The 144,179-nt window shown below is 43.5% G+C and overlaps 1 protein-coding gene across 3 annotated transcripts; it reads left to right on the top strand.

The window, feature by feature from the left end:
* Window positions 1-28,939: 28,939 nt before the first annotated feature.
* On the top strand, window positions 28,940-140,630 carry MED23 (mediator complex subunit 23). Of its 3 annotated transcripts, none has more exons than XM_073671255.1 (30): window positions 28,940-29,030; window positions 36,353-36,384; window positions 39,580-39,667; window positions 41,319-41,443; window positions 42,918-43,029; window positions 45,700-45,798; window positions 45,992-46,093; window positions 48,711-48,780; window positions 49,990-50,102; window positions 54,271-54,366; window positions 54,858-54,875; window positions 71,252-71,452; window positions 74,437-74,580; window positions 75,006-75,151; window positions 75,924-76,169; window positions 77,872-78,014; window positions 82,319-82,493; window positions 84,317-84,480; window positions 85,482-85,606; window positions 85,937-86,142; window positions 97,219-97,399; window positions 97,525-97,695; window positions 98,515-98,731; window positions 105,438-105,674; window positions 109,089-109,254; window positions 111,613-111,685; window positions 114,538-114,752; window positions 114,872-114,992; window positions 124,696-124,827; window positions 137,151-140,630. In XM_073671255.1, exons 3-30 carry the CDS (start codon window positions 39,581-39,583, stop codon window positions 137,322-137,324), a joined length of 4,059 nt encoding a protein of 1,352 aa, XP_073527356.1. In that variant the 5' UTR covers window positions 28,940-29,030; window positions 36,353-36,384; window position 39,580; the 3' UTR covers window positions 137,325-140,630. The 3 variants fall into 3 exon arrangements, with proteins under 3 accessions (XP_073527356.1, XP_073527354.1, XP_073527355.1); XM_073671253.1 differs by lacking the exon at window positions 28,940-29,030 and adding an exon at window positions 31,411-31,691; XM_073671254.1 differs by lacking the exons at window positions 28,940-29,030; window positions 54,858-54,875 and adding an exon at window positions 31,412-31,691.
* The last annotated feature ends 3,549 nt before the right edge of the window (window positions 140,631-144,179 follow it).

Below are 144,179 nucleotides of genomic sequence, written 5' to 3'. Positions count from 1 at the left end.
GGTTTTAAAGTAAAACTTGCTATACAGTTTCCTTGTTTTTGTTCTATTTTATTTTACAGCTGATTATAAGCAATCTTCTGATTTGAGTTCTCTTCTTCTACTTAAAATTGCTTTAACTCCAGGACTCGCACACAGAGTTCGCTGAACTTTCTTTTCCCAGATATAGCATGGAGGTGCTCGAGAACTGGTATATTTTTGTTCCCAACCTTTTTCCCCGGATCATCTAAGGAGTATCAGAATCTGGCTTTCTTTTGTTTTTTTGTTTTGTTTTATGATTGGTTTTCTACAGAATTGCATTTATTTTACCACCTTCACCATAGGTATATGCTTTTAAATATTGTACAAAGCACTACATATGTTTTTTTCTGGCTATTATACATATTTTTCTTGTTTAAATCCTAATGGTGCTAAAAATTCTATCACTGAATGTCAAAGGTGTAATGCACACGCCCGGGCTGAGCGGCGTGTGATTCCACTGGACCGTGCCGGAGAGTGAATGCCTGGAGGGGCGTAACTAAGTATTCACCCGATCCGACCAGGGTCGCACGACGGCATACGACGCCAGTGCACCAAGGAGGAACCGAGCAGAGGGACCAGGTGCTACTCCAGGACAGACCCCGGACACGGCTGTTGACCCACACAGGGGAATACAGGAACAGACAGGTTAGGCTGGCACACAGACTGGTGGGTATAGGCAGGCACGACTGGTATGCAGGCAGGCGGGTATGCAGGCAGGGGGGTACAGGCAAGCACGGCTAGAGTGCAGACAGGGAGGCACTAGCAGGTTGGAACACAGGCGGGATAGGACCCAGTACACACTGGGACTCAGGAACAGAACCACAGATGTGGCGGACAAACACAGCAGAGTGAGGCACCCAGAGAGGTGAGCGAGAGCAGGGCAAGACGAGACCGCCTAGAGCAGTGAGCGAGAGTAGAGCAGGACGAGGCCGCCTGGAGCGGTGAGCAAGAGTAGAGCAGGACGAGGCCGCCTGCAGCGGTGAGCAAGAGTAGAGCAGGACGAGGCCGCCTGGAGCGGTGAGCAAGAGTAGAGCAGGACGAGGCCGCCTGGAGCGGTGAGCAAGAGTAGAGCAGGACGAGGCTGCCTGGAGCGGTGAGCAAGAGTAGAGCAGGACAAGGTCGCCTGGAGCGGTGAGCAAAGGGTCAGAGCTGAGCGAGACTGCCGAGCAGTGAGCAAGGAGTCAGAGCAGAGCGAGACTGCCGGGGCAGTGAGCAAAGGAGTCAGAGCAGAGCGAGACTGCCGGGGCAGTGAGCAAAGGAGTCAGAGCGGAGCGAGACTGCCGGAGCAGAGAGCAAAGGGTCAGAGCGGAGCGAGACTGCCAGGGCAGTGAGCAAAGGGTCAGAGCGGAGCGAGACTGCCGGAGCAGTGAGCAAAGGGTCAGAGCGGAGCGAGACTGCCGGAGCAGTGAGCAAAGGGTCAGAGCGGAGCGAGACTGCCGGAGCAGTGAGCAAAGGGTCAGAGTGGAGCAAGACTGCCGGAGCAGTGAGCAAAGGGTCAGAGCGGAGCAAGACTGCCGGAGCAGTGAGCAAAGGGTCAGAGCGGAGCGAGACTGCCAGAGCAGTGAGCAAAGGGTCAGAGCAGGCTAGAACCGCCGGAGCGGTGAGCAAGGCAGAGCAGGCTAGAACCGCCAGAGCGGTGAGCAAGGCAGAGCAGGCTAGAACCGCCGGAGCGGTGAGCAAGGCAGAGCAGGCTAGAACCGCCGGAGCGGTGAGCAAGGCAGAGCAGGCTAGAACCGCCGGAGCGGTGAGCAAGGCAGAGCAGGCTAGAACCGCTGGAGCGGTGAGCAAGGCAGAGCAGGGGGAGACAGGGCTCTGTACACACGGAACAGGCAGGAAGGGAAAGGCAGAACAAGATACCCACAGGGTACTTGCAGTGAAGTAGCGAGTGGACCACAAACTCACAAACGGAAGTACAGTGACAACGAGCAGGAGTTAGGTACGAGTTCAGACTCTGCAGAGAAAGGAAAGGTACGGACATAGAGAAACACAGAAAACAGGCTAGAAGAGTATACAGACAAGAACAGACACAGTAGCAAGATACAGGAGCGGGTCTAGGTATGCAGCCCCTAGAAGGCGGGAGGAACAGGCTAGGAGCGTGTTCTGACAGGACAGACAAGATACAGGAGCGGGTCTAGGTATGCGGCCCCTAGAAGGTGGAACGAACAGGCAAGGAGCGTGTTCAGACAGGACAGACAAGATACGAGAGTGGGTCTAGGTATGCGGCCCCTAGATGGCGGAACGAACAGGCAAGGAGCGTGTTCAGACAGGACTGGAAATACAGCCTACAAGAAAGGCAAGCAAGTAAACACAGAAAGGGACCTGGAACATTCAGAGTGAAAGAGCACACTGAATGAAACACAATGCTCAGGCATGGGTTAAGTGGAGCAGCTGGTTTAAATACCAGGTGACAGACAGCAATAGGCTGAGGACGCACAAGGGGTGTGCCTGCAGCAGGTACAAAAAGCAGGAAGTGATCGGGCGCCGCCCTTAAGCAACAGAAACAGAAGCAAACAGACAGCATGGAGGGAAGCCAGAGAGACATTCTGGATCGGAGATCAAGTGCGCGCTCTTGCACAGTGGGAGATGGACCACTATGCAAGGACGCCGCCAGGTATGTTACAAAAGGACTAAATAGTCGGTTTAAGAGGTATTCCGCCTGGAGGGAAGCCAAGAGCTCCAATACTGATATAGTGGCATTCCAAGAAACTAAATTCTCTCAACTTAACCCACCAGAATTTTCTCATAAAGATTTCCCCCATATTTTTAGATCCTCTTTGGAGGAAAAAAAGACCGGTATGATTACAACCATAAGAAACACCGTGTCCTTTCAATTACTAGAAGAGATTATAGATAACAATGGTCGCTAGCATATTCTTGTCTGCATTATTGATGCAATAACGTACACTTTGGTAAATGTGTATGCCCCTAACAGAGCCAAATTTCCTTCCTCAATAAATTAATGAAAAAGGTAGAGACACCAAAAAAGAAATGTATTTATTTTTGGTGATTTTAATATTATCCCCAAGCAAAATTTGGATACTTCAGCTTCTCCGAGATGTAAAATGTTTACTTTAAAAAATTGGTTAATAAAGGAACAGTTATTTGATGTATTCTGAAATTTAAAATTGACCTCAAGGGAATACACCTATTATTCTGGTAAACATAAAGCCTTTTTGAGAATAGACATGGTTCTGACTAATTTACATACCCTACAAAAATGTAAGGATATTCAAATAGGTACCATCACTTGTTCAGACCATGCTCCTATCAAATTGTCTTTGAAATCCACACAATCAAATAATTACTCTAAAATGTGGAAATGCAATTGTTTTCTACTGCATTTTTCAATGTATAAAACAAAAATTGATAATAATTAAATTATACTTCCAAGAAAATATCTCACAAGACATTTCCCCCGCTACTATATGGAACGCCCATAAGGCAGTACTTAGAGGAGTTGTCATACAATTAAACTCACAACATAAAAGAAAAACTAGAGAAAGTGTCCAAAATATAATTCAAAAGATTAATGATGAGGAGGAAAAACAACAAAACGCGATAGATAAAACCCACTCAATTATACTGAGTCTTAGAGCAGAACTTAAATTCATTCTTATGGAATAATTAAGATAAATTAATGAACCTTATCAAACGTAATTATTATTTCTCCTATTAACAAAATTACTTATGGCTAATAAAAGTTAGAAAACCACGTATCAAGGGTAATTTCTATTAAAAATATTGGAGCCTCTTATGTCCATCCGCAAGACATAGCTGAGCAATTTGCAGCATTCTATTCCTCTTTATATAACCTGAAAGTGAATACCACCCAACCAAACATCAAAGAAATAAATCAAATCCTTTCTAAAGTCAACCTACCACAACTAAATTATGAACAAATTAACACGCTAAATTCCCCTTTCTCCATAGACAAAACAGATTGCCAAATCCATCTGGATTCAAGCTGAGCCAAACGTTGACTCAGTTTACCTCCACGAACGCCAACTCTCATATAACTGAATATGGATTGCATTGCTGTACTTTATTGTCCTTATATCATGATAATAGTTTTGTATGCAGGATGTCATTCTTCTAATTTACATGGTTGGGACACTATCTCCAGATCTAAGATTGATCCATGCATCCATTTGGTGGTAGTGGGAGTAGATATACAACTCAGTAGGGTCTATACTTACTTTTATAGTCCTTGTCATCTGTTCCTAGAGAGTTAAAGGACCTTACGCGCGAGCGTCGCCGCTGCTGGAGCGCCCCGTGTCGCCTGGCGTCTCTATGCAAGGACATGCATCACGTGGGTCCATGTGACCATCACTTGATTCCTTGCATGACGCCCGGTTGCTTGGCAGCGGGGACGCTACGCGCGTTACTATGGGTCCGCCCCCATAATTTGATTGGCCAATTTAATATTTAAATACGCATACCCCCGGAGGAAGTTGACGCCCCCTGAAGAAGGCAACGCCGAAAAGCGCGTTGGGGTGGACGCACGGTCCACGTGAGGATACCCTGACAGCACAGCTTCTGGCCCAGGTAATTTTCTTCCACATAGTGACTTATTTACCTAGTATCATGATTGCCAGGAACGCACCTTGATAGCATAGTCCCACTTCTGAGTAATTTTACTTGTCACATTATGACTGATTTAGGTGCAATAGTGGCCATTATCAGTGTTTTCCATTTGGCATTTAGATATATATGGTGAATGAATACTTTACCCACTGATACATAGCACCTTGATAGCATACGTTATGGTCTCCTATGAGATACTGCATTGTGCTTAAATTTATATATATATTTGTTGTATGCACTACTATATGTGTATTATTATAGACACTGTGCTGTGGTCATTTGGGGATCCTCCTTATCAGTCTATTATATGAGGGACTACATACTATATTATATAGCTGTGGTGCCTCGGACCCCATACAATGTGGACCGTATCGTCCCTTCAGTGAGATAGTTATATTCCAACATCATATGTGCTTTTTTGCATTTTGCATCGTGCCTGATATTGATTGTGTAGTGAACTTTTAATACCATTTATGAATAAAAGTTAAATTTTATCATTATTTTGGGTTGATATGGTCGTGGTTTTTTCTTCATTATGTATGTATGCTGAGTGACTTAACCAATACTCACACCAATAGATGATAGCCATTGAGCATTATACATGATTTCTAATATGCACAGATTGAGAAACTTATATTGGATCCAGTAAGCTTGGCAAAGTGAACGTCAAGGCGGTGGTTATCCCTGAATCTCTGCACCCCTCCAACCAGGCGGAGGACCTCCAGTTGTCTCCTGAATCCACCAGGGTGCTACCTGTTAACAAATGGAGAGAGACTTTTCTGTGTGCTATTCCGGGTACTTCACCCACTTCATCTGTTGCTGAGGATGGCTCGATGGGAGGAAGCATCCTAGTTACCAAGATGATGAGACCAGTTTTGTTTCCTCTAATGGACAGAAGAGGTAATCCTCTTGAAGAGAAGGATTGGCCTCCAAATTCTCTACAGATGACTCTTGCAGGCTTGAAGAAGAGGGGGCGTAAGGGGGGGGTAATGTAACATCCCTGGCAGCGTACTTGCATAGTGCACCACCTCCCACTATGCAAGACCGCAATCTTACCTGTCTGTCCAGTCTGCTATTCCTGCTCCAGTGCATGCTGTGTGCCTGTCCCTTGACTGTCTGCTTAGGGCGGCGGCCCGGTTACTTCCTGATTATTATAGCTGCTGTGGGCGCACCCCTAATGCGTCTCCAGCCTATTGCTGTGAGTCACTGGATATTTAAACCCCCTCTACCCAGTAGGAGGTGCCTGAGCAACTCTTGCCTTCAGAGGGCTCCTTGCCTCTGATGTGCCAGGTCCCGTTCTGTTCTTGCCTGTCTGCCAACCTGGGGGCTGTATTCCCAGGCCTGTCTGAACTATCTCCTAGTCTGTTTGTCTGCCTCTCTGGGGGCCGTATACCCAGATTCGATCCTGTATCTTGTTGCAGTGTCAGTTCCTGTCTGAACACTCTCCTAGCCTGTTTGTCCGCCTCTCTGGTGGCCATATACCCAGACTCACTCCTGTATCTAGTTGCAGTGTCAGTTCCTGTCTGAACACTCTCCTAGCCTGCTTGTCTCTGTGTCCGTATCCTCCCTTTTCCTGCAGTCTCTGAACCTGCACCTAACTCCTACTCGTTGTCTCTGTACTTCTGTTGTGAGTTTAGAGTCCACTCACTACTTCATTGCAAGTACCTTGTGTGTATCTGGTTCTGCTTTTCCCTTCCAGTCTGTTCAGTGTGAACAGAGCCCTGTCCTGCCTGCTCTGCCTTACTCACCGCTCCGGCGGTTCCTGCCTGCTCTGCCTTGCTCACCACTCCGGCGGTTCCTGCCTGCTCTGCCTTGCTCACTGCTCCGGCGGTTCCTGCCTGCTCTGCCTTGCTCACCGCTCCGGCGGTTCCTGCCTGCTCTGCCTTGCTCACCGCTCCGGCGGTTCCTGCCTGCTCTGCCTTGCTCACCGCTCCGGCGGTTCCTGCTTGCTCTGCCTTGCTCACCGCTCCGGCAGTTCCTGCCTGCTCTGCTTTGCTCACCGCTCCAGTGGTACCTCTCTGCTCTGCCTTGCCCACCGCTCCGGCTGTTCCCCTCTGCTCTGCTTGTCTACCGCATCTGCGGTTCTGTTCCTGAATCCCAGTCTGTACTGGAACCTATCCAGCCTGTGCTCCAACCTGCCAGTACCTCCAAGTCTGCACGCCAGCCGTACTTGTCAGCACCCCCCTGTCTGCATACCAGCCGTGCCTGCCAGTATCCTCCTGTCTGCACTCCAGCCGTGCCTGCCAATACCCATCTGTCTGCATACCAACCGTGCGTGCCAATACCCACCTGTCTGTGTGCCAGCCTAACCTGCCTGTTCCTGTATTCCCCAGTGTGGGTCAACAGCCGTGTCAGGGGTCTGACCTGGAGTAGCACCTGGTCCCTCTGCTCACTTCCTCCCTGGTGCACGGCGTCGTTAGCCGTCGTGCGACCTTGGTCGGATCGGGTTGATACTTAGTTACGCCCCTCCAGGCACTCTCCGGTTCATAGCACAGTGTAATCACTAAATCACGCACACGCCAGTCAGCCCAGGCGTGTGCATAACAGAACCTTTTGCTGAAACCATCAGAACCAGCAATCTCATATAGGGCATTCCATTCAATCACAATATAAATAGTATACAATATAGACAATATAAAATTGGACTATTTGCGGACGTCATTTTAATTTCTATTATGGACCCTATTAACTCTTTAAGAGCTGTTTCTTTAATAATTAGGGAGTTCTCGTTGATATTCTATTACAAAATTAATCTAAAAAACTCAAAAATATAAAAAATTTTTAGACGCTCAATTAAAAAAAGCAATGGAAAGGGAATTTCCCTACATCTGGGAAACATCCCAAATTCCTTACTTAGGAATTAAAATTATGAACCCCTTAAACAAAATCTTGAATGAGAACTTAAATTGCTTACAAAAACATATTCAAACTAGTATGAACAATTTTGATAAAATCAACACTTCATGGTTAGGCAGAATCGTTTTTTTTTTTTATTAAGATGATTATCTTGCCTAAATTGCAGTATATTTTCAGATCAATCCCAATTCAAATACCAGATCTATGGACTAAAAAACTTCATAAACAGCTTTCTAACTACATATGGCAAACAAAAATCCCAAGAATCGCAAAATTATTATTATTCAAAAATAAAAGAAAAGGTGCCTAGGAAATATATTAGAAAAAAATTTAATCTCCCTATACTTCTTCCTAGAGTTATTATTTCCCTTTTTGAAAGCTTTACAATATTTGGAATACAAGAATATATATATATATATATATATATATATATATATATATATATATATATATATATATGCTTTTTTCAATTCTGATACAGTTTTTGAAAAATCAAAACCCATGATAAAATGGGAAAACGAATTGAACCTTAATTTGTCTCCTGAAATGTGGAGGGAAGCGATTGACGTAACATACAAATCCAACGTCAATGCTAATCTCCATGAAAATTACTTTAAAATACAAGCTGGTTTTTCACACCAGTAACACTTAAAGCTTTCACGGAACATAAAGCAAATCTTCTACATTCTTCTACATATCTTCCGGATATGTCCTAAAATTATAACAATATGGAAAGAAATCTCTAAATTACTAAATAAAATCAATAACTATTGTTAAAATCCCTCCTCAACTATTTCTTCTTTCTCTTGCTCCTCCAGAAGATAAAATATATTTCAATTCACATATTTGCTATAACGAAACTACTTATTGCATCTAAATGGAAGTCTATTGACGTTCCTACTATTTCAGATATTATAGAAAAAATGTCCACTCATAATTCTTTTGAATACTCTTTTGCTTTAAGAAATAACTCTCTTAAAAAATATTATTCTAGATGATCTTCCTGGAATAAGTACTTTTCCCCAAGCAGGAATAACCTCTCTACATAAATGTTATTATTTTTAGCCAGAAAATATATAGATTTCTTTATTTCAATACATATAAATTAAAAACCTGTGAAATTATAACTATGATTATAACATGTATGATCTCTCTTTTATTTCCCTTTATCCCTCTTCCCCTATTTAAATTTACTTTTCCCTTCCCCCCTTTTTTGTCCACCTTTTCCTTTCCCCTTTTCTTTCCCCATCGAATCTCTTTCCTTGTTCTCTTCTTTGTTTCTTCTATGTTACAAGTTTGTTTTCTTGAGGTTGATGTAACAATATATTACATTTTATTTTCCCTTTACCCTAATTGTAAAAATCCCCAAATAAAAAGATTATTATTCAAAACATGAATTCTGGATTTGGAAATCCCAAGTGTAGAAATGCGAAATTAAAAAGTTTGCAATGTACAGTGAAGGAAATAATTATTTGATCCCTTGCTGTTTTTGTAAGTTTGCCCACTGACAAAGACATGAACAGTCTATAATTTTTAGGTTAGGTTAATGTGCGCAAACCTCACGATGCTGCATCTCTGACACTCGGGACACGTATCGAGCGGTATTTATTCACGCTGAAAGGCGTCCTAACTAGTAACTAGGAAGTTATGGGGTGAGATTAGTCTTGTTACAGGTTTATAGGTTGTTGTTTATAGATTGTTTATAGGTTTACATTCCCCTATAGACCAATACTTCTAACTGCAGACAGAGATTTGTATGTATTCAGTGTCTTGTGCAGGGGGTGATGGTTTGTAATGTTTTTCTTAAATTAAGCATAAACTACATCATTACATTAGGTTATTTCCAAGACGTAAAGTTCTCATTATCTTTAACCCGCTGGTGGCTGGGGGTCACAGCACTGGAACCCCCAGTGATCGTCAGACCGGCTCTCTGGAATCTGCGAGGACCGGACCCTGCAGATCCAATTCCTGAATACAATGGGGGTGTATGTGCTCGATCTCTGCTCCATTTATTGTCTGTGGCACTGCCGGAAATAGAGGAGGTCTGTACTCCGCTTTCTCTGGCAGTCTCCTATCTGCAGAGTCCAGTTCTCGTAGTCTAAGGTCCCAGTCTCATGATTACTGGGTGTTCCTGTGCTCTGTCCCCTAGCGATCATTAAATTATCCATCATCCCTTGGATAGGTGATAACTTGCTGTCTTGGGAACAACCTTTTTATATTCTGTTAATTCCACATAATTTTTGACAGCAAGTGCATTCTTAATAGAACTTTTAACTGAACATTGACAGGATGCAAAATTGTATTATATCTTTTCACAAATATGCATTTTTTTTGCCAGGAAGCGCAGTACCAGGAGCAAAAATATCCTGCCGCCTTTTTTCCTTTTTCTGATCACTCTCAGATTAGGCCTTTTCCCAAATATCAAGCAAAAAATAGAGTGATCCCTCCATAATATGGTGACATTTTAGCACCCGTATTGCCTGAGTCTGTAGCACATGGGTCATGTATATTAGCTGGAGAACTCGTCCTGGCACATTAATGACACAGATGTACAAATTCTACCAATTTCATCTTTAACAGTTTCATTGAGAAATAACCTAGTTGACTTTTCTTTTTGTAGGTATGGAAAAGCTGCTGGTCATGCCACTGACGATGCAGTAAATTCTGCTATCAGTGTCGGGGTGACTGCACTTAATATTGGCCATTTAGGTATAAAGGCAATGGTGAAAAAAAATGCAAAAGAAACCAGTCATGTCATTCTGGATGAACACAGACAGAAAGAGAAACAGGACAAGATGGATCCGCACTGACGCCGTAATCCCGCTCTCCCCTCTGCCTTAATGTATGACACTAAACCTTTCCACTAGTTAATACAATATCTGGTTTTTAATAGACTTTTCTTCTGTATGTTAGAATAAGAAGCTTGTGAAACGTTGGCACAAAGATCAGGTCGGCTAAAAATATTCCACTATACGAATAGAAACAATAGCAATATTAATATTCTGAAACTCAAAGTAGTAATAAGTAGGCCTGGTTCTAAAAGGAAATATTCAGACTTTTTTTTTTTTCTCCAGACAGATTAATTACATGTATTATTCCTTGTTATATAATTTTCTGAAGACAATAGTTTTGCACTTTTCGGATTTGTGGCTAAAGGGGCTATCCCAGGAATAATTTTTACACTAAAATTCCTGACAAGGGAACAGTGTGTTAAGGTAATTTGCAGTGCTTATAGTATAAAAAGTACCCATAATGGTTTGCTTCCCATGAGTACTGCAAGGGGTGGGTGATCAGCAGAATTGGTCTCCTTCGCCTTCTGGCAGCTAACAATATAGCACCTATGTCTCCAGCAGAAGGAATCTTATCAGCTACACTACAGTATACCTTGTAAAAAGTAATTTCTATTTGCAGTAAACAGGGGATCACTATGTCTAGAACTGTCTACAGAGGGAGGGACGGAGCATGTGTGACCACCAGCATCAGCTCATAAGGTGGACATGCTACACACTTTCAACAGAAGGTGGTGCCAGAAGTAAATGTTATAAGTCTTCACTGGATTTTTTTTTCCAACACTTGAACTGCGAGCACTGTATACAATGAATGATATTTAACGGTGGCACAATCCCTTTAAAATGACCATTTATTTCATCTACTAGCAACCTTTGTGAAAATGAAGTGCTGGAGTGTAAATAATGTAATTGGGAGGAAATGTCAGCCCTTTCCTCTTGATTGTTAGTAGAGCTGAAAGAAATATTCTATCACGTGCTATAGGAGTCGTCAGGGCTGCCACCAGGAATTTCAGGGCCACATACTAGGAAAATTTTCGGGCCCCCTTGAGACTCTGCCCAAGCTCCACCCCAGCTCCGCCTCCACCCCTCAAACCTTCCACAGTCCCACCGCCTACTTTGGAAAAACTCCACTTCTGCACCACGTCCTCACCAATCACACATTAATAGGTTCCATTGAACACCAGATCACATACATAGCCATTAGTTTTTGTTTTGACCAAAAGATTTTTTAAGCCTGCCACCACGACAAGGTAGACTCTTTCGGCAGGGCCCTACTCTACTCTAACCTATTAAACATTTCTTATAATATATAATAATCTTTTTAGGTATATTTTTTATTTATTTTTCTTTAAGGGAATGTGTCAAATACATTTTTTAAACGATTGGAGATTTGGAGATAGATAGATGTCTATCTCACAAGACAATATAGGGGACTTTATTTTGTTCCTTGGGAGAGTTTTCTATAGAGGTTCTCATGTTTAGTGACATGAAGATGTCATTGTGCAGGAAGGGGGAAGAGGTGAGCTGTGACACTACCTACTGTGAATGATGGATTCTGTTATCTCTCATTGTAATCCTGCTTGTTATGATAATGAGGTGACTGGTGAAATGGGATCTCTTCTGGACGTGTCAGTCTATTAGAAAAGCAATTTCTGTTTATTTGTTATTTGATGATATAAGGGGTGACAAACGTTAAAGTAAATTCTTTCCAAATCTTTAAACTATGATTAAAAGCAATGGCCATCTTCTGTTTTTTTTGACCCATGTGTTTGAGATGATGATAAGGCACTTACTAATATGGCCTTTCTTGAATTTTGGCACCAAATATGAAATATGGGAAATAGTGCAGAATAGCCTATATTTCTAAGTGCCTTTTAATCATCTCACAAACACATTATTTAACAATAACCAGAGAGTGGTCAATGCCTTAACATAAAAGCTTCCTAACACATTACTAAACATATCGCTAACTAAATCTACTTTTTATAAGAGTCATTTAGTTAAATCCTTTGGTCAATTATGTAAAGTGCAAATTATAGTGTTATTAGCCGGCCATCACTCACCTTTTTCCCCTCACCTACAGCTCTATCATGGATAAGAGGAAATCCTATTACCGGTCAGTTTTAGAATTTACTATACACAGTGGATACATCTGTATATAGTAATAAATATGTGTCATAGGCATGTGCTAGATGTTACAAAAAAAAAAAACATGCCTCCTTAACCCCTTCACCCTCAGGCCATTTTCCATTTTGCGCTTTACTTTTTTGCTCCCCTTCTTCCCGGAACCATAACTTTTTTTTCCTATCAATTTGGCTATGTGGGGTCTTATTTTTTGCGGAACAAGTTGTACTTTTGAACGACTCCCTTGGTTTTACCATATCATGTACTGGACAATGGGAAAAAATTTCAAGTGCGATGAAATTGCAAAAAAAGTGCAATTCCACAGTTGTGTTTTTTTTTTTTACCATGTTCACTAAATACTAAAATTGACCTGCCATTATGATTCTCCAGGTCATTACAAGTTCACAGATACCAAACATGTATAGGTTCTTTTTTTTTAAGTGGTGAAAAAAAAAATCCAAATTTTGTAAAAAAAAAAAAGTTGCCATGTTCTGAGACCCGTAGCGTCTCCATTTTTCAGGATCTGGGGCCGGGTAGGGCTTATTTTTTGCACGCCAAGCTGATGTTTTTAATGATACCATTTTGGGGTAGATACAATGTTTTGATCGCCCATTATTGCATTTTGTTGCAAGGTTGGGGCAACCAAAAAACGTAATTCTGGCGTTTTGATTCTTTTTCTTGTTACACCGTTTACCAATCGAACTAATCCTTTTTAAATATTGATAGATCGGGCGATTCTGAATGCGGCGATACCAAATATGTGTATATTTGATTTTTTTTGTTTTATTTTGAATGGGACCAAAGGGGGTGATTTTTATATTTTTAATTTTTTTTTATATTTTTAAAACACATTTTTTTATACTTTTCACTTGCTTCAATAGTCTCCATGGGAGACTAGAAGCTGCGACCATCAGATCACCTGTGTGTAGCAGAAATGCTCACTGGCTATGAGCAATGACAAACGCAGGGGTCTCCTGCAGACCCCGGGTTATCATGCCAACCCATCGACAACCACAGTCATGTGACACGGGCGCTGATGGGTGGGACTTATGACGTCCTTCCGCCATGGCCATGTTAAATGCCGCTGTTGGAGATTGACAGCGGCATTTAACATATTAACAGCCATGGGTGGATCGGGATTCCACCCGCACCTGTTAAAGGCACATGACAGCTGATCAGATTAGCTGTCATGTCCCCAGAAAGGGGCAGGCTCATCGCCAGAGCCCGCACCAAAGGGAGAGACCCGACATGTGCCGTACATGTACGTCATATTTCGGAAATGGACTAATAGCCGGCCATCACGCACCTTTTGGTTTTGTTCAACCCAAGACAGCACAACATGGTGGTGCTATCATGAATGTGAGGAAATCCAGTTACCGATCCGTATATTCTGGAGTGTATGATACATGCCTATGTGTGAGCACAGATGTTCTGGCTCCTACTTACCGCCATTGTCTGAGCTGATCTTTTGGTGTACAGTAGCCCTATCGCTCAGAATCCTCCATCTATTAAAAAAAAAAAAAGAAAAAAAAAAAATCCGGCCTCCTCCACCCCTAAATAGCCGGCCATCACTCACCTTTTTCCTCTCACCTATGACAGCTCTGTCATGAATCAGAGGAAATCCTATTACCGGTCGATTTTAAAAATTACTATACACAGTGGATACATCTGTATATAGTAACACTTTTAAGTGTCATAGGCATGTGGGAGATGTTACTTAAAAAAAAAAAAAAAAAAAATCCGGCCTCCTCCACCCCTAAATAGCCGGCCAACACTCACCACTTGGCTTCTTCCAACCCAAGACAGCACAACATGGTGGTGCTGTCATGAATGTGAGGAAATCCAGTTACCGGTAGATACATTTTGAAGTGTTTTTCACATGCCTATGAGTGGAAAGGAGCGCAGATGTTCTGGCGCCACCACTTACAACCATCGGCTGTGCTGGTCTTCTGCTGTCTTCTTGTCGGGTCCCTCGACATCTCCACTGACAGGTGTCTTCACTGTCAGTTCTTGTCCTCATCTCTGATGAATTCTTGGGAAGATGATGTGCTTCGGTCCTGTGCCAATTGTAGGTGTTATTAGACGTTCCAGTTCTTCGATGCCTGGGTCCACTCTTCTACATGTCAGTAGATCTTCTTCCAGGAGCTCAGGAGGACAACTCGCTCTGGTGACATTAGAGCTGGTGTCTAGAGGATTCACCAGGTGACAAACGATAAACCTCTGAACATGGCCGTAGAGTTAACTGGTAAAGGTCCCTTCTCGGCCTCTGCTCTCTCCATGTTGTTCAGGTTGAATTTTCTGGCACGGCGTTGAGGTATAGGTGGCTGTAAGAGAGAAATAAAAATTGATTATGATGTTCTGATGATCAGACGATACGTCCTAATGGCATCCTAGCATGTAACTTACATGACAGTATATATTTTGTGCTTTTCTCTCCCCATCATGCACACAAATCTCTGTAGGCTCACAAGCATATTTGGATTTAGAATGAAGTGGCTGAATCATAGGGATATCATGCCCTATCACTACTGCAGATGCGAACACTGAGAATTAAAGGCCCTTGTCCGAGAATTCTGTATTGACCCCCTCACTTAAAGGGTTATCCACTGCTCGGACAATGCCTTTTCAGTCCCTAAGTGTCCCCTCAGTAAAATAACACTTACAGTATAGTCACTACTAGCTGCGGCTGCACTCACTTCCTCCGAAAGTCAATTATGTCCATAGGAGAAGAGAGTGAAGCCAACACTGATTGGCTGCAGGGATTGCATGACATAACAATGCCTCACGAGCCGCAGGAGAGCCAGTGCTGACACTGCTGGAACGGCACCGGCAACAGAGGGGAGTATAAGTGTTATTATTTTACTGGGGGGAAACATAGGGATTAAGAAAAGTTTGCCTGAGTAGTGGACGACCCTTATAAGTACAATAAACATTATAGAACAAAAACATGATAAAAACACATCACACAAGCACAGCGCACACATGCACAGTCCACATATTACACAAGCACAAGACATGCACTTGACAAATACATCAGACAAACGCAAATACACAGGTTATACACACATCATTAAATCATGTCAATCACATTGGTATAAATACTTACCACATCCAGCACTGACCTCCAACAAGATCAAACCAAACAGAAGAAAAAAGTCCTCCGCGATCATTAACACTTGCATCTTTTTTGGTCAAATCTCAGAGTTTGTGAAGGCCCCCTCCCCACTATGCCTGTGTATAACTACATTGGCTGCACAGGCTATATGTCCACACTACTGCTGAATGGCATCCACACCTTCCTCTGCAGCCCCTGGGCACATCCCTCTTCATCTATCGCCTAACATTAGGTAGCATAAATTGTCTATAAAATGTGTCCAGAATGTAGAATGTTTGTGTATATACTTACTATAGGGATGTGTGGTGGGGGCATCCGAAGGGCTTCCACAGAGACCCAGTCAATATGCTGGAACAAGTGATGACCTCTGATGTTTCCGTGGACTCCTAAGCGCTTGGCAGGATCTCTCTGGAGGAGCTGAAATAGAGAAACATCATTAGTGATTCCAAGAACAAGAAGATTGCACATGGAGGCTTCTAGGTGTGAAAAGATGCCTTCCGTACATCTGCTACCAGATTGATACTGTAAAGGGAAACTCTCACCCTTATTATTCATTAGGTCAGTAAGATTTTGTCCCTTAAAGTGGATATCCGGGATATTGTGGAAAAACAAAGGCAGGCAGGTGGCCGGCACCGCTCTTCCCCAGTACAGAGCAGTCACAGACCGCTACGGTCGGCGATTCAGCTGCCTCTGCTGACTTCACGTCGACAGAGCGATGGCTTCTTTTCCGCCCTGCTCAGTTGATGGAACATGACTTCTGACGTCATTCTGATTGACAGCCGTATTCCCGCTGCCTAACTGGAGGAGCCGACTATGAATCAGAATGATGGCAGAAGTTACGCCGCTCCGTCAATAGAGCATGGCAGAAAAGAAGCCGCTACTCTGTCCACGTGACAACAGCAGAGACAGCTGAATCACCGGCAGGAGCAATCTGTGCCGGCAAAGAATGGTGTCAGGCACAACAGGCAGATAGGCAGCAACTCCCTGCCTGTTAGTGAAAAACAAAAAACGTAGCTAAAGACTATGTCCTCGATATCCCCTATAATGGCGCAGTCTGGGGTGTAGTAGAGGGGGGATGTCTTGCTGTCGGAGGTTTTCATGTAATATGGTTTAAAATACAGTGGTGTCTTATTACAGTGCCATACTCACCTTTTTGATGAGGTCTTCAGCGCTGGAGGATAATTGATTAAATAGTGCAGGATGGTAATTGCACTTACTGGTAATCATTTTATTTAAGATGATGCCAAATGAATACCAGTCCACTCCAGCGCCATACTCCTCCTCAGCCAGCATCTGCCAAAGAGGAGAGAACAGTTACTGCACAGAAAATACTAAGGAGCCAACATTGTGGACTGACCAGACTTGATGACCGGACGCTACTATTTAGAGGGGACATTCACAACTATGTAACAGATGGGGTAACACTTTCCCTGGTCTTGTATTGTCCATGTTCCTACTCTCTCCACCTCTCCATTGTCTGTGATGTAAAATTATTACTATAATTGCATCAGTAAAAAGAGGAAAATTCTCTTCTTCTCACCTCAGGAGCCACAAATTCCTTGGTCCCAGCATATTCGGTGGCTGTGCGGTCTCCAAGCATGTTCTCAAGTGCGAGACCGAAATCTGTGATCTTAACATGGCCCGACTCAGCCACCAGGATGTTCTCGGGCTTGAGGTCTCTGTGGACGATGCCCTTAGAATGGAGATACTGGATGCCACACACGAGCTCCGCGGCATAGAATCTGGCACAAAAGAAAATGGAAAGATGTAATGTGAGGAGACCCTTAGAAATCCACACTAATCTATAGACAGACAGGTGAATGTTATATCTTATTACCTTGCACTGGGGATGTTAAGCCGCCCCTTCATCTGTAGGAAGTGGTGGAAGTCCCCGCAGCTCATGTATTCCAGACCAAGTAGCACAAACATCTGTGTCATGGAAGAAACACGGCAAAGAGAAGATATAATTACTGAATCATCCTAACATCTACACATTTACTATACAGAATACATTAGCGGCTTCTCTAATGCTTGAAGGGATATTCCAGCTTTAGGAAGAAAAAAATATTATTTTTTTAAAGAGAATCTGACAGCTCCTCCATGTCCCCCAAACCACCACCATGTATTTATTCTTATGATAATACCCTTCCTAACAAGCCCTTTGTACTGTATATTTGAATGTAGTGAATGACAAATAATTATTTTATAAATTTTGTTTGCAATATGCCAATTAGCATCAGACTAGTCAACACGGTGTTGGCTTCACCAGACTAGTCGTCCCATCAAATATACAAAGGTCTTGTTATAAAGTGGTATAACTACAGAAAAGTAAATCAGACAAAATCCTAGGACAGGTGGCGGTGGGTAGTAGAGGGGTCTGAGATGTGAGCGGTAAGATGAGGATTTGTTTTATTTTTTTAACCTTTGAATGGCCCTTTTATGATTAAAAAAATGTGGTATTTTGTTGAATCCAAGCAGAAGTGAATTACAAAAAAATCAGCATTTTGGCAAATTTGGATTTTAGAAAAATTTTAGTAAAATTTGAATTTATTCGCTCACCTTTAGTATTAACAAAATAATAAATGCATGGTGGTTTGGAGGGCATGGGGACCTGTCAGGTTTTCCTTAAAGAGGTTTTCCAGTACTATTTTTTTTACTATGGGTCTAAGAACTAACAGTCAGGTAGTTGCTAACTACCTGGCTTTTCTACCCAGCGCCTGCTCTGTCAACGAGGCATGACTGCTGGCTTCATGCTTATTGACAGTCAGTTTCCTGCAGTTACACAGTGAGGAGCCGGCTGTCAATCAGCATGACATCAGCAGTCACACCCCATCAACAGAGCAAAGTAGAAGAGAAGCCGCTGCTCTGTATATGTGATGTTGGTGGAGGCCACAGAATCACAGGCAGGAGAGGTCTGTGACTGCTCTAAGCCGGCAGAGATCAGCGCCAGGCACAACAGGCAAGTAATTAACAATCACCTGCCTGTCAGCTCTTAGGCCCATAGCCAAAAAAATTAATTAGTCATGGATAAACCCATTAATGATTAGTTATACAATTTTCCACTTTGCTTTTTATATCCATTCCTCAAACTTTCTAAGATCTCTGCTTGCAGTCACTGTGTAGGAACCTACATTGTTCACCTCCAGTGGCTACAAACCCTCTCCTGATCATGTAGTGGACACACAGGTCACTTTACAAGAAACAGATCCAGTAACTGTCCTGCAATGAGCCGTGCGCCTGAGCGTCCATCACATGATCAGGAAAGGGTTTTCATACATTGGAGGCAAACAATGGAGATTACTAACTGACTGCAAGCAGAGATCTTAGAGACGGCGATGAATTGATATAGAAAGTAGACTATGTGTAGAATCCATGACTCTGTGTCCAGTACTGCAGCGCATTCCCATTCTCAGTACCAGACAATTTGCTCGCACATGGCCAGCGCTCTGTCAGGTAGTGCAGTGAATCGGTTAGAGTAACCCAGTAAGCGCTGCTGCCCTCCTGATCTGCTGATTACCTATGGGGATAGTAATAAAGTAGTAGTCAGTATTATACCTTGGTCTGGAATGCAAAGTCTGCGTGGACGAGGAAGGGGCTCCCAGATGCCAGCTGTAACACTCGGTGCTCCACCATCACATCCGCCTCATCGCCAGTAGAGAGCAGGGATCTCTTGCTGATGATCTTCACAGCATACTTCTGATGGTTAGAAGCATCCTCCGCCAGGACAACCTTCCCATAACTCCCCTGCCCGAGCACATGATGGAATATTAATCTCTGCCTGATGTTATCTGAGATTGTGCTACTAGAGCAGGTCGGCCGAACACCGCTGTCCTCTACTAGGGTGAAGAATTACAGAACAGGAGACATTTACAAGGATGTTCCCATCTTAGGCATTTCTGACATTTGCATTTATTTGGCTCTTTCTATAACCCTCATGGACATTAATGAAGAGGGCCACATACACACGCGGCCTCCTCACGATTGAAGTGTATGGAGAATGGCAGGAGTTGACTTTTGGGAGCCTCAGGCAAGAGACGGTACTCATGGCTTATTCTGGGAATGGGAAAATCCCTTTTGCATTTCACAAAGTGTTCAAAGTATTTTCAGAAAGTGGATTCCTAGGTTTACAATATGAATGTCCTATCCTTAGAATAGGCCATCAATAACAGATTGTGGGAGGTCCGACTCTTATCACCTCCACCATCAGCTCTTTTGCTGGTTTCCTCTGACCAGATAGTAGCGACTGTGTTTGGTATTTCAGTGTCCATTCACTTCAATGGAACAATGTTGCAAAATCCATCAGTTGCTGTAGTATGTAGCCAGCGTGCACGTAAGCGGGGCAGAAGAGGCTGCAGCACTTACTAAGTTCTGAGACCCCTTAAAAAAGTCATTCAGGAGTTACTGGGAGTTGGTTGGAAATATCCATTTTAACCCCTTTACCCCCGAGGGTGGTTTGCACGTTAATGACCAGGCCAATTTTTCCAATTCTGACCACTGTCACTTTATGAGGCAATTACTCTGGAACGCTTCAACGGATCCCCCTGATTCTGAGAATGTTTTTTCATGACATATTGTACTTCATGATTGTGGTAAAATTTCTTCGATAGCACTTGCGTTTATTTGTGAAAAAAAACGGAAATTTGGCGAAAATTTTGAAAATTTTGCAATTTTCAAAATTTGAATTTTTATGCCCTTAAATCAGAGAGATATGTCACACAAAATAGTTAATAAATAACATTTCCCACATGTCTACTTTACATCAGCACAATTTTGGAACCAAAATTTTTTTTTGCTAGGGAGCTATAAGGGTTAAAAGTTGACCAGCGATTTCTCATTTTTCCAACAAAATTTACAAAACCATTTTTTTAGGGACCACATCACATTTGAAGTCACTTTGAGAGGTCTTTATGACAGAAAATACCCTAAAGTGACACCATTCTAAAAACTGCACCCCTCAAGGTGCTCAAAACCACATTCAAGAACTTTATTAACCCTTCAGGTGCTTCACAGGAATTTTTGGAATGTGGAAGAAAAAAATGAACATTTAACTTTTTTCACAAAAATGTTACTTTAGACCCAATTTTTTTTATTTTCACAGGAGTAACAAGAAAAAATGGACCACAAAATTTGTTGTGCAATTTCCCCTGGGCACGCAGATACCCCATATGTGGGGAAAAAACACTGTTTGGGCGCACGGCGGGGCTCGGAAGGGAAGGAGCGCCATTTGACTTTTTGATTGTAAAATTTGTTTGAATAATTAGCGGACGCCATGTTGCGTTTGGAGAGCCTCTGATGTGCCTAAACAGTGGAAACCCCCCACAAGTGACCCCATTTTGGAAACTAGACCCCCAAGGCACCTATCTAGATGCATAGTGAGAACTTGGAACCCCTAGGTGCTTCACAAATTGATTTGTAAAAATGAAAAGGTTTTTTTTTTTCCACTTTTTCATTTTTACGAATCAATTTGTGAAGCACCTGGGGGTTCCAAGTGCTCACTATGCATCTAGATAGGTGCCTTGGGGGGTCTAGTTTTCAAATGGGGTCATTTGTGGGGGAGCTCCAATGTTTAGGCACACAGGGGCTTTCCAAACGCAACATGGTGTCCGCTAACAAATTGAATTGAAAATCGGCTCAAATTGTTAGCGGACACCATGTTGCGTTTGGAGATCCCCTGTGTGCCTAAACATTAGAGCTCCCCCACAAGTGACCCCATTTTGGAAACTAGACCCCCCCAAGGCACCTATCTAGATGCATAGTGAGCACTTGGAACCCCCAGGTGCTTCACAAATTAATTCGTAAAAATGAAAAAGTGGAAAAAACACTTTTTCATTTTTACGAATCAATTTGTGAAGCACCTGTGGGTTCCAAGTGCTCACTATGCATCTAGATAGGTGCCTTGGGTGGTCTAGTTTCCAAAATGGGGTCACTTGTGGGGGAGCTCCAATGTTTAGGCACACAGGGGCTCTCCAAACGCAACATGGTGTCCGCTATCAATTTGAGACGATTTTCCATTCAATTTGTTAGCGGACACCATGTCGTGTTTGGAGAGCCCCTGATGTGCCTAAACAGTGGAGCTCCCCCACAAGTGACACCATTTTGGAAACTACACCCCTCAAGTATTTTATTAAGGGGTATAGTGAACATTTTGAACCCAGAGGTACGACACAGAATTTGATAACATTAGGTCATCATATTGAATAAGCTGTCATTACTCTTGAGCGCAAGTGCTTGCTACTTGAGTTTGCATCGGGTACTCAGGTATGCACCATGTATCACGGGTGCTCAAGTGAAATGCTTGAGTCCCCGCCCGCATGTTTCACGGTTATTAGACACCCAAAAAAACATGCGGGGATCGCTCGTGCATGGCAGGCAATCCCCGCTAGGTTTTTTGGCCGCGAAGCATATGGGGCGGAGACTCGAGCACCCGCGATACTCAGTGCATACCTGAGCACCCGATGCAAACTCAAGTAGCGAGCACTTGCATTCAACACTAGTTGCCATATCGTCATCTTTTTTTATTTTTATTTTTTTACTTTTGAAAAAAAAAACTACCTAACATTAGCACAACCCCAACCCCAGCCCTAGCGTTTATTTTTTACGCCGTTCCTCGTGCAGTATAAGTGATGAGATTACTTTATTCTTCGGGTCGGTGCGATTACAGCGATACCAGAATCATATCGGGTTTTTATGATTGACAGCTGTCACACACTAAAAGACACATATTTTGTAAAATCTAGTTTTTGCATTGCCATATTTTGGCCTACAGAGTCATGTGAAGGCTTGTTTTTTGTGGGACGAGATGACGTTTTCAGCGGTACCATTTTTATTTATATTCGTCTTTTTGATCGCATGTTATTAAATTTTTTGTTTGGCGGTATGATGATAAAGCATTGTTTTTTGCTTCGTTTTTTATTTTATTTTTTTACCGTGTTCACTGAAGGGGTTAACAAGTGGAACAGTTTTATAAGTCAGGTCGTTACAGACGCGGCGATACCAAATATGTGTACTTTTATTCTTTTTTTGCTTTTTTTTCATAATAATATTTATTGATGGGTACATTATATTTTTATTTTTAGTGGATTTTTTTTTTTATTTTTTTTTAAATATTTTTACAATTTTTTTAAAAAATTTTTTTCACTTTCTGGGAGTTTTTTTTACTTTTTTACTTTGTCCCACTATGGGACTTTCACTTTTTTTATTCTGATCGCCTGCATGGCATAGGGATGGAGCACCATCCCTGTGCCATGCAGGCAGTCAGCGCTGGACAGGGAGAAGATAGTTTGGAGATGCACTGCGCATGTCCAAAAATTCTTCCTGCTGTCTGGTGACCCGGATGTTGTCATGACAACATCGGGTCGTCACGGCAACATTCTTGAAGCCACTGCAGACAGCGCTGGAGGCCGGAAGAGGAGGTGAGTATCGGCGATCACCTCCCCTTGCCACCGCAATGCGGCGATCGACTTCGATCGCAGCATTGCGGGGGTTAATGTGCCGGGAGCGGTGCGGGACCGCTCCCTGCACATAGTACCGGGTGTCAGCTGTGACAATCAGCTGACACCCGGCGGCGATCGCGCCCGCACAGACTGTGTGCGCGCGCGATCGCGATGACGTACTAATACGGGTCAGGCTCTTAAAGCCCAGGGCACAGACGCGTATTAGTATGTCATGGGCTGTAAAGGGGTTAATGTCTCTTGTTATCAAGTAAGGATAAGCACCTTAAATGGAACTTCTCATGTGCAAAACCACTATTTACCGGCAGATATAAGGTTAATCTGCAGGTAAAAAGCATTAAAATGCTTTCTGGCCACACTACTGATGAAATTAGCTTCTATCAGTAATAGAAATTAGCTTCTATACTCCCTGTGTTGAGGAGAGCCATAGGATGAAATACTTAATTAACCTCAAGACATAGGAGATTGAGAGAAAAGACCCACAACGTGTATTATTTCACCTTACATAAACTTGTTTAGATCAAAATATGGCTGCCATTTCCTGTTTCATCACACCATGCTCTGTTCTGGGAGGAAGCAGCATTCTATAGAAGGGCTAACCAACCACAGAGCGACACATTGCTTGGAGAAAACCACCCTGATGACCTCATGGATCACGCCCCCTGATGACCTGATGGACCAACCCACCCTGATGACCTCATGGACCATGCCCCCTGATGACCTGATGGACCAACCCACCCTGATGACCTCATGGATCACGCCCCCTGATGACCTCATGGACCAACCCACCCTGATGACCTCATGGACCATGCCCCCTGATGACCTCATGGACCATACCCACCCTGATGACCTCATGGATCTGCCCATGGACTAACCAATGAATACATCTGGTTACTCACATTCTAGGGCTAACCGAGCCCCTATTTACAGTTTATGTTCGGGTTGAGTAAAGACACTTGGAGCTGTGTCATATCTGATCAAGGAGAGCTTACATCCGACTGTGTGTCTGATGTTATTCTTTCTTGCATGCACTTAATCATATTCATTAGGCCAGGAGCAGGCAACTAGTGAACATACCAAAGTGTTCACCCTAACACCTGCAGCCAGTCCATATGGAGCGATTACAATCACCCCTCACTATATTGTGAGCAGCAGCAGGAATCACTCCCCGGCAGACTGATTGGCAGCTTTCTCTGTGCATACAAGCAGCACATACACGCTGCAGAGAGAGCTGTCAATCAAAATGCAGAGCAGTGATTACAGCCCCCGCCCACAATATAGTCAGTGATGACCGCTCGATGCAAGCCCCAGGGACTGAGACGAGTCGCTCCTGGGAGAATGTAAAGTCATCTCCTCCTGGTAGCCGTGCTGTCATTTAGGCAGCTGGCCAGGATTATAATGCTGCTTACCTGCATATAAACTCCATATCTGCTGACAAATAGCATTTTTGCACATGACAAGTTCTGTTTAAAGGGGTTGTCCGGGCTGTCAGGATTCACTGGCGCCAAAAGTGGGCAGAAACGTGACTGCAAGTGTGTAATTTGTATTCATGCGGTCACGTGACAACTAGAGGGCCGCGGCCTCGCTCAATACAAGTGAATAGACAAAGGCCGGTCACGTCTAGACGGAATGTAGCCGGGAGTATGCAAATCACATACTTGCACCCACTCCTGGCGCCGGCACAGGAGAAATCTGATAGCGCTACTGTGCGCACTGTGAGGATTCACAAGTCCGCAATCATATACAGTGACTGCAGACTTTAGCCCCAAGCCTGGAGAACCCCTTTAAAGTTCAGAACCTAGAAAACCCTTTAACCCCTTACTCACATGTATGTCACATGACTGTTGAGCATGTAAAAGTCAGATCCTTCAAATGTGACATTATTTCTCTCATTCGATGAATACCGTAAAAGAAAAAAAAAACACCTGGGTTGCTGTTTTTCAGTCATCCCACATCCCCCAAAAATGTAACAAATGTTGTTTGTATCCCAAAAGTGGTACCAATAAAAACTAAAGCTCGGCAAGAAACAAGTTATGGATCTTACATAATAATAATAACACAAACTAAATAAAAAAAAGTTTTTAATGTTTTAAAGGGAACCTGTCACATCCCAAAGCACTATTTAACTGCAGATATGGGGTTAATCTGCCGGGTAATAGCGTTCTGAAGCCGTGCAGCCGCTGCTCTGAAATCTGGCTACCGGGCGTGAATTAATTGAATTCCTCCCGTCAGTTTTGGGCTTTCAGTCACAGAGGCGCGGCCGGGGCGGCTTCAGTCACCACGCAGTAGATAGTGAGCAGCGGCAGTAACCACGCCACAGCACTGACTGACAGCCCGCTCAGCAGTGCATCAGTACACAGCTGGCTGTCAGTCAGTACCGGGGAGTGGTTGCAGCTGTCACTCATTGTGTACTAAGCAGTAACTAAAGCCACATCGGTCGCCTGTGTGACTGAAAACCGGAGGCTGCCGAGAGGAATAATCTTCCCTTCCTTCTGGTAGCCGAGGCTCTCAGTACGGCGGTCGCATGGCTTTAGAAAGTTATTAACCCGCAGATTAACCCCATATCAGCCGGTTAGTAGCATTTTGGGATGTGAGAGGTTCACTTTAAAAGCAATAAAATAAGAAAAGTCCATATAAGTTTGGTATCAGTGTAATTATAGTGACCCGTAAAATTAAGTCGCCAGCTCATTGCACTGTAAAAGCAAAACCTCAGCAACAACAGTGGTTGTTTTTCCTGTTTGCAGCACATTATATGGTTAATTTAAGGGCGCAATTCAAAGCTATAACTTGTCTTGTAAATAAAACAAGCCCTAATACGGCTATGGCAATGAAAAAACTAAAAGGTTATGGCTCTTGAACTATGGGGAAGAAACACTGACTGCAGCAGTAAGGTGTTAAAGGGAACGTGTCATGTGATCCATTGTGCCCAAACTGCGGGCAGCGTGAATCAGAGCCGGCTGCACAATTGCAGTCAGGAATATTTTCCTCTGAAATGCTCCAGTATTTCAGAGAACATACAGTTTGAAGACGCTGCTGGGATCATAGGATGTGACGTGACCAGTCCGGTGCTGCCACCCAGTCGGCTTCTCCCAGTGCCGCTCCAGGTGATTGACAGGTCTCTCACCATTGAGGACAGCAGTGCGGGATGGACACTTTATCACTGCGGCCAAGTTTGTTTCCCCATAGTTCAAGAGCCATAATGTTTTTATTTTTTCATTGACAGCCATATTAGGCCTTGTTTTTTTACGAGACAAGTTATAGCTTTAAATTGCACCATTCAGTTTGCCATATAATGGACTAAAAAGCAGAACATTTTTTTTATTTAAGATAAAATGGTTACAATTTTTTAATTTTGCTGTCGTTGCCAAGGCTTTGTTTTTACAGTGAAATGACCTGACCAGGTTACTTAATTACTAGTTTGTATCCAGTAATAACTTAAAGGGGTATTCCCATCTCCAAGATCCTATCCCAATATGTAGTAGGTGTAATAATAATAATATTAACATGAACAAAGAAAGTTAAAGCCGGCACCAAAAACCTGTGTGTTTCCTTACACAATTGTATTTAGACAGAGCAATCACGCCTAGAGATACCGGGTGCACACCTGATAAAGTCCATGAACATTTCAAAAAAAGAAAAACATAGTGGCACTCTCCGGTCCTATTAAAATCCAACGTTTTTATTCAATACATTGTATTAAAACTGGCTGCAGGGGAGAGTGAAGCACATGGGATGGACGACAGCCATTTCGCTCCTTTCTGCGCTTCAACGAGTCCTGGAATCGGCCGTCATCCATCCCATGTGCTTCACTCTCTCCTGCAGCCAATTTTTATATGATGTCTTGAATAAAAACTGGTGAGTGGTTCTTTTTTTGCAATAATGATATTAGCAATTGGAAATGTAGTATAGTTCTTCTGATTAGCTATGTCACTTTCCCTATGTGAAGGGCATTACAGTAGCTTAGATATCATAGATTACATTCACTAACAACTAACTAACGGTCACTATAGAGCTTGTGACCACCAACAAGGAATTCAGCACCCAGGGCACATGCCATGCCACCAACCCCCCTGCCATGCAATAAATGTATATCTGTAATAATGTCACTTGTGTTTGTCCCAAATCTCAGTACAATAGAAGAGACTTCATATAAAATGCTTGTGTAGGGGATGTGACTATGACTCCTATGTTAGTTTGTGTGTTTATATATGTACCTGAGTCTTTTGGGACATCCAGACGGTCTTCTCGCGTCTGGATGTCATCTTCTTTCTTGATCAGCGGCTTCTTTGCATCTTTTGAAGCGACCAGGATGAGTTTTCTCTTCTTGGCACATTTTTTCACCATTGGCACATCTTCATCTGCTTGAATGATGTTTTGGTTGGAAGACATCTTCATAGAGGAGCTTGATGTTGTCTGTCTCTTTTTCCTCTTCTTGCTCTTGTTCTTGGGCATCTTTTCTTCATCAGATGAGGTGTGGATGGCACGTCGTCTCTTTGGTCCTTTCCTCTTTAAGGCAACCTCTTTTTCCTCCATTATATTCTGCTCATCAGCCGATGAGTCAGAAATTGGTCTTACCACCTTCCCTCTTCTCTTCCTCACAACTTCTTCTTCATCCTCCATCATTTTCTGCTCATCAGCCGATGAGTCAGAAATTGGTCTTAGCTTCTTCCCTCTTCTCCTCCTCACAACTTCTTCTTCATCCTCCATCATATTCTGCTCATCAGCCGATGAGTCAGAAATTAGACATCTTTTCTGTCCTCTTCTCCTCTTCACTACAATCTCCTTGTTGTCCTCACTATCCATTTTAGCGCTTTGTTTGGGGCTAGCAGAGTTCTCCACCATCTCCAGTCACTGACCAACTGCCAACTGTCGCTCACATAGAACTACCCTGGCCGCACGGGCAGCACTGGTCATGTGATCACTAACTGACCAATAGAGCTCAGCCTTATGTGCCATCCATATATATGGCATAATCATATATGTATTATAATCTTTTCTTTAACAAATATTATAATGAATTTTATTTTTCATTCCGATAATTAAGAAATACATTGGGGACTTTTATCAACTAAATGTGCCAGGAAAGTGGAGTAATAATGTTCTAGAAATGTGTGCTGTAGAAAAGACAGAAGAAACAGGTTTATGAAAAGTTTTGAAGTGACATACTGTAAATGACAACTCTAAATAAATGCATCAGATATGGGGAACACTCCCTAAATTGGTATCAGATGGCACGGACAATACTTTATGCAGTGATACTTTTGATACAACTTGCTCCACATTTTCCTTTGTAAAGTAAAACTCTCACATTATTGATCACTAGACTTAGTTTATTTAGAGGGAAAATGTTACTTTCAAAGGTTTGCTCACAACTATTAACCACTTAATGACCAGACCTGGAAGGCTGGAGCGTAGCTTAAGGCTTGTGTGTCCAAAATCTCCAACAAAGACCTCATCTATCACAGGTCATTAATAGTATCTGTATTTTCATGTGGGGCAAAGGTATCTTTTGGGCCCCTTTAGGCTCAAGAGCCCAGATGTGACTGTGACTCTTCCATCAACTGTAGTTACCACCCTGCTGGAAGGGCTTTAATAACTGGCCATGTTTTTCCCTTTCTGCTTTTTGTCAGCCATATCTTTATTATTTTTTAAGTGGCATAGCTGTATGAGGCTTTGATGTGTGCAGGACACATTGAATTTCTTTTCAGCACCATTCTGGTGTAGGGTTGTATTTGTTACAAGGCAGTGAAGGTCCAGTGCCCAGGGCGGCAAGTGGCAGGACGGCGTCAGTCACAGCTAATAACATTTTTATTTTTATGTTAAACACCCTCTTCAACCTTCTGTCCAACTCAGGCTTTATAGGATAGGTAAAAAGGGGGGACCAAACAGTAACAGCAGTTAGTGGGCTCCTCATCCCCATCCTAATCTCGGGTAAGTGTGCACAGTGCTGATAGGCAGAGCAACAGTCAGCAAGCAGGGCTGCTCCACCAATCAGTGAGCTTATTGCACACTATCACATTGTCAGCAGCAGCAGGAAGTAAAAGCAGCAGCTGCGTGCCTCCATATAGGACCCTGAACTAAAGCTGCCTGAGTGTAAGTAGAGCAGTTACACGGAGCAGGTATCTCTGAAAAATGTGAAATGACATTCTGAAAGGAAAACAGAGGTGTCGGGAAAGGGGAAGAGGGAAATGGGACTCCTAGGCACCCTGAGAGAGATAGGGAGAGATATACACTGTCTGCACAATTATTATGCAATTTGTAGTTTTGATGATTCATTTTATAATTATTACATTGCTGTCTATTAATCCAAAACTTTAATAACCCTGAAACCTGAATATTTAAGAAAGTAAAAGTGAGGTTTCATCTTTCTTAGAAGATCTATGTGTATTTGACAACAATTAGAGCAGAATTATTATGCAAATAAATGAAAAACTTAAAATTTCCAATTTCAATTGTTTGTTTTCATCTGTTAATGTGAGAATAATAACCAAACTACTTAAAATGTACAAAAACACATTTCTGACATTTCAAAAAAATACATATCAGTTACCAACATAGTCGCCCTTTATTACACTCACACCTGGATCTTCTGGCGTGAGCGTGGTTTGTGGTCCCACTGGGCCACAAACCGAGGAGTGCCTGGAGGGGTGTGACTAGGGGCCTCACCAGATCCAGCCCCAGACGCACGGCGGCTTAATCAACTCCGCAGTCCGAGGATGGACTAGGGAGGTGGCCCAGGTGCTACTCCAGGGCAGACCTCGGTCACACAGATATTGACCCACACCGGGGTATGCAGAAACGGACAGGTTCGGCTGGTGTGTAGATAAGCACCGGCAGGTGCGGTAGGTCCAACGGGAATGCAGATAGGCAGGCGAGTACTGGCAGGCATGGCTGGTATACAGGCAGGCAGACAGGTACTGGGAGGTTTGGGAGTTGATTTTGAGTCCATCTTGAACCCAAAAAGGTCCAACTAGCTCATCTTTAACACTGATCCAGCCATGGGCCCATCAATCTGGTTTGTTAAGAGTCACTCTCATCTCATCAGTCTATAAACCTTTCTCTGTCTTCAGACAATTCTTGGCCCAGTCTTGACGTTTCAACTTCTCTGTCTTCTTTAGTGGTGGTGAGGTTCCAGCCTTCCTTACCTCAGCCATGTCTCTGAGCACTGAACACCTTGTACTTCTGTGTCTTGCTCTAAGTTTTGCCAAAACATAGGTGGGCTTGGTGTTTTTTTCTGCTTTCCTACCGGACAGGCCAAACATATGAACAATATAAGTGTTGTGAAGCTCATCAAGAGAATGCCAAGAGTGTGCAAAGCAGTCATCACAGCAAAAGGTGGCTACTTTGAAGAACCTAGAATATAAGACATATTTCAGATGATTCACACTTTTTTGTTAAGTATATAATTCCACATGTGTTAATTCATAATTTTGATGCCTTCAGTGTGAATGTACAATTTTCATAGTCATGAAAATACAGAAAAATCTTTAAATGAGAAGGTGTGTCCAAACTTTTGGTCTCTACTGTATATGTAATATATATATAAAGGATACAAGTGTAATCTAGCGGTAACAGCACTGCCCAAATGCGTCTTATTGCCAGGTCATGTTTTACCACACAATAAATACAAAACCTTTAATAAATGGTAGAATTGCAGTTTTTTCACAATTTTACTGCACTTGGAAGGTTTGTTCCCGTTTTCCAGGGCATTGAATTGTAAAATTAACGGGGTCACTAAAAACTACAACTGGTCTCGCAAAAACACAAGTTCTCATACGCCTGTCTGGAGGGGAAGATTAAGGCTGTGTGCCCACTATGCGTTTTTCATGCGGAATTTCCGCAGCGTAAACGCTTTAAAAACGCTTGGTAATATGTGCCCCATGGTCCCCAATGATAATCCTCATGTTCGGTGCATATGCTGTGGAAATTTCCGCTGCGGATTTTCCTTGTGGAAAAATCCGCAGCATGTCCATTATTTGTGCGTTTCCGCATGCGGATTTTACACGTGTTTTTTAAGCGTCTTTGAAGCGTTTTTACATGCGGATTTGAGGTCACAATGCATTTGAAAAACGCAAGTCAAATCCGCATGTAAAAACGCTTAAAAAACGCGTGTAAAATCCACGTTTTTACTGCCAAGAACATGCAGAAACGCTGCGGAAATTTTCTGCTTCAATTCTGCATCGTGGGCACATAGCCTGAGGGTATTATGGTTCTTGGAAGGACGAAAACGCAAAGGGGGTCAAATTATACTAAACTCCAAAGATTTGTCAGAAAAGTCATAAAGTATTGACAAATATGTAGCACGTAATTCCATGCTATTTTCCCTAGTGAACCCCCAGCTGACATTGCTGTGGTCGTTCTGACACGATGGAGCACTACAGGTCCCATCATTCCCACCCGAGCTAGCTGTGTTTCAGACTCAGTCTCTCCACGCCACACAGCGCGCATGCGCAGTATTATTCTCTCCCCCGCCATGAGGGAACCTTAGTGAGGCGGAAGTTGTCAGTTTCCGGAGGGAGTGTATTATCCTCTGCGCTCTCTCTCTAACCCGGAGTCAAAAGCCAGCAGCACCCCGTGCTTCCCATGATGTTACCTGATAACAGTAGCTGCATTGTGGACCATAGTTTGGCATTCTCTCTGCAGTGCAGTCTGTGGTGAGGCCGGGGTCGCCCAGCTTGTAGCCCTTTATAGCGCAGGTGCTAGCCCTCAGGGAACATGGAGTCCCAGCTGCAGAGCATCTTTGAGGAGGTGGTGGTAAGTGGCTTTATGGTGGGGTTGGGGGTACCGTTATGGGTGTGGTGCTGTTATGCGGCCAGTCATGGGTTAACCTTCACAGCTCTCCTTATAGTGTGATGAAATAGGGCTCTGATCACACCTACCCTGGTGTCGGATCCGCACACAGCAGCACTGTACACTGTTCTGTCTGGGGACATGCTGGACCCCATGAAGGAAGCCCTACAGACCCCATTACAGGCAGACTGGTCCGTCCAGGGGCTAAGGGATCGGATCCTGCTGCTGATGTTATTGTCCTGTTCCTATAATAAATTAACGCTGATGTGAACAGGATCTTGCCAGATTCTCTGTGATTAAAGCTGGTATAATAATGCCGCACAGCACGAATCGCCCTTTCATTATTAGTACAAATGCATTGCTCATATGCTAATCAGGCCTGTTGGACACAAATATACATCAGACTGTTCACAAAACACACACAACTTATTAAAGGGTAATTTCCAGAATTGCAACTTATCCCCCTCTCCGTAGTTTCAGTCCTATAGAAAATAAATGCAGCAAAGGTTGAACATGCGCACCTCCCCTCCATTCAACGGCTCAATGACAGTCCCTGCGGCATATCCTCAGTAATCAGTAAATTACCCCCGTAATAGGTATGAGATACCTTAGAATTCTGGAAATAATGCTTTAATGGGAGTCTGTCACCTAAAATGTACACTTCAAACTAACCACATAGCCTTGTAGTAGATGGGGCAACAATACAAATCTTTCTTTGTTTTTAAATCTGTTCCTCCTTTGCCCCCCAAAAATAGCTTTATTGTAATTTGCAATGGAAGGAGCCTTGCTGCACCCTTGGCGTATGCTAAATGCCTTGCTGCACCCTTGGCGTATGCTAAATGCCTTGCTGCACCCTTGGCGTATGCTAAATGCCTTGCTGCACCTCCTATGTTTGACAGCACCGGCTCGCTCAGAACCAGCGTTGTCTGAAGATGACGTGGTCACTGTCCTTGCACAGGAGAGAACACACAAATAACTCTCCTTGCTGATGACATTGATGGGGTATAGCTATCTAGCAATGTCAGCTGTAAGGAGAGAGTGATTTGTATGTTATGTCTGTATTGACCAATTTGGACGATAATATATCAGGCTCCTCTGCGGTAATGAAGAATCCTTAGGGCCGAGATGAATTGAATGGTTTTTATTTCCACAACGCATTTCAACTATGGACTAGTGTTTTTTTTTTTCCAAGTGGCAAGGCAATTGTTTTTCACTTGAAAAAGATGCTAGTCCTGAGTTGTGGAAATAAAAACTGCTCAACTCATCTTGGTCAATAGGATTCTTCACTACAGCAGCGCAGCTGGATATCCTATTGTTGTCCAAATGGGTCAACTATCCAGGAAGAGATCATTCCCAGCTACGAGGCGGCAGCAGGTGATATTTTCAGGTGCTCATAGGAGTTGTGCCTACTCACGTGAGCTTCTTCTATTTACTTTCCAAGTCAGGGTTGGGTTATATAAAAAAATAAATATCCCAATCTCTATTGATTCCCTGGAGCGCAATCAAATGGAAAGAACAAGGCACCACAACAAACCTGCAAAGAGAGAGCCGCCCACCAAAATTCTACGCCCAGGCAAGGAGGGCAATAATCAGAGAGGCAGCAAAGAGACCAAAAGGTAACCATGAATGAGCTGCAGAGTTCCCAAGCAGAGACTGGAGTATCTGTCCATCTGACCACAATTAGCCGTACACTCCATAGAAGTGGCTTTTATGGAAGAGTGGGAGAAAAAATCCTTTACTTACATACATACATACAAATTGTAAGACTTGTTTTGAGTTTGCCAAAAGACATATGGGAGACTCCCCAAATGTATGGAGGAAGGTACTTTTTGGCCTGCAAGGTAAACCCTATGTCTGGCACCAAACCAACACAGCTTATCACCCCAAGAACACCATCCCCTCAGTGAAACATGGTGGTGGCAGCATCATGCTGTGGGGATGTTTTCAAGCAGCAGGGAGAATCGTCCACATCGAGGGGAAAATGGATGGCCTGAAATACAAGAATATTCTTGAGCAAAACCTGTTTTGGTCTGTCAGTGATTTGAGACTGGGACGGAGGTTCACCATCCAACAAGACAATGACCCAAAGCATACTGCTAAAGCAACACTCCAGTTCTTTAAGGGGAAACCTGTAAGGGTATGTGCACATGATCAGTATTTTGTGCAGAAATTTCTGCAGCATTTCTACACCTCTTGGCAACAAAAACTGCTGCTGAAATTCCATGCATTTTTGGTGCGTTTTGATGCATGTTTTTGTCAATGTGTTACATAGGAAAAACGCAGGCAAAAATTCACAAAAAATTGACATGCTGCGGATTTAAATGCACATGAAATCATGTCCTGAAATTCCTGATCATGTGCACAGATCTTCCAAATTCTCATAGGCATTGCTGGCATAGAGATTAACATGCATTTTTGGGGCCAATTCTGCGTGGAAAAAAGATGCATAAAAAATTGCACCTTGTGCACATAGTTTAAATGTTTTGGAGTGGCCTAGTCAAAGCCCAGACCTTAATCCTATTGAGAATCTGTAGTCAGACTTGCTGTTCACCAGAGGAAACCATCTGACTTGAAGGAGCTGGAGCAGTTTTGCATTGAGGAATGGACAAAAATCCCAGTGGCAAGATGTGGAAAGCTCCTAAAACCTTATCCAAAGTGACTTGCAGCTGTCATTTCCGCAAACAGAGGCTCTACAAAGTACTGACTTTAGGGGGTGAATAGTTATGAACACTGAAGTTTTCAGTTACTTTCTATTTGTTGTTTTGCTTCACAATAAAAAGAAAACCAAATGTTCACAGTTCTAGACATGTTCTTTACATGAACTGATGCAAACCCTCAAAAAAAAACAATGAAAGTCCAAGTTGTGAGGTAAAAAAAAAACATAAAAAATGCTGGGAGGGGTGGGGTTTGAATACTTTCGCGAGCCACTGTATACACTACACATTTTCCAACCAGAAAAATCCAAAATCTCATTCACACACTGCAGAGAAAATCTGCAGTAGAAATTGGATTGAAAAGTAAAATGTGTCTTATTTTGCTGTGGATTTTTCTATGTGGAGAAAAGCATTTACAGTAAATTATGAATGCAATGGTGGCTCCCATGACTCCTGATCACTCACTCTCATCAGACTGACAAGTTGAAGCAGAAATGTGTATGTTATGACATCTTTCTCATCTGAATAACTTGGGCTAATTACGCTGATAGGCAATCACAGAAATGTGTGACATAATCGCTTGGATAGAATAGTGGCTACGGGGAAATGACAATAATAACCGTCACAGTACAAAAGTCATATTGGCAATACAAACTGTATGGGGACTGAACGACTGCTAATATGACTTTTTTTTTTTTTTGTCCGCATGGAGCATGCAAATTTTCAGCAGAAATCCCCTGGTTACTTGGTGCTATCTGCAGCTTGAATGATTCAAGTGTCTGATGATAATAAATTATTTTTGCTTGTTCCTTTTGGCTGATCATGAGCCACATCTCATGAATAAATCACACTCCTGTCTAAACATCCATTTAGACCAGCCTAAAATGGAGAAACTTTTATTGATCCATCTAAACACACCGGTTCACTCAGACGAATGAGCAAAATACTCATTTGTCAATTTTTATGATTTACAAGCCGGCTTAAAAATTCTTGTTCTCTGCAGCACATCATCCTGTGCCACTAACGTTATATTCTTTCCCCACAGAATGATCACATTCTTTGAGCGTAAAAATACGGTTAGGCAGTCTAGACAGGCCAGTTATCGACCACCAATCAGCATTCGTTTGCCACAATTTTGCCGTCTATGCCAAGCATAAGGACACGCTTTAAACAGGCTCATAATTATTAACACACGTGGATGCCCATTCCCGATTTTTGGACTGTCTAAATACTCCAGAAACCCCCCGACAAAAGACCAAAACGCTCATTAGTCAGGTGCGATGATTCTGGAGCTTGTTTAAACATCGCTATTATTGGTGGCACATCCTCCTATGTAAACAGGACAATGTGCTGCCGATAACATGATACTCTATGCACAGATCGATTGTATTTCTGATTGTTCTGTGCTCATAGAATTCCAGCCAGCATGTCTAAATTGGCTGTTAATATTTTCCTGCAAAAGGACATTATATTCATGTCCTGGAAAGGAATCCACAAGTGTGCAACGGGCTCAGGAGCTAAGCTGTTTCCACTAACTGCAGATTATATAGATGGCATCTGTCTCTAGCAGTACATTATGTGGTAAAATTAATAATGCCACTCAAAACTTGTCCCGCATAAATAAACAAGTCCTCACAGGTCTGTTAACAGAAAAATAAAGAGTTATTGCTCTTGAAAGAAGGCGTGAAAAGACAAAATTGTGAAAACAAAAAAATCCCCTGGTCCTTAAAGGGGTTAAACAAACCCCTCCCAATAAGCTTGCATAATAATGATCAATGGATGTTTAACGGAGGAAAGCAGTGTAAATGAGGCCCTAACAGCACTGTCCTCTCTTTGTAACTATTGTAATGACCTATTGTACTTTCCTAGACTCTGCAGAAATCACTCGCTAAATCATGTTGCCGTCATATAAAAGTATGAGGAATACAGCAATTTAATGTGTTGTTTTCTGTTTTTTTTCCCCTCATACAGAAGACAGAGGTCATAGAAGAGGCTTTTGCTGGGTGAGTACCTTGCTTTTCCTCTTAGATATTCAGCTACATACAAATCTACCCAAATATGACAAGTATAAGCCAGTCTGCAAAGCTCTAAGTTTATGTATGGTGTGTGCTTTGATATTGTTAATCGTGGTAATCACACTTGCAGCTATTGAACTTGCTCTTCATCTTGTAGTTTGATGCTCTTGTAGTAGGGCAAAAGTGTGTGTGTGTGTGTGTGTGTGTGTGTGTGTGCACATATAATTACAGCTGAAACCAGAAGTTTACATACACTATATAAAAAGACACTTATGCATGTTTTTCTCACAAGCTGACATGAAATCAGAATAAACCTTTCCCGCTTTAGGTCAATTAGGATTACCATAATTTTTAATATTTGTCAAATGCCAGAATAATGAGAGAGAGAATGTTTTAAGGCATTTTTATTACTTTCTGCAAAGTCAAGAGTTTCCATACATTTCATTAGTATTGGTACTATTGCCATTAAACTGAATGACTTTGGTCAAACATTTGGGATATTCTTCCACAAGCTTCTCACAATAGTTGGTCGGAATTTGGGCCCATTCCTCCTGACAAAACTGGTGTAACTGATCCAGGTTTGTAGGTTGCCTTGCTCACACCTGCCTTTTCAGCTTTGCCCATAAATTTTCAATAGGACTGAGATCAGGGCTTTGTGATGGCCACTCCAAAACATTGACTTTGTTACCATTTTGGCAGTATTCTTCGGGTCATTGTCCATTTGGAAGACCCATTTCCTCCCAAGCTTTAACTTCCTGGCTGATGTCTTGAGATGTTGTTTCAGTATTGCCACATAATCTTCTTTTCTCGTGATACCGTCTATTTTGTGAAGTGCACCAGTCCCCCCCTGCCGCAAAACAACCCCACAACATGATGCTGCCACCCCTGTGTTTCACAGTTGCGATGGTGTTCTTAAGTTTCCAAGCTTCTTCTTTTTCTTCGAACCGTAATGATGGTCATTATGCCCAAAAAATTAAATTTTAGTTTCATCAGGACATGTCTCCAAAAATTAAGGTCTTTGTTCCTGTGTACGTTTGCAAACATTAATCTGGCTTTTATGTTTCTTTTGGAGTAATGGCTTCTTCCTGACAGATTGGCCTTTCAGCCCATGTTGATACAGTACTTGTTTCACTGTGTGGCTATTGACACAATCTTACCATCTTTTGTCCTTGGGTTGATCAGGGCTGTAGAGTCGGTAAGCCATACCTCCGGTCTCCGACTCCTCAATTTCCATGCCATCGACTCCACGTCTCCCTCTTACATGGCTCAGGTTTAAGTGATAAATTTACTGTAGAACAGATTAATCTCAGCTATAAGTCTAGACCCTTAGATCAGGAATAGGACAGAAATTTATAGGACATTTCATAAGAGTCCCAAATTCTTATGAAAAAATATTCCCCACAAACTGCACTGAACTACGGTAGTCCCAATTTATTATTTTAGGAGTCAGTCCATTTTATACCGACTCCAACTCCACAGCCCTGGTGTTGATATGCACATGTTGGACCAAAGCACGTTCATCTCTGGGACACAGAACCCGTCTCCTTCCTGAGTGGTATGATGGCTGGACATTCCCATCTTGTTTGTACTTGCATATAATTGTTTGTACGGATGAATGAGGCACCTTCAGGTATCTTGAAATTGTACCCAAGGATGAGCCAGACTTGTGCAAGTCCACAATTCTCTTCCTGATATCTTGGCTGATTTCTTTACTTTCCCATGATGCTACACAAAGAAGCAGTGTGTTTCAGGCGTGCATTAAAATACATCCACAGGTGTGTCTCTAATTAACTCAGATGTTGCCAAAAAAACCTATCAGAAGCTTCCAAACACATGACATCATCATATGGGCAGTCCAGAATTGTTTAAAGGCATAGTAATCTTAGTGTATGTAAACTTTTGACTTTGCAGTAAGTAATAAAAATGCCTTAAAACATTCTCTCTCTCATTATTCTGGCATTTGGCAAATAATAAAAATTCTGGTAATCCTAATTGACCTAAAACGGGAAAGGTTTATTCTGATTTCATGTCAGATATTGAGAAAAACCTGCATATGTGTCTTTTTATATAGTGTATGTAAACTTCTGGTTTGAACATGCATGTCCTGTAAAATCTTAAGGCAAATGTGGCTTCCAAGCAGAAGCCACTACAAGATCGATCATGTCACTTCTTTTAGCCGCTTTACAGCTTTCAAAGTTGAAAGCGGTAAAAAGAAGTGACAAAGGATGAAACCTACGCATAGCTAGTCATTTTGACACTGCTGTGCCTATGTTCATATGCTTTTTCAGGTTAATTCTCCTGAAAAGGGGTTATAGTGCACTTCTCCTAAACTAACATCAGGATTTTGCTTAAAAAAAAAAATTCAGCTCTTAAAACTTACAATGTGGGGCTTTCTGCTGTGGGATGCTGCTTAGTATTGCAAAGGGTGAAACACACATTGACTTGCTGCAGATTTCAAATACATAACACTGGCAAATTTATCCAGCAAATATTTTTTGCTGCATGTGAATGAGAATTGTTTATAATCTTGAGCCCATTATTGATAGTTTCTGAAATTCCACTGCATTTTACTAAGTGGGAAAGTACATCAATGCATCCCTGAAGCAAGCTTTTAACTTTTAATACCAAGTTTCCACATATCCAGCCCATCAGGTTCAGGTTTTTTTTTCTTTTTTCTCAGCTGATGTGAATATGGATACTGTTTACATCTGGCTCTTTCACCAGTTTCTTTATCAAACAGGTGAGCTGGATGAAAGGAAAAAAAAACTTAACTTTGCTTTAGATGAATATGAACAAACTCAAAACATACTATGGGATCTGTTCTCAAACCAGTTTCCCTCTGGTGTTTCACTGCTACACCAGAGAGAAATAGGCTGGATATATGTAATCCCAGACATAACATGCTGTCCAGCCATCCTCAGACAGATTGGATGGGAAGAATAGTGCTATTTTTACTGTCAAAATTATGGTCTCCCTGAAAGACCCTATTATAAGTCAGTGGGGTCCAACTCTTCCTATTGGTATTAGTAGAACACAGGCTCTGCTGAAAACTTTTGCTATAGATTTTCATTGCTATTTATTATTTTGATCTGATTGCCAGTTGCCAAAAATCTGTATCAAACACTTGTGTGTAAATTAGATGTAACTTTTTGCATTGTTTAACGAGTGTTCCTATTTCTGCAGTATGTTTATGGACACACCGGAAGATGAAAAGACAAAGCTGATCAGCTGCCTTGGTGCATTTAGACAGTTTTGGGGTGACCTTCCTCAGGTATAAAGTCCTCATCACTTAAAGGGGTTGTCCACTACTTTAGATTATCCCCCCCGGGGCCCCTAAGATGTTTTGTAAATACCTCCCGTTGCAGATAATGCCTGTGAGTGGCACTGTCATTGGCCGCTCACAGGCATCATGTGACCCCCGGCTGCAGCCGGCTCTAACATCCGCTGACTTCATGACAAGTGCTGGCAGCCGCCGGGTGTCTGTCTTCCTGGTTCCACGGTGGATGCCAAGCTGTGGGCGGGGTCCCCCCCCATTCTGCCCCCGTCACACCTGGCATCCACCGCGCTCTCTGCCTCTCCCCATTCATTGGGAAAGTGCGCGGTGGATGCTGGGTGTGTCGCAAGAGGTAACCCCACCCACAACCCAGCAGCCACCGCGGGAACCCCAGCGCTGAGTCACGCCTCACTTGTCGTGACGTCAGCTCAGGGTCACGTGCTGCCTGTGAGCGGCCACCGATGGCACCTCTCACAGGCATTATCAGCAACAGAAGGTATTTACAAAAAGTCTTAAGGGTCCCGGGGAGGATACATTGGGGGAATAATATAAAGTACTGTACGACTTCTTTTAATGTTCTGCTACAGTTTTAGGAATCGTTTCATAGATGGTATACATAAAAACCTTACAATTTTAGTACCTATTGAGATTCTTTCCTTCTCGCACACTTTAAGAACTTGGGCTACAACCTGCTGACACATTCCCTTTTAAAGAGATGGGCCCAATAGCCACATTTATCATCCACCCATAGAATAAGTGAAACATTTTGATCATGGTGTATCCTGCAGCTGGGATCCATGTCCCCCGTATCAGTTAAGGAATGGTTGTTCACGGCGGTGACGTTCATTGCCTTTGTGAATGATTGAGATAGCTGGGTACAGCCCCAACCTCTTAAAACATGGGCAGCAAAAAGGGGTTTCCTCTGTTGAGGGACAATCATTCAGCCTATGGTCCTAGATAGTTGGAGCACTTAACGGGTTATTTCTATTTGATTTTCATGCTGAACTGTAATAACACTGTCCTGATTCAGACCACAGAAGGTGGGGCTACGGGAACAGTCTATTGTGACTAGTTTCAGAACTTCAGAAGAAATTAATGGGTGTTAGGGAAACATTGATTCATCTTTTTTCTGAGTCTCCCCTTCTGTGTCCAAGGTCCAAACAAGGATATTCCTGTCTCAGCCATGGAAGGCTCGGATGGGAATAACCATTTTGGTCATTATTTGTATATGTAACAGTTGTATTTTGTGGGCTCTGAAAAATATACGGAGCAGAGCTAAATTTCTTATAACATTAGCGCTCTTTTGTGGAAGGGGAATCTTTAAATTTTACTTCTGGAAGAAACCTACCATCATCAATTAATTTAAATAGATACAGTAAAGCATTTTTCGCAACAAATTTTATAGCATATTATCGATCTAACAGGCAAAGTGTTAAAGAATTTGTCCACTACGTGGACAGCCTGGCTTTAAATGAAATGGTCTCCTATATAAAATAAAAAAAAGGGGGGTTTGTTTGTTTTCCTTATTTACTACATTTAGATAGGGGTTGACCAGATATTGATCTGTTCATTGTAAGTTCTCCTTTCAAAACTAATATTGGTAATATACACATCATTAACTGATTATTTGATGTGGTTTTCACTTCAGGATTCTCATGAGCAATGCGTCCAATGGATTGTAAGGTTCATACATGGGCAACATAGTCCAAAAAGAATCTCCTTCCTGTATGACTGTCTGGCCATGGCCGTGGAGACCTCTGTCCTACCTCCAAGGTACATGAGTGATTTGATTGAACGTTTCTTATAAACTTTGTTATTAGGCCGTTATAATGCAATGCTGTTCTTACTCTTAATTTGATCAAGCATTCATTGGATTCATATCAATAACATCTATACCATCTATTAATTCTGAACACCCCAAAGTTCTTAGGCACCAATTCATTAAGACCGGTGTTTTGTACACCGATCTTAATAAGGGGCATGCAGGAGTGCGGTGTGCCGAATTCATTAAGATAAAAGACAAAGTTCGCACTCTATCCTCCAGGATGACCTCTTGTTTTTTATTCAATAATCATGTGCATCGACAACATTTAAAAATGCATTTCAGAACTTCTTCTTATACGCATTTTTAAATGTTGTCGATGCATATGATTTTTGAATAAAGAATTAAAGGTCATCATGGATGACAGCGTGCCGACTTTTTCTTCGGTTGCATTTTATCTTCATGCCTGCTCAGGCTGCCGAGCACCCGGACTGTTAATGATGCATGTGTGGTGAGCTGTTCGGTTTGCCTGTGAAATCATGAAGAGTCTCATGCCAATTAATGAGTTCGGTGCACCTTATTAGTAGTGTGATCCTCACCAGTTACTGGAGTAACATTTCTGGCATAAGAAGACCAACACTTATGATGAATTTGACAGGCAGATGTAGCCATGCCCTGGCTCCATCCATTTTGCCAGAGTTGACAGAAATGGCCAATAATTACACAACTTCTCTAGATGTTTATGCCAGTTTTCTGATGTAAACCTTAGAATCGGTGCCTTCATTAACTCGTTTTCTACTTTTTAGAGCTTGGCCACCTTACTCTTTTGGTATTATTCAAGCAAATGCTAGCCTATTTTAACCCCTTTACGACCAATGACTTACATAGCACGTCGTGTGCTATCTCCATCATGACATTGAATGGCCACCACATATTGAGTATTGGCGCACTTAGGAGAAATTGAACAACAAATTTTGGAGTCTATTTTGTCCTGCTATCTTTGTGAAAATGAAATATTTTGTCGTTAAAAAAAAAATGTTCACGGCACTACGTTAACTTTTTAAATTTCAAAAATTTGGCCTGGTCATTAAGATCAAAATTGGTTGTCACTAAGGGATTAAAATACTAGCCGGTGACCACCTTCTCCATTTTCCAGAGCTGCACTGGTCCTCCCCTACATCATGTGATCACACAGAAGACCATCAGTCTTTTTCTTAGGACTCGTTCACAAGGATGTATTTCCCATCTGAGTGCTGTCCGTGAAAAAAAGACCGCACACAAAATAATTTTCACTGATACGGACACGGCAGAAGACACAGTACTGATGGAGTCCTCCTTTTAATGGCTTACTTTTCTAAATGTATACTGCTGTTTTCATGTGTTTGGATCTATTTCTAATATAGTGATTTTTAATAAGACTTTTGCTGCCTTCCTCCTGCTGCTTTCAAATGCTCAAATCCTTTATTCTATTTTCTTTCTTCTCAGGATGGTGTGTGAGGCCTTAGTAAACTCTGATGCATTGGAATGGGAAAGAACACAACTTTGGGTGTTAACATTTAAGCTCATCCTGAAAATCATAGGTGGTGTTGATTATAAGGTATTTACACCTAACCCATGTTTCAGATGTTGTTCATTTTTGAGTAGAGAGTTCACTGGCTGGGAAAGTTCTCAAGATGCTATGACAGAAACTTTGTGCGTTGTCTCCCTGCAAAGAATGCGGAGTAAAACTACGATTATGCCACTGTGACAGAGCATTCACAGTAATTGGCTATGACTAAATACTGGCATCTCGTTGTAACAGTCGAGGTCAGCGAGAACGCTGATGCCGGCCTTTGATGCAGTCCGTAGTGACCAGGGGACAAATGTGGTGCTGCGCTGTGCAGGTGGGTTGCCAAAGCTGCCTGCAGTCTCTCTAAAGCACGGCCTGAAAGTATGCAAGTGTAAGATAATATAGTGCAAAATAAATAAGTATTGTAACTATTATAGATGTGATCATATTTGTCCTCCCTATTTAAAAAAAAAAAAGCAATAAAATACAAAAGAGAACGTCTAGTCTTGTTGCCTCTCCTTGGCATAATAACTTTCCCTGCAAAAAAGGGGTCTTCCTATAGCTACATGACAGAAAAACAAGAAAACGACAGCACTTTTAAAAACAAAGCATCTGTGTGTGCTAAAATGCAAAAATAGGGAACGTACACAAGTTCAGTATTTGCAACAGAAAAATCTACTGTAATGTGTTGGCAGGAAAAACGCTGCATAAAATATACATGAGTTTTTTTTTTTTAAAATACCTTTTTCCCGTTCATTAAAATGGGTGAAATATACTGCAAAAAAATGCTGAAAGAATTGACCTGCTTCACATCTGCAAGCGAAAAAATAAGCAACATGTGCATGAGATTTCAGACATCTCATTATCTTTGCTGAGACAGTAAAATGCTGCATTTTGGGTGTCCTTCTCCAGTAGGTGTACAGTCATGGCCAAAAGTATTGAGAATGACACCAAAATTATATTTACACATGATCTGCTGGCCTCTGGTTTTTATTAGTGTTTGTCTGATGTTAATATCACATACAGAAATATAATTGCAATCATATTATGAGTACCAATAGGTTATATTGACAGAATGAGTTAATGCAGCAAGTCAATATTTGCAGTGTTGCCCCTTCTTCTTCAAGACCTCTGTAATTCTCCCTGGCATGCTCTCAATCAACTTTTGGACCAAATCCTGACTGATAGCAGTCCATTCTTGCATAATCAATGCTTGCATTTTGCCAGAATTTGTTGGTTTTTGTTTGTCCACCCGTCTCTTGATGATTGACCACAAGTTCTCAATGGGATTAAGATCTGGGGAGTTTCCAGGCCATGGACCCAAAATCTCTATGTTTTGTTCCATGAGCCATTTAGTTATCACCTTTGCTTTATGGCAAGGTGCTCCATCATGCTGGAAAAGGCATTGTTGGGCGCCAAACTGCTCTTGGACGGTTGGGAGAAGTTGCTCTTGGAGGACATTCTGGTACCATTCTTTATTCATGGCTGTGTTTTTAGGCAAGACTGTGAGTGAGCCGATTCCCTTGGCTGAGAAGCAACCCCACACATGAATGGTTTCAGGATGCTTTACAGTTGGCATGAGACAAGACTGGTGGTAGCGCTCACCTCTTCTTCTCCGAATAAGCTGTTTTCCAGATGTCCCAAACAATCGAAAAGGGGATTCATCAGAGAAAATGACTTTGCCCCAGTCCTCAGCAGTCCACTCCCTGTACCTTTTGCAGAATATCAGTCGGTCCCTGATGTTGTTTTCTGGAGAGAAGTGGCTTCTTTGCTACCCTCCTTGAAACCAGCCCTTGCTCAAAGAGTCTCCGCCTCACAGTGCGTGCAGAAGCACTCACACCAGCCTGCTGCCATTCCTGAGCAAGCTCGGCACTGCTGGTAGTCCGATCCTGCAGCTGAAACAGTTTTAAGATACGGTCCTGGCGCTTGCTGGTCTTTCTTGGGCGCCCTGGAGCCTTTTTGACAACAATGGAAGCTCTCTCCTTGAAGTTCTTGATGATGCGATAGATTGTTGACTGAGGTGCAATCTTTGTAGCTGCGATACTCTTCCCTGTTAGGCCATTTTTGTGCAGTGCAATGATGGCTGCACGTGTTTCTTTAGAGATAACCATGGTTAACTGAAGAGAAACAATGATACCAAGAACCAGCCTCCTTTTAAAGTGTCCAGTGATGTCATTCTTACTTAATCATGACTGATTGATCGCCAGCCCTGTCCTCATCAACACCCACACCTGTGTTAATGGATCAATCACTAAAACGATGTTAGCTGCTCCTTTTAAGGCAGGACTGCAATGATGTTGAAATGTGTTTTGGGGGTTAAAGTTCATTTTCTGGGCAAATATTGACTTTGCAAGTACAGTAATTGCTGTTAAGCTGATCACTCTTTGACATTCAGGAGTATATGCAAATTGCCATTACAAAAAATGAAGCAGTAAACTTTGGAAAAATTACTATTTGTCTCATTCTCAATACTTTTGGCCATGACTGTATATGCCTAAAAATGATGAAGGATAGAGCAAATGTTCACTGTCAGCACCATTGTAGTCTATGGCCCCGTTAGTGCATACGCCCGAGTCTTGTTTTGTGGGGGGTTTGGACGTAAGCCCCGATGGGACCAGTGAACTGGTGCCAGAACGCTGTGTGACAATTGCAATCCTCATTTCTACAATGTTTAATGCATTGATTTTTGTGTTACTGAAAGTTAACTTTTGTTGTCAGGGAGTTCGCGATCTCTTGAAAGTAATGGTGGAGAAAATTCATACTATTCCGAATACTGTGAGCTCGGCCGTTGTACAGCAGCTTCTAGCAGCCAGAGAGGTAATCTTTGTGAACGTGGTTTTTCTTCTATGTAGTTTTTCAGCAAGTAAATAAATAAAAATATATATTATTATTATAATAATAATTTTTTTTTTTTTTTTGAGGGGCCTAGTAGAGTAAAGCCTTTCACTTTGATGAATTGTTAAGTCCTGAGCTATGTGACATCTCTGAGACAAAACGATTTCTGTTACAGGTTGTAGCCTACATATTAGACCGAAATGCCTGCCTTCTACCAGCTTACTTTTCAGTAACCGAAATCCGTAAACTTTATCCTGAAGGAAAACTTCCACATTGGGTAAGGATTTATTGTAAAGCAATTTAATAGAGAAGGAACCACTTTGAGCAACAGCAAGGATAGATATTAAAGGGTTAAAACCTAACTATTAATATAAACACTTAAAAACGGGAACATGTAATCAAAACAGACAAGACCATAGAAATAAGTGCTCAATGATTCACCAAGGCACATTAATAAAAATGGTTTGGTCTCAACCCTTTCGGTCCTGCTTCTGATATTTGATTGATAGGAATTTCTCTGCCTAATTAAGGAACCACTTTGCCCGAAAAGTGTATGTGTACTTCTTATTTGAAAGCAGTATCCTACAACTGCAAGTAAATGGGAATAGTTGGCTTTCTTAGGATTTGTTCATATTTGTGGTGTTTTTTTGGCACACATGATGAGCATAAATGCCCTGATTTATCAGTGTTCACACCAGAATTCTGGCTTAAAACAGTTTGAAACTTCTCACAATTTTTACACACTAGGTTGTGTTGAATTATTGCTACTTTAACATTTTCACAACAGTTTCATCCAGCTCCGCCAAGACATCTGCTCATCCAATACATGACAAACTGCGGCGTACCTTACGGCATAAATCTTGCTTTAGTCTCTGACTGGGGTAAGATTTGTGGCGAGACGCATGCCACTTTTAAGACTGACCTCTAACTCCACCAGGACCCCTCATCAATACTGGCATGAACAACACCTGTCTTCATGAATCGGGGCCATAGACATTGCTAGCAAAAAATGATGCCAAGAGTCCTTTTGGTACCCATGTCACCAGTATACATACAGTGCTGGCCAAAAGTATTGGCACCCCTGCAATTCTGTCAGATAATACTCAGTTTCTTCCTGAAAATGATTGCAATCACAAATTCTTTGGTCTTATTCTCTTCATTTAATTTGTCTTCAATGAAAAAAACACAAAAAGAATTGTCCTAAAGCCAAATTGGATATAATTCCACACCAAACCTAAAAAAGGGGGTGGACAAAAGTATTGGCACCCTTTGAAAAATCATGTGATGCTTCTCTAATTTGTGTAATTAACAGCATCTGTAACTTACCTGTGGCACCTAACAGGTGTTGGCAATAACTAAATCACACTTGCAGCCAGTTAACATGGATTAAAGTTGACTCAACCTCTGTCCTGTGTCCTTGTGTGTACCACATTGAGCATGGAGAAAAGAAAGAAGACCAAAGAACTGTCTGAGGACTTGAGAAACCAAATTGTGAGGAAGCATGAGCAATCTCAAGGCTACAAGTCCATCTCCAAAGATCTGAATGTTCCTGTGTCTTCCGTGCGCAGTGTCATCAAGAAGTGTAAAGCCCATGGCACTGTGGCTAACCTCCCTAGATGTGGACGGAAAAGAGAAATTGCCGAGAGATTTCAACGCAAGATTGTGCGGATGGTGGATAAAGAACCTCGACTAACATCCAAACAAGTTCAAGCTGCCCTCCAGTCCGAGGGTACAACAGTTTCAACCCGTACTATCCGTCGGCGTCTGAATGAAAAGGGACTGTATGGTACGATACTCAGGAAGACCCCACTTCTTACCCCGAGACATAAAAAAGCCAGGCTGGAGTTTGCCAAAACTTACCTGAGAAAGCCTAAAACGTTTTGGAAGAATGTTCTCTGGTCAGATGAGACAAAAGTAGAGCTTTTTGGGAAAAAGCATCAACATAGAGTGTACAGGAAGAAAAAAGAGGCATTCAAAGAAAAGAACACGGTCCCTACAGTCAAACTTGGCAGAGGTTCCCTGATGTTTTGGGGTTGCTTTGCTGCCTCTGGCACTGGACTGCTTGACCGCGGGCATGGCATTATGAAGACTACCAACAAATTTTGCAGCATAATGTAGGGCCCAGTGTGAGAAAGCTGGGTCTCCCTCAGAGGTCATGGGTCTTCCAGCAGGACAATGACCCAAAACACACTTCCAAAAGCACTATAAAATGGTTTTAGAGAAAGCACTGGAGACTTCTAAGGTGGCCAGCAATGAGTCCAGACCTGAATCCCATAGAACACCTGAGGAGAGATCTCAAAATGGCAGTTTGGAGAAGGCACCCTTCAAATATCAGGGACCTGGAGCAGTTTGCCAAAGAAGAATGGTCTACAATTCCAGCAGAGCATTGTAAGAATCTCATTGATGGTTACCGGAAGCGGTTGTTCGCAGTTATTTTGGCTAAAGGTTGTGCAACCAAGTATTAGGCTGAGGGTGCCAATACTTTAGTTTGGCCCTTTTTTGGAGTTTTGTGTGAAATGATCAATGATTTGATTTTTGCTTCATTCTCTTTTGTGTTTTTTTCCTTGCAAGCAAATTAAATGAAGAGAATAATACCAAAGAATTTGTGATTGCAATCATTTTCAGGAAGAAACTGAGTATTATCTGACAGAATTGCAGGGGTGCCAATACTTTTGGCCAGCACTGTAAGCTTCCATTAAAAAGTATATTTGTGTTTGCTTCCATTGGCAGTGGGAATAAATGGCCGACTTAAACAATTTGGATAGGCTCTTCAAACTAATATATGCTGGGCAAATGGTCCAGACGTGATGCTGAGAACCTGTTTTTAATAATGTGCTTATACCCAGGTTACCATCTGATGACATTTCTAAATCTTATCCTTCACTTTTTTTCAGTTGTTGGGGAACTTGGTGTCAGACTTTGTTGATAGTTTTAGACCCACAGCAAGGATTAACTCTATCTGTGGTAAGTTTAAAGCCAACCATAGTTGGGGCAATTGAATGTTAATATTTCTGATGTGTCTAGTAGCCACTTATCTCGCTACCATTAATGACCTGCCAAGCTTGCATGTCTTTAAAAAGAGTTGAGGAACACAGTTTTTACCTTGATGATCATTGTAAACTATCTTATGTTGATGGAAGCTTTAAATGTATGCAGACCCAGAGTTATTGAACATTTTAGGTATGTGCCTATTAATCACAGATATGCAGAAAAGTACGGGTAGCATTCATTTAGGGTAGGTCATCAATATTCTATCGATGGGGGTCCCATGCCTGGCAGCTCCACTGATCAGCTGAAACGGTTCCAGGTGGCACTGTATGTAAACCTATGCTGCCGACCTCAGCTCCATCAATGTGTAGTGGCTGCTGTGGGTATTGCACATTGAATGTCTATGGCATTTCAGCTGTCCTACAGTCCCAGGCAGCAGCCATTATGCATTGAATGAAGCTGCGCTCTGCTGCTCAGTTCTATGTGTTTATATCTGGCTGTTGGAGCAAATAAAAGCTGATCAGTGGGGTATCAGACCCCAACTGATCTCGTGTTGATGACCTTTTTTTAAAATATCGGTCATCAATATGGTGTGAAAAGACAACTCCTTTAATATAATTAGACATTATTAAAGGTGTTTTCATGTGTTGGGAAAACCTCAGTCCCCCCTGGCTGCAGGTGTGTTTTTTTTTTTTTTTTTTTTTTTTTTTTTTTAATAAAAAAAAAAAAAACAACAAAAAACCCCCCAAACTGTGCTTTACTCAACCCCTGTGGGTGTAGAGCTAAGTCTGCAATGCTGCTCCCTGTCAGTTACTGCCTGCAGTGCAGACGGCACCTTGAAAGCACTGCCTCCAATTAATGAGCTCAGCGGCTGTGCCCGAGTTACTGGTATGAACCATTCAGTTGCTGAACTCATTGATTGGCTGCAGTGCTGTCAACTTGATGTCAGAGCAGAAGACAGTAACAGACACACACTAGGACCAGCTATGGAGACTCTCCACTGGAGCCGGGAAAGGTGAATAAAGAAAAGTTGTGTGTGGGGTGTTTTTTTTTTTTTTTTTTTAAACAAAACTGCAGCCGGTGAACAGAAAAATAAGATTAGATGCAATAAACAAAAGGTGTTAAATGTTGTGCAAACTTTTGGAAAAAAGTTTAATGTTTCTTTATCACACACCATGTCCTAAGGCCGCTGCAGTCTTCTTCCTGTGGTGAATAATTCCGGAGCCATCTGCAACTCGTGGAAGTTGGACCCTTTAACATTGCGCTTTCCTTTGAAAGGTCTATTACCTTATGACAAGGTAAATAAGTTATTTATTTTTTTTTTTTTTCTAATTGTAAGGAAGAAATGAAAAATAAATCCATAAAACTGTTTCTCAATTAAAGGGAAGCGGTCATAAGATTTTCCATATAAAAGCCATTGCCACCATGTTCTCTAGTGTTGTTTTTTTTTTTTTTTTTTCATTTATTTCTAAGAAGCCCACTATATTCCCCATGCAGTGTTCTACATCCCCTCACACCACTCCCTCTCTTCCCCCAAAAAATAAGAAACTTTGAAGTTTACCAGCACTGTATTTTAATATTCACTTAGTGGTCTGATATGTTTTGTGCTCTGCCTTTTTCCAGCTCATATGATTGATGTAGACAGACAGCAATAACAGGCATAAGGCTTTGCCAGCTGTGTGGATGGAGTAGAAGACGTCATCAAAGTAATTCTTAGGTAGAACAACTGCATTACATTGCAGAGATGGGAGCACTGCCCAGAGACCCCCATCAGACCACTACAAGTACATTAGATCACCGGACAACGTCTAAGCTTTTTTTCTTTAAAGGATATTGCGCTGCTTGGGGAATACATTTGTAACAAACCCACAATATATTAAAGGCTGGAGGACGTGATGGCAGTAGCTTTTATAGGGAAAACCCGATGTCCGGTTCCCTTTTTAATGTTTATTTTTTTGTAAAGTTGCTAATCCTTCTAAGACTGTTGCTAAGAATTTTCCCTTTTTTTTGTTGTATATAAAGTTGCCAAGGCTATTGAATGCTAAATATATCAGTTTACGCAGCCTCCTTGCTCCTGTATATGCTTGATGATCCATATGAGTTATTTAGAATAACCTACTTTTAACTTCATACTTGTCAGCATTTCCAGGGGTTCTCTCACAAGAGATATGCCATAAAGGTTTGATGTATGTAGATCCCACTTCACTCTCCATTAGGAGTTTCCCAATTCCCAGTGTAAGTCCCAGAGGTCTCTCATGAGTCAATCCCTTTGCCCTGTTTATCTGTAAATGAACGCTCTGAATACTCTAAATCAGCAGCTCTTGGCCTTTCCCTGGTTGTACCTCCGCTGGTCAGCACTTACAGGTGCACCTCACTAAATTAGAATATCATCAAAAAGTTAATTTATTTCAGTTATTCAATACAAAAAGTGAAACGCATATATTATATAGAGTCATTACAAACAGAGTGATCTATTTCAAGTGTTTATTTCTGTTAATGTTGATGATTATGGCTTACAGCAGGGGTCTCAAACTTGGCTAAGTATGGGCCGCATATAGAAAAATGTGAATTTGAAGGGCCTCATTCTTTGCAGGATGATATGAAATTTTTAATGATACCATATTTATATATACCTTTTGGATAATTTTTTTAACATTTGTTATTTTATTCTTTTACGTGGTATTCATTTTATGGGCTATGGTACAATTTTACAGATTTTACAATTTTTATTTCCTTTTTGTGTCCCCTAATTGGCCACATATAGTGTTTTTTTTTTTTTTTTTTTTTCTCACAATATGCACCATATAGTAATTCTGATCAACTTCTTATAGTAATGTGCCCATCCCGGTCCCCATCTTGTAGTAATGTCCTCCATCTTGGTCCCCATCTTGTAGCAATGTGCCCATGCTGATCCCCAACTTGTAGAACATTCAACTGAAAAGAATCACTGACTCGGCGGCCCTCAGTACCAGGCCGCAATCATTACAGGGGCTCCGGTGCCTGCGGGCCACATTAAGCAGCCTCAGGGGCCGCATGATGGCTTCGGGCCGCTTGTTTGAGACCCCTGGCTTACAGCCAATGAAAACACAAAAGTCACTATCTCAGTAAATTAGAATACTTTATAACAGATTGAAAAAAATGTTTTTAAAATCTGAAATGTTGGCCTACTGAAATGTATGTACAGTAAATGCACTCAATACTTGGTCGGGGCTCCTTTTGCATCAATTACTGCATCAATGAGTCTTGGCTTGGCGACAATCAGCCTGTGGCACTGCTGAGGAGTTATGGAAGCCCAGGTTGCTTTGATAGCAGCCTTCAACTCGTCTGCATTGTTGGGTCTGGTGTCTCCCATCTTCCTCTTGACAATAACCCATAGATTCTCTATGGGGTTAAGGTCAGGCGAGTTTGCTGGCCAATCAAGCACAGTGATACTGTTGTTTTTATACCAGGTATTGGTACTTTTGGCAGTGTGGACAGGTGCCAAGTCCTGCTGGAGAATGAAATTTCCATCTCCCAAAAGCTTGTCGGCAGAGGGAAGCATGAAGTGCTCTAAAATTTCCTGGTAGACGGCTGCGCTGACTTTGGTCTTGATAAAACACAGTAGACCTACACCAGCAGATGACATGGTTCCCCAAACCATCACTGATTGTGGAAACTCCACACTAGATCTCAAGCAGCTTGGATTGTGTGCCTCTCCACTCTTCCTCCAGACTCTGGGAACTTGATTTCCAAATGAAAATTGGAACTGTGGGACCTTGTGGAGTGTGTCAATGACTGCCTTCTGGACATCTGTCAAGTCAACAGTCTTCCCCATGATTGTGGAGCCTACTGAAACAGACTAAGGGACCTTTTTAAATGCTTTGGAAGCCTTTGCCGTTAGTTAAAAAAGAAAAAAAAAAAAAAATTAATTTACTGAGATAATGACTTTTGTCTTTTCATTGTCTGTAAACCATATTCATCAATATTAACAGAAATAAACACTTGACATATATCACTCTGTAATGACTCTATAATAGGAGTTTCACTTTTGAAATAAACTTTTTGATGATATTCTAATTTAGTGAGATGCACCTGTAGATGGAATTATTCCAGTCTCATCCATGAAGGGCTGAGATGGGAATAATTCTTTAGGCTTACTAATTATATTCATTGGATATGTCAAAAATCCCTGATAGATGTGGGTACCACCTGCCTCTTGGTTTGCAGTTGCTGCCAAACCAATATACTTTAATGGAGATGTGACTGTGTTTTGTGTGTTTCTCTCCATTGAAGGCTAGGGGAGTTACAGACAGAGCCAAGCAAGCAATTTACTAAATTCTATGTGGTTCTGCTATAAATCCTCCATGAGGGAGCACACCGTTGAGTATATATTTTCTCGCTATAAGGGTTTCCGTTTAGACTTGTATCCAACTGCTTATGTGCTATCAAATTGTTTGTGTGCCATATAAAATTAAATCTAGCCTATAAAGTTTCCCAAACGTACTGCCAGTCAATATTATGTGCACAATTTGGATTATATTAAATACAAATAAGCCAGTCCGTCACAGATGTATTCTCATGACCTGGAAAAGCAGGCAAGCAGCGATGTCTATGTTCACCTACTGCCGCTGGCAGTGTTGAGGGATAGAGAGGCTGAATGCATCATTACACAGGGCAGGAAATTGAAATGACTTCCCACAATTTGGCTAAATTGCAGTCAGTATCTCAGATGTACCAAAAGCGACGTCTTTACCATACTGTAGGAAAATACGGCTTTCATCACCCTTGTAAGAGCTCGTTTATAATAAAATTTTGTGACTGAGACGCACCCAAATACTAGTTATACCAACAAAAAGCAAAGAAATAGTGCACTAAAGTCTCATAAAACTAAGTCCTTTATTAAACTGAATCTAATAAATAGGTAAGAGGTAGATGAAAAGCAGAGTAACCCAATGGAGTACCACATGATCAAATGTATAGTAACGCTAATAGGTTACATGGTATGTATCGCTGGGAACAATACAAGATGATATATAATTAAAAAGCACTTGCATCCTGTGATGAAAGGAAGAACTGATTGCTGTGTGACCCTGCCGCCCCAATGCGTGTTTCACACTAGCTTTGTCAGGGGGGCGTGTCGTAAATACTTGCAGCTTTTGGCCACCGCAATTGCAAATGTGTTGTGTCCGATGTGGAGATGTGTTTGCCCAAATCAATGATAAATGTGTCTAAATTGATTTGTGCTTAAAAGAAGGTTAAACTTCAGATTTTAAATCCACAGAATGGCCTTTAGGCTGGGCTCTCGCACTGCTGTGCCTACATGCTGACAGAACCATTCCACCAGACATGTGCCAATTACTGCTGGACTTTTGGTGGGAAACAAAAATTGCCTCCAAGATTATGCAGCCATTGGCCACCCATACAGGCTTTGAAGATGTTAGCCTTGTTTTCCCATGTCTTATTTTCTATTTTCTACATTTTTTGCAGGACTTATTTGAACCCCAGACTGCTCTATTGAGATATGTTCTGGAGCAGCCCTACTCCCGGGATATGGTGTGCAACATGTTAGGTCTAAACAAGCAGGTATTCCCATGATTATTTTCCCTATTGGTATTGCTCTACCCCCTACATTTTTTCTTTGCTATAGCAGACTGAACAAAACAGTTGTGATAGTAGTCCCTTTTATATTTTCTTTTAGTATCTTGTGGGAACTTTGGAGAACTCCTCTTATTTAGTTCTTCCTGCCAGGGGGTTCCTTAGTCCAGTAGATATTTGAAAAATGACTTTTTGTTTTGCATTGCTTTCCCCTTCCTATAAGGCCAGTCTCAAGCGAGCCCTCTGCCAGCTCTTACTGCACCATGTAATACTCCACAAACCATTCCCCAAAGTGCTTTTAAAATGTCACTCTCGTTTACCACACAGTAAATTGTTGCTACTCTTTACAGACGCCAATGGTGGGTATATTCTGACTCAGGGCATCTTGAGGCTGGCCTCATAGTCACTGTTTTGTCTTTTCTTTTTTTCTTCCTTTTATTTTTGTTCTGTCTTGTCCTGCCCATCCTTCAATGCTCTAGACCTTGAACATTGCTCAGGTATGTTCACAACCTTTTTCTTGTATTGTGACTAACAGTACTGCTGGCTGCTTTGTAGCCGCTGACCCCTCCTAGAAAACATACATTCCCGGTCAGGGCTTGAAATTGGCAAAGCTGCAACATACCAATTTCATGCATACAGTTAGACGTCCTTTTGCAATCATCATTTCAGTGCTTCTGTAATCCAGAAATGTCCATTTCCACATTCTGTAGATATTTATGGTGTGTGTGCTTGTACTTGCATATTTAGATGTAGGGTTTCACAAGGGTTCCAGATGGCTTTTCTGGTTGTGCACGCTGAGACTCCCTTCCATAATGCACTCATTGTACGTGGTCTTACATTTCACTTTTTTGTGCTGGTGGCTTAGTGTTTTTTGTTTTAGACATGATTACACACCGTGACCTCGGGGAATGGTGTGACTTTCCTATTGCTGGAATGCATTATTTTTTTCTGATATATGCAACGCTTTGTGAAGTTCATTTTAGTTGTGCAACATTTGGCTTAGACAACCTTCCTTAAAGGGGTTGTCCAGTACTTTATATTACCCCCCCAATGTATCCCCCCCGGGGCCACTAATGATTTTTGGAATTGCTTTACGTTGCAGATAATGCCTATGAGCAGCGCTCTCACTGGCCACTCACAGGCATCACGTGACCCCCGGCTGCAGCAGTCTCTGACATCTGGTGATGTCACGACAAGTACTGACAGCAGCAGGGGATCTTTGTCTTCCGCGTTCCAGGTGGATGCCAGGCTGTGGGTAGGGTTACCCCGCACGTCACACCCGGCATCCACCGTGCGCTCTGCCTCTCCCTATTCATTGGGAAAGTGCGGTGGATGCTGGGTGTGACGCACTGGGTAACTTCAGCCACCGCGGGGACCCCAGCGCTGAGTCACGCCTCACTTGTCGTGATGCCTGTGAGCGGCCACCGATAGCACCGCTCACAGGCATTATCAGCAACGTAAGGTAATTACAAGAAGTCTTAGGGGCCCCGGGGGATACATTGGGGGGGTAATATAAAGTACTGTACAACTTCTTTAAAGTGTACCTGTCATTTCAGGTATCTTTTCAGAATAGGCTATAATATGTGAATAATACCATCTCAGGCCATTATACACTACTCACAAAAAGTTGAAATCTATGGAAAACGTAAAAAGTTCACGCTACAGTGATATTTTATCATGAAAGTAGGGCATGTAAGTAGAAGCATGCAATGGTGATTTCCTCATCTCAAACCATTTATTGAAACAAAAGCCAACAGTGGTGGGTATACCTGCCCAAAAAAAAGTCACTGTCTCAGTAACTTGTCACATGGCCTTAAGCATCAATTATAGCTTGACAACGACATCTCATGCTGTTCACATGTCGAGTTATTGTCTGCTGAGGCATGGCATCCCACTCTTCATAAAGGGCGGCCCTCAGGTCATTGAGGTTCTGGGGTGCAGAGTTATGGCCTCTACACAGCGACTCAGCTGATCCCATAGGTTTTCTATGGGATTCAGGTCTGGAGAAAGTGCAGGCTGCTCCATTTGAGGTATCCCAGTCTCCAGTAGCTATTTCCTAATGAGGCGACCTCGATGAGCTGGAGCATTGTCGTCCATGAAGATGAAATTTTGCCTGTGTTGTTCATGCAGAGGCACAATGACTGGATTAATGATGTTATTAAAGTAGTAGGGGCTTGTCACTGTACCATTCCCAAAGTGTAGGGCTGTTCTGTATTGACTAGACACACCTGCCCACACTGTAACACCACCAAAGGCTCGTCTGGAGACAACCTTGGCTGATGCATAGCGCTCTCCTTGACATGTCCTACATAGTTGGCGGCCTTCATTTCTGCTCAGCGTGAATCGACTCCTCAGTGACCAGCACTGAGGCCCACTGGCCTCTCACCCAGCGTAGATGCTCTCTGGCCCTTGCAAGATGATGATGCCTGTGCCTGATGGTGTGGATCATGTTATACTTGCTGGTCGTCTAGCACGCAGACCACGCTTATACAAACTGTTTTGAATGGTCTGATGGGACACTTGGGTGCCTCTCTCACCTGCCTTAAATGTGCCTGGAGTCTGTCATTCATCATCCGGTTCTGAAGGGCATTGTTCACAATGAAGCGGTCATCAGTGTGGGATGTGGCTAAAGGACGTCCACTTCTATGACTTTCTGTGACTCTTCCGGTCTCTGTTGCAACCTGCTGATGACACTCTGTGCCACTTCTGTCTGAGAACATCCTGCTTGAAGCCTCACAATGGTGAGGAACTGTTGATCGATTGTTAGATGTCGTCTTGGTCTCATGATGTCAAAATGTGAACATTGTTTAAATACCAATTCTAATTGATCCATGAGTCGCCCAATAAATTTCAGGGTTCAAACACCTGTTGTGAATTTTGCCATTAAGCTCCATGTTAGACAACTGCAAGTTGTGCAAAAAGTACTAAAACATCGAACAGTTTGGACATGTGTATTCACAAGTTTAGAGACGGTCACATTAAGTTATCCTGAAATGGTTAGAGGGCATTTTAGGATCATCCTGAAACTTCACCTGAAAGCCAAGTATCCCTAACTTCTTGTGAGTAGTGTACACGGAGCTTGCCGAGGGGAAAAATTGCAAAATTCTGCTCTAATTTTCAGTTGTCTCTTAGCTAGTGAGTAGAGACTAACTGCTATGACGCCTCCCATGTATAGCACAACACAGAAATGAGGGGATTCCTGTACTTTCCCTATTTTGCACACAGACAAAAGCAGCAGCATGAAAGAATGGTGTGTGGCTGAGAATATTATAAGTAGTGTTGAGCATTCCGATACTGAAATATCGGGTATCGGCCGATATTCGTGGTATCGGAATTCCGATACTGAAATATCGGGTATCGGCCGATATTCGCGGTATCGGAATTCCGATACTTAATTCCGATACTTTTAGAATATCGAATACCGGAATCGGAAGTTCCCATAATGTCTGCGCTCTGCAGTGTCTCTGAAGGATGACCAGCTGGATGGCAGCGCTCAGCTGCGATCCAGCCTGTCATCAGAATGCCATCCCAGCGTGGGAGAATTCTCCTGATTGTTTAAAAGCCGGCGGGCGGTAAAAAGCCGCCGGCTTTTAAACAATCACACAGCCCCATACTGCTTCCCCGCAGCCTCCCACCCCGATCCTCCGCTCCCATCCCGATCGTAAGTTAGGACTGGGCGGGGAGCGCAGCACCAAGGAGCGGGGAGCGAAGGACCCGGGCGGGGAAGCCGGCAGTGAAAAGACTTCACCGCCGGCTTTCCCGTTCTGTGCTGCGCTTTCCCGCCGGTTATTTCAAATGAACAGCTGAGGTATCAGCTGATGCCGATCAGCTGTTTATTTGAAGTAGCCGCGGTGCCCTCGGAGGGTTCATGTAAGTTCATGCTTGACTGCATTGCATGAACTCACATGAACTTTCCCACGGCCGCACAGGTCAGCCTCACCTCCCAGACCCGTCATGATTAGTGTGTGCGGGTGTGCGCGGTGTCTGCGGGTGTCTGCGTGCAGGCAGACATAGGCCGATGTGACACTACTACTCCCATCGGCCTATGTCTGTAACCCGTCCACTCGTGCCAGCAGGATCAGCTTGATGGGAGCAGTAGTTCCCATCAGCCTGATCCTGCTATTTAAACTGCCCCATGGTCCCCAATAAATGTTAAATACATGTCATTGGTGGCCAGTGGTTACCTACAATAAATTAGTTTATACATTACCTGTCCCCGCCGATCGCCACCTAAAATAAAGTAAAAAACAAAAAACTACACCTATACTCACCTAGACACCTAATTCCCCGAAGCCATCGATCTCCTGTAATAAAATCTAAAATAATAAACCACAACCTTATCCTTACCCCTCCGTAGTAGTCCACGAGTGTCCCACGATGATCTCCAGTTTAGAGCAGCCACATAGAATGTGACCGCTATGAACCGCTGCCGCCGCTAGAATGATGGGGCCGTAAAGCAGCCCCGTCATTGCATAAGCGGGTTCGCCGGAGTTCAGGCAGCGCTGCTCCAGTTAGCTGCTTTACGGCCCCGCTGTACCGTGAGAAATTCCCACGGTACAGCAGTGCCGTAAAGGAGGTCTCCGGAGCTGCGCTGACTGAATGCACTCCGGTGACCTCAGTCAGGGGCTCACGCTGCCGGGAGCGGACGTGTTCCCGGCAGTGTGAGCTTACAGCAGCAATGACAGCTGTCACATCTCCAGATGTGACAGCTGTGCATGGGAGATCAGCGCAGGAACGTGGACAGGTAACTATTTTTTTTTTTTTTTTTTTAGTAAACTAAGAATTAAATAAAATTTATTTCAAATTATTTTTTTCTGGGTTTAGTGTGTTTTTTCTTTTTAACACTTTGTAGGTTAGTAATGGGGGTGTCTTATAGACGCCCATCATTACTAACCTGGGCTTCATGGCAGCTGGCGCTGACATGAACCCCACCACTATTACCCCCTGCCACCGCACCAGGGCAGCGTGGAAGAGCGAGGCTAAGTGCCAGAATTGGCGCCATTTCTGGGGCAGCTGACAGCTGGTGTTTCTTGACTGGGAGGGGGCCAATATTCATGGCACCCTTCCTGGGCTATTAATATCAGCCCCCAGCAGTCTGCCTAGCCTTTGCTGGCTATTAAAAATAGGGGGGACCCCACGTCATTTTTTTGGGGGGTCTCCCATTTTAATAGCTAGTAAAGGGTAGGTATTCAGCTGGGGGCTGATATTAGTAGCCTGGGAAGCTCCGTGGGTATTACCCCCTTCCCAGGCTTCAAACATCTGCCCCAGCCATCTGCTTAACCTCCGCTAGAGACTAAAATTATGGGGGATCCCACGCCAATTTTATTTTTAATAAATCCTTTATTTTAACACTAAATGACACTTGAGGGGTTAATAAAGATGCAGTCCCTAAATTATTATTTATTTTTAAATTAATTTTTCCCAAAAATTTTGACGTGGGCTTTGCCATATTTTTGTATGCCAGCCAGGTACAGCAGGCAGGAACGGGCTGCCCCCAACCACCAGCTGCCTATTTGTACCTGGCCGGACACAACAATATAGGGAAGCCCTTTTTTTTTAAAATTATTTCATGAAATAATTAAAAAAAATTGACGTGGGGCTTCGCCCTGTTTTTGTGTCCAGCCAGGTACAACTAGGCAGCTGGGGGCTGGAATCCGCAGTGCAGGGAGGCCCAAGCTTTCTGCCCCCCCCCCCCCCCCCCCGCTGCAAATTGCAGTCCGCAGCCACCCCGGAAAATGGCGCGTTCAAAGAAGCGCCATCTTCTGGCGCTGTACCCAACTCATCCAGGGCCCTGGTGCGGTGGCTCACTGGGTAATAAAGGGGTTAGGGCCAGCTTAGCATTATCAGCTGGCCCTAAGCCCGAAATTCATGGGGTCATGCCAATATTAGACATGACCACCATGAATTTCTAGTAAAGTATTTAAAAAAAACACAACACCCAGAATAAAGTCCTTTAATTGAAATAAACACACATTCTTTATTGTTCTAAATTAAACTATACCTACCATCACACCCATTCCAGCTGAAGCCAACGATCTCCTGCAATAAAAGAAAAATAATAAAGCAACATCATCCTTACCTTTCCATGGTTCCCACGACTGCTCCAGCTCTGCTACATCGAGATGACAGGCTGGACCGCAGCAGAACGCTGCCATCCAGCCTGTCATCCCGCACACACTGAGAAGCGCAGGCATGCTTGCGCTCCTCAGTGTCTCGCTGTGACGGCATCCAGATGAGCCGAGGTCATGTCCAATGAACTCGGCTCACCTCATGCACGTCACTGACAGCGTGGGAAAATTCTCCTGCACTCAGCGCGAGAATTTTCCCACGCTGTCAGTGACGTGCATGAGGTCAGCTGAATTCATTGGACATGAACTCACCTCATGTACGTCACTGACAGCGTGGGAAAATTCTCCTGCACTCAGCGCGAGAATTTTCCCACGCTGTCAGTGACGTGCATGAGGTCAGCAGAATTCATTGGACATGAACTCGCCTCATGCACGTCACTGACAGCGTGGGAAAATTCTCCTGCACTCAGCGCTTCAGCGTGAGAATTTTCCCACGTTGTCAGTGACGTGCATGAGGTGAGCCGAGTTCATTGGACATGACCTCGGCTCATCTTTATGCCGTCACAGAGAGACACTGAGGAGCGCAAGCATGCCTGCGCTTCTCAGTGTGTGCGGGATGAGAGGCTGGATGGCAGCGTTCTGCTGCGGTCCAGCCTGTCATCTCGATGTAGTAGAGCTGGAGCCGTTGTGGGAACCATGGAAAGGTAAGGATGAGGTTGGTTTATTATTTTACTTTTATTGCAGGAGATCGTTGGCTTCAGCTGGAATGGGTGTGATGGTAAGTATGGTTTAATTTAGAACAATAAAGAATTGTGTGTTTATTTCAATTAAAGGATTTTATTCTGGGTGTTTGTTTTTTTTTTTAAACTTTGACTATGGGGTTAGTAATGGGGGTGTCTTATAGACGCCTCTCCATTACTAACCTGGGCTTGATGTCAGCTGGCATTATAAGCTGGCATCAACCCCTGCCCTATTACCCCACTGCCACCGCTACAGGGCAGTGGGAAGAGCGAGGCTAAGTGCCAGAATTAGCGCATCTTATGGATGCGCCATTTCTGGGGCGGCTGACGGCTGGTGTTTCTAGCCTGGGAGGGGGCCAATATTCATGGCTCCCTTCCTGGGCTATTAATATCAGCCCCCAGCTGTCTGCCTAGCCTTTGCTAGCTATTAAATTAGGGGGGACCCCACGTCATTTTTTTTGGGGGGGTCCCCCCATTTTAATAGCTAGTAAAGGCTAGGTATTCAGCTGGGGGCTGATATTAGTAGCCTGGGAAGCTCCGTGGGCATTACCCCCTTCCCAGGCTTCAAACATCTGCCCCAGCTGTCTGCTTAACCTCCGCTAGAGCCTAAAATTACGGGGAACCCCACGCCAATTTTTTTAATAATAAATCCTTTATTTTAATACTAAATGACAAGTACAGTAACCAACACTATCACTGTACTTCATATATATGTGACTGACATGTTTCTATCTATCTAATCTATGTGTGAAGCTCTATTCTTTCTGTTGTAAATTGTCGGGTACCGGTGTATGCCGCTGATGAATTGCCGGCTTTTCATGTAATACATTCTACATTATTCTTAGTTGTTTTCCTTCATGTAGAATTAACCTACAAGGAAAGAAAGGGTTTATTTTCATTCCGATATTTCTGTCCCATTGACTTGCATTGGTTTCCGGTATCGGAATCGGCGATACCCAAAAAGTATTGGATATCGGTCCGATCCAATCCGATACGATATTTCCTGATATCGGAAGGTATCGCTCAACACTAATTATAAGGTGTTGGAAAAGCTAAATCATTTCCTAGAAAGATCCTCCTCAATCTGTGTATCCCTCTGCTCGTCATTACTCCTTCCTACCCAGAGTGTAATGGGAAATATAACCTGACACCTCACTTGCAGACTGTCCCATCTTGTGGTGCTCAAGATGGAGTTGAGCAGTTTTTCACAGTTGATGGTGAGTTCAGGAGGGAGAAAAGTGGCTCATAACTGGAGAAAGCAGATTTCTCTTAAGATTTATTACAAAGTATATTGTCTTTACTTGTACCATTGATTTTTATGCAGTGTTTAGTGATATGACCGTGGCCATTTAAGCTTGAGAAAGGTTGTCTGAGATAAATGCTGCATGACTTGTATAAACTTCATAAAGTGTTGCACTCTAGTCTACTTCCCAAGGGTATGTGCACATGTTCAGGAATTTCAGGAGAAAATTCTGCTGCAATACCGGATGTATTGGTTGGAAAACTGCTGCTGAAAATATGCGTGTATTTGTTGCGTTTTTTCACATGTGCTTTTGTGTATTTTTCATATTAGTATGGGTGAAATCTGTAGCAAAAATACTGGAAGAAATTAACATTCTGCAAGGAAAGAAAATAAGCAACGTGTGCTTGAGACATGGGGGGGTCTCCATTCACTTTGCTGGTCCTAGGAAATCCTTCAGGTTTTCTGACAAAACTACATGGGGTGGGGGGGGCGACGAACACGTAACGTGGGTTGACAAAGTGGACGTGTTTCTATGATTGCTTATAGATTAGAATATTAAAAAAAAAGGTTGAGTGTCCTAAGCCTGGGGTCACTAGAGGAGATGACTAACAGACTAATCTCTCTTTTTGCTCGCCAACTCCCCCGACCCTGCTACTCCACGCATAACAGGGAATAATGGTGCCTTTAATCGGCAAGTGAGTGTACAAATGCTCATTTCTAGCGTTTCTGCCTTTGTAAACGTGATGATGATGATCACCTGATTAACAAGCAAAATTCTCATTTAGCTGGTGATGGAATCCTTTATGCAGGACATATTCTAATCTGTAAGTGTGGGGATGTGCCCCTGATGACATGATTCTCTATGGGGACAGAGTGATCATATAGACAAATGATCTGTCCCTATAATTGTTTGTCAGCCTGTGAAAACCAGCAAGTAAACAAATGACTCTACGTAATAGTCTTTTGCCTTTCCAATGCAGCATTAGCGGGCTGAAATCGTCAATCTGAATGTAGCATCACATGTTTGACTTGGTAGAGGACTGAACCTAGTGTTTCTCCTCTCCCCTGACTAACAGCCACTAGTGGCTAAACTTGTAACTGTATATTACACAACGTGACAATTAGTAACTCCTGCCCATGTCATTCACCCTTCGTTTTAACCGTTGTTAGCGTCCAGACTATCAATTCCCATTAATGAGACCTCTTTATCAATTTATGGTAGATATTAAAGAGTGAAAGCCATGATTTGACAATCCACTTGTAATGTAATGTTTTCCCTTATCCTGATTTTTCTATACATATCCACTGTGTATACCAGTTGCATACTGCTATATCACAAATAATAGAGAGATAATTTCCTCATCCTTTGTTCCTAGGAAAAGTAAGTGTTTGCAATATGTCCTTTTGAATGTGTACATCTGTCATCCATGTGAGTGGTGATTTGGACCTCATTCAGATGAATGTAATGCAGGACATGCCTTCACATCCATATCATCACTGCAAATCGTGGCCAGACCGCAAGTTTAATGAGCAAAATTTAAGAGGACCTTTCACCAGTTTTAGCATGATATACTGGAAGGCTACATAATGAACTGGTGGCTACAGAGTTGATTAAAACCAACGGGTCTCTACCAAAGATTAATTTCTTGGTCGGTGTATTTTTTTATTTTTTTTTCTCTCCCCCTCGACTGACCAATCAGAAGTGAAGAGGCGTCAACTAAGGGGAAAAAAAAATCTCCCAATATAAAAAAAAGCTTAGAACAGGTGTTTTCTGTGCGAGACATGTGATGACACAAAGCCCTGCTCTCCTATGGGATTTTGTGTAGAGTAGAACAGAGCTGTGTCCTTACAACCAGCTCTCATCTCATGGCTGTCATAGTGGATGAGGGGTGAAGTAGAGCATAGTTGACAGTGCTGTGAGAGCAGAGCTGACCGTGTTCGGAGATGAAAACTGCAAGAGGTGTTTAATGACCCTTAGCGCTGCTCTACTATACAGAGTTGATGCAGAGCTCCCTGAGAAGCGCAGGGCTATGTATCATTCATTACATGTCTCGCATAGAGAAAGTCAAGTTTTTCTGAGGGTGTTTATTTTATTTTTTCTTTCAATCATGCGTTCTACTTATGATTTGTCAACATAAGGCCTCATTCAGGCGTCCGGGTTTTTGACGTATGAGAAAAATAGACCGAATTTCATCTGTAATTTTCATGATTGTCAGATTTTCATCAGTATTTTTTTCACTAAAGAGTAAGGAGAAGATGGAGAAACTTTTTTTTTTAATCAGCCAGTGAAAATCTGATGCTAAACAGATGGCATCTGAATACAGTCAGATTCTGTTCACATACCCATAGACTTGTATTGTTGATTTTTATCCGTCACTCAGATCAATATCTGACATGTCTCCTTAAAGAAGATGTCCATTACTTTTTCTTATCCCCCTAATGTATTCCCCCGGGGCCCATAAGGGTTTTTGCAAATACATTGTGTTGCAGTTACTGCCTGTGAGCGGCGCTACAGCTGGCCGCTCACAGGCATCACGTGACACACGCGCACACACACACACCCCACTGGTGTCACGCCATTGAGGTGTGGCGCGGTCTCCGCGGTGGATGCTGGGTGTGACGCATGGGGTAGCCCCGCCCACAGCCCAGCAGCCACCGTGGAACGCAGCAGTGAGTCACCCCCGGCTGCCGCTGGAACTTGATATGACAATGCAGCCGGGGGTCACGTGATGCCTGAGCGGCCAGTGATGGCGCCGCTCACAGGCAGTAATTGTAATGCAAGGTATTTACAAAGACACTTATGGGCCCCGGGGGAATACATTAGTGGGATAATAAAGTAATGGACAACCCCTTTAATTTTGCATTGACCATTTGGTCCGAGGGGAAAAAAATTCTGCCGTGAACAACCACATAGATTGTCATATTTAGGAGTGCTATCTGGGAAAAGATAACGGATAACGCTTATTTGTGGAAACCTGAAATGTGAATGAACCTTAAAGGGGGGGGGGGGGGATACACGCCGTCTTAGCTTGTAAAGTTTAGATTCTAATTTATGCTAAAACATCAGCAACAGACGAGAAATTAACAAGTAAAGACTGTTTTATTAATCTCTGAAGTCTCTATTCCATAATCTGGCCATCTTAACATGCTCAAACTGGTGAAAGGTCCTCTATAAAAGTATGAGCGGGTACTCTGATGCTATTATTTCAGATCAGCAGTCAGGCCATTGCTTGCGTCCGTAAGGCAGATGCTCAAAATGCCCGTACATTATGGCCATCTGAATGATGCCGAACTGTAATTTTGCTGCCGAGCTTAGATTTGTCACTTTATTTTATTCTAGGTAAAACTGTCATTTCTGTTTTGCTCCTCATTTCAATCAGTGGTAGTTAGCTGTAATGTGAAGAATCAGAGTTCATTTTGTACCTGGCCATCACAATGATTGCCATGTCAGTAGTATTTGGTAATGTACCCATGGCGTGCAAGAACCGTCAACTGTATTCTGATGTTCCCATCGGTCTGTCTGCTTGTATGGAGTTAGCAAACCGTTCATACCCATCACTTTTTTTTTTTTTTTCTTTTTTTTAAAAGTATGTTTCACTATGAAATGTACATTATGGATTATTGATAAATTTTGAGATTTATGAAGAGTTGTACAATCCGATCTACAGTCAGTATTTCTGATTTACCACAAACCAAACCTAGAAATGTGTCCTCAAGTGCAATCGTTTCCATTTTAGGTTTAGGAACTCCTTCTGGATGTGCAGGACTAGTTAATTTCAAGCCTTGTACTCTAGTTATTGCATGCAAGATAACATTACATTTATAGTGTTGTGTGTTGTGAATTTTTATTTGTCTTGGATGATACTTTTTTCCTCTGTTTTGTCATCCAAGGGGTCACAAGCAGTCTCCAACAGTCTTCTATTCAGAAATTATTAACCAATCCTCCTTGACATGTTCTTCACTAATAGTGTTAACATGTTGTTTTTTAACTTTAATGCTTTACTACCACAGATTGTCTTACAGTTTTAATGCTTGCCGTGTTTTTAGCAACTTAAACTGCAGCCGGCCATATTCAATGGCAGGTGAAGGGGATGTGTTATCAGAACTTTACCTGTTGTTTAAATTAGGGTTTTGTAATGAGGGTATTTAACAGTTTAAAGGGCTTTTTAAGACTTTAATTTTCTGTTTCAGGAAATCTAAATGTACATTAGCAGCAATGAACAGTCTCTGACCCTATAGTTTGCGTTTTTGAGAGGGGGTGCAAGGTCAGCTGTAACATCGCCTTTTGTGTTTGGAGCCTGTGTTGATTAGGTTCTTCCTCCTCTATACAGCTATCATTGTAATCTTGCCGTTGATGACACGGAGCCTTCTTAAAGGGAATCTGTCACCCCTTTGAGTTAATAATATGGGTGTACAGGTTGTATGCAGCTGAAATTATTCAAACCTGTATGCCTCCTTGATAGTGCCTTGTTAAGTAAAAATCCTCTTTTATACCTTCGATCCTCCAGGCTATGGGGCATAGGTTGCCCATAAGCCCAGAATAGGACTTCCTCTGGTCTTCATTATACCAGATCCCCCCCCCCCCCCTTCTCTTCAGACATCGCTTTGACGTCATGTGTGCTGCCAGAAATCTTGGCCATTTTCCTCTGCACTGTGGGGACTTGACCTTGACTGTGCGCCAGAGATCACTGGGATCAGAAGTTCCAGTGGCTATCCGGCCCCTGCACACATCATAATTGAAGACTGTGCCCACAGAAGGGCAGAACAGTGCAGAGTAGAGACTGCAGACAGAATGCGCAGGCGCGGGATTTCCGGATACTCACATGACGTCAAAGGCACACTGTGAAGAGAGGGGAGGAGGAATCTGTATAATGAAGAGAGAAGGAAGTATTATCTTCTGGGCAGCGTACACCCCATAGCCTGGAAGATCGAAGCTTGAAAAGAGAATTTTTACTTAACAAGGCCACATCCCAGGAGAGGCATACAGGTATGACTAATTTTTGCTGTATACAACCTGTATGCCGCAGAGACCAGTGTGAATCTTTTTCATTTTACTTTTTTTTTTCTTTTTTTTTTTTTAATAAAGATCGTGAAGAGGAAAGTAAAACATTGGCAACATTTAAAAAAAAAAAAAACATTTAACACAAAAACCTGATTTTAAACAATGTTTAACTTTGACCACATATTCCTCTTAAACGCTAAGGCTATCATTAGATTTGTGTATGGTGCATCCTCCAAGGAATGGTGGCCACATAATTGGTAGGTGTAAGCTACTGAAAAACATCTAGCTATGTGTTTATTCTAGGCTGAGAATATTTTTCAAGTATGTTTTGCCCACTTTTGCAAAAGAGCTTGTAATCTCCATAGAGTGTACATGTTGATTGAATGCAAACAGTTAAAGGCGCTGGTCAAAATATACGTTTCATTATCCCTAACCCTTTAAGGACTGGCTTATTTTTTTATATAAAATATATACATACATACATACATACATACACTAATCTCTATCTCGCAAGATAATAGTTTTATTCATGCCAACTTGGGGTACATTTTTTTTTGTGTATCCTATTTTTCTGTCTTTTTAGGCTATGTGCCCACGTAGCAGATTTGATGCGGAGCGTTTTTGCCCCTCTCATGCAGATTTACATGCGTTTTTTCTGCCAGAGAGAAGCGTTTTCGCATGCGTTTTTTCAAGCAGTTTTCCAAAGCGATTTTGAGCATCACTTGGAAAAGTGCTTGACAAGTTGGTCACACTATATAAATCCATGCAACCGGCATGGATTTATATAGTGTGACCAAGTAATAGTTAAAAAAAAGAATAAGAATGGTAAAAAATAATAAAAAAAAAGATTATACTCACCTTCCGGTGTCTTCCCGGTGTCATCTCTGCTGCGTCTGGTCTCTTGCAATGCTCGCGCTGTTGTGAAGGTCCTGCGGTGACATCATTGAGTCATGTGATTGGTCACATGACTCAGTGACGTCATGGCAGGTCCTTCACAACAGCGCGAGCGTTGCAAGAGACCGGACGGCGTGGACAAAACACCGGGAGGAAGGGGAGTATAAACTTTATTTTTTATTTTAAATTCTTTTTTTTTTACAGATTCTATGGTACCCAGGTCTGGATGAGTCTCCTCTTCTCCAGACTTGGGTACCATCCACACATTAGAACGTTCCAGTTACGCAAGTACAGATTTTGTCCTGCGGAATTGGCGCGTTCTAATGCAAGTCAATGGCGGTGATTACGCTGCGTGTCTGAAAATTAATGGACATGCTGCGTATTTTTGAGTGCCGCATAAACGCTGCGGAAAAATCCGCAGCGTGGGCATTGAAAGTGCGGAATTGCATTGGAGACCATGGGGGAAGGTTTACCAAGCGTTTACGCTGCGGAAATTCACACCTGCCATGGCAACCCAATTATGTCACGTGGGGCTGATGATGCGGATGCAAATTAAGAGCAGCATATAAATGGTTATCAGCAGCAATCAGAGTTTAGTTCCAACTGCTACTGTTAGAGACAGCTGCCGGGAGTGTAAAACGGACGGTGTCTATTGCATATGGAGTGTGCTCAGGTTCTGAACCCACCCCCTCATAAATGTGGATGTATATTTCTGTTCTTTTCTACTAAGTGGTTCATGTCACTTACTCCCCACTGCTACCATAAATATAGGCTTGTAGAGTGGGAGTTGTTAGCTCTCTACAATGGTTACATTAGCCCTTTTTATTCCGTGGTCAATAGCGACCTCAGAATGTAAGTAGTTTGACAGAGGGAGATCACTCCCTCTTACTCCATTGGCTCCCCACAGCATGATTGCATGGAGTTAATGGTTGCTATGGCAACCAGAGGCCTGACATTGACATCCAGGTCTGCCATATTTCAAAGATAGTACCTTTTTAATCTACTAGGCTTGTCGATATAACACTGACAGGCTGGGTAATGCACTATACTACATGAGGAGTGCAGTGTATTATCTATATGATCAAAGGGTCACATATACTTCTTGAGGGACTAATAAATATTGTGAAATACCTGGTAACCCCACTGATCAGCTGTCATAGCTTCCAGCAGTAGCCGGCTGATAAAGGTGAAGTGGTGCTCTGTACACTGTTTTGTGGCTGCTGCCAAATACTGCAGATCAGCTTTGATTAAAATCAATAGGAGGTAATCGGCACTATATGGGAGCAACCAATAAGCAGGGTACGCAGCGGTCATCTTCCGCTCTATTTTCTTTACATTGTTCCTGGTGCTGGGAACTGCTCATCAGTGGGGTTGGGAGCACCCCCCACCAATCTGATATTGATGACCTTTAAAAAGATTGTCTGGCCTTAGAGTACAAGAGTACAAGTCTGCAGTTTCTGCACTCTGTGAGGATTTTCCGGCACTGGGAGCATGGCCACAAGTATCTGATTTGCATAAATGCAGTTACATGTTGGTCAACCCCTTTAAGGAGAAAAGCCACTGGTTATCTTGCTAGTGTAGAAATGTTTATACAGTAGTCAAGTTTCTTACTGGTATTGAACAATTAAAGCTCTAGGGTTGACTGGCAGAGAGGAAATGTTAATCAAACTAATGAAAATGTATTAGACTAACCCATATGACATCAGTTAGCTTGTCAGCCATGTACACTTTCACATGAGTGTTCCTGAATGAAGGTACTGGTGAGTGTTCTGGTGGAGGATTGTAAGCTGTTTATATACATGTATGGTGCCTTGAGCATATAGAATTGTATCTAAAAGTTATCTAGATGTATGTAAATGATAAAGGAGATTGGTTTGCACTAGATCCTTTTAGAGATTTTTAGAAGACCATAATGTTTTTACAAAGCGCGTACGACTTGTGAACTGTGGCCTGGGGTATCAAGCAAATTATAATTTTTGGCGACCGTTACACTGTGCGCTGCAACACGTTCACCATCTTTAGAAGCAACATTGCTCTTCTTTATGTCCCTTGATCAACTTTGTCATGTAACTCCAGCCCTATTGTCGGAAGAGGTGATAGATCAGGAACTGCCATTGGCTTCAGAGCCGCAGACTTGATATTGCTGCCTTACATATGGTTTCCCTATTACAAGGTGAGCCTGTCTTATGATTGATTCTTTCTGGCCCGTGAGACTACATGTTACTCTTTGTCACGGCATGTCTTGCCAAATTGTCGTTAGTCTTGCATCTTTCTAATTGTTTCTCTGCTGGCAAAGAGCAAGGGTGATTTTGATTTGTACATACATGAACTTGGCAGCCATTTTTCTTATCCCTTTTTTTTATGGCAAGTCCCTGTCAGATCTACCTATATCTTAATACATGGTAAATAACCTCATGAAATGGACAATTCATGGTCTTTTTTTACTTCTAAATGTCACGGCCTTTCAATATTCTATGTACTCCTGTTGACCCTGTGTATATATTTTGCTAGAAAAATATATACGTTTGATTTTGCCTGCAGAAAGGGACACTGCAATTCTTTGTTTAGTCTTCTGCTTCTTTTCATCTTCTCTCTGTAATAAACCCAATGGAAGCTGAGCGCCAGTGAGAGGAGCACTCTAGATGGCAATTAGGAATATTTTGTACTGTATCCATCTTCTGCAATGCTTGAGTCTTATATATATTTTTCTAATTCACCTAAATGGCTAATTTAGATTGTGGCATCTTTTCTAGTTTCAGACTGTGCACTAAATGATGTTCTCCTGTCACATGGATTCAGCTTTCGTTCGCTTTCTTACGGTCTTCCATTCCATGCTTTTTTTTGGCCTGGTTTGGCCCCCTTTCTTTTGTGCTAGTAAATAGTTTTTGGAGCATAGGACTTTTGGAATACTGATTTCTATTTTCAGCACAAGCAGAGATGTCCTGTTCTGGAGGACCAGCTGGTTGATCTGGTGGTCTATGCCATGGAGCGATCTGAGACGGAGGATAAGTTTGACGATGGAGGAACAAGTCAGTTGCTGTGGCAACATCTTTCCAGCCAGCTGATTTTCTTTGTGCTCTTTCAGTTTGCAAGTTTTCCACATATGGTCTTATCTCTCCACCAAAAGGTATTGAACGGTACCCAATAACTGCATTTTTTAGATATAGGTTAATGTCTTTCAAGGTTCACTGTTGGCTCATATGTATAGTATACAGTGGTGGCCAAAAGTATTGGCACCCCTGCAATTCTGTCAGATAATACTCAGTTTCTTCCTGAAAATGATTGCAATCACAAATTCTTTGGTATTATTATCTTCATTTAATTTGTCTTCAATGAAAAAACACAAAAAGAATTGTCCTAAAGCCAAATTGGATATAATTCCACACCAAACCTAAAAAAGGGGGTGGACAAAAGTATTGGCACTGTTTGAAAAATCATGTGATGCTTCTCTAATTCGTGTAATTAACAGCACCTGTAACTTACCTGTGGCACCTAACAGGTGTTGGCAATAACTAAATCACACTTGCAGCCAGTTAACATGGATTAAAGTTGACTCAACCTCTGTCCTGTGTCCTTGTGTGTACCACATTGAGCATGGAGAAAAGAAAGAAGACCAAAGAACTGTCTGAGGACTTGAGAAACCAAATTGTGAGGAAGCATGAGCAATCTCAAGGCTACAAGTCCATCTCCAAAGACCTGAATGTTCCTGTGTCTTCCGTGCGCAGTGTCATCAAGAAGTGTAAAGCCCATGGCACTGTTGCTAACCTCCCTAGATGTGGACGGAAAAGAAAAATTGCCGAGAGATTTCAACGCAAGATTGTGCGGATGGTGGATAAAGAACCTCGACTAACATCCAAAGAAGTTCAAGCTGCCCTGCAGTCCGAGGGTACAACAGTGTCAACCCGTACTATCCGTCGGCGTCTGAATGAAAAGGGACTGTATGGTAGGATACCCAGGAAGACCCCACTTCTTACCCCGAGACATAAAAAAGCCAGGCTGGAGTTTGCCAAAACTTACCTGAGAAAGCCTAAAACGTTTTGGAAGAGTGTTCTCTGGTCAGATGAGACAAAAGTAGAGCTTTTTGGGAAAAAGCATCAACATAGAGTGTACAGGAATAAAAAGAGGCATTCAAAGAAAAGAACACGGTCCCTACAGTCAAACATGGCGGAGGTTCCCTGATGTTTTGGGGTTGGTTTGCTGCCTCTGGCACTGGACTGCTTGACCGTGTGCATGGCATTATGAAGTCTGAAGACTACCAACAAATTTTGCAGCATAATATAGGGCCCACTGTGAGAAAGCTGGGTCTCCCTCAGAGGTCATGGGTCTTCCAGCAGGACAATAACCCAAAACACACTTCCAAAAGCACTATAAAATGGTTTTAGAGAAAGCACTGGAGACTTCTAAGGTGGCCAGCAATGAATCCAGACCTGAATCCCATAGAACATCTGTGGAGAGATCTCAAAATGGCAGTTTGGAGAAGGCACCCTTCAAATATCAGGGACCTGGAGCAGTTTGCCAAAGAAGAATGGTCTACAATTCCAGCAGAGCATTGTAAGAAACTCATTGATGGTTACCGGAAGCGGTTGTTCGCAGTTATTTTGGCTAAAGGTTGTGCAACCAAGTATTAGGCTGAGGGTGCCAATACTTTAGTTTGGCCCTTTTTTGGAGTTTTGTGTGAAATGATCAATGATTTGATTTTTGCTTCATTCTCTTTTGTGTTTTTTCCTTGCAAGCAAATTAAATGAAGAGAATAATACCAAAGAATTTGTGATTGCAATCATTTTCAGGAAGAAACTGAGTATTATCTGACAGAATTGCAGGGGTGCCAATACTTTTGGCCACCACTGTAAACGTGGGAAGCTCGGCTGTGATAAGCATAGGATGTTCTTATCACAGGCATATGGTATGATTTCCCCTGGTCTTGCACCTTAGAAAAATGGCCATATGTTCAGATGAATCGCTGTTATTGTTATACATGAAGTCCGAAAATTGGAAAATTGATAGTCTGGAAAACCCCATATCTCCCTGTACACTTTATTTAAAAGGAAAAAAAAAAACTGTCCATCCATTTACCCTCCCAGGTCCATCCCTGAGTTTCCGCTATTACTCAGGGATGGTCAGCATAGGTGACGCCACGTCAGCCACGCTGTAGCCAATAACTAAGCTCAGTGGCTTGAGGAACAGTTATTTTTAAACTGAAGAAAAAAAATGAATAAAAAAAAAATATATATATATATATCATGCATGCATACTATGGACTTAAATAACAATTTAACTCTTTTTCTGATACCCAAAGGAACCTTTGATCTAAGCAGTTTAACTTTTTCATTCCCCAAATCAAAATTGACACTGGTGTGATTAACAGACCTCTTTGATTGAGCTACCATGTTTTCCAGTTACATGATCCTATGAGGACAGCCATTGGAACTTCGAAAGGGCTGTCTAAACTGTACTCCTGCTGTTAGGACACTGAGTGTTGTGTCTTGGGCTTCAGACACCTGTGTAGCACTTATTCTTAAAAAGTGTCATTTCTCTCTGGAATAAGGCCTTTTTAAAGAGGCGCAGAGATATGGGTCCTCTTATTTCATGTGCAACTGTTATGATCTTTACCAAGGTGGTATCGCTCACAGGGTAATTATGCAGAGCAGCCTAAAGATTCACCCCCAGAGAATCCTGTGATCCACAAACCCTTGTAAATGCCGTTAAAACTTGCCATTGGAACTGTATGGCAGATTTAAAAAAAAAAAAGCAAACAAGCAAAATTCTCAAGTGAGCCGTGGGAATAAAATCTTGCCACTGGTGACAAATCCTCTTTAGTGGTCGCTTCATTACTTCTTCACAGTATAGGTGATAACTTGTTGATTGGTGGGAGTCCGACCATTGGGACCTGCAGTGATCAGCAGAATGAATGGAGCTGCAGTTGGGCATCTGACCTGCCACTCTATTTTGTAACCGGGCTAAAAGATCCTTGTCCTGTTCCAGCCCTACCCCCATCGATCAGCAAGTCCTGTGGATAAGTGTTATCTTGTTTTCACCAGACAACCCCTTTAAGGTAATGTTGATGACTTATGTTCAGAAGATGATCACTTACACATAAAACACTTGTTACAGCTTGCAGGTCGAGGTCTCATTAAAGGAAGGGATCACCTCATGTGGGTCCTTCTTCAGTTTATCTCCGGAAGCATACAGAAGAATGCTCTTGCTGACTTTTTACCTGTTATGAAGCTTTTTGACCTCTTGTATCCAGAAAAGGAGGTGAGTACTTAAGCACAGGTAGGTTTTGGTGTATGTATTTTGCCCTTTGATTTTTAGGGTTGAGTACACTGTTAATAAGTGTTACTTTCAATATGCCTTTGTTGGTTTCATCAAAGCTTTTTAATAATAAAAAAATTGGAACAAAATTCTTTGCGAATGAACGTTCCGTCTTGCACTTTCTCTGTCCTTGTCATCCACCTCAAGGTCCAATAAGCAGAGTTGTAGGCTGCTTCTTGTAGCTGCTGCGGCTGCAGAACTTGGGGCATAAGGTGACTGTGGTCATCGGTAATTTTCCTGTTATTTTGGGTTCTGCATTATCAAGAAGTCATAGCTGTCACTATGTTCTCATGCCCAGTCTAATGATCTATGCGCTTTTACTGTTTGTTTTTCCATTATTAGTATAATTGATTCTTGTTTTGTTTCAGTGCATCCCTGTGCCAGATATCACCAAGCCTCAGTCCACCCATTCCTTTGCAATGACTTGTATTTGGATCCACCTTAACAGGAAAGCACAAAATGACAACTCCAAGCTACAGATTCCCATTCCTCACTCGTTAAAGTTACATCATGAGTATGTAAAATAACCCTGCTGATGTAAATTCTTAGAACTGCATATTGAATTTTCTTTGTTCTCCATATCTGCAATAATGACATTTTTCTTTTAAATAAAGAAAAAAAAAAAGTCTTGCAATGCACAATTTTACAGAGCTACATTTGCAGCTTTTGGTGTTCTCAGCTATTTTAGACTGACAATTTCTTGATTTTTCTGTACTGCGGCTACAGCTCTTTTCAGTTCACATTTGTATATTGCCCACTGTGCGCAAAGCCTTGGAAATTATGGTGACCCTGGTTCCCCCAGTAGCCAATCATTCTTAGGAAGCTGTCAATGAAGAGACTATGATGAGTTTTGCTGCTCCATATTAGTTTATAGGAGAAACTGGAAAAGTCGCTTGCTCTCCACACCTCCCATAGAGTTGTAGGTATTGCACATGCTTCAGTTTCCAACAAATACTCCTTGCAGAAAATGGAAAAGTTAAAAGTGACAGTGTGTGTCACACCCCATTTCTACCTATTGGAGTGGGTTCACCAATTATGTATTATTTTTATTTTATTTTTTTAAAGGAGCCACATGACCTATTTACTTAGTCTTGTTTGAAGAATATTTAGTCTAATTTACTAAAAATTGCTTTACTAAATTCATTAATATTGTTTCATATTGTAGAAGTTGATTGAAAAGTGCATATTTAATATTTTTACCAGCATTAGTATGTTTCCTTAGACCCCTGTGTTAGTGCTTGTGTAACAGCTTGGTGTTTTTTGTATTTTTTTTTTTAATGTGTTAGGTTCTTGCAACAAAGTTTACGGAACAAGAGCTTGCAAATGACGGACTATAAAATCGCCTTACTGTGCAATGCCTATTCCACCAACTCTGAGTGCTTCACGTTACCCATGGGAGTGCTTGTGGAAACCATTTACGGAAATGGAAACGTTAAGATACCGCTCCCGGGAACAAATTGCACAGCATCGGGATCAACGACTCCACTGCCCATGAACCTGCTGGATTCACTCACTGTTCATGCTAAGATGAGGTAGGAATCGTAAAGAAAACGACACGCCTGAATTGCGTTTTCCGGTATTTGACAGTCTACATCAATCTGCCACTAAAAACGCCTTGTTGGCAAGAAAAAAACTGCGTGCGTTTTTGATTCGTCTTTTTATGAATTAATTTGAATGGGTTTAACGCTGAGAAAATTGCCTTTCTGCAGTATTGAAAAACTGCATAGCACCTCAGAATACACACAAAACATAATGCAGTGTGAGAGTTTAGAAATCTCATTTATTTTGCTGCTGCTTATTTTTTTACACATAAAACGCACAACCGAAAAATGCCACAAAATCGCTATAGGTCAACGAGCCCTTAAGGTCCCCAAACACTTTAATGTCTGTACTGAATCTTGCTGACTACAGCGGGTCTAGCCTACCGTTTATAGTGTGTGAGGGTGTTGGAGTTCAGCATTATCTCATTGTTTGTGATCAATGAAGATGAGCCATGTGTTCTCATTGGGGAGAAGGAAGTCAGATCCTCTGAAAGCAATAGCATGAGGCATGCTGAAATGCAAAGCAAAGATGGCATATCGCCATACACGGTAAATGGTTGGCTAGTCCTGCTGAAATTGGCATGTTCTGGTGAGATTAATCTAGACATCCTGAGGAGAAAGGAAAACTTGGCATTGTCAAACAAAACAGGACTTTGTAATTGTCAGACTCTCCCTCTGGCTAATGGATCCGGTGGTGTCCTACTTGTGTATAAAAGTACGAAAAGTGCATAGAATACAAACAGTGGCACTCACCATCCGAACAAAACCTTTTATTTTAAACCACCGTTAAAAATACATTGCTGTAAGGTTAGCAGATTGTGAAAAGTCTACGTCCGCTTCATTCTTTAACAAGTGCTTCTATGGGTCTTAGCCCAGAGACCCGTTCCGCTTGTGAAATGGCCGTTGTCTTCACTCATCCCGCTAGTCCCACAGCAATGTTCTTTTAACGGTGATTTAAAATGGTTGTCTTTTTATGGATGGGGAGTGCTACTGTTATGAATTTTATCAAGATTAATATAAATAGCCCATATCACACACCCCTCCTCCCAGAAGTCTCTAATATGGGAAGGCGGAACAAGCCTCAAGACGTCTCTGGAAGCAGTTTTTTCTTTGAGAACAAAGGATTGTGCCTTTTTGAGTTCAACATTCCCATTCTCCTTTCATCTGATATTAGGTAGAAGTGCAAATATCCCCCATACACCTTAGATGGTCATCTGGCTGCACTGAAATTGGCTGACTATGTTGATGTTTATTCAATGTGTATAGCCACTTTTACAACTATACTGTTGGATCAGATGTGAGACGGTAACATTGAGTAAAATCAATGACTCAACCTAACCAAGCTGGTCATATTGAAGAGAGCAAGGTGTATGAATGAAGGGCACAAAATGAGATCAACTGATGATGAAAAAATGGTAATGCAAAGTACCTATATACAAAGGTTCTCTAACTTATTAGCATTTCAACTGTGGATTATTCTTAAATATTGAGTCTTAATCTAACCTGTTTCTAAATCCATACTAAGCCATTCATTGTTGTTTTACTTCTCCAGAGTAAGTGTAACAAGTATTGGGTATAAAATTGGTGTCATCAAAATAAGTGCAAAGTAAAACATATTTAGTATATCTGTTGTGACCACGGTTTTTCACCTGAGATTTTTTTTTGTTAACTTTTGTCTTCTCTTTTTTTCCAGTTTAATACACAGCATTGCTACTAGAGTTATTAAACTAGCTCATACAAAATCCAGTCCAGCTTTGGCCCCTGCGCTGGTGGAAACCTACAGTCGCTTATTGGTATATATGGAAATAGAATCACTTGGCATCAAAGGATTCATCAGTAAGAAAGCACAATGTATAGAGACTAATAGACTAGACTGATTAGAGGAATTCATTGAGTCAACCAGAGAATTTCAGTGTGAAATAATGCTTATGCTGCTCCATGATGGTGCGATTTATTTAGTGACCGGAACTGGCCTAAATCTTTTAAAAGATCACAGTAGAACATTTTTCTGAATGATTTGTTAAACTTTGTATCCTGAAGGAATCTGTTTGAAATAAATGTCTCATACCCATATATTTTTCTGGCATATTATGACCATTTTACCTAGCACTTTACAGTCCTGCACCCCCTCATGCAGTTTTATTCCAAAGCAAAAACATGACCCGATCGATGCCTGAGAAGCACAACCGTTCCTTTAAAAAAAAAAAATAAAAATGTTAAAGGTTTAGTCGTTCTGACATGCTACTAATGTCTGTGCCTGCATACATTTCTTTTTTTTTGAACTTGCTAAAAAGAAATGGATCAAAAATTTTCAGGACCCGTGTTCCTCACATTTTTGTGTATGGAGTAAAGTGATCTGATTAGGCTGAAAGAGTGAATAGATCAGAAACTGCTTATCTTCTCTCCCCTATAGTTTGTTCAGCGGAGGAATTAGAAGTACAAATCCTCCTTTTGTATTTCCTCTTAAGCCCCCGTCTCACATAGCGAGATCGCTGCTGTGTCACGGTTTTGGTGACGCAACAGCGACGTCACCAGCAATGTCGCTATATGTGACACTTTGCAGCGATCAGGCCCCTGCTGTGAGATCGCTGCAGAATGTCCTGGACCATTTTTTTTGGTCGTTGCCCTCCCGCTGGTCAGCACACATCGCTGTGTGGGACCAGCGATCAGGCTGGTAACCATGATAAACATCGGGTTACTAGGGGCACACACGCACTTAGTAACCCGCTGTTTATCATGGTTACGAGCCTGCTAAAGTGAGTGGTAACCTCCCGCTCACTGTAGCAGAGTGGTAACCATGATAAACAACGGCTTACTAGGTGTGCGTGTGCCCCTCGTAACCCGCTGTTTATCATGGTTATGTGCCTGCTCCTGCTTCAGCAGGCTGGTAACCAGGAGCAGGACATCGTGGAAAGATTCTTTCCACGATGTCGCTGCTCCCCTGATCGTTGGTGAGCCTGCCTGTTTGACAGCTCACCAGCGACCACATAGTGACGCAGCAACGATCCCTGACAGGTCATATCGTTGTCGGGATCGTTGCAGCGTCGCTAAGTGTGACGGGGCCTTTACTTTTGAACCCATTTTTGCCATTGTTTGATACAGCAATTGTAGTAGGATATCAGTATCACTTAATTATCAATCAATATAGCAAATATGTGAGAATTCTAGTAAAATCTACTTTTATTATTATTTAAGCCTATTTCTATAGCTGACCTATTGACCACTGTTGATGCGGATTTTTGCTTATAGCAACAGCTAAGATGTGTACGGACCACTGTTCATTGGATTGTTTATCATCAGAAGGACGCGGCTGACTTTGCACAATTAATAAGGGAGGTGTCCAATAATTTGGAGTATGCATAGTCCTCAGTGGATATATTACTGACTTAAAGATGGTGATAAGTGAAAACTCCATTCATATCTTGTACTGTTAAGATAGGTAGACTGTACTATATACATGGTCTGCCTATTTGGGGTAGTGTATTCAAAAGAGGTCACTACCCTACTTTTTGCCTGTTTAGATTTACACATTTTAAATAGTTAACTAATAAAAGTTGATTTTAGTAGAATTCTCACACACTTGCTATATTGATTTTTGGCATTGGCTCAAAAATTGTTGGGAAAAACGCCCCCACAGTTTTATGTCAAACACTGTGAAACCATCACACCAGTGAGCATATACCCTTTCACTTTGGTAAGAGTAGTGATAACATGAAGAAAAGTTGCTGTGTCTTCCCGTCCTATAGGGGTCAGTATGTTCTGTAGACAGAAGTGAGAGTTCTAAACTGTAGTTAGTAAGGTTGGACTGATTATACTGATAACCTGAAGGAAAGCTCCTATATTCCTCCCTGAGATCACTGGAGGCTGCACAGGGGCAAAGCTTCTAGTCACTGGCTGTAATCCATGCTCCTGATGCCTCTTTCAGCTCTCCCTCCTACACCTCTGTTAAACTTTCTTGCTCCAGGTCTCTAACTTTTTAACTGGTTTAATGTCATGATGTATTTTTTAGCTCCTGGTCACTGAAAGTGATAATTTGTGGCTTGCTATGGTTTTAGACCAACCTTGTTTAAATGGCTTTTTTGCAGTGGTATTTGCTAAGGTTTTCATCTGGTTAACGGCAGGAAAAATGTAAATGTTTACATGAATTTATAGGGATCCTGTCACCATTAAAAGCCTGTTCAATATTCTGGCATCATGTTGTAGAGCAGAAATAGCTAAGCAAATTGATATATCATTTTGTGTGAAATGATATGGTGTAAGGCTGCGTTCACACATTGCGTATTTTCGCGCGCTTTTTTGCGTGCGCTTTTTGAAAATACGCAATGTGCTTTGTGTCTGCCAGCAAAGTGAATGGGAAATTCACTTTGCCATTCAGACACTGTGTGATTTTACGCAGCGGGAAAGCGCAGCTGCGTAAAGAATTGGCATGTCAATTCTTTACTCAGCTGCGTCCTGCGCTTTCTCTCTATTGTGGCCATTATAAGCGATGGAATTACGCAGCGGTGTTCACACACTGCGTAATTCCATCGCTTTTTTACGGGGGCGCAGGATGGATACTCACCTACCCGATGTCAGGGGAGAGGCGTCCGGTCCGGTCTGCTCCAATCCCGCGCTTCCAGCATCTGCCGGTGAGCCGATCAGCTGTTAGCTAACCGGCTTGTAACCGGCTTCCGGTCAGCTGATTACAAGCTGGTCAGCTGACAGTCTGCTGATCGCTTCACGGCAGATGCTGCAAGCACGGGACCGGAGCAGATGCGTTTCTCATCCATCTTGTAGGTGACTATCCATAGTCTGTACATACACTGCTAGGGACACACACGACACATAGACACAGACAGTACACACAGGACACACAGACACAGACATTACACATGTCACCCTTCATTTTCACACTGCGTTTTTTGCTGCGCTTTTTTACGCAGTGTGTGAATGGAGGTGCTTTTTTTACCTGCTTAAAAAAACGCAGGAAAATACGCAGCGTAAAAAAACGCAGGGAAATACGCAATGTGTGAACGCAGCCTAATTTTGTTTTTTTATTCATTGACTTCTTTGCTCGGTCAGCGGTCCAGTGGGCGGTTCTAATCAACAATTTACCAATCACTGATTAGGGCAGCCCGGGGCACCTCTGAACCGAGAATAAACAGGGATTTAATTGAAAAAAAAAAAATCTCACACTGTAAGGACTATTTTCCCATAAAACTATATATCACTCTGCTCAGCATCTCCTTCTCTAGGACATGATGCTGACATGTCTGACTTTTTTTCTTTTTTTGAAGTGACATGTTCTCTTTAAAGGGAACCTGTCAGATCCGCCATGCCTTCCAACCCAGCAGCATTCACATGTGTATTACTAAATTCCCTGTCTAAAAAGCCCTTTATAATGTTATTCACTTTCATCCATGTTTTAAAAAAAGTATTTATAAGGTCTGTTTTTCTTATGCTAATTAGGCCTTTGACTAGTCAATGGGCCTTGGTTTCCCCAGACTAGTCGGCCCTCTTTGCATGTTATCTCACTTCTATGGGCGTGATAACCTGATTTGCAAGACTTGGCATCATCGCCAGTAGTCTTATGCCTATGTGCGGCTCTATTCGGCAGTGTCATTGAGCCTCTGAAGCCGGGTGTACGGTTCCCAGCTTCAGAGGCACACTGCGCATGACCGGAACTGCCGCAGATGGCTCGCGTACATGTTCTGCACTTTGGGTCATTCACAGTGCACCTCTGAAGCCGGGAAGCATACAGCATGCTGTTCCACATTGGTATACAGAACTGTTCTGTGTGCGCTTTGATGGAAACAGATGTATGACATCTTATCTCTTATCACGCTGAAACTAGCTCAGAACCATGTAATGGGTTGGGCCATTTTCACATGCCAGTATTTTTCATCAGTGTTTGTAAGGCTAAATAGGGAGTGGTTCCAATGAAGAAGACGTACAAATTAGTATGTGTTACTCTTCCTTTTGGCTAACAGGTGTTGATGGAAATGCTGGTAAAAATCCAAGTGTGAATGAGACCTAAATTTGTAAATGTTTGTTATGCCTTTAACACATTACAAAACCTCTATTTTCTTAGTATCCATACAATTATAGAAATCTGAGTGTAGCTGTATTTCATGCACCATTTATTTATTTTATTCTTTCAGGTCAACTGTTACCCACTGTCTTCAAGTCTCATTCCTGGGGAATCCTTCATACCCTGCTGGAAATGTTTAGTTACCGAATGCATCATATCCAGCCTCACTATCGAGTTCAGCTCCTGAGTCACCTCCATTCACTCGCTGGAGTTCCACAGACCAATCAGAATCAGCTGCACCTTTGGTCAGTACTCGTAATAAGGTTTAATGAAGTGATCTAGCACTTTAGAAAAGTGATGGCCTTTGTTTAGTAGCTGCTGTGCCAGATATAACAGCTCACTATAGCACACTCCAGTTTTAGTAAATGGGTAATCTGCTCCATAATAAAGCATAGCCATTGCTGGAAGGGAGGCATCGCTCAGCTGATCTTTTCTGGTGCTAAGACATAGACTAATCTAATATTGATGATATGAACTAAAGGATAGTTTAGTACTGGATGACACCGTCTACTTTCCTGAGATTTTAATTCTTCCTGTTCTTCCTCTTTACCGCATTAAGGACTGGCGTGGTAAATGTGCGGCAGCTGTGCCCAATCTCTGTAAGAAGCCGCTCAGAATCTGAGCCTGTTTCATTCACTTTGGATGCTGACTCCGTTACATAGCCATCATCTTACAGTAACTGATGCGATCGGAGCAAGCTCCAACTGCAAACGTTTAACTCCTTTTAGATGGCGCAAAGTTCAGATTTTTTTTTTTTTTTTTTCTGCTAAGATATTAAAAGAACTCCTCGTAACTTTGGCATTGCCGTAATCCTACTGACTTGAAAAATGATGTTACCAGGGAATATTTACAGCACAATCAATACTATTAACACAATACTCAAAAAAAGGAATTGCGGAATTGCACATTTTTTTTTTTTTTTACCACATTTTGGAATTTTTTTTTCCATTACATTATATGGTAAAATGAACGGGGTCATTCAAAATTACCCCAAGACAATTGTGAAATTGCACTTTTTTTTTTTTTGCAATTTCAACGCACTTGGAATTTTTTTCCTTCTTTCCATGATGAAATAAATGTCATTCAAAAGTACAACTCATCCTGCAAAAGGTAAACCATCAAACGACTGTCATCAAAAAAATGAAAGTCAATAAACTCTTGGTAGAAAGGGAGGAAAATCCAAGACCAAAAAAATGGCCAGTCCTAAGGTGTTAAAGAGTGGGAAACTGGTACAGTTCATGCCGCCTGCCAAATCCACATGCTGCATGAATACTGGCCTGGATGCATTAATGCAGCCAGGTATGTATTACTCTGAGCTCTGATTCATGCTGTTCATGATTTTGGCAGCCTGAATCAAGTGACAGGTTCCCTTTGTAGGGAACCTGTCACCAGAAATAATACTATTAACCTGCAGATATGTGGTTAATCTGCAGGTTAACAGCGTTGTTATGCTTCCCGGCATCTTCACGCAGCCGATTGCTGCGGGGAGAAAATTAACTTTATTCTCCCCGCCAGCCTTCAGTTTCAATCATGGAGTCTGGGGCTCCACAGGTTGTCATTGCTCTGAGAATACAGAGCAGCCACTGCAAGCTCGCCCCCAGTCCTGACGGACACCGGCTCTACATTGGGGGTGGCTCTCAGTTAGGCCCGGGTTGTGGTTACAGTGGCCGCTCTGTATTCTCAGAGCAATGACTGAACCAGCGCTGCCCCGTGACTGAAACTGAATGCAGGCGGAGAGAATAAAGTTAATTTTCTCCCCTCTGCAATCGGCTGCGTGCAGGCGCCGGGCAGCATAATAACGCTGTTAACCTGCAGGTTAACACTGTTGTTTCTGGTGACCGGTTCCCTTTTAAAAGGCATTTGGAGGGAAAGATCTATATATTCTTTCCATAAGTGCGGGAAATACTCTGTTGTTTTTGTACCTGTCACTTCTAGATAATACCTCCTCACTAGACTACCTGTTGTCACGTCTTCTCTTAATAGAGAATTATTTTGTTTTCAGATGTTCACATATACCAGCTTCTTTTAGCCCTGAATTCTCATGCAATGTTTGTCTTTCTGTCTCCAGTGTTGAGAGTACAGCTCTGAGATTGATCACCGCCTTGGGAAGTTCGGAGGTCCAGCCACAGTTTACTCGTTTCCTGAGTGACCCCAAAACCGTTCTATCAGCTGAATCGGAGGAGCTTAATCGAGCACTGATTTTGACTTTGGCGAGAGCCACTCATGTCACTGGTATGTTTCATTTCTTTTCAAAGCTTGGGAGAAGAAGAAAAAAGTAACCGTATTATTAAGCAACAGTTTTAGGAGTTTATTCATAATGTTGGTATTTTTAACTTTATTGACAACTTGGGATCTTTGATTTTAATAAGAACTGATCTATAATACATAGCCGCCACTAAACAGTGTGACAGCAGTGGTGTTAGTCCATACACTGATGGGTAGAGGTGTCAGACCACCACTGATCTGATAATATTGAGGATGTATTTTATTATCATACTAGTGGCGCAAACCCTAATTCTGCATTATAAATTGTAACCTGAGTATTGCATAACTTAGACTCTTGTTATTTAGAAAGGATAATGCTACAGTGCCCTATTGTATTGAGAACTGTATCAGCTATTGTGCTAAGGATCTGAATTAAATGACTGTTTCCTTAAAAACAGAGGTAAATAGAACATTTACGTTGTCCTTTGGCAAATTGTTCAGTTATTTAAAGTTCTTTTGCGACAAATTATAAAATTAACTTTTTCCTCATTTTTGCTTTTCAGTTTTGTTTCTAAAGCTAAAAAGGTTTTCAGAAAACCCCTTTTCACCCAGCTGCAGTTTGTTTAAAAACAAACTGTGCTTTACTCACCTTTCCCAGGTCCAGAACGGAGTCTCCACTGCTGCTGCCAGTGACAGCTATTGTCTGCAGCGCTGACGTTGCATCGACAGCGCTGAAGATAATTAGTGAACTCAGCAGCTGTTTCCAAGTTCACTGCAGGAGCTGCTAAACTCACTGATTGGCTGCAGTGGTGGAGACTCGGCACTGGACCTGGAGATGAGGGGGGAAAAAAAAGTGCATGTTTTTTCGTTAAAACAAACCACCTGGGGACAAGGTTTCTGATCAACTTAAATTGGGGACTTTGCTTTTCGATATTGATATAAAGTACAGAATTTCAGCACATGTGTTAATTTTTGCAAGTACAGCAGCTTCCCCCCCCCCCCCCCCTGATATTTTGTTGCTTTGCTAGATTTTTTCACAGGCTCTGAATCCATTCAAGGTACATGGTGCAAGGACATTCTGCAGACCATTATTAGCTTCACGCCACATAACTGGGCTTTGCACACTCTCAGCTGCTTTCCTGCTCCATTACAGGTAAATGTTTTCATGTATTACTAATGTCAGCCACAAAGTGTTCGTCTCATTTTTTTCTCTTTTTACTGTGATTTTTTTTTTTTTTTTTTGGGCAGTAAAATTAACCTTTCAATGACTAGTGTTTTGTTCCTAAATGACCTGTTTTTCTTTTGGGGGGGTTTAGCTATTGTGCATATGTAGGTGTTTAACAGCTGTAACTTTATTTCCGCCCCACCGTAAAGATTTACCCCACCCAAAATAAAGTATAAATGCAGCATAACTCTATATACTGTATAGAATTTGTTTGGGATGCCGCTTAAAATAAAATAATTTTTGGGTTTTTTTTTATAGGCCTTCTTCAAGCAGAACAATGTGCCTCAAGAAAGTCGTTTCAACCTCAAGAAAAATGTGGAAGAGGAGTATCGGAAGTGGAAGTCCATGACCAATGAAAATGATATCATCTCACACTTTTCCTTGCAAGGCTCCTCGCCTCTGTTCCTTTGTCTGCTTTGGAAAATGCTTCTAGAGACCGATCAGATCAATCAGATTGGATACAGGTAAGTAAAGTCTAGGTTTTGTGTTCATAAGAAAACCTACAATAATGAAGTGCTCAACCAATTCAATGCACAAGCAGTTTGGCGTTGTCTGAAAGAAAGCAGTCATGTTATACTATGAGTACGTGTTAATCTTATTTATTCCCATATGTCCTATGAGAACATACACATGCCCTTCTGCGCATCTATGTACCAGAGTGGATGCTGCTTGCAGAACCCATGAGTCCACGCATTGCATGGATAGCTGTTCTGTTGAATAGCCTTTACGAAACATATGCCTAGAATTTTCCTTGGGGTTTGGGAAGTTTTAATTTAAAATGAATACGTCCTGGATGGATGGATACAATTAAACAGCACAGTTCAATTATAGTTCGCCACACTTCCCGTTTTTCATATAGCCAAAGATCCTGGTTAACTGTATTCCGATCTTGTAGTGGCCACCAGATATATTCCAGCTGATTCGGCACATTTGTGTAAATAGAAAAATCCTCATTTATTAGTCGATCATATTAAAGTCTTATCCATAACTGTCTCTTTTCTAATGCCATCAGCGTTCTTAATCTTTGTCATAAATGTCAGATAAATCTTTTTACAATGCCAACAGACCACATGTGATAACGTCATTACAAACATGCTATAAAGCTTTTGTAAGTTTTCCTTTAGGTATTTTGATATCCAAATAAAACATCCACTTTGATTAAACCTTGGAATTGACCTAGAACAGGAACTCTACTTTTAAAGGGAATAATAACTTGGATTTGTATTTTTTTTGCCACCGGACATTAACCCCTTAACAACATTAGACGTACTAATACGCGTCTGTGCCCTGGGACTTAAGAGCCAGACCCGTATTAGTACGTCATGGCGATGGCGCGCGCACTCAGGCTGTGCGGGCGCGATCGCCGCCGGGTGCCAGCTGATAGTACCGGGTGTCAGCTGTGACAATGTGCAGGGAGCGGTCACGCACCGCTCCCAGCACATTAACCCCCGCGATGCTGCGATCGAAGTCGATCGCAGCATTGCGGAGACAAGGGGAGGTGATCGCAGATACTCACCTCCTCTTCCGGCTTCCAGCGCTGTCTGCCGTGGCTTCCAGGATGTTGCCATGACGACCCGATGTCGTCATGACAACATCCGGGTCACCAGACAGCAGGAAGATTTTTTGGACAAGCACAGTGCATCTCCAAACAATCTTCTCCCTGTCCAGCGCTGACAGCCTGCATGACACAGGGATGGTGCTGCATTCCTGTGCCATGCAGGCGATCAGAGAAAAAAAAAGTGAAAGTCCCATAGTGGGACAAAGTAATAAAGTATAAAAACGATCAGAAAGTGAAAAAAAATTGTAAAAAAAATAAAAAAAATCCACCAAAAATAAAAATATAATGTACCCATCAATAAATATTATTATAAAAAAAACAAAAAAAACCCCAATAAAAGTACACATATTTGGTATCGCCGCGTCCGGAACAACCTGACCTATAAAACTGTCCCACTAGTTAACCCCTTCAGTGAACACGGTAAAAAAATAAAAATAAAAAACAAAGCAAAAAACAATGCTTTATCATACCGCCAAACAAAAAATGGAATAACACACGATCAAAAAGACAAATATAAATAAAAATGGTACCGCTGAAAACGTCATCTCGTCCCACAAAAAACAAGCCGCCATACAGCTCCATCAGCCGAAAAATAAAAAAGTTATAGCTCTCAGTATAAAGCTATGCTAAAAAATAATTTTTTCTATAAAATTGCGTTTATTATGTAAAAGTGCAAAACATAGAAATACGATATAAATGTGGTACCGCTGTAAACGTACTGACCCGAAGAATAAAGCTACCTTATCAATTTTACCACACGTGGAACAGAATAAAAAAAACAAAAAAAAAAACAATTCCTGAATTGTTGGTTTTTGTTTATTCTGCCTCCCAAAAATCGGAATAGAAAGCGATCAAAAAATGTCACGTGCATGAAAATGGCACCAATAACAACGTCAACTCATCCCGCAAAAAAAAAGCCGTCAAATGACTGTCAGCCAAAATCTGGAAAAATTATAGCTCTCAAAATATGGCGATGCAAAAACTAGATTTTACAAAAAATGCGTCTTTTAGTGTGTGACAGCTGTCAGTCATAAAAACCCCATATGATTCTGGTATCACTGTAGTCTCACCGACCTGAAGAATAAGGTCGTCTAATCACTTAAACCGCATGAGGAACGGCGTAAAAAATAAACTCTCAGGTTAGGGTTGTGCTAGGGTTAGGGTTGTGCTAGGGTTAGGGTTGTGCTAGGGTTAGGGTTGTGCTAGGGTTAGGGTTGTGCTAGGGTTAGGGTTGTGCTAGGGTTAGGGCTGGGGTTGGGGTTGGGATTTTTTTCAAAAGTAAGAAAAAAATGATGACGATATGGCGACTAGTGTTGAGCGCAAGTGCTCGCTACTTGAGTTTGCATCGGGTGCTTTGGTATGCATTGAGTATCGTGGGTATTTGAGTGACATGCTCGAGTCTCCGCCCCATATGCTTCATGGCCCAAAAAACTTTGCGGGGATTGCCTGCCATGCACGAGCGATCCTCGCATGTTTTTTTTGGGTGTCTAATAACCATGAAACATGCGGGTCAGGGACTCGAGCATGTCACTCGAGCACACGCAGTACATGGTGCATACCTGAGTACCCAATGCAAACTCAAGTAGCGAGCACTTGCGCTCAAGAGTAATGACAACTTATTCAATATGATGACCTAATGTTATCAAATTCTGTGTCGTACCTCTGGGTTCAAAATGTTCACTATACACCTTAATAAAATCCTTGAGGGGTATAGTTTCCAAAATGGGGTCACTTGTGGGGGAGCTCCACGGTTTAGGCACATCACGGGCTCTCCAAACGCGACATGGTGTCCGCTAACAAATTGAATGGAAAATCGGCTCAAATTGTTAGCGGACGCCATGTTGCGTTTGGAGAGCCCCTGTGTGCCCAAACATTAGAGTGACCCCATTTTGAAAACTAGACCCCCCAAGGCACCTATCTAGATGCATAATGAGCACTTGGAACCCCCAGGTGCTTCACAAATTGATTCGTAAAAATGAAAATTTGTGAAGCACCTGGGGGTTCCAAGTGCTCACTATGCATCTAGATAGGTGCCTTGGGGGGGTCTAGTTTCCAAAATGTGGTCACTTGTGGGGGAGCTCCAATGTTTGGGCACACAGGGGCTCTCCAAACGCAACATGGCGTCCACTAATTATTCAAGCAAATTTTACAATCAAAAAGTCAAATGGCGCTCCTTCCCTTTCGAGCCCTGCCGTGCGCCCAAACAGTGTTTTTTCCCAAAATATTGGGTATCTGCGTGCCCAGGGGAAATTGCACAACAAGTTTTGGGGTCCATTTTTTCTTGTTACCCCTGTGAAAATAAAAAAAATTGGGTCTAAAGTAACATTTTTGTGAAAAAAAGTTAAATGTTCATTTTTTTCTTCCACATTCCAAAAATTCCTGTGAAGCACCTGAAGGGTTAATAAAGTTCTTGAATGTGGTTTTGAGCAAACAGTGGTTTTCCCCTCACATATGGGGTATCAGCGCGCTCAAGAGAAATTGCACAAAAATTTTGGGGTCCATTTTTTCCTGTTACTCCTGTAAAAATAAAAAAAAATTGGGTCTAAAGTAACATTTTTGTGAAAAGGGTTAATAAAGTTCTTGAATGTGGTTTTGAGCACCTTGAGGGGTGCAGTTTTTAGAATGGTGTCACTTTTGGGGTATTTTCTGTCATAAAGACCCCTCAAAGTGACTTCAAATATGATATGGTCCCTAAAAAAAAATGTTTTTGTAAATTTTGTTGGAAAAATGAGAAATCGCTGGTCAACTTTTAACCCTTATAGCTCCCTAACAACAAAAAAAAAATTTTGGTTCCAAAATTGTGCTGATGTAAAGTAGACATGTGGGAAATGATATTTATTAACTATTTTGTGTGACATATCTCTCTGATTTAAGGGCATAAAAATTAAAATTTTGAAAATTGCAAAATTTTCGCCAAATTTCCGTTTTTTTCACAAATAAACACAAGTGATATCGAAGAAATTTTACCACTATCATGAAGTACAATATGTCACGAAAAAACAGTCTTAGAATCAGGGGGATCCGTTGAAGCGTTCCAGAGTAATTACCTCATAAAGTGACAGTGGTCAGAATTGTAAAAATTGGCCTGGTCATTAACGTGCAAACCACCCTCGGGGGTTAAGGGGTTAAAAGGGGGGAACCTGTCATATCAAAAATACTATTAACTGCAGATATGGGGCTAAGCTGCAGGCTAATAGCGTTCTAAAGCTGGCTGGCCGCATCACTACAGGCTTAACTGCCGGGAGGAAATTTAACTTTATTCCTCCCGACAACCTTCAGCTTTCAGTCATAGAAGCGCAGCTTCAGTCACCAATAAACGCACGGTGAGTGGTGGCTGGAACCGCGCACCTGGCTGTGGCTGACATCCGGTTCAGCAGTGCATCAATTAAGAGCCAGCTGTCAGTCAGTGTCGGGGGCGCAGTGACTGGAAGCCGAAGGATGGGGTTAATCTGCAAGTTATTAGAACGCTAATAAGCTGCAGATTAAACCCGTATCTGCAGGTTAATAGCACCTTAACATCCTGTGTTCACCCCCCCTGTTCCTCGGCATCCAATCCCTGAAGCACTATCAAGGCATTTAATTTCACGCACATTTTAAACCAGAATATATTTGTTTTTCTTTCTTTATCGCTTCATTGAGATACACAGGACCATGGGTGTATGCTGTTGTCACTAGGAGGTTGACACTAGGCAAAAAAAGAAAAAAGCTCCTCCTCCGCAGTATACAGCCGCCTACAGGCACCAAGCTCACCAGTTTAAGCTTAGTGTCTGTAGGAGGTAGACCTGGATCCTACTGATCCAACCCTGTTGTGTTTTATTAATCCTTGTTCTTTATTTTTCAGATACAGCTCTTCAGGGTTAACAGGGAACACTGCGTCCCCTGCTATCCCCATTCTCAAGCGACCGAGAGAGCAGTGTGGCATTCCCCACATCGCCCACTCTCTGACCCGCTGGGCAGGACCTATCCCATGTTACCTTCGGGTGTCTCAGTGATTCTCGGTGGCCAGTCCTTGCCCATTCCCCACCCCAGCCCCCTCCTGGGAGGGAGACGGTGGTCACTACGGTGACCTTCCCCCTGATTCTGGGGTTGACACAGTCTCCTGCACTGTCCAGGACCGGTCAGTGCGGGAAGTAGGAAGAGCCAGGATCCCCTGTATCCACGGAGGACCTCCTGTGTCCATCCTCAGAGGAAAAGAGGAAGAAGAGCCATCGGGAAAGGTACAATCCCTCCATGCTGCCTCCTCAGCCCCAGGTCCCTCACATCTCAGCTATGGCACGAGCCCCGTAAATCCTGGGACAATAAGGGGGCATCACATTTCCCCGCTGACGCTCGCTTACAGCAGCGCTTGGCCACGCCCCCCTCTCCCTCACAGACATCGGGAAGCGAACCGGGGGCCTTGGACTCACAATAGCATGGCGTCCCCCACAGCCCCCCCTCCCCTCCCCCATTTCTCTGTCCTTTTTTTGCACGGCATTTCTGCCCGCGCTTTCTGTCGGTGGGGCGGTTCTGGGTGGGCGTTACTCTTTCGGCGGTTATACGCCCCTCCCGAAAACCGGCCAATCAGGACCGAGGAGCAATATGACTCTTCCGTCATGCCCACTTTTTTATCCCGGAGGCCTATCAGCGGCCGAGTTCTTAAGCCTGCCCCCATCCCTTCTGCCTATCGGAGCTTTAGCTCCCCTAGCTTGCTCAGGGCAGCACTCTCCGGCTCCGCCCCTCTACGCTGCTCTCGGTCTGGCTCCGGCAGCATCATTCTGTGACTGCCTCATCATCGCAGCCCTGCTCCTGTCTCCGCGGCTCCGGACTTTCCGACCGGGAATACGGAACCGTGCCCATTACAGACCGGGTAGGCCCTACTCTGCCACTTCCACACACCATAGGCTTCCCGTCCTCAGGTCAAGACGTTTCTACAAGGGGTGGCTCACCTGGGGTGCTGCCTTATCGCCCCCCGGTGGATCCATGGGACCTTAATATGGTCCTGAGCGTCCTCCAACAGCCCCCATTTGAACCCATTCAGGACATCTCAGCCTCTCTTCTCTCCTGGAAGGTGGCTTTTCTGGTGGCTGTTACCTCTATTAGGAGGGTTGCAGAGCTTGCAGCCCTCTCATGTCGGTCACCCTTTTCTGGTCCTCCTTCAAGACAAGGTAGTGCTCAGGCCAGTGCCTTCCTTTTTGCCAAAAGTAGTCTCCTCTTTCCACATCAATGAGGACATTGTTTTGCCTTCCTTCTGTCCGGCCCCAGTGCACCCTCGGGAGAAATCCCTGCACAAACTGGATCTGGTCAGAGCCTTACGTGTGTACCTTTCTAAAACTGCTTCCCTTCGGCGTTCGGATGCCCTGTTTGTCATTCCTGAGGGGCGTCGCAAGGGTCTCCCTGCTTCCAAGTCAACCATCGCCCGTTGGATACGTTCGACCATTTTCGAGGCATATCGCGTCTCAGACAAATCTCCCCCTCTGGGGGTAGGTAAGGGCTCACTCCACCCGGGCGGTGGGGCCTCTTGGGCTGTTCGCCATCAGGCTTCAGCTTCTCAGATCTGTAAGGCCGCAACATGGTCTTCACTCCACACCTTTTTAAGGTTTTTCAAGGTCTACACTTATTCTTCGGCTGATGCCAGTCTTGGACGGAAGGTTCTGCTGGCAGCGGTTGCCTGCAGTCAGACCTAATCTATGGCTACCTTTTTTTTGTTCTCCCACCCTAGGGACTGCTTGTGGACGTCCCATGGTCCTGTGTCCCCCAATGAAGCGATAAAGAGGGATTTTTGATACCGTAAAATCTCTTTCTTGGAGCCTTCATTGGGGGACACAGCACCCTCCCTGATTTTGGGCATAGGTACAGTTGGCCCTGTTGGGCATCTAATTTAGTTTTCACGGTTGTGCCCCGTTGTGCATTGCATAGTTAATTGTTTTAAGTTCCTCCTACTGCTTTAGCCACTAACTGGTGAGCTTGGTGCCTGTGTATACTGCGGAGGAGGAGCTTTTTCTTTTTTTGCCTAGTGTCAACTTCCTAGCGACAACAGCATACACCCATGGTCCTGTGTCCCCCAATGAAGGCTCCAAGAAAGAGAGAGATTTTAATGTGAGTACCAAAAATCCCTCTTTAACAGACTCCTCTAAATTTTGTTCACCGATCCTGATCTGTACAACAAAAAAAAATAAACGTATGTACCTATTAACATCCATAATAGCCCAGAACAGATCGGTAGGCTATAAAATGAGCATTCTGTCCCAAAACTGGGGCAAATCATTACTTGTGTCTCCAGCTGTACTATCTTTTTACTCCTTCTCTTCCTTGCTCTTTATTCCCCCCCACCCCTTTTTTCCTTATCCATTTTTTGGCCTGCTACTGGATGCTGAACTAAGACCATGTGCAGACCAGCAGTCGCTGCAATCCTTCAAATTGAAATCTGAGGTTTCAAAATCTAAAGTTTAACACTCTTCGTGATGGAATCAGATTCATGATTAGAACTAGTGGTCTTGGAGTTTTCATCAGTTTATTCCTTTTCCACTCATACAATTTATTGTGCTCCTAGTCTGTGACATCCCTTTGGTTTCTTTTCAATTTTAACCTGCATAATGATGGCTTCAGATTTTGCTACATTATGCCAAGTAGGTAAATTTCAGAATTTTTCAACTCTCCTAAGTAATGTCTGAATCCCAACAATTTCTTCTTTTAATATAGCCAATTTTTGCACTTATTGTAAAGTTCTAAACAATTTATTCCAGGAAACATTTGGCTAGAATGTCATTCTGTTTTAATGCTAGGAATGGTGGTGGACACTTTAAGTCCTCGTGGGACCATATTTCTTTCAATATATTCAAAGTGTTATGATTCCACCAGTGCCTTTCCAACTGGCTTAATGAAATGGGGCTTGATATTTTGTGGATAAATTCCACTACCGTCATTTAACACCTGTTCAAATCTCAGGCTGTGTCACTCCACGTTTATGGGGTTGTCCACTACTAGGACAACACCTTCTCAATCACTTTATTTCCTTAATATCTAATATATATAATCGTCTTATCCAGTCTCTGTCCTTCTGTCCAGGAATTCCCGTGTCGCTGATTGGTCTGGCCACGGCCAATCAGCGACGCAGGATTTCAGAAAAAGATGGCGGCCGTTAGCGGCTCATCTGACGCACGGAGGTCAGCGGCGATGCAGCTGGGAGATGACCGGCTGCTCGCAGCAGAAGGACCCCGACCGGCGACGCCGCTGAGCTCCATGCGGCTACCGTCGGGAGATCAACGGCTAGGGCCGCTGATGTCCCGACGGCAAGTGTGAAGGGAGGACCGGGGAGCGGCGCCGCCGGTCGGGACACTTCTGCTGCGAGCAGACGGTCATCTCCCGGCTGCTCGCAGCAGAAGGACCCCGACCGGCGACGCCGCTGACCTCCATGCGGCTACCGTCGGGAGATCAACGGCTAGGGCCGCTGATGTCCCGACGGCAAGTGTGAAGGGAGGACCGGGGAGCGGCGCCGCCGGTCGGGACACTTCTGCTGCGAGCAGACGGTCATCTCCCGGCTGCTCGCTGCAGAAGTGCCCGCACAGGCAGCGCCGGTCCTCACTAATACGATTCGCTGATTGGTCGCGGCTGCCACCAATCAGCGATATTGGCGCCAAATTTAAACCCTTCTTTGCTGATTTGTCGCGATACTTCTGCTGCGAGCAGACGGTCATCTCCCGCAGCGCCGCTCCCCGGTCCTCACTAATACGATTCACTGATTGGTCGCGGCTGCCGATAGTGCCGCCAAATTAAAACACCGCTTGGCTGATTGGTCGCGACCAGTCAGCAATATTGGCACCAAATTTAAACACACTCTCCGGTCTTCACTAACACAGTTCGCTGATTGGTCGCCGGCCGCGACCAATCAGCGATTTTGGCGCCAAATTTTAAACAACGCTCTGCTGATTGCGCCCGATCGGCCGCATACATATTCTAGAATACCCGATACGTTAGAATCGGGCCACTATCTAGTAAAATAATAACAGCTATACTCTCCTCCGGTGCAGGCTGCGTTCCAGCATGATCAGCACCTTCTCTCCTGGTACATAATGTAACGTGAGCCCTGCAGCAAATCCGCAGCCGCTTCTCTCTCACTTCCTTGGGACGTAGCTGACATTCAGGGGGGAGTCCGAGAGCAGCAACTCACTTCTTCCTTGGTGTCTGTTGCATCCGAAGGAAGGGAGTATGAAGCGTCTACTAATGATTAGTGTTTGTCTCCTTTCCACTAATGATGTCATGTAAACAGTGAAACATGTAGGGGGGGATTTATTTTAATAGTTCGCCCTGTTTTGCTTAAACTATGGCACCTGGGATGCCATTGATTTAGGAATAGCATCAAGTTTTGCTCAATATAAAGTGTCAAATTAGCAAACTGGGGGCAAAGCAATTTTAATTGGTGTGTGTATATATATATATATATATATATATATATATAATAAAAGTGAAGTTTTAGGTCCTGTTAGTGAGGGATATTTAGTGGGTGTTCTCCCCTTTTGGTATGTATTGTAGAATCCCTCCCAGGACTGTATGTACCCCACTGCTTGTTCTCCCATTTATGGCTGTAAGAATGCTGAGTGTTGGAAACTTGTCAGTTTATGGATATGCCTTTTCAATATGATTCAGAAATAAAGAAGTATTTTTATATTCTTTACTCAGATGTGCCAAATCTATTATTTTGTGAGATTTAATGACTCGGCTGAATTGTGTTTTTACAAATTGAAATGGTCTACTTCTGTGTTCTAGACACTTTCTTGTCCAAGTATGAATACTTACACAATATAGTTAATATTTATCTTGTCTATGTGTATACATATATTTAAATTGCAAAGAGAACTCTGGCACTCCATACATGAATATATAAGAAATATTATATCTAGACTGATGTCACTTTACAAAATAAAGGTTTTTTGTGCATAATTTGGCCAATTTATGTGTGCCCATCAACCATGACAAGGTCACATTCGTATGATGGGTAACTACGCTACGCTACCACTGGATATGCCACTCTTGGGCTGTAAGCCTGTATGGACAATGTCTCTGCTTGGGCTACATATATTTAGTTCTCAATGTGGGAAGCACGGCACTCCTAGTGGTCTGTGTACGGCTATGGCCTTCGTTAGACATACACTAAACAGCAAAGATAAATTGATGAACAAAAAAAAAGCGAATTCATAGGGCGTTTCTAAGACACAACCTGCGTATTTAAACTGATAGACACCCAGTATATATAGAAAACATTCTTTTTGTTTAAGTTCACCATATTTAATGTGATCATCCGAATATGATAAACATTCAGATCTAAAGTAGTCCATAACAATATGGATGATAAAAAGTGCCAGCAGGCAGTCCCTGGTCCTAGTTCTAATGTAAAGAGGAGTCAATGAAATGTATCTGTGATAATAGCTTGCTGATCACTCAGTACACTTTATCACTTAGTCTATGGAAATGTGATCACTTTCAAACTTAATGAGGATGCTGGATTTATTAAAGGATTTGTATGAACAGTGGCATGTCCACCCTTTTATGAACAAGTCTCATAGTAGCACGGTCTAGTACTGTTTTAGCATGGATCTCCATCCTTTACTTTTAACAAGAGTGTTTTTTCTGCAGAAGTGAACTCCGTTAACACAGCACTTGCGGTCACAAAGAGCATGGGATGGGCTTTTTCCGGGGGAAAAAAATATACACAGCCAAAACATAGCAATATTGGAACTTTCCAGTGTTGCTAATTGTGGTAACTGTACTATTTGACCACCTAACTCTGGAATCTTATGGCTTACCATTAATTCACAGCATACTTGGGCAGAGTACACAGGGAGAATAATAGTAATGGAGAGAGAGAGGGCTATTCTTAAGATGTTGAAAAGGACATCTACTGCATGTAAAGAACACAAGAAAAGCACAGTGGTTGAATACTTTGAGTTAGGGGCAGGTCTATGCATGCCCAGTGCCTCAATAAGTGTTTTTTGTTCCTTTTCCCCAGGGTTCTGGAGAGAATTGGTGCCAGAGCTCTCGTTGCTCATGTCCGCACATTCGCAGATTTTCTTGTTTATGAGTTCTCCACCTCAGCCGGCGGTCAGCAGCTTAATAAGTGTATTGAGATGCTGAATGACATGGTGTGGAAATACAACATTGTAACATTGGACAGACTGATACTGTGCTTGGTAATGTATTCTGATTCTTCACCTTTCTTTGTCTCCTCGGAGTTGCAGTGGATATTGATGAGGGCAGGGAAATCAAAGAGCTATAGATATGTATACATATATATTTTTTATTTTTTTCATCACAGGCCATGCGCAGCCATGAAGGAAATGAAGCCCAGGTGTGTTACTTTATAATTCAGCTGCTGCTTCTTAAACCAAATGACTTCAGAAACCGTGTGAGTGACTTTGTTAAGGAGAACTCCCCCGAGCACTGGCTTCAGAATGATTGGCATACCAAACATATGACTTACCATAAGGTAAGGGAAAGTTACAGCTTTACATCATACACAAATGTGTATCTGTCTCTATGCATAATGGAGTTTTCACCAATCCTTCAAATTTCTTGTGAGTTTCATAGACTCTACATCGGAGAAAAAGCTCTTCCAGTTACTACTAACAGGGAACTTCTACAGGGCCATAATAGAGCTGTGTTCTTTATGGGATAAAAAATGATCTAATTATTTATGATTTAAAGTAGAGCGCAGATTGAAGGTTAGATGGTCACTTTAGTTCCTTGATTAGTTTGAAAACCCAGTAAACACATGAACATGGAAAACATTGCATAGGTATTATTTACCAGAAAGGCTTTTTTTATCAGTGTGATATATAGCTGAGAATAAAAATACAACAGAGATAGGCAGGCGTTGTAAGGGCTTAGATCAGGGATGTCAAACTCCAAATATACAGAGGGCCAAAATTAAAAACTTGGACAAAGTCACGGGCCAACCTGGATGTTAAACAAATGTCTACAATTGAGGAAGTTTTTCCGTATCCTCAAATCTAACAATGAACCTCTTCATATGGAAACAAACTTAAAAGGGTTGTCCCACAAACAAAGTACATTTTAATTAATTGAAATTAAGAGTAAAATCACATGACCAGAGCATTGGGTATTTAGGTATTTCCTCGTGGGGAGGGGTGTACATAGAAATCATAGAAGTTCTAATTGCGGACCCCCCTTCCCCCCCCCCCCCAAAAAAAAAAAAACGGCAAAGTGTGTGTATGTATACGTATTTATCACATTTTCTTAATGGGTAGATTACTAATTTTTCAAATTCATTTTTTTTGTCTCCTAGAAATACCCAGAAAAGCTTTATTTTGAAGGCCTAGCAGAACAAGTCAATCCACCTGTCCAGATCCAGCCACAATACCTTCCAATCTACTTTGGAAATGTGTGCCTTCGTTTCTTGCCAGTGTTTGACATTGTCATTCACAGGTTTCTAGAGCTGCTTCCAGTTTCAAAGTCCCTGGAAACACTGCTTGATCATCTTGGAGGCCTGTACAAGTTCCATGGTTAGTGTTAGTATTTTATTCATTACCATACAAGCCTAGCTACACGCAAGTGTTTCAAGTTCCATTTTTCTGTTTTTTGGAAAGGAAACAAATCTGTCCCATGATGGGCGCTGATTTATATTGTGGTCTGTTTAGTTCCCATCTGGGTGTCCACTATTTCTAACTGAAAAATTAGTGCACTATGTGACGCTACGTAGACCTAGCCTGACCTTATGCACTACAACATAAAAGGTATTCTCAAGTTTGGAAGTAATTCACTATCAGAATAGGGGATAACTTCCTGATCACTGGGGGTCATACTACTGGGACCCCCACCGATCTTGAGAGCTGGGACTCTTTGCACATCAATTGAACTGATTGATCAAGCTCACTGCCACTTTATTCTTTTATTGGACTATTTGAGATGGTGAAGTGTTGCACTCGGCTGGACTTCGGCACTTCTATAAGAATAAATACAGCAGCAGTGCACATGATCGACCACTGCTTCATCTTGTTCTGTGGATTGGTGGGGGTCCGAGTAGTTGGACCCCCAGCGATTTGGGAAGTTATATATCCTGATTTAGGGGGGATAACTAGACTTGAGAATACCTCTTTAAAGGGAATCTGTTAAAAGAATCAACCCTACCAAGCCATCTATATTTGGCATACAGACCGTAGAAAGTCGAATACCAAACTAAGTTTTGTTATTTCTTTACTTTCTTTATCGCTTCATTGGGGGACACAGGACCATGGGTGTATGCTGTTGTCGCTAGGAGGTTGACACTAGGCAAAAAAAAGAAAAAGCTCCTCCTCCGCAGTATACACCCGCCTACAGGCACCAAACTCACCAGTTTAAGCTTAGTGTCTGTAGGAGGTAGACCTGGATCCTACTCATCCAACCCTGTTGTGTTTTATTAATCCTTGTTCTTTATTTTTCAGATACAGCTCTTCACGGTTAACAGGGAACACTGCGTCCCCTGTTATCTCCATTCTCAAGCGACCGAGAGAGCAGTGTGGCATTCCCCACATCGCCCACTCTCAGACCCGCTGGGCAGGACCTATCCCCTGTCACCACCAGGGGGTCTCAGGGTGATTCCCTGTGGCCAGTCCTTGCCTATTCCCCACCCCAGCCCCCTCCTCAGAGCGGCCTGGGAGGGAGACGGTGGTCACTGTGGTGACCTTCCCCCAGATTCTGGGGTCGACACGGTCTCCTGCACTGTCCAGCACCGGTCAGTGCAGGAAGGCGGAAGAGTCAGAATCCCCCTATCCACGGGGGGCCTACTGGGACCATCCTCAGAGGGGGAGAGGAAGAAGAGGTATCAGGAACTCAAACCAAGGTACAATCCCCCCCACTCCTGCTGCCTTACCGCTGCTGCCCCCCCCCAGGCCCAGAACACTAGATATGGACAACAACCGCTTACTTACACCAGCGCTTCCCTGGCCACGCCCCCTCTCCTCACGTCTTCATGTCGTCCCCTGCATCGTGGGCCAATCAGTGCCAAGGAGCATTGTGATGCGTCCGGCACTCCCACATTTCTCCCGGGGGACCTATCAGCGGCTGGTTTCCTAAGCCCTCCCCCATTCTTTCCACCTATCAGAGCCTCGGCTCTCCCAAGTCACTCAGGACAGCACGCTCTGCTCCTGCCCTGCCCCTTAACGCTGTTCTCTGTTCCTGGCTCTGCTTGCCAGCTTCAGCACCGCGGCTCCCTTCAGCTCAGCTCCGGAGTTTCCGACGGGTGATACTGGATTGTGGATATTCCTAGACTGGGTAGGCTCTGCCCTGGCACCGGCACACATCTTTCCTGCCCACAGGCTCCCTCCTCTGCAGTATTCCTGGTTAGGCACATATGCCCAAACCCAGGGAGTTTTCGGTCTGTCCCACTGACAGTCACATACTACGCCTGTGCTCTTTGCAGTACTAAGTGGCCCGTGGGTCTGACAACGGCTTTCTGCTCGACCTGCAAGCCTCCCACCATGCTGGATCCCCCGGCCGCCAAGGAAGAAGTAACTCTCCCTCCTCCGGAGTGGGCTGTTGCTATGTCCCAGTCTGTCTCTGACCTCACCAAGGTATCTCAAACTCTGGTTCAGGTCCTAGAACGCTTGCCTATACTATCCACGGCCACCAGTGCTCCGAACGTTCCCACGGATGATTCGCAGGCCCCCTTACCCCCTCCTCCCAAGGGCAGACTGAGAGCACTTTCTCAGAAACTGACTCACACAAGTTCATCTTCCAGCTCTCCAGACTCCAAAATGCTCCCTGCATCTCACACCTCTTCCCCAGAGGTCGCCCTTGGATCTGACTCTTCGTCAGATTCTGAATCTGGATCCGACACGGACCAATATTCTAAAATCCAGGACATGGTTGACAGCCTTATATTGGCCGTCAATCAGACCCTGCATGTTAAAGAGGACAAGAGCCCTTCTCAGGACTACTCCTTTTCCTTCAAGAGAATTAAGCGCCCGGCTCGCACTTTTTCTAATCATTCAGAATTTGACTGTGTCTTTCAGAAACACTGGGAGCATCCAGAAAAGCTCTTCACTGGAAAGAAACAGTTAGACATGCTATACCCGTTTAATCACGATCTTGTCAGTAAATGGACGGAGTCTCCATCTGTGGATCCTCCTGTCTCTCGTCTCTCGGCCAAGACTGTGCTGTCTCTTCCAGGCGGTTCCTCCCTCAAGGACACTACGGATAGACAGGTTGAGGCCTTGGCTAAGTCAGCCTTTGAGGCTGCTGGCACCTCCCTGTGTCCTTCCTTCGCCTCAACTTGGGTATCAAAGGCAGTCTCCGCATGGGCCAAACAGCTTAGGCAGGGCATCCTAACGGGGGCTTCCCCGGACGATCTGGCTGACCTAGCTTATCAGATCGCCCACGCAGGAAAATATCTGCTCACGGCGTCCCTTGACGCCGCTGCCTGTTCAGCCCGCGTCTCTAGCAATATCATTGCTATACGTAGAATTCTTTGGCTGAAGTCTTGGAACGCTGACCCGGCCTCCAAAAGATCACTAACAAATCTCCCTTTTCAAGGCTCCAGGCTCTTTGGGTCTAAGTTAGACCAGATCATTTCTGATGCCACTGGGGGTAAGAGCACCTCCCTTCCCCAGCCGATACCTAAACGCCCCTTTTCTAGGAGACGTTCCCTTCAGTTCCGGTCCTTTCGTCATTTCGCTCAACCGGGCCCCTCCTCTCAACAGGACCGTACTCCAGCACAGCGAGAGAGACGTAAGCCTACCTTTAGGCCCACTCCCAACTGGCGCCCAGAGGGTCGCTCTTCTAAGCCCTCTGGATCCCGATCACGATCCAACAGATTTTCCTCAGCATCACGTGTCACTCCAACCTGGGACTTCTCCCAGGGTGGGCGGCCGTCTACTTCTGTTCCGAGACTCTTGGGTCTCGGCAATAGAAGACGCCTGGGTCAAGGAGATTGTGACCTCCGGCTACAAGATTGAATTCAACGCCATGCCAGGAACATGATTTCACAGGTCCCGCTTCCTGGTTTCCTTCAGGCCACCGCCTCCCTTCTGCTCTTAGGAGTCATAGTTCCAGTCCCCCTTCAGGAAAGGTTTTCCGGTTCTTACTTCAATCTTTTCGTTGTTCCAAAAAAGGACGGCTCACTACGTCCTATCCTGGACCTCAAGCAACTAAACCGACAGGTACGCGTACGGCACTTCAGAATGGAGTTCCTCAGGTCGGTAATCGCCTCGATGGAAGCCGAGGAATATCTATGTTCAGTGGATATTCAGGATGCGTATCTTCACATCCCAATCTGCGCACCACATCAGAAGTTCCTTCGATTTGCCTTCCAGAACGCACACTATCAGTTCACTTCTCTCCCCTTCGGGCTTGCCTCCACCCCGAGGGTTTTCACGAAGGTAATGGCGACGGTCATGGCCATTCTACGAGCCAGGGGGATTGTAATTATCCCCTACCTCGACGACCTATTGATCAAGGGTCCCACGTTCAGGGACTGTCTCCACAGTCTCCGGATCACCTTGAACACGCTCTCTCGGTTAGGCTGGCTGATCAACGCAGACAAATCCTCCCTGGTCCCATCTCAACGCGTAACCTTTCTGGGATGCAGTTCGACATGACCCATGCCTGGGTCCTTCTCCCGAGGGAAAAGATAATCTCTCTCCGTCGGGGAATCCACCACCTTTCCGACCACACTCTCTAAGCCTATGCATGAGTGTCTTGGGAAAAATGGTGACAGCTGTGGAAGCAGTGCCTTTTGCCCAGTTCCATACCCGGCCTCTTCAACTGGCCCTTCTGTCGGCATGGGACCAGAACCTGTCGTCTCTAGATCGACGCATCAGATTACCTCTTCATGTGAGAAGGTCATTAACATGGTGGACTCGCCCCTCTTCCTTCAGACCCGGGAGGTCATTCCTGCCGCTTCGCTGGCTGGTGGTCACGACTGATGCCATCCTCATCGGTTGGGGGGCAGTCTTCCTTCACCACACCGTGCAGGGACGGTGGAGTCCCCACGAAGTCTCCCTACCGATCAACATCTTGGAGATGAGGGCAATTTACCTGGCGTTGCTTCACTGGCAGGACATTCTTGCAGGGTTCCCTGTCCGCGTACAATCGGACAAAGCCACGGCCGTGGCGTACATAAACCATCAGGGAGGAACGTGCAGCAAGTCCGTCTTGAAAGAGGTGGCACGAGTGCTAGTTTGGGCCGAGAACACAGTTCCGGCAATCTCAGCAGTCTACATCCCAGGGGTCGAAAATTGGGCGGCCAACTTCCTCAGTCGACAGGGCCTTGCCTCAGGAGAATGGTCTCTCCAGCCCGAGGTGTTCCATCAGATTTGCTTACGATGGGGCACGTCGGACGTCGACCTCATGGCGTCTCGGTTAAACCACAAGGTTCCATCCTTTGTAGCCCGGTCCCGCGATCCCCTTGGATCGCTCAAGACGCTCTAGTCATATCATGGTCTCAGTTCAGCTGCCATATCTTTTTTCCCCCTCTACCATTGATCCCTCGAGTCGTCAAAAAGATAAAGACAGAAGGAGTACTGGAAATTCTAGTAGCCCCGGATTGGCCCAGACGAGTCTGGTATGCCAATCTAGTAAACCTCCTCTCTCAGGGGCCTATTCTTCATCAGAGTTCTCTTTCTCTGAATTTAAAGGCATGGCCATTGAGGCCGCAGTCTTGAGGAAGGCGGGTTTTGCAGACAATGTCATCCAGACCCTAATTAGTGCCAGAAAACCCGCAACCTCGCGCATATACCACAGAACCTGGAGAGCCTTTTTTCGTCACTGCGAGAAGGATCAGCTAGCTCCCATGTCCTTTTTGTTACCGGTCATTTTGGCCTTTCTTCAGTCTGGTCTGGAAGCGGGACTCTCTCAAAGGCCAAGTTTCGGCCTTGTCCATTCTATTCCAACGTAACTTGGCTTCCCGTCCTCAGGTCAAGACGTTTCTACAAGGGGTGGCTCACCTGGGGCGCTGCCTTATCGCCCCCCGGTGGATCCATGGGACCTTAATATGGTCCTGAGCGTCCTCCAACAGCCCCCGTTTGAACCCATTCAGGACATCTCAGCCTCTCTCCTGGAAGGTGGCTTTTCTGGTGGCCGTTACCTCTATTAGGAGGGTTGCAGAGCTCGCAGCCCTCTCATGTCGGTCACCCTGTCTGGTCTTCCATCAAGACATGGTAGTGCTCAGGCCAGTACCTTCCTTTTTGCCAAAAGTAGTCTCCTTTTTCCACGTCAATGAGGACATTGTTTTGCCTTCCTTCTGTCTGACCCCAGTGCACCCTCGGGAGAAATCCCTGCACAAACTGGATCTGGTCAGAGCCTTACGTGTGTACCTTTCTAGAACGGCCTCCCTCCGGCGTTCGGACGCCCTGTTTGTCATCCCTGAGGGGCGTCGCAGGGGCCTTCCTGCTTCCAAGTCAACCATTGCCCGTTGGATACGTTCAACCATTTTGGAGGCATATCGCGTCTCGGACAAACCTTCCCCTCCGGGGGTAAGGGCTCCCTCCACCCGGGCGGTGGGGACCTCTTGGGCTGTTCGCCATCAGGCTTCAGCTTCTCAGATCTGTAAGGCCGCAACCTGGTCTTCACTCCACACCTTTTCAAGGTTTTACAAAGTCCACACTTATTCCTCAGCTGATGCCAGTCTTGGACTGAAGGTTCTGCAGGTGGCGGTTGCCAGCAGTCAGACCTAATCTGTGGCTATCTTTTGTTCTCCCACCCTAGGGACTGCTTTTGGACGTCCCACGGTTCTGTGTCCCCCAATGAAGCGATAAAGAAAGAGGGATTTTTGGTACTCATTGTAAAATCTTTCTTGGAGCCTTCATTGGGGGACACAGCACCCTCCCTGATTTTGGGCATATGTCCAGTTGGCCCTATTGGGCATCTAATTTAGTTTTCACGGTTGTGCCTCGTTGGGCATTGCATAGTTAATTATTTTATGTTCCTCCTACTGCTTTAGCCACTAACTGGTGAGCTTGGTGCCTGTAGGCGGGTGTATACTGCGGAGGAGGAGCGATTTTCTTTTTTTGCCTAGTGTCAACTTCCTAGCGACAACAGCATACACCCATGGTCCTGTGTCCCCCAATGAAGGCTCCAAGAAAGAGAGAGATTTTAATGTGAGTACCAAAAATCCCTCTTTTTTTCAAAAAAATTTAGATTATTTCTAAAAAATAAGACAGTGAAAATGAAGTAAAATATACATTTAGCGTATAAATGGGAAATATGTTGACCAATATTATCGTTCCACCTTAGATCGACCTGTCACCTACTTATACAACACCCTCCACTACTATGAGATGCATCTACGTGATCGTACTAATCTGAAACGCAAGCTGGTGCACTCAATCATTGGCTCCCTAAAGGACAACCGGCCCCCCGGATGGTGCCTGAGTGAAACATACCTAAAGTGTGGTATGAATGCCAGGGAAGACAATCCTTGGATCCCTGATGACACATACTACTGCAAGCTGATTGGCCGATTGGTTGACAATATCCTTTTGGTTACGTATGTTTTTAGTATTTCATGAAGTGTGTACACTTCTATTTAGGTATTCTATCCATATTGTACTAAGTTCCGTATGAACTGCTTTTCATAAAATTACTACAATGTATGATTCGGCTTTCTTAAGGGCCTTTCTACAGGTGATAATATGCCAAGTGAACATTTCAGAGCCATTGACAAGTGTAAGTATGTTAATCGATCGAATGATGAATATTTGCCCTTTCATAAATGAATGACTTGATGTAAAAGCCATTCCTTGTATTTGCCTGTATGAAAAGGTACCCTTACTCCCCACTACTTATAGCTTCAGCATTCATTTTGATTGTCCTTCTGTTTTTAATTTTTGGACTGATTTCTTTTCTTTACAGTGTTTGTTTAGGCTGTCGGGCTGTGTGCCCACGATGCGTTTTTTAAGCGTTTCCGCAGCGGCATAAACGCTTAAACACATGGTAGAAGGCCTACCATGTTCCCCAATGATGATCCGCATGTGCTGTGCACATGTTGTGGAAATTTCCGCTGCGGATTATCATTGCGGGAAAAAAACGCAGCACTACCAATTATTTTGCGGAAGCGCTGCGTTTTCGCCGCCATTGACTTGCATTACAACGCATGTATTCCGCTTCACTGGATAAGCACATGCGGAGTACATGCGTTCAATGTGCGGATGGTACCCAGGTCTGGGGGAGTGGAGACTCTCCTCCGGACCTGGGTACCATAGAAAACTGTAAAAAAAAATAAATAAATAAAATAAAAAATGTTATACTTACCTTCTGATGGCCCCCGGTGCGCTCGTCCTCTCATGCCGGCAGATCGCGATGGACTGAAGGACCTCATAGTCATGTGACGGGTCACGCGACGCTGACATCGGCTGGTCCTTCAGTGTACCGCGATCTGACGGCAGCCAGGACTGAGTGAGGCAAGACTGCTGGGGCCATCGGAAGGCAAGTATAGATTTATTTTTTACCATTCTTTCGGTCACAGTATATAAATCCATGCCGGTTGCATGGATTTATATAGTGTGACCAAGTTGTCAAGCACTTTCCAAGTGATGCTAAAATCGCTTGGAAAGAACTTGTCAACCTGCATGCGGAAATTCATATGAAGAACGCTTCACATCCGCACGTCCCTGGCAGGAAAAACGCATGTACAATCCACATGCTTTTTTTTCTGCCAGGGAGATGCAGAAACGCTCAGGAAAAATCCGGAGCATTTCTGCATCGTGGGCACACAGCCTCATATGTGTAAACAGACAGGGCTTCTTTCTGCTGCACAGATTCATGTTCCATCTGGTTTTAAATACACATTGCTAAATATGACTTTAGCCTGGAGTATATTAACTGTTTTAATAGTAAAATTTTACTTAAAATAAAAGCCACAATGTGTATGACCGCGCTTGCTGGTGATTCTGTAGCTTCTGCTGATGTGACCTTGACAGAGCAACTTCTTTACTTCTCTGCTCTGTTGCCGGGTGTAACTGCCAACATCATGCTTATTGACAGCCAGCTCCCTGCTTCCTAACTGCAGGGAGTCGGCTGTCAATCAGCATGATGTTGGCAGTCACGCTCCTTCAACAGAGCAGCCAGGAAGAGTAAGAGCTGCTCTGTTGATGTGGAGCAGCGGAATCCCTGTCAGGAAAGATCAATGACTGCTCTGAGCTGACACTGTTTTTTCTGCTTGTATTAATAAAAAAAAAATAATAATAATATAGTCCTGGATAATACCTTTTTAAATGTTGGGGCGCAAGTAGGTGTTATTCTCGAACTAATCTTATTTTCATTTTTTTGGTACTACAAATGCTTTGTTTTTATGTATAAGGCTGTGTTGCCACGATGGTTTTTTTTAAGCATTTCCGCAGCAGCTATTCCACGGCTTAAACGCTTGGTAGAAGGTCTGCAATGTTCCCCAATGATAATCCGCATGTGCTGTGCACATGCTGCGTAAATTTCCGCTGCGGATTATCATTGTGTAAAAATCCGCAGCACTACCATTAATTTTGCGGAATTGCGGCGTTTGAGGTTTGAGCCGTCATTGACTTGCATTGAATCGCATAACATCCGCATGAGCACACGTGCACATGTGGATATTATTCGGTTCAATGCGCGGATGGTACCTGGATGTGGAGAAGAGGAGACTCTCCTCCGGACCCGGGTACCATAGTACCTGTAGTTTAAAAAAAGAGTCAAAATTAAAAAAAAAAAATAAATAAACATATACTCACCTTCTGATGGCCCCCGGTCTCCTCCTCCGGTGTCTTCGGCTGCTCGAGGTGGTGTAAAAGGACCTTCCATTACGTCATTTAGTCATGTGACAGGTTATGCGACCGCTGACGGCGGCGGTCGCGTGACCTGCCACATGACTAAATGACGTCATGGAAGGTCCTTTTACACCACCGCGATCTGCCGAAGACACCGGACACGCACCGTACAGGAGACCGGGGGCCATCGGAAGGTAAGTATAATGTTTTATTATTTTTTTTTACTATTGATGCTGCATTTGCAGCATCTTAACTTGGTCACACTATATAAATTCATGCCAGTTGCATGGATTTATATAGTGTGACCAAGTTGTCAAGCACTTTCTAAGTGATGCTAAAATTGCTTGGAAAGTGCTTGACAACCCGCATGCAAAATCAAATGTTAAAAACGCTTTACAAACGCTTCAACCTGGCAGAAGAAAACGCATATAAAATCCGCATGCTATATTTCTGCCAGGGAGATACAGAAACGCTCAGGAGAAATCCGGAGCATTTCTGCATCATGGGCACATAGCCTAAAAGTATTTATTAAAAATCTGATTTTTAAATTTTTCTTGTCACGTTAAGCAAAACCGAAATCTTGCTGATTCCATACTGACCACAAAGTCCAAAAGGCTAACACTTCCTGTTCTGTAGGGATTGCTTTTTAGCAGTTTCTGTTCTGTGCATATAACTTTTCATCAGGCTCTGGCAGGATTACAATGAAAAGCAACCCATGATCTACCCTTCACAATAGGTGATGTTATAGCTCCTTTTCTCCTCCCATCACAGACTAGAGCATGCTCTGATAACACATGTCTACGAACAAACATGGTCTGTCAGTCTAATGCTGCTAATGTCCATGTTAAGAACAAGAAGCAAGAGTCTAATATTAGTGCACAGTGTTAAAACTGCATGATTTTGATGTACATGGTGATATGAAAAATAAAAAAAATTCAATTTAAACAGCAGCTCTGGAAAGTTGGCTGCTCCTTAATCATGTAGAGAAAAACATCTACAATCTGAGAATAAAAACAGATTGCGTAAAAGAATATCATTATCTCATTTTCTTAAGTGAAAAAAAGAAGACATTCCCTCTTAGAAAATAATTCCTTAGTAGAGCACTTATTGTTCACAGATTAGCTTTTCCTTAACTCTCGTCCATTACCGATGGCTGGAAAATCTCCTGGACCTTTTCCAAATTGCGACTGGAGATTCAATGAGTTCCCCAACCCAGCTGCCCATGCGCTTCATGTGACTTGTGTTGAGCTGATGGCCTTGGCCGTTCCAGGGAAGGAAGTTGGGAACGCTCTTCTAAATGTTGTTTTAAAGAGGTATTTTAGACCTTGCTTACTGATATTACTGCTATATATAACCATTGGTGTAGATCTAATGGAAGCAGCTGCTACAGTTATATGAAAAAGTTTGGGCACCCCTATTAATCTTAAGCTTAATGTTTTATAAAAATTGGTGTTTTTGCAACAGCTATTTCAGTTTGATATATGTAATAACTGTTGGACGCAGTAATGTTTCGGCCTTGAAATGAGGTTTATTGTACTAACAGAAAATGTGCAATCTGCATTCAAACAAAATTTGACAGGTGCAGAAGTATGGGCACCCTTATCATTTTCTTGTTTTAAATACTCCTACCTACTTTTTACTGACTTACTAAAGCACTTTTTTTGGTTTTGTAACCTCAGTGAGCTTTGAACTTCATAGCCAGGTGTATGCAATCATGAGAAAAGCTACTTAAAGTGGCCACTTGCAAGTTGTTCTCCTGTTTGAATCTCCTCTGAAGAGTGGCATCATGGGCTCCTCAAAACAACTGTCAAATGATCTGAAAACAAAGATTATTCAACATAGTTGTTCAGGGGAAGGATACAAAAAGCTGTCTCAGAGATTTAACCTGTCAGTTTCCACTGTGAGGAACATAACAAGAACTGTCCCTGTGTTCTTCCATTTCCTTACTAAGGCCAGAAGTGGCAGGCCAAGAAAAACATCAGAAAGGCAGAGAAGAAGAATGGTGAGATCAGTCAAGGACAATCCTCAGACCACCTCCAGAGAGCTGCAGCATCAACTTGCTGCAGATGGTGTCACTGTGCATCGGTCAACTATACAACGCACTTTGCACAAAGAGAAGCTGTATGGGAGAGTGATGCGAAAGAAGACGTTTCTGCAAGCACGCCACAAACAGAGTCGGCTGAGGTATGCAAAAGCTCATTTGGAGAAGCCAATTTCTTTTTGGAAGAAGGTCCTGTGGACTGATGAAACCAAGATCGAGTTGTTTGGTCATACAAAAAGGCGTTATGCATGGCTGCAAAAAAACACCGCATTCCAAGAAAAACACTTGCTACCCACAGTAAAATTTGGTGGAGGTTCCATCATGCTTTGGGGCTGTGTGGCCAATGCCGGCACCGGGAATCTTGTTTAAAGCTGAGGGACGCATGGATTCCACTCAGTATCAGCAGATTCTTGACAATAATGTTCAAGAATCAGTGATAAAGTTGAAGTTCCGCAGGGTATGGATCTTTCAGCAAGACAATGATCCAAAACACCGCTCCAAATCTACTCAGGCATTCATGCAGAGGAACAATTACAATGTTCTGGAATGGCCATCCCAGTCCCCAGACCTGAATATCATTGAACATCTGTGGGATCATTTGAAGAGGGCTGTCCATGCTCGATGACCATCAAACTTAACTGAACTGGAATTGTTTTGTAAAGAGAAATGGTCAAAAATACCTTCATCCAGGATCTCATTAAAAGTTACAGGAAGCGACTAGAGGCTGTTATTTTTGCAAAAGGAGGATCTACTAAATATTAATGTCACTTTTCTGGTGAGGTGCCCATACTTATGCACCTGTCAAATTTTGTTTGAATGCAGATTGCACATTTTCTGTTAGTACAATAAACCTCATTTCAAGGCAGAAACATTACTGTGTCCAACAGTTATTACATATATCAAACTGAAATAGCTGTTTCAAAAACACCAATTTTTATAAAACAATAAGCTTAAGATTAATAGGGGTGCCCAAACTTTTTCATATAACTGTATGTGTGGCCATTGAGTTTGATGGGGGGTGACCGAGCTGCACTGCCTCCTGCTTGGCATCAGTTGTGTAAATTTCCTCCTGACTCCTGGACCTCGGCATTCTTTGAGGCTAGCCACAGCAGAGACAGCTGGCTAGGTGGTAGAGATGTTTCTGACCAACCTCTTTTGTGACTGTCAGAGAAGTGGTGTTCCCAATTGGACTTGTACTATGGGGCCCCATGATTTCTAAACATATACACTGTTTGACTAATATATTCTCCCACTAATATGGATTTTTTTTTTTTTTTTTTTTTTTCAATTTAAGAGGAAATGGAGGTATTGCCATAAGAGTTCAGAGTTCAACAGTTTGAGTCCCGGCAGATTTTTAAACCACTTTTAATTAGTTTTCCATGGTTTTATTGTATAGATCTTGCCTCCGCATCTAAATATCAAATTTTTATATGCATGTGATCGTATAGAGAAGCATAGAAGACCTAATAGATATGGTGGAGCAGGATCTACTCTTCATGTGTGCCGTGTATGGAGGATATAGCACTTAGACTCTGGGAAAACTGATAGAGAGCCTGCAGAAGGGAAAATTGTTGGTAATTTTTTTGTGAAACATTTTCTACTCCATGATTTGTATCTTCCCGTTTTACAGCCAGCCCCTCGTTCCTAGGGAGAATATCACGGCTTGGATGAACGCTATTGGGCTCATTATTACAGCTTTACCAGTAAGTAAAACCTGTTTCCCTGATCTAGATTTCTTTTTAGCTTTGTGTATTCCGTCGATGTATGTTTATATGGTTTACATATGGCTAGGCGTTTATTTAAATAGAGCAGATATCGCTCAGCCGTCTTATACTGTTTTCTGGCATGGCCAGTTATTTAGCATGTATGGTAATTGCATTGGCCCTGTGGTCCAGATTGCATGCCAGCAAAGCCTCCTGCTAATGACTAATATACAGAAAGAACAAATAATCTGCCTTTTTGTGCTGAAATATTTTTCCCAATATACTTTAAGTTATTTTCAGATAAAGGTCTATATTTGTTCATATTTTTTTTTTTTAACTAAAGCTACTAAAAACGTGTAACCCTGTTTCCAGCAACTTTCGATAGTTGTTTAGTTTACCACAAACATTGTGTCCTAAATTGCTAATGACATTTTGTTTGAATTCAGCAATTTCTCAGACATGTTTAAGACTGCCTGCCCTCATCCAAATGTATAGGAATATTCCTTATTATCCATGTACACCGATTCCGCCATAACATTGGTATCACTGACAAGGGAAGTTAACATTGATTTTGTGACAATAGTACCTCTTAATAGGTGGGGTATAGTAGGCTGCTAGTGCTGTCAGTTATTAAGTTTGTGTTGAAAACAGAAAGAAATGGAATCTTTGTGACAGACTATGGAGTCAGAGGAGCTCGAAATGACGAGGCTAGTTTTCCTGATATGCAATAATAAGTACCTACCAAAGGTGGTCCAGGGAAGTATAACCAATGAAACAAGGTGCAATGAGGCACGTGGAAAATGAAGATCTGTCTGTCTGCCTGGTCCGATCCCAAAGAACAGCAACTGTAGCACAAATTGCTTGATATTTACTGCTGGCTATGCTGGAACGATGACAGAGCCCATCATGCATCGCAGCTTGCTGCAACCCGGGCAGAGTCCTTTGCTGATCCAAGTCAACTGCTGTAAACACCTGCAAGCATGAATTAGAACTGGCACACAGAGAAATTGAATAAGTTGGTCTGGATCGCATTTACCTTTACATGATGTGGACTGGTAGTGTGCACATTGCTTACCCAGGGAAGAGATGGTAACAAGAAAGAGGCACTTGGGAAGAAGGAAAGTGGTGCCTGCTCCATTCAGAAGTCAGAGGACCTCTGCAGTGGCCAGGTGACTTGAATTCATCTGATGATGGGTTGCAGTGTCCCTCTTAATTCCGATTTAGAGTAGGCCCAGACTTCTGGAGTAACCTGCACAGTATCTGCTCAAGTGCTAATAAGGCACAATTTTTTTTCTTTATTTTTTAAGCATGTACACTCCTTTTCAAAATTTTTCTTTTTGTATATCGAACAACCCCTTTAAGAAACATAAGGAGTTCATGATTTGACCTCCAAATTCCCCAGATCAGAATGCAATTAAGAATTGAATGTGCTAGAAAAATAGTTCAGATTCATGGAAGCCCCATCCAAGGACTTCAAACATCTTCTGGTTCTGTATTGATGACACACAGCGCAGGACGTTTTCTTGTGATCTTCTGGAATTTATGCCTAAGTGGATCCTGGATCCAAGCTGTTTTGGTAACTCCAAGGAGACCGACACAATATTAGGCAGGTGGTTTCAATGTTATGGCTTATCAATGTATATTGACAAAGCCTGATCAAAATGTTTTGGATACTTTCAGTCCATTTTTAAAGATGTTTTATGTTTTAAACATTTCTATCATTTCAAGTGCACTTGTAGTAGTTTCTCCCCTCTCCATAGACATTGATGAGCTGCAACTGTCATCTTAATCCTTAGTGAACCTGACTATGCATACATGCTGCACGACTGACTGCACTGGCTGTATGAATTCAGCCGTGTAAGCTTTGACTCTGAAATGCTGCGACGTTTCTGAGAAAAACACATTTTAAAAGCCACCGTGGACTGAGCTGCGCTGGTGACTGGTCAGCTCCTCCTTGCCTGCGGCCAGTCACTCACAGGTGTCTCCCTATATATGCATGTAGGGAGAGTCCTGCCACTCAAGTGGAGCAGGCTGGGAGAAGCCGCCATAGACCTGCTTTTATGACAAGTCTTCCTTGCGGCTTGGCCCCTGTAGCTTTTAGAGTATGTTTCTCTCATAGATGGCTGAAATCATACAGCCCGCACCTGATAGAGGCTGCCTGTGGATCAGCTGTTGGGTTCCCTTTTAAAGGTGGTCCGGTCTAAAATGAAAAAGCTGTAGTCACTCTGTGACTGCAGACTTGTGAATCCTCGCAGCGCACTCTCTGTTCTCTGCCCTTGGATCGGAGGTCAGCCTTACGATATGCATACTCCTGGACAGAAGCCGTCTAGCGTGTGCAGCTTCACTACATACAAGTGAATTTTCCAAGTGAATGCACTACACAAGTCTGCAGTCCCTTTAAAATATTAAGTAATTATTACTCTATAAAGGGTGTTGTCTCCTAACAGACAACCCTTTTAAATATCTTTTTGGTCTTTTTCCAGAAATCCTCGTTCAACTAAAACGATTATGAACAGTCTGACCTATGGTTGCCCCACCACTTAGACCTTCACTGATCATTAGAATGGGATCTCAAGCTCCGCATTCCTTCTCTATTCCATGTTTATGCACCCTGAGCTCATTTTAACATTGACCGTACCAGCAAACAGCCGAGCGTTGCACACGTCTGTCGGTGCCCTAGACATTGGATCACCTAGTTGATCTCATTCTTGTGATTGCTGGGATCCCAGTAACTAGACATTTATCACCTATTCTGTACATCAGACAGAGCATAATGTTGTATTTGTATTAGGATTCTTTTGCATTCCTTTAGTATGTTTTAGTCTCTAATTCATTTTTTAATTGTATTTTAGGAGCCTTACTGGATTGTTCTCCATGATAGAATTATCAGCATACTCAACAGTCCTTGCCTGACAACGGAGACTGATTGGGTTGATTACCCATTCCAACTTTTTGACTTTACAGCATGTCACAAGGCGTACTCAGAGATGAGCTGCAGTTACACGCTGGCGCTGGCACATGCTGTGTGGCACCATTCAAGCATTGGGCAGCTATCGCTCATCCCCAAGTATGAACTTGATTTCCTTTTTTTGAGCATTGTATTATTGGTAATGCCTGTTACAGATGGCTTTTCTGTATGTAGGAATGATCTTAATTCCAATACTTTTTTTTTTGTTTTTTTTGTAGGTTCCTCTCTGAAGGTCTCATACCAATAGTCAAAACAGAGTACCAGTTACTGTATGTGTACCACTTGGTAGGACCGTTTCTGCAGCGCTTTCAACAAGAGAGGACTAGGTGCATGATAGAGGTAATGGTTTATATGCATGAGCACTCTGTAATTCAAGTGTTGTCCTACGAGCAAAAGTACTTTTTAACTACTAGATTTTGGAATATTAAGTAGTTCCACAATTGGATGTTTTTGTTTTTTAAATATTCCTGTTCTGAGATCATCTTTATAAGGGCACCCTGGCTATATACTGTGTAACTGTGTCCAGCCATGTAGAAATGTGGCAGCTGATAATCGTGCATACATGGCTTCTGACAATGGGAGAAAGCATAAGTAAATATACTGATTTCATGGCAGGGACTCTATCAGACGCATATTTGTGTGAGGTATATATATATTTTTTTTTGTAAATTAAAGGAGCTAGTGTATCTGTTTTACTGTGAGCTGGTTTTTAAATCAAGTCAGTGAAGAGCTCAGCGGCCAGACAAGACACCTAAACTGAGAAATCCGCTTATTATAATGAAACCGGAGACCTAACGGAGTGCAGCCCACAGTGAAGAAGCAGGTCAAAAGTCTAGTGAAATGGCATGTATGATTAGTAGTGTTGCGCGAACATGCTCGACACTGCTTGGTACTCGCCAGAGCATCACGCTACTCAGGATGTTCGGCGAGCACCAAGCATTTCCGGGTTACTCGGGCGGGAGCTCGTGTCTCCGCCCTGCATGTTTGGCGCTCTTTACAGAGCCAATGAATATGCAGGGATTGCCAGCCAGTCACTGTAATGCCGCAGCCATGTTCTTTGTGGGCATTACAGTGATTTGCTGGCCGCACAGCGTCACCTCGAGTATTTAAAACGGGGCGCCGCCATCTTGGACACAGTCGCTCCGGATCAGACAGTGTAGGGACATCACTGCTGATTTAGGGAGAGATATATATCCTGCGAAATAGTTAGTGTAGGGTCTGTAAAGGCTGCCAGATCAAACAGTCCTTCTCAGGACTAATATCCATCCCAGATATCAGGCAGGCAGGCTGTATAGGAGACGCAGTGGTTATACGAACAAACGCTGCATTACAGTCCTGTGTGCTCCTGTTTCTGAAATTGCTGGACTTAGCTCCAGGTCTCGGGGGCCAGGAAAAATCCTTTTTTTTTTTCATCTAAATCCTCTTTTTTTTTCCCTCCTTCACACTACAAATGCGCATCTTATTAACCTTTTGGTGTGCCACCCCCCCCCCCCCCCCAAAAAAAAAAGTGTCTCTGATTTTTCAAACACAAATATATCTGTTGAAAATAGTCTTGTGTAGGCCCGACATCCCAGTGTGGTTTCGCACTTCCACGATTCAAACCTCTGTATTATCCATTTTGGGCCATTTGTATCTAAAAAAAAAAAAAAAGCAGTTTGAGTGTGTCGCTCACTGTTCAGCCGCAAATATCTCTATTTAAAAAAGTGTGGTATACCCCAGTAAACAATGACTGTGGTTTTCCTCTTCCACGGTTCTAATCTACTCTTTATTACCCTTTTTTCCATTGATAGTGCAAGTGTAAGCTATTTTATTTCATTTACAATGGGCAAGGCGCGTGGCAAGTGATGTGGAAGTGGACGTTCTGGTGATGGTTCGTGCAGAGGACGGGGCCGTGGCCAAGGTGAAAATGTGCCACAACCAACAGCCACATCTTCTCGCTCCCACTTCTTGACCGAATTACTAGGGAAGCACAGAACAACACCAGTATTGAGAACTGATCAGTGTGAACAGGTTATTGGATAGCAGACAATACTTCCAGTTACCTGGGCACCACCACCTCCGGTCTGTCTTCCACACGGTCAAATCTTAGTAGCCGTGAGTCTCGACCGCATACTCCTCCTCACCCTGATGCTCCTTCCTCCCACCATGCCGAGTGTCGTCAGACAGCAAGTGATCCCACACTTGGACACTCTGAAGAGCTGTTCACTGGTCCATTTCCATATTTGGGCCCCTCGCCTGATACGCTTGAAGTGGTGGAAGAGGAGATTCCATGTTGCGATGCCCAAATATTTGAACAGGCACGGCCACAGGAAGTCGACGTTGGCAATCTGTCACAAGAGGTGGACGATGACGAGACACAATTGCCACGAAGTGAGGAGGAGGATCGTGGTGCGCAAGTGGAAGAGGAGGAGGTGGTGGATGATCTAGTAACTGACCCAATGTGGAAGGCGGACATGCAGAGTGAGGCCAGCAGCACACAGGGGGAGGGAGGCAGAGTACCCCAACAGGCAGGAAGAAGCAGTGTGGTGGCCGCCGACAGAAGGCAGGCAACCGTTCCCCGTAACACCAACACGAGGGACGTTGCCAGTAGAAGCGGTAGGTCTTCCAGAGTCTGGAATTTTTTTAAAGACTCTGCTGATAACCCCAAAAAGGCCATATGTTCCACCTGCCATGCCAGCATCAGCAGGGGTGACAAAACTACCAGCCTGACCACCACCAGCATGATCAGGCACATGGCAGCAAAGCTCCTGACTTTGTGGGGCGAACCCCAGGGTCCACGACCAGTGTCAGCGGGTGTCACCACTGCTTCTTCCACTGTTGTGCGTGCAAGGCAATCCCCTGTCCATACTGCATGTAAAGATGCCCCCTCCTCTCAGTCTTCACTTGTTATGGCAGTTTCTCAAGAAACAGCATCCACGTCCCACCGCAGCTTTCAATTGTCCATATCCCAGACCTTTCAACGAAAGCGGAAATTCGCAGCTAACGCCCCACAGGCCACAGTCCTAAATTCGCACATTTCACGACTGCTTGCGTTGGAAATGCTGCCTTTTAGGCTGGTGGAGACGGAATCCTTCCGCAATCTTATGGCGGTGGCCGTCCCTCGGTACTCGGTCCCCAGCCGACACTATTTTGCCCGGTGTGCCATCCCCGCACTACACAAGCACGTGTCCCAAAGCATCTGACGTGCCCTCAACAACGCAGTTACTGGGAGAGTCCACCTGACAACGGACACGTGGACAAGTGCTTGTGGCCAGGGACGGTACATCTCTCTGACTGCACACTGGGTAAACATAGTGGAAGCCGGGACTCAGTCGGACCTTGGGACGGAACACATCCTCCCCACACCGAGGATTGCGGGCCCTATGTCAGTCAGAGTTGCCCCCACAGTGTACTGCTCCTGCGCATCCTCCTCATGTTCAGCCTCCATCTCAGATATCACCACATCAGTTACAAGCTGGAAGCACTGCAGTACTACCTCAGCCAAGCGGCAACAGGCTGTGCTGAAACTCATAAGCTTGGGTGATAAACCTCACACTGCTTGTGAGTTGTGGACAGCTGTGAAAGAGCAGGCAGATCTGTGGCTGAGACCGCTGAACCTACATCCAGGCATGGTCGTGTGTGACAATGGCCGTAACCTGGTGGCGGCTCTGAGGCGAGGTGAGATCACACACATACCATGCCTGGCTCATGTGCTAAACCTCGTGGTTCAGCGGTTTCTTAAATCGTACCCCGAGTTGCCAGATCTGCTCGTGAAAGTACGCCGCCTGTCAGCTCATTTTCGCAAGTCTGCTACAGCTTCCGCCGCCCTTGCTGTGTTGCAGCAGCGTTTGCAGTTTCCGGCACACCGTCTGGTGTGTGATGTCCCCACATGTTGGAACTCTACCCTCCACATGTTGCAAAGGATTTGTGAGCAGAAGAGAGCAGTTGTGGAGTACCAGCTGCAACAAGGCCGTCGATATTCAGGTCAGACTCCACACATAAGACCTCAGAAGTGGACCTAGATGTCTGACATATGTACCATCCTGACAAACTTTGAGGAGGCCACCAAGATGGTGAGTGGCGATGACGCCATCATTAGTGTCAGCATCCCACTTGTCTGTCTTTTGCAACGCTCTCTGCAGAGAATTAAAGAGGAGGCATTGCAGCCAGAGTATGATGAGATGGATCAAGAAGCCGTAGCGGGCGATTACACACAGCCCAGCCTCATCTCATCCCAACGTGCATTGAGGGACAATGAGGGAGAGGAGGAGGAAGAACAGTAGCTGCTATCATGCGTTGTAGACGGTAGTACCTGTACAAGTGTCATACCGTCGGTTCAGGGTGGGTGGCCTGAGGACAGGGGGGAGGAGGAAGAGGAGGAGAAGGAGAGCATGGTGAGTCGTCATCTTGGTGAGGACACGGAAATCTTGCCCGTTACCAGTCTGGCACGCATGGCTGACTTTGTTACACTGCCTTAACCGTGACCCTCGCGTTGTCAAAATGTTGGGTGACAGTCATTACTGGTTGGTGACACTTTTAGACCCCCGCTACAAGGAGAACTTTCACTCTCTTATTCCTGAGGTGGAGAGGTCTACAAAAATGTGGCAATACCAGAAGGCCCTTGCTGCAGAACTGTTAAAAAAAATTCCCATCTGAACACGCTAGCGGCAGAGGTCACAGTTCGTTGCCCAACCAAGGCGTACAGGCGAGAGAGATGCAACTCCAATCCAGCAGAGGCAGGGGAACACTGTCAACGTTCTGGGACAATTTTCTGAGACCCGCCCAGCTTACAGGCCCTGAGGCGCGGGGTACTCTCACAAGGAGTGGAAAGTTTCAAAAGATGGTGAGGGAGTACCTTGCCGACCGTACCAGCGTCCTCCGTGATTCCTCTATGCCTTTTAATTATTGGGTATCCAAGCTGGACACTTGGAATGAACTCACTCTGTACGCCTCGGAGGTCCTGGCCTGCCCTGCCGCTAGCGTGTTATCGGAGCATGTTTTTAGTGCCGCTGGGGGAATTATAACTGATAAGCGCACTCGCCTGTCAACTGACAATGCTAACAAGCTGCCCCTTATCAAAATGAACAAGGGCTGGATTGGGCCAGACTTCTCATCACCACCAAATGACAGCAGAGTAACAAAGTCAAATCCACTGTGTTATTTCGGGAGGTGTATTCACATGCACCTCTTCACACCCACACATGGGTATACGCTTCCTCGTTTCGGCTGTTTTATGTTCTTCTCCTTATCCTCAGCCTCCACCACCACTATACCACCAGGGTGCCAGCATTGCAAGTTCCTCCGTCCTTATTTTTGGCAGCTTTTGTTTGCAAGGCATAAGCAAATACTATGGGAGACCCACTCCCCAATAATGGGACTTATGTTTGTAATATGCTGTACTGCATGTGAAGCGCCCCCTGGGCCGTGTGTACACGTGTGTGGGATACCCGGTGCCGGGTCTCTGGGGTCTGTAGTCTCCGTGGCGGTGACCCGGTCCCGTGGCTCAGGCTGGTCAAACCAGTGGCAGTCTTTCTTAGGTTTTGAGCTTAATTGTCCGACTGCGCCATTCGTGGATTGCGGTCAGGGAGTACCACCACTGCGAGGCAGACCGCTGAGGCTGGTGTTTGTGTGCGCAGCAGAGAATGGGATAACTCCCCACGGGAGGAGTATAGCCTCAGGGCAGTGAGTGTGGATGATGGGGGTGATGGTGCACGAGCGCAGCAGGAATGACTCGGAGTCTTTCCAGTGCAGTTCAGGGTCTTTACTGATGATTATAAGGTAGACCCTCCCGGGAGTACTGGCTAGCATAAGAGGCCTGGTCAGTCTGTGAGCAAGCAGGAGTTCCCCTGGCCAGGTGGAGTTGTAGGCCTCCCCGTCTGTCTGCACTCTTCCTGGCTACCTTGCTGTAAGCGGGTAGAAGTAGCCCACGTCCCTGAGTGTACCGTGTAGTGCTCACCCTTTATGGCTGGTGACTTGAGGCCTTCTGTTAGCCTCCGCTCCACGACGGCGGTGCTGGTCCCTTGCTTGTGACTGAGCCTCCGAGCTTCTATGGCCAGAGGACCTGAAATCCCCTGCCGGCTGGTTTCTGTTGCTGGATATAGAAGTCCTCACAGCCTCGGACTCCTGTGTCCCTTTTCTATTGTCTACTGCCAGGGCGAGCTCTGCTCAGCTTCCAGCCCCTGGTCTTTAGCTCCTAGCTCCTACAGAGCTCCTTGCTGTTACTTTCCCTTGCTCTCACTCTGACTCTGACTGTTCTCTGACTCACTCAACCCCGCCCCAGATCCAGTTTATAAGGGCAGAATTCTCCCCTCCCAGGACTGGGGCAGGAGGATGTTGTATGTTTAAGGGATCCTGACCAGGAAACCTCCCACTTGCTCTCCGACGTAATCTCTATTACTGTGGTGACCAGACCCCTGGGGTGCCACACATGGCTCTTGTAAGGGGCATTGCAGTTCCTCATTTTTGGAAAGCCTTCCATTCACTGCTTAGGCCAACAGTGCACAGGAGACCCAGTTGCTATAAATGGAAAAAAAGGTTTAGTTAACGCCCTCTGACCTCCATGTCATTTCCAAGGGGCATTGGAGTGCCTCGAAATTTTTGGTAGGCATTGCACTCACTGTATGCCCTATAACTGTGTAGTCGAACCGCTCCTTTTGTTACAGAAACATATCCTACAAGACATGTGTGATTGACTGGCCTGATATTGATTTGAATGGTCCCTGTTCCTCCTGCTCTTTCTCCTTTGCCACCACCTCATCCATCATTCATCACCTGAAGCTTTGTTTTAACGAGAGTCATAGAACTGGGATAGTAGCAGGAAAACATCCAGCAATCCTCGGAGGAGGTAGGATATGCGCAAAACGCTGACCACCTCAGGCCTAGCCGCTACTACATACATGCGCTTGCATTACAGCAAAACAAAGCAGATGCTAACTTCTATCATCCTCCTCACCTTGGCACTCTCAACTCCCCTGATGGAGAAGCCAGGGCCCACCGGAGGAGTCTGATAGTCCGGTGGGCTCGGCCAATGCTGCCCTAAAGCAGGCCAGGCTAAGTGTGGGAAAGGTTACTGGGACAAATAGGGGTGGCTGGGGACAGAGTATGGACACCCGGCCACCCCCTGGAGGCTGGGGAGCAAGCGTGGACACCCGGCCACCAGGCGGCTGGGGACTGAGTATGGATACCAGGCCGCCGACACAGCCATGGCGTGGTGGCCAGATTCCGCCTCCACATGCCTAAAAGGCCCAATTTCAAGTGCAAGCAAGCAAGCAGTATGGTATTGCAGCCTGGGGGTGGGTGGGTTGCAGGCTGCATACTTGCGCTTGCATTGCAAGGAATGGGAGAGGTACAATTGAACACTGCCCTGGGACAAGGACTTGAATGGGGATAGTTGCAAGTCTGCAACAACAGGTGCAAGGTGGGAGGCATCTTCGCATGTACCATGAACAGGGGTTTGGCATGCACACACTACAGCGGAATAGGCTGTCCTTCCCACTAAATGCACTGGGGAGGGCACAGGTAATGTTTTGGTATACGCGCTTAATCTTATGTATAAGGCACACCAGGACAAATAGGGGCGGCTGGGGACTGAATATGGATACCTCACTGCCGAAGCAGCCATGAGGTAATGGCCAGCTTCGGCCTCCTCCAAACTAAAAGGCCCCATTTCAAGTGCAAGCTAGCAGTATGGAATTGCAGTCTGGGGGTGGGTGGGTGGCAGGCTGCACACTTACACTTGCATTAAAAGAAAACATAGCAGATGCTAACTTCCGTCATCATGCTCCTCACCTTGGCACTCTCAACTCCACCGATGGAGAAGTCAGGGCCCACCGGAGGAGTCTGGTTCTCTGGTGGGCTCGTCCAATGCTGCCTAAAGCAGGCCGGGCTAAGAAAAGTGTGTGGGGGGGGATGTTCCAAGGAGAAATAGGGGTGGCTGGGGACCGTTTATGGACACCTGGCCGCCGGGCGGCTGGGGACTGAGTATGGATTCCAGGCCACCAACACAGCCATGACGTGGTGGCCAGATTTCGCCTCCACATGCCTAAAAGGCCCAATTTCAAGTTCAAGCAAGCAAGCAGTATGGTATTGCAGCCTGGGGGTGGGTGGGTGGCAGGCTGCATACTTGTGCTTGTATTGCAAGGAATGGGGAGGTACAATTGAACACTGCCCTGGGACTAGAACTTGCATGGGGATAGTTGCAAGTCTGCATCTTCTGATGCGGCAAGGATCACTTATGATGGGCACACTTTTAGACAGTGACCTGGGAGTTAGAGATGCTTCCAGGGGTCTTTCCCATGTCTTTTCAGCACTTTATGCATGTGTCACACAGCACATGGCCAGATAAGGTTGTAAAATGTTAAAATGACATATCCCGGTGAATGCATTTGTCATAGTTGAAAGCAATACAAAAGTGCGAAAACGCATAAAAAATGCTACTTGTGAACATAGCCGAAGGTGTGGAGGAGTATTTTTGTTTTGGGTCATTTATTTTAACTTATACACAAGTCTTTTCCCTGGAAAGGATGTTCCTTAACATATTTCACAGGAAAAAAGTTTCACTTTCGTTTTTGAACGTTTTATTGTGAGCCCGTAAAAGTGGCTTAATACCTCTGACCATGTTGTTGACAGCAGTGACCTGGGGGTCAGAAATGCTTCCTGGGGCGATCCCCATGCTGTCCCCATGTCATTTGAGCACTGTCACTATCGTTTTGGGCACTTGTTAGGCTTTTAAAAGACTGCCGGGGGTGCCACCGCAAAAATGCTCGAGTCTTCCATAGACTAACATTGGGCTCGTTGCTCGGGTCGAGCACCCGAGTATCACGGCGAGCTCGGCCCGAGCTTCGAGCACCCGAGCATTTTAGTGCTCACTCAACACCGATTGGTCCTCGGATGAAAAGAACAACCAGAGGAGGGGAGTAACGTCGTTTGCTCTGGTGCTGCACTCTGTCGTCTCAGGTGTCAGTGTAATAAGTTGTGTGCTTAATTTAGGTGTCCATCTGGCCACTGAGCTCTTCACTGACTTGATTTATGAGCTTGTAGGGCCAGTGGAACACCACATACTCACGCTCCTTTGATAAAACAAACAGGCAGGAAAATGTGTTGCCGCACACAAAGATGAGTCCTTGCCAGTGACATCCGTATATTCCCTTGTGTTTCCTCCTCTAATCGGAAGCTATTATATGCGTGACTATTCCTTGATCTATTGAGTTGAAGTATGTCATAAGTCATTAATTGGAGGACTGGCATCCCTGCTGATCTTGGGAATAAGTGGGCCTCTAATGCTGTTTTTTGTACAAAGTGTTTGTGCACATTCATGGCCACCCCACCAGTTGATGGTAATTCCTGATAATAATGCCCACAAGTGAGAGCAAATACATTTATACCTTGTTCTCCTCATTCTCTTTATTGGTGAGAGTCTCAACTCGCAGCTGACATTGTTAATTGACCAGTAAGTCTTAGTTTTTAAAAAAAAAAAATGAGCGGTAGAGCTCTTCTAAATCGTGGTGTTACTCGAACCCTGAATTTAGGAGCGCTGCTAATTGATAGAGCTATATTCCAGATGTTCCTTCTTTCTGTGAAGCACTTGCCGGAATGGCATACACCCCTAGAATATTAACACATTATATGCATTTTCTAAATTGGTTGCGCTGGCACTTTGCTCATCCTTGTTCCAGCGCAACCAATTTTCTAATATTTCACTGTTGGAATGCTTTATCAGTTGTTCTCGAAAAATGTTTCCCATAGGGCTTATTTTCAGGCTATTGCAAATATCCAACGTTTCTGTGGTCTGTAACTGGATATATTAGTAATGTACACAAAGTAATTAGTATTGATAATTTTTCCTAGTCATATGATTAACATTTTGTGTTGCATGTGATTACCCTCAGTCTAGTTTAAATGCCAGAAAATGGTTCTGGGATATTATTCTGTCCCATAGTTGGTAAATGAGTCATCATCTTAAAGGAACACTTCACTATGGAGCCCATCCTCTTAAACGGTCTGTAATAAGTAAACTTATTGCACTCTTTCTATTGTTGTACCAATTCTGTTCCCTTTTGGTTAGATTGGCGTGGCATTCTATGAAATGCTGTTGAACGTGGATCAGTGCAGCACACACCTGAATTTCATGGATCCCATATGTGACTTTCTGTATCATATGAAATACATGTTTACTGGAGACAGCATAAAAGATCAAGTAAGTCGACATTCAATATGCATGTTTCTCTCAAAACATCACTATAATATAGGGCAGAGGTCCCCAACCTTTCTGACCTTAAGAGACACATTTAGCTATGAAAGAGGGTAGCTAGCCATATCCAGATCCTGCCCCACTCACAGTAGTGACACACAGAGCCCCCATTACCTGTATAATGACAGCCAACGATTTTCCACTGAAATCACACCAAACCAGTATGCTAAGCTCCAGGGTTTCCTGTTTTATCCCCATACAGATCTACTCTTCTGTGAGGGCCTACACACAAGTCACCATCTAGAGATCTGCTCTTAATAGCGGTTTGCTACACCTGGTGCTAATGCACCAAGCTGGCAGACAGCGGCATGGTTTCTTTAAAAAAAAAAAAGTTTGTTTTTTTTTTGTTTGTTTTTTTCTTCTGAACTTTAAAAGGGAACCTGTCATGTAAAAAATGCTATTAACGTCCAGCACTGACTGCTCAGAATTACACCCGGCTGTCAGTCAGTGCCGAGGCATGGTTACAGCGTCAACTTTCTATTCCTCCAGGCATCATCAGTCTTCAGTCATCACTCTGTGTATACAGTTAATTTCCTTCCGGCAGCGTGGCTCATGGTGCAGAGATCGGGCAGCTTAAGAATGCTATTAAACTTGCAGATTATTATTATTATTATTTTTTTTTTTAAGTAATTTATCCATTTAACAACTGCCAGTATGCCATTTAGCCGTAGTTATTAAGGAGCAGTATTTCTAAATTTCCATAAAATGGCAGTGCGGAGAACTAAGTGGCACACCCCAATAGGAGAAAATGCAGCCGGTGTCAGCTGCATACTATAGCTGACGATCGGCTGCTTCAGCCCCAAACATCGCCATTTAACCCCCTAGATCAGGGGTCTCAAACTCAGCTGGGCATATGGGCCGCACACAGAAAAACATTTACTTTGGGGGGCCGCATTATTTGCATGACAAAGTGACATTTTTAGTGATACCATTTTAGTTTCTATACACCTCTTGAGCTGGTCCTCATCTTGCAGACATGGTCTCCCTTTCAGGTCCCCCATGTTGCAGACATGGTCTCCCAGACATGGTCTCCCAGACATGGTCCCCCATATTGCAGACATGGTCGCCCAGACATGGTCCCCCATATTGCAGACATGGTCGCCCAGACATGGTCCCCCATATTGCAGACATGGTCGCCCAGACAGGGTCTCTGTCCTCCCCCCATACTGAGCACAGGTCCCCTGTGCTGTATTTCACATGACAGAGAGAGAAAAAAAAGATTCTCACCTGTCCTCCGTTCTCTCGGCGTCCTTTCTGCACCTGTGGCCCGCAGGCACAGACCCCGTAACGATCGTGGCGCTCTCTGCACAGCCGCCGACATCAGCGCTGTAGTGCAGTGTATTGCCGCGCAGAGACTGGCTCTCTGCACAGCAATACCAGTGTCAGCCTCCGGCCTATCAGAGGCCAGCAGCTGACATCTGCGCATGGCAGTGACATCATACGCCGCTGTGCTGGGACGCAGATGTCAGCTGCTGGCCTCTGATAGGCCGGCGGCTGACACTGGTATTGCTGTGCAGAGAGCCAGTCTCTGCGCGGCAATACACTGCATTACAGCTCTGGTGTCGGCGGCTGCTGTGGAGAGCCACGATCGTTACGGGGTCTGTGCCTGCGGGCCGCAAGAAGCAGCCGGAGGGGGCCGTATGCAGGCCGCGTGTTTGAGACCCCTGCCCTAGATGATGCTGTCAACTATGGCAGCTGCATCTAGATGGGTAACGGAGGAAAGGGCTCCTTCTTAAAACTTATCAGCACCTTGTGAAAGTGGGTCCCGATGGTTATGCTAAACTGAGACCACGTAATGCCTCAGGATACTGTGACCAGTTAGGTCCTGCCATAAGCTGAAAGATCCTACTTAAGAATTTACAGGATGCTTGTCATCAGAAGCACAAGCTGCGCACAATGTATAGACACTAAGCTGGTGTATGTACAGTTTTCACTCTACCACATTCTTCGTGCTTTTTTTCTCTCTGTAATACACACCTGTGGGGCCAAAATAGTCACTACACTCGTAGATTAAATCATCGAGGAGTGTAATTTCCAAAAAGGTCTTTATTTTATTTTTTTTTGCTTTTATGGCATCTTAAGGGCTCTGACATTTGGAAAGCAGATTTGCAAATAACACTCCTTCTTCTTTCTGAACCCTGCCGTGTGACCGAACAGTAATTTCCGACCACATATGAGTGTCATTGCGCAACAAATTGTGAAATTCATTTTATCCTGTTACACCTTAAAAAAATGCAAATGCAGTTAATATACCATTTTAGTAGTAAACATGTATTTTTTCCCATTTTGAACTGCTGTTTTTGTTTATCCTACCTCCCAAAAATCAGTATAAGGTTCAGTTCATATTTACCCTGTGCTGTATGCCAAGTTGGGCCATGTTCAGTATTTGGTCAGTATTTTACATCAGTATTTGTAAACCAAAACCTGGAATGGGTGATAAATACAGAAGTGGTGACGTGTTTCTATCATACTTTTCCTGTGATTGTTCCACTCCTCCTGGTTTTGGCTTACAAATACTGATGTAACATACTGACCCTGTGAATGTGGCCTTAGAATTTCCGTCTAAACCTCTGTAAACCGGATTACAACTACACACCTGACGGAACCATTCACTATAATGAGGCTGATCGAGACACTTTGGTCTCTGTTCCATCTATGTCTGTTTTTTTTAGGCATGCTCATAAGCTCAGTTGGCTATGCTTTTGTGCATCTCTAAACAAATGGGACACTGGACTCCGCATGGTCTCTATTCCGTCAGAGTAAGGTCACGGCCCCACTATCAGTATTTGGTCAGTATTTTTTCTCGGGAGTGGGAGCCAAAACCAGGTGAGGAACAGAGTAAAGGTATAATAAATGCAGAATTGGTGACTTGTTTCTATTATACCTTTCCCTGATTGCTCCTCACTTGGTTTTATCTCCAACTCCTGAGAAAAAATACTGACCGAATACTGATAGTGGGGCCGTGGCCTTACTCTGCCTGCCTCATAGTGAATGGATCCTTCAGGGGATCCATCTGAATCATGTATTGCTGGGTATATGTCTCCAGAAACTAAAGCTGGGCACAATGTACGTGGCACTGAGCTGACATATTTGCAATTTTCACTCTGCGACACCATACTTATTCTTTGGAAAACATCAGTGCAGTTGCTGCACCGTGGGATGAAGTAGATGATGTAATAGAATGTATGGTATAAAACTTTGTGAAATATCTGTTATGCTCAGTTTCCCACTAGAATTCACTGAGGAGTGCAGTTCGTAAAATGTAGTCACTTATAGAGGCTCTGCTGTTTTTGCACCTCTGTGACACTGCTAATGTGACATGACATCCACAAACCATTCTAGCAAAACCTACACTCAAATGCTGCTCCTTCCCTTCTGAGTTTTGCAGTGTGCTTGATGATTAGTTTCTGGTCACCTATGGCGTATTGGCATACTCGGGAGAGCAAACCACTGACTAATTACACAACATTTCCTATTGCCCAGTGTGATAATTAAACATTTGGGGCTAAAGCAACATTTTAATAAAAAAAATAAAAATAATAATTTTCATTTTCTCAGCCCCATGTTATAATGTGTAAATCACCTGTGAGTCCAAAATGCTCACTACACCCCTAGATTAATTCCTCAAGATGTAGTTTTCAAAATGGGGTCACTTCTGTTTTGGCACCTGAATGGTTTTCCAAATGTAACATGGAGTCTGCAATCCCATTTCTGAAAAATTTGAGCTCCAAAAATCATACAGCCGTACATTATTTCCAAGCCTTGTCCTATGCCCAAACATTAGTTCCCGAACACATATGAGGTATCTGTGTATTCCGAAGAAATTGGACCTCAAATTGTGGGGTCCATTTTCTCCTATTACCTTTGTGAAAAGGAGAAATTTGGGGCTAAAGCAACAATATTGTAGAAAAAGTGAAATGTTTCATTTTCATAGCCCAATGTTATAAAATTTTGTGAAGTACCTGTGGTTTCAACTACTTGCTCACCAAACTCCAAGATGAAATGAAGTGTAGGTTCCAAAATGGGGTCACTTGTGGAGGGTTTCTGCATTTTTAGCACCGTGGGAGCACTGCAAATGCAACATGGTGTCCTCAGTCTATTCCAGCCAAAATGGTGTTCCAAAAGCCATATAGTACTCCTTCCTTTCTAAGCTATACCGTGGGCCCAAATAGTTTCCAGACATATGGGGTTATCGGTGTACTTGGGGGAAATTGCACAGCAAATTGTGGATCCCATTTTCTCCTGTTGCCTTGTGGAAATTAAATATTTAGGGCTGAAGAAACTTTTTAGTAAGAGGAAAAAGTAATCATAAGTCATAACTTAAATTTACAATGAGCCTAAAGGACAATACAGCACAAAAAAGTCTTTGAAATGCTTATAAATATCACAGTGATTCTCAGTTAGTACAAAACAGGGCCATATACACCACAAAACAGAAGAGATCGACAAAACTTTCTCCATTTTATTCAGATTTATAGACTAGTGATGAGCGAGTATGCTCTGTTAACCCTTTTGGCGAGCATGCTCCGGTGCTTGCCGAGTATCTTCAGCATGCTCGGGTGTTATGTTTTCATCACTCAGTGCTCATGATTAGTGTTGAGCGAGCATTAAAATGCTCGGCTGCTCGAAGCTCGGGCCGAGCTCGCCGTGATACTCGGGTGCTCGACCCGAGCAACGAGCCCAATGTTAGTCTATGGGAGAGCCGAGCATTATTGCGGTGGCACCCCCGGCAGTCTGTAGAAAGCCTAAAAAGTGCCCAAAACGATAGTGACAGTGCTCAAAAGACATGAGGACAGCATGGGCATCGCCCCAGGAAGCATTTCTGACCCCCAGGTCACTGTTGTCAACAATGTGGTCAGAGGTATTAAGCCACTTTTACGGGCTCACAATAAAACATTCAAAAACGAAACTGAAACTATTTTCCTGTGAAATATGTTAAGGAACTTCCTTTCCAGGGTAAAGACTTGTGTATAAGGTAAAATAAATAACAAAAAACAAAAATACTCCTCCACACCTTGGGCTATGTTCACAAGTAGCTTTTTTTATGCGTTTTTGCACTTTTGTATTGCTTTCAACCATAACAAATGCATTCACTGGGAAATGTCATTTTAACATTTTACAATCTTATTTGACCATGTGCTGTGTGACACATGCATTCAGTGCTGAAAAGACATGGGAACAGCATGGGGAAGACCCCTGGAAGCATCTCCGACTCCCAGGTCACTGCCTAAAAGTGTGCCCATCAGAAGTGATCCTTTCCGCATCAGAAGATGCAGATTTGCTACTATCCCCGTGCAAGTCCTTGTCCCAGGGCAGTGTTCAATTGTACCTCCCCATTCCTTGCAATGCAAGCGCAAGTATGCAGCCTGCCACCCACCCCCAGGCTGCAATACCATACTGCTAGCTTGCTTGCACTTGAAATTGGGCCTTTTAGGCATGTGGAGGTGGAATCTGGCCACCCTGTCATGGCTGCGTCGGCGGCCTGGTATCCATACTCAGTCCTCAGCCGCCCCTATTTCTCCTGTCAACTTACCCCCCACACACTTCTTAGCCCGGCCTGCTTTAGGGCAGCATTGGACGAGCCCACCAGAGAACCAGACTCCTCTGGTGGGCCCTGGCTTCTCCATCAGGGGAGTTGAGAGTGCCAAGGTGAGGAGCATGATGATGATAGAAGTTGGCATCTGCTTTGTTTTCTTGGAATGCAAGCGTAAGTGTTCAACCTGCCACCCACCCACCCCCAGGCTGCAATACCATACTGCTAGCTTGCTTGCACTTGAAATTGGGCCTTTTAGGCATGTGGAGGCGGAATCTGGCCACCACGTCATGACTGCGTCGGCGGCCTGGTATCCATACTCAGTCCCCAGCCGCCCCTATTTCAAGGACAGCCTAACCACAAACGCGTGGACAAGTGAATGTGGCCAGGGATGGTCCATCTCACGCCTTCACACTGGGTTAATATTGTGGAAGCCGGGACACAGTTGGACACTGGGATGCAACACGTCCTCCAGACATAGAGGATTGCGGGTCCTGGGTCAATCAGGCTTCAACACAAAGTTCAAAACGTAGACAGCAGCAGTGGTCAGCCTCCTACACAACGAGTAAATTATTCATGATCATGAGGCCATCCATCTCCTTAGCTTTCTGTTCCTTGGAATGCAAGCGCATGTATGTAGTAGCGGCTAGGCCTGAGGTGGTCAGCGTTTTGGTGCATATCCTACCTCCTCCGAGGATTGCTGGATGTTTTCCTGCTACTATCCCAGTTCTATGACTCCCGTTAAAACAAAGCTTCAGGTGATGAATGATGGATGAGGTGGTGGCAAAGGAGAAATAGTAGGAACAGGGACCATTCACATCAATATCAGGCCAGTCAATCACGCATGTCTTGTAGGATGTTTCTCTACCAAAAGGAGCGGTTTGGCTGCACAGTTATAGGGCATATAGTGAGTGCAATGCCTACCAAAAATTTCGAGGCACTCCAATGCCGCTTGGAAGTGACATGGAGGTCAGAGGGCCTTAACTAAACCTTTTTTTCCATTTATAGCAACTGGGTCTCCTGTGCACTGTTGGCCTAAGCAGTGAATGGAAGGCTTTCCAAAAATTATGAGGAACTGCAATGGCCCTTGAAACAGACGTGGATTACAGCATACTAATAACCTTCTACCCATTATTGGGGAGTGGGTCTCCCTTAGTGTTCGACTATGCATTGAAAAGCAAAAGCTGACTAAAATTAGGAGGAAATGCAATGCCCGTTGGAAGAGTCATGGTTAGAGTTAATTAACAACATTACTATGCTCCTTGGAAGAGCTGTGGAGTTCAAAATGGTTTAACAAGACTGTTTCAATGCCCCTTGGAAAAGTGGTGGAGGTCGCAGTAGCTTAACAAGACGATTTTAATGCCCCTTGGAAGAGCCATGCAGTACAGCATATTAAAAACATTATTCCCATTATTATTAGTTTTTTCCTATGCCTTCCCAGCAAAAGCTGTCAAAAATTAGAACGGAGGAACTTGCAATGCTGGCAACACGGACCACGGTCACCCTGGTGGTATAGTGGTGGTGGAGGCTGAGGATAAGGAGAAGAGCAAAATACAGCCGAAATGAGGAAGCGTATACCCATGTGTGGGTGTGAAGCGGTGCATGGGAATACACCTCCCGAAATAACAGTGGATTTGACTTTGTTACTCTGCTGTCATTTGGTGGTGATGAGAAGTCTGGCCCAATCCAGCCCTTGTTCATTTTGATAAGGGTCAGCTTGTCAGCATTGTCAGTTGACAGGCGAATGCGCTTATCAGTTATAATTCCTCCAGCGGCACTAAAAACACGCTCCGATAACACGCTAGCGGCAGGGCAGGCCAGGACCTCCAAGGCGTACAGAGCAAGTTCATTCCAAGTGTCCAGCTTGGATACCCAATAATTAAAAGGCACAGAGGAATCACTGAGGACGCTGGTACGGTCGGCAAGGTACTCCCTCACCATCTTTTGAAACTTTCCACTCCTTGTGAGAGTACCCCGCGCCTCAGGGCCTGTAAGCTGGGCGGGTCTCAGAAAACTGTCCCAGAACGTTGACGGTGTTCCCCTGCCTCTGCTGGATTGGAGTTGCGTCTCTCTCGCCTGTACGCCTTGGTTGGTCAACGAACTGTGACCTCTGCCGCTAGCGTGTTCAGATGGGAATTTTTTTAACAGTTCTGCAGCAAGGGCTTTCTGGTACTGCCCCATTTTTGTAGACCTCTCCACCTAAAGGAATAAGAGTGAAAGTTCTCCTTGTAGCAGGGGTCTAAAAGTGTCACCAACCAGTAATGACTGCCACCCAACATTTTGACAACGCGAGGGTCACCATTAAGGCAGCGTAACATAGTCAGCCATGGTGCCACACTGGTAATGGGCAAGACTTCCGTGTCCTCACCAAGATGACTGACCATGCTCTTCTCTTCCTCTTCCTCATTGACCTCCAATGCACGTTGGGATGAGATGAGGCTGGGCTGTGTGTAATCGCCCATTACGGCTTCTTGATCCATCTCATCATACTCTGGCTGCAATGCCTCCTCTTTAATTCTCTGCAGAGACCGTTGTAAAAGACAGACAAGTGGGATGCTGACGCTAATGATGGCGTCATCGCCACTCACCATCTTGGTGGACTCCTCAAAGTTTGTCAGGATGGTACGTATGTCAGACATCCAGGTCCACTTCTGAGGTCTTATGTGTGGAGTCTGACCTGAATATCGACGGCCTTGTTGCAGCTGGTACTCCACAACTGCTCTCTTCTGCTCACAAATTCTTTGCAACATGTGGAGGGTAGAGTTCCAACGTGTGGGGACATCACACACCAGCCGGTGTGACGGAAGCTGCATTCGCTGCTGCAACACAGCAAGGGCGGCGGAAGCTGTAGCCGACTTGCAAAAATGAGCTGACAGGCGCCGTACTTTGACGAACAGATCTGGCAACTCGGGGTACGATTTAAGAAACCGCTGAACCACGAGGTTAAGCACATGAGCCAGACATGGTACGTGTGTGATCTCGCCTCACCTCAGAGCCGCCACCAGGTTACGGCCATTGTCACACACGACCATGCCTGGATGTAGGTTCAGCGGTCTCAGCCACAGATCTGCCTGCTCTTTCACAGCTGTCCACAACTCACAAGCAGTGTGAGGTTTATCACCTAAGCTTATGAGTTTCAGCACAGCCTGTTGCCCCTTGGTGGAGGCAGTACTGCAGTGCTTCCAGCTTGTAAAAGATGTGATATCAGAGATGAAGGCTGAACATGAGGAGGAGGATGAGGTTCAGGAGCTGTACACTGTAGGGGCAACTGACTGACATAGGGCCCGCAATCCTCGGTGTGAGGAGGATGTGTTCCGTCCCAAGGTCTGACTGGGTCCCGGCTTCCACTTTGTTTACCCAGTGTGCCGTCAGGGAGATGTACCGTCCCTGGCTACAAGCACTTGTCCGTTGTCAGGTGGACTCTCCCAGTACCTGCGTTGTTGAGGGCACGGCAGATGTTTTGGGACACTTGCTTGTGTAGTGCGGGGATGGCACACCGGGCAAAATAGTGTCGGCTGGGGACCGTGTACCGAGGGACGGCCACCGCCATAAGGTTGCGGAAGGATTCCGTCTCCACCAGCCTAAAAGGCAGCATTTCCAACGCAAGCAGTCGTGAAATGTGCGAATTTAGGACTGTGGCCCGTGGGGCGTTGGCTGCGAATTTGCGCTTTCGTTCAAAGCTCTGGGATATGGACAATTGAACGCTGCGGTGGGACGTGGACGTTGATGCTGTTTTTTGAGAAACTGCCATAACAAGTGAAGACTGAGAGGAGGGGGCATCTTTGCATGCAGTATTTTCAGGGGATTGCCTTGCACGCACAACAGGGGGTTCTATTGCACGCACAACAGCGGAAGAAGCAGTGGTGACACCCTCTGACACTGGTCGTGGACCCTGGGGTTCGCCCCACAAAGTCAGGTGCTTTGCTGCCATGTGCCTGATCATGCTGGTGGTGGTCAGGCTGGTAGTTTTGTCACCCCTGCTGATGCTGGCCTGGCAGGTGGTACAAATGGCCTTTTTGGGGTTATCAGCATAGTATTTAAAAAAATTCCAGACTCTGGAAGACCTACCGGTTGTACTGGCAACGTCCCTCGTGTTGGTGTTACGGGGAACTGTTGCCCGCCTTCTGTGTGCGTCCACCACACTGCTTCCTACCTGTTGGGGTACTCTGCCTCCCTCCCCCTGTGTGCTGCTGGTCTCGCTCTGCGTGTCCTCCTGCCACGTTGGGTCAGTTACTAGATCATCCACCACCTCCTCCTCTTCCACTTGCGCACCACTATCTTCCTCCTCACTTCGTGGCAATTGTGTCTCGTCATCGTCCACCTCTTGTGATAAATTGCCAGCGTCGACTTCCTGTGGCCGTGGCTGTTCAAATATTTGGGCATCGCTGCAAGGGATCTCCTCTTCCACCACTTCAAGCGGAGCAGGCGAGGGGCACAAATATGGAAATGGACCAGTGAACAGCTCTTCAGAGTGTCCAACTATGGGATCACTTGCTGTCTGATGACACTCGGCATGGTGAGAGGAAGGAGCATCAGGGTGAGGAGGAGTATGCGGTCGAGACTCACGGCTACTAAAACTTGACCGTGTGGAAGACAGACCGGAGGTGGTGGTGCCCAGGTAACTGGAAGTATTATCTGCTATCCAATTAATAACATGTTCACACTGATCAGTTCGCAATACTGGTATTGTAGTGTGGTTCCCTAGTAATTCGGTCAAGAAGTGGGAGCGAGAAGATGTGGCTGTTGGTTGTGGCACATTTTCACCTTGGCCACGGCCCCGTCCTCTACACGCACCATCACTAGAACGTCCCTTGCCAAGCGCCTTGCCCATTGTAAAGGAAGTAAAATAGCTTACACTTGCACTATCAATGGAAAAAGGATAATAAGGAGATTAGAACCGTGGAAGAGGAAAACCACAGTTCTATTTCTCTGGCCAACACCAGAATCTTTCAAACAGATATATTTGTGTCTGAACAGTCACAGACGCACTCATTTTTTTGGGGGGGGGGGGCAAAATGTTAGTAAGACGTGTATTTGGACAGTCTGACTGAGGAAAAAAAAAAATACAGGATTTAGATGAAAAAAAAAAATAATTTTTCCTGGCCCCTGAGACCGGGGGATAAGTCTAGCAATTTGACCAACAGGAGCACACAGGACTGTAATGCAGCGTTTGCTGGTATAACCACTGCATCTCCTATACAGCCTGCCTGCCTGCCTGATATCTGGGATGGATATTAGTCCTGAGAAGGACTGTTTGTTTGATTTGGCAGGCTTTAGAGACCCTACACTAACTATTTCGCAGTATAAATCTCTCCCTAGCTCAGCAGCACTGACCCTACACTGTCTGATCCGGAGCGACTGTGTCCAAGATGGCGGGGCCCGGTTTTAAATACTGGAGGTGCCGCTGTGCGGTCAGCCAATCACTGTAATGCCCACAAACAACAAGGCTGCGGCATTACAGTGGCTGGCTGGCAATCCCTGCATGTTCATTGGGTCTGTAAAGAGCGCCAAACATGCAGGGTGGAGACCCGAGCTCCCGCCCGAGTAACCCGGAAATGCTCGGTGCTCGTCGAACATCCCGAGTAGTGAGATGCTAGTGAGTAGTGAGAAATATAAATAAATATATATATATATATATATATATATATATATATATATATATATATATATATATATATATATATATATATATATATATATATATATATATATATATATATATATATATATATATATATATATATATATATATATATATATATATAAAAAGAAAAACAGAGTGAGGATAAAAGTGTGCCAATATTTATTGAACCACCAAACAGACAAACCTATAGAACAGTCCCAGCAAATACCCAAGATGGTGCAAAATTACACAGTCTCACCCTTCCGCTGGACTGCCGAGAAATAGATCAACTGCGACTTTGGGACTTCCAGGGCCAACTACCTCAACCAGTGGCCCCCCTTCCCTGCTTTTGGCACTCACAGAGAGGAGGTAGCGGCATGCTTTAGGAATCTGACAGTCCATTGAGATACAAGCAAGATCTGTATCCTTCCAGCCAGGGCTGTGTACCCTTAGGCTGGAATCCTGTAGAATCCAAATCTGTCTCTCTCTGGATGGAGCCATGCAACCAAACTACTGTCCTGAAGAGTTTCTCTGATCTCTTTCCAGCATGATAGAAATCCCTCTTTATATGTACATCTGTGGCTAAGGTTTTCATTCACATGTCAGGGGGAAAGGTGCAGGGCTCATGTCTCACTGTTTGAGCATCCAATCAATCCGCATAACTTGTACTCCTCTGGTCTGAGTCAACAAGCCACAGGGTCCATACAATGGCCAATCAGCATGTTTAGTAAACATTCATTGTTCATAGACCAAGAGAAGTCAACATTCAGGTTTATACAAATACTAGTCCTTGACACACCAAAGAAACACAAATTCTAAACTTAACACACACACTGTGTACAATAGTGTATTTCTCCTGGCTTAACAAATCTAGAAGTCTGGCTAATTAAGATTAGAAGTTGTGTCCTCAGTCGCTAACCCTCTTTCAAGCATTACTACTTCTTATTAGACGAGTGCAGAACCTCATGAGCATTCAATAAAGTACATATGCTGTGGCATGGTCAGGAAAATAGGAAGGGGGTAAAAAAAGAATATGTTCCCTTTTAAGTCATTTATTAGTTACATATTTGACTTGCTGTCAGTCCTGTAATTTATTTATTTTATTTTTTTTAGGTTGAAAAGATCATCTTCAATCTGCGACCAGCTTTAAAGTTACGTTTGCGTTTCATCACTCACATTAGCAAACAGGAGCCGGCTACTGCACCTCCACCTCCAATTAACAGTGGATCTCCTGCCCCCCAGGCTAACCAGGTGCCTGTAAATGTCACCCTGCCTGTCACGCAATGAGAGCTGCTATCTGATGTCGCACCTAAATTAAGTAGACACTGTGAGGGAGCTGGATATGGTTTCTTGCCTTGAACAAACCTTGACCGTTCCTGGACTGATAAACTTTTTGTATATTTTGAAGCTTATAGCCCAGTAGTAACCTTGTTTTTTACATTTTTAACCTAATCAACAAAACAGTTGAGGAGACTTTTTTTTTTTTTTTTTTTTTTTTTTCTATGAGAGAACTTCTTTTTTTTTTTTTTAACAGAAGATAGAAATTCTTATTGGGCATAACCTGAAACAGGCAATGATAACATACAGTTTGCGGACAGACATTGTTGCAATCCTAAAATACTTGGTTTCTAACCCTTGGATTCGATCCTTGGCTCCCGAAACTTCTGATCGTAGGATGGATAGTCATCATTTGAGCTGTCTCATTTTCTAAGATCAGTTATGAGCATATAGTCCATCTTAATAGCTATGGATTTGAGTATTGGCATTTGGAGGCCATTTTTATGGTTCAACAATTCTGCTGGCTTCACACAGCTGTTTGCAGTCTATTCTGCAGTGCTTTTGTAGGAACTCATAAGTGTTTTTATATATTATACCCTGTTGCTTGATGTTGGTGATACCAAGTTATACTTGCAATAGATGAGTCCCGTGCACCACAGAGAAATCCGGGAACCAGGTCACCAGATTTCCTCCTCTGCTAACTTTATGGGTACAGAAAAATCACAATGTTTCAACTGCACCGAGCCTTCTCAAGCCATAAAGAGAGATATGCATTAAAGGCCCTAAGCGGCTGAAACGTTATGATTTTACTGTACCAATAAGGTTACCAAATGACGATGTCTGGTACACTGGTTCCTGGATTTCTCAGTGATACCAAGTTGTTTGAAGAAAAAAAAAATGAATATTTTATTGCATTTGTAACCATGTTCTGTATCTGACTCGTAAAGGGAATTTTTCATGTTGAATTAAGAGTGTCATCTGCCAGCATCATGTTAATAGTGCAGGAGCTGAACAGATTCCATCTACTATGTTGCATATAAGTGTTTCCAAGGAGTCTCATTCTTGGCTTAGAGATCAACTAGGCGGCTCTATTCATTGACCAGCAGTAATTTATGCATGCTCATACAAGTAAGGCTGCCAGTCACTGAATAGATCTGCCTTCTAGACCTCTGAGCCAAGGACTTAAATGAGTAAATGATATAGTATCCCAAATCTGCTCTCAGAAAACACACACTATCACATGAGAGCAGAATATTGGACAACATTTCATGGTGAAAAATTCCTTTTTTAAATGTCCCCTCGTATATAGTACATGATTGAGTCTAAAATCTCTTTGATTTTAAGAATCAAATGAAATATCCTGTTTCCTACAGCTTTATACAAGGGGATTGCTTATAGTTCAATACAATGTTTAATCCTAAAATGAGTTATCTCCGGTTATCAATTTTCCAAAATTCCCTAAGAAGATTGATTCCAATTGTTGCATCCTGTTGGGACTCTGCTTGTAATCTAATTCTCAACTTTGTATTAAAATTGGCTCCAAACAGAAACGTTAAGGAAGGTGAAAATGTAAATTCATAGTGACGTATCAGACGTTTGGATCCGAGGGGATGGGCCTGGTGCTAATGCCTCTACCGATGGTTAAAATGAAGTGCCAGAATCCCTCAGCTGTGCGCCTTGGGCTGTGATTGTAACTAATCGAGTCTCTGATCAGTGATGGTCTTTGCCCTGAGACTCCCAACTGATCAAAACTTCTGCTGTGTTACTATGAAATGTCAAAAGTATTTTGAACTGGATTATTCTTTAAGAGAACCAGTCAGCAGGTTTTCCAAGTATACACTGACCCCTGGGTTGGCCGTTTTATTTTAACAAATGTGTTGCCTTGATATTGAAGCACTTAATATATAAGTATTACAGATTCTCCTCCTGGACTTGTTACTCCAGCCTTCTTTACAGACTGCATAGGACCCCTGTTCTCAAAATGACTGTTGATGGAAGGGCATGTGAACAGCCGGTCCATAAGCCTCCTGCAGGTGAAAACCACTTCAGATTGGAAAGTTCTTTTCTTCGATTGGACAGGTTGCTGTTCTGTCAGCAGCTATTTTGTGAACAGGAGAGCTGTGCTGTCTGAGAGGAAGGCAAGAGTAACAGGAGGAGGAGAAACCTTTTAATATTTAGTAAGAGCCACAAAATTGTGTCCCCAGTTCATTTGTCAAGATAAAGTTGACAACCCCTTTAAAGCTTCACTTTTACCAGAGGGCTTTATAGGTTTGAAAATTCTAATTTATAACAAAGAACACTTATAAATTCCAGTAAATCTGCATTTTCCAAACCATATTGATGATGAAATAGCAGATCATTCCTAGTCATCACGCTGAAGGAGTTGCTACATTAACCAGATTCTAACTCATTTTAGATCTTATGATTCAATTAAACCAAACAATTAAACACAAGCGGTTATGGGGTCATTAAAATGAGATTAGTAACATACTGGAAAGGTTTCGAAGGCGTATGAAGATCGCTCACATGTAATAGTCATTTATATTTTTTTGTATTGGTCTCCACTGTTTTTATTAAAATGTCATTTGTAAGCATTTAGAATGACTGACCATCTTGTGTCAGACAAGGAAACCTTTTGTGGGTTTTAGGATGATCACCTGAGGCGGTTTGCGATCGTTCCTAAAAGAACATGGAAGCGCAGTTTACTTTATTATACAAAGGGTCCAGTTCATCATTTGTGTTTTTTTTAAGTCCCTTCTTTTTTGGTTTTGTGGTATTCATCACTGTTTTTTGTGCCATATCCTTCAAAATGATTATTCTCAAATTTTAGTCAAAATATGAAATGCTCTTTATTTTTGTGACTTTTTGAGCTAAAGATGCAAAAAAAGTTAAATGTTCTGCTAAAATTACGCAAAACTTGTACAAAAAAATTCAGAAGGACTGGGGTTTATTTCTGTAAAAATGTAGTGACTCTTAAAAAGTTGCAGTTGTTGAATAAGCCAATAACATCTGGAAAGCCCTTCCCTGCCCACGATGACTAACATAGAGAAAAAAAACAGGTGACAACATATAAAACAGACTTCAAAAAGGGCGCAAATTAAAACAAGCATAAGGCGCAAATAAACAGGTGAAAAATACCAAAAACTAGACACAAAAAAAGTGCAAATGCAATAATGAATCGAGCCCAAAATCCTTTCCGAGATGAGTGTATCCATTTCTATATATATATCCTCTTTGTAACAAACACTTTGTCATATTTAATTATTTGTATGTTTGAGGGGCTTAAATGTGCAATTATTTTTATAATAAAAGTCTGAAGATATGCCTTGTGGTTTTTACTGTTTCACTATTCATCAAGGGACCACCAAAAGCTCGAATCCTGTCAATCCAGATTACACAAAAGTAAGTGAAACAATCTTTCAGCCTTCTTTAAGCTATACACCTTGTGCATCTTTCCTAATTAAAGCAATGAAGTATCAGTTTGAAATCCCGGCTGTTTCACTCACAATGCATTCAAAAGAGGTTTGTGCTGCTCAAGTATTAAAGTCACAGAAGATTGTCTGTCTAGTCTGGGAGTAATTGCCGCAAACTGTCAACCTTGGGAAATATTGGGGTTTTTACAGTTTGTGTAATCATTAATTGGATTACATAGTTATATAGGTTGAAAAAAGACTTCAGTCGATCAAGTTCCACCTTTCTCCGCCAATTATACATGTTCTGTCACTAGATTATCCATAACCACAATGCCATTTCTGCTGAGGAAAGCGTCAAGCCCTTGTCTGCCCTTACTACCTCTTGTGGTAGGGCATTCTACAGTCTTGACTGCTCTAACTGTAAAGAACCCTTCCACCTGTGGTCCTTTATATGGTCTTTGGAAGGAAGAAGTCATATGCTTTATATCCAAGCTAAACCAGCCCAACTTTTCCAATGAATCATCATATGAGAGGCCTTCCATACCTTATAATAATTTGGTTGCTGCCTTTGAACTGAGTCTAGCTTCTGAATATCCTGTGGAGCTCAAAACTGGATCCCATATTCTAGATGTGGCCTCTTTTTATACACCCTAAAATGTTGTTTGCTTTTGCTGCTGCTGCTTGACATTGAGTACTGCTGCTCAGCTTTCTTGTAACCAGAATACCCAAGTCCTTCTCCTGTTCTGTAGTCCTGAGTATACTCCCATTTAATGGGATTACTCTGTCCTAGGTGCATTAATCCTACATTTATCAACATTAAACCTCATCTGCCATGTGTTTGCCCATGCAGACATCTTATCAACATTGTTAAAATATTTGTACAATATTACAAAACACTATTTCATTGTGAGGCATATGGGGCCCAATTCATCGAAGTGTCTGCCATTTCTAGCATAACATTTTTTTGCAACTTTTGGTGATGTTATGCCAGTCCGGGCCAGCTTCCACAAAGTAGGCATAGCTGGGTCAAGACAAATTGTGAAAAAGCTTGCATGACAAATTCATCAAAATTTACCCCACTGTAGTGCAAATTACACCAGACATGTGCTCCAATCACTAACAATTCTAGCGCAGAGCAGTTGTAAGATCCACCTAATTCATTAAGCGAGCATGACTATGAATACGTGCTGTTGCCTGATCTATGGGCACCATGTACAAGACACTGGCTGCATGCGTTTAGTCAGTGATCGAGCATGTATGTGATATAGCTGCCTTCATGAGAGAGGAAACCAGTGTGAATCACTTGCGTTCTCTATCTTGGCATTTTAAAATCCATCACCAATATGATCCAAGTGGACTAAGAGGGGAGGGAATAGATCGCATTGTGCCAGGGATCTGTGGAAGCCAAGTTAGCCGCCTACTGGTGCAATTAGAAACAAAGCGGACCTGGTCCTTGCAACCATATGGTGTCAATGAGTTTTGTTTCATTCCTCTGAATCGTTCATTCCCATTTTCAATCACACCATTGTAGTTATACTTTTTAATGTTGTTTGTATTGTTTTCTTTTTGGCTTTAATTGTTTTTATTCTTTTTCAGAGCATGTTTCTTCATTTTATCTTGGTGACCTCCAGCCTTCCTCTGGAATGGAACATCACTATACGTGTGGCTATTTCCAAATGTTGTATTTCAAATACGATCTTGTGGAGTTTATCTTTACACATTTTTTGATTCTCGTGACAAGATGCATCTTTTTCTGGTATCATTTTAGTTACTTGGCCCTATTGTATGTGCATTTTCCTTTCCTGAGTTAAGGGGGAGGGGGTGGAGTAGGGTATGTGTTCTATACGATTAGTAACGAACAAAAAAACGTTTTGTGTATGAGTGATTATTTTTATTTTTTTTGTAGCTGATGTGTTACATTTGGTTGTTTGCATGTGGGTATGTACTTGACCGGCGGTTTTATTTTCTTTTAATATGTTCAGTGTACATATGGGGTTCATCCACTCGAAGTCTTTTCCTCTTCTCTTTTCTTTTTATGGCTTGGATGTATGGGTACATGTATTTTTGCTTTGACATTCTTTTGCGTTAATGTGAGTTTGGTATCTTATGGTAGATTTACACCCCGCTTTTGTGATCCCTCCAGATTCTATACACTGGTTTACACAAGCTGCACACACAGCATTTGTTCATACTTGTGTTAGTCACTGTCTGTACCTACCTCATGGGTACTATGTATTTACACCCATCCTTATTCACTATTATTTTATTAAGCAATTCTTCAACACTGCCAATGCTTTTCACAACACCAATTTATATATAAAAAAGTTCACATCTGCATATTGGTATATGCCTAGAAACACAGCCCCTCGTACACAAATATGTCATGTTTTTTTTGTTATACGGAGATTGTGTAGCTGTCATGATCTTTCGGTCACTGCAGTACATAAGCATTCTAGGGCATGGTCTATTTGATTTTGACCTACAGTGGGGGAATAAGTATTTGATCCCTTGCTGTTTTTGTAAGTTTGCCCACTGACAAAGACATGAACAGTCTATAATTTTAAGGGTAGGTTAATTTTAACATTGAGAGAGAGAGAATATCCCCCCAAAAAATAAAGAAAATCACATTGTATAAATTAGATACTTTCTCACTGCAAAATGCAAATGTATTTGATCCCCTACTAACAATTATGATTTCTGGCTCCTACAGACCAGTTAGACGCTCCTATTGAACTCGTTACCTGCATTAAAGACAGCTGTCTTACATAGTCACCTGTATAAAGGCTCCTGTCCACAGACTCAATTAATCAGTCAGACTCTAACCTCTCCAACATGGGCAAGACCAAAGATCTTTCTAAGGATGTCGGGGACAAGATCATAGACCTGCACAAAGCTGGAATGGGCTACAAAGCCATAAGTAAGACGCTGGGGGAGAAGGAGACAACTGTTGGTGCAATAGTAAGAAAATGGAAGAAATAAAAAATCACTGTCAATCGAAATCGATCTGGGGGCACCAGGCAAAAATCTCACCTCGTGGGGGTATCCTTGATCATGAGGAAGGTGAGATCAGCCTAAAGCTACACGAGGGGAACTTGTTAATGATCTCCAGGCAGCTGGGACCACAGTCACAAAGGAAACCATTGGTAAAACATTTATGCCTTTTAAAGGTTTAAAATCCTGCAGTGCCCGCAAGGTCCCCCTGCTCAAGAAGGCACATGTGCAGGCCCAGCTGAAGTTTGCCAATGAACACCTGGATGATTCTGTGAGTTATTGGGAGAAGATGCTGTTGTCAGATGAGACAAAAATTGAGCTCTTTGACATTAACTCAACTCGCCGTGTTTGGAGGAAGAAGGATGAGTACAACCCAAGAACATCGTCCCAACCGTGAAGCATGGTGGGGAAACATACTTTGGGGGTGCTTTTCTGCAAAGGGAACATAACGACTGCACCG

The sequence above is a fragment of the Phyllobates terribilis genome, unplaced genomic scaffold (genome assembly GCF_046119375.1).
Source record: "Phyllobates terribilis strain yellow unplaced genomic scaffold, ASM4611937v1 Scaffold_3__8_contigs__length_932513732, whole genome shotgun sequence".
Classification (NCBI taxonomy): Eukaryota; Metazoa; Chordata; class Amphibia; order Anura; family Dendrobatidae; genus Phyllobates; species Phyllobates terribilis.
This window is presented reverse-complemented; position numbering and strand designations above follow the sequence as displayed.

Excerpts from the sequence above, each read along its gene's own strand:
- MED23 (XM_073671253.1), top strand. The coding sequence starts at position 31,653 with ATGGAGTCCCAGCTGCAGAGCATCTTTGAGGAGGTGGTG. Across the intron at positions 31,692-36,352 it reads GCATCTTTGAGGAGGTGGTG|AAGACAGAGGTCATAGAAGA; the intron begins GTAAGTGGCTTT and ends CCCCTCATACAG. Across the intron at positions 86,143-97,218 it reads ATCAATCAGATTGGATACAG|GGTTCTGGAGAGAATTGGTG; the intron begins GTAAGTAAAGTC and ends CCTTTTCCCCAG.